This window comes from Rhinichthys klamathensis, unplaced genomic scaffold (genome assembly GCF_029890125.1).
Source record: "Rhinichthys klamathensis goyatoka isolate OS25496 unplaced genomic scaffold, OSU_Roscu_1.1 h1tg000111l_1, whole genome shotgun sequence".
Taxonomy (NCBI): Eukaryota; Metazoa; Chordata; class Actinopteri; order Cypriniformes; family Leuciscidae; genus Rhinichthys; species Rhinichthys klamathensis.
In genome coordinates, this window is record NW_026606649.1 from 9,642,691 (window position 1) to 9,760,227 (window position 117,537).

The 117,537-nt window shown below is 41.1% G+C and overlaps 1 protein-coding gene across 2 annotated transcripts; it reads left to right on the forward strand.

Annotated features, from left to right (window-relative positions):
* Positions 1-3,706: 3,706 nt before the first annotated feature.
* dhrsx (dehydrogenase/reductase (SDR family) X-linked) lies at positions 3,707-85,774 on the forward strand. Of its 2 annotated transcripts, none has more exons than XM_056254418.1 (7): positions 3,707-4,131; positions 18,881-18,988; positions 25,433-25,498; positions 62,852-62,953; positions 64,488-64,695; positions 75,542-75,749; positions 85,506-85,774. In XM_056254418.1, exons 2-7 carry the CDS (start codon positions 18,934-18,936, stop codon positions 85,686-85,688), a joined length of 822 nt encoding a protein of 273 aa, XP_056110393.1. In that variant the 5' UTR covers positions 3,707-4,131; positions 18,881-18,933; the 3' UTR covers positions 85,689-85,774. The 2 variants fall into 2 exon arrangements, with proteins under 2 accessions (XP_056110393.1, XP_056110392.1); XM_056254417.1 differs by lacking the exon at positions 3,707-4,131 and adding an exon at positions 17,196-17,388.
* The last annotated feature ends 31,763 nt before the right edge of the window (positions 85,775-117,537 follow it).

A 117,537-nucleotide genomic window follows, 5' to 3' on the forward strand; every position in this document is an offset into this window, starting at 1 on the left:
CTGAAACTAAGAAAAAAAAACTGGCCTAATGCTGCAAATAGACTTGTCAATAGAGGATGCATCCAGCCAATTCAACAGAACTCATTTGATTCACTGAGCCAATGTATATTATATCTCAGCATTAGACAGTTACTCCAAACACAGCAAAATGTTCATTAAAATAACAGCCCATAAATGCCTAATGAAATTTCAGAAAGAGTTCATTAGCATTTCAAATTGATAAATTTGATCAAATAGAAACCAATTAGTCAGATTGGAGTTGACTTGTGCAATTTACTTGTGGCTCCACATCTCGGTGCAAAACCCAAATGCACATCGAACTCAAGTCAAGCAACTCAAATGAGTTAAAGTAATCGTTTTCACACAAGCATTTGGCTATTAGCACTGCAGGAAGTAATTTTAAAGTGTTCCAAGTTAGTAACAAGACACAGCCGTCGTATTGTAGAAAGCATCTAATGCCTTTCCTCCTGCAAAATAACTCTTGTATGACCCCCAAATAGGAAAACTCAAAAAACTAAAACCATGTGTGTGAGAAAGAAATAAGCAACTCAAAATAAACCAGTCTCGTTCCTAGAGGGTAAAAGTGCTGACTGAGAAAAATGATTGGAATTTGACAGTTCCATTTTACATAATAACCCCACCCAAATATACACTGTTTTGTATACTATATTTGTGTGTTGTACTGGATTCACATTGTGACCAAAAACCCTCCCATTTCTTAGCATACACAGCAAAACTAAACATAATTTTTGTATAAATAAATGAAAAAGGATGTACACTGCACGACACGCGATGGCATGTGTTTGCCACACGCAGCACCCTATCAGAGACTGCATCCTGTGGCTTATGTTGCTATGGCGATGCATTGTTTTCATTATGATCTACGCACAATCCATGATGACTGGTGGTTGAGTCAGAACTGAAACCAGAGATCCTTTCATCTGGGTAATGTTTATGCAGTCGACTTACATTGCATAAAAAAATACATTTAAAGTTCAGGAAAAGTTAAGATTCAGGCAAACTTTAGTAATGCAGGTATTATATATACACGACATTCATTTAAATTTGGGCATGTCTGATTTTTCCTTATCATGATCCTCTGGGGGTTATGTAAATTTGTCCTGTCATGTTGATCTCGGAGCATTTCTCATCACCAAAACCCTAAATGACTATTTAACTGATCTTAGATCATGCCAAAACAAAACTGTCAATGCATCATTCAAAACAAAGGGGAGTGCCTGTGGATTAATAGACTCAATGCTTCCACCAAAAGGAAGTATGGGTCAGCATCATGGGATCAAGTATTTTTAGAACGCAGTGATCAAGGCAACTTAACTGCTGAAAAAGAAGTTTGCTGTGGTGACCTTCAAAGTCTAAGATGTTATCTACTCGCGTGCAGCTATGGGAGAGATACCAAAAAAAATAGAAGAGTTGTTATTTTGTGGTTATTTTTATGTTTTATCATTAACCACGTTGTGCATAAATGTATTGCCATTCATAAGCTTGCACAAAAAAAAAAAAAAAACATTAATGGAATGGCATTACATGGCAGATCATGGCACCTATCCCAGACAGCAACATAGTGTCGGCCCAGATCCGGGCCACATGGATATCACACATACCAGATGTGGGCTGACACTATGTTGCTGTCTGGGATGCATCTTCCAGTAACAAGCACTGTTAATGTAGGATTTGCTGTATTTAAAGTTCGAACAAAAGACTTAAATGACAAGACAGTGTATGGTATATAAAGTTTGTTTCATTATTAAAAATGAAACATTTTGCTCTGTGAGGCAAAGAGGAGCTATTACAGCCAAACTATTTTAGCATGTAAACTCTGCTTTTCAATGCGTTGCAGCTAAATTACTGACATAAAACATATGAAGTTGGGAATAAATATTCTAAAATTGAAATTGGGAAGAACAATAATCTCAGCTTCTGTAGCTCTGCTTTAATTTTTGGACATACTTTTAAAAATATGAAGTTATGTTACCAAAACAATCTTTGTATCTTGGTTCTCCAGCCATTTTCCCCATAGGCTGGTGAGTCATGCATGTATGTGGAAAGAAATGTACCCATGTTCTTTGGCACTTCAAAAACATTCCACCCACTTTTTCCGTATAAGGCATTTAGGAGTAAATAACTGGGCTAGTAGACTACCAGAAAACTATTTTTAACTCCTCGCTTCAAATATAATTTAAGAGCGATTACGACGAGTGACGACGTAGTTTATATGCAGCAGGGCGTTTAAGAAGAGGCAAAAAGCGACGACTCTTTTCCGGTTGTTATTTTATGGATTATATATAGACCTACGTCCCCAGTTCAAGAAATGTAACGAGCGCTGTTACCAAAACAAAATGATAACAGTTTAGATAGACCATACCTTGTGCTCTCGTTGCCGCAAGACTTGCCAGAATAAGTAAAATCCACGTGTATGAAGTCATCTTGCTTTGAAAAGATGTAAGATTTAAAAGAAACCTAATACAATGTTTTTTTCTTTTCTAGAACATATGACCGCTTTACAAGACTTCAAACGTACTAGAAGTTCTGGAAAGGAAAGTTGAGCGGTAACTTATGTTTCCCACCCCTTTGAGTGATGGAAGCGCGGACCAATTGCTATTCAAAACTTTAGCTCTCTACTGTAGTCTAATTAGAGTGATGATTCAGAACACAGTGCAGGACGAAGACGCGCCTCGACACGCCCTATCTGCGCTGTTTGAGAACGCGAGAGAGCTTGATTTAGTCTGAAGTGGATCGTATTACGGCCGGAAGAAGGACAGTTTTTATTATAGAAGCCTATGGTATATTTAATTTTTATTTAGCATATGCCTTGTAGCATTTATGAGCCTATATATTTTTTTAAATAAGCAAGCCACATTGCAAATTAACAAACAATTTATTTTGTTATACGGAGGTGAAAAATACGGTGGGAGTAGGCTATGATGCAGCATCTTTAGTGTAAAATTATCTGCGGAATGAGAATCTTTGTGACACATTTATGATTTCTGCCACAAAATTGAACAACGTGTTTAGGCTACCACCACCTCATTTTTAGAAATAATTAATCTCCTCCTTTTTTATTTTGCCTATCCATTCATCCATTCATTCATTCGTTGGTTTTATTGTTTTGCTCAAAAATCATTGGACATGCACGTGTTTGAGTGTGTTTAAATTTTTTTATTCATTTTTAGGTCTCTAGCATCCAGAAAATAGATGTATTACGCCATCTAGTGTTAAACAAAAGGTGTTGCAACAAGAGAAGCGCGGGCAGCTCTACAGCATGAATTTAAGTATATCCTACAATGACAAATATTTCACCCCCTGAAAAATCACCTTTATCAGATACCTCACTAGCTAGCGCAGTTGGGATTAATGTTAAAATAAAACACAGCCCATATGTGATAGCCTATTGTCTTCTTTGTCGACGGCTTGGTGGCAATATACAATTCAAGGACACGTGCCTCATTTGTAGGACAAAAACCTTAATATATAGAGCATATTTTTCATAACCTATTTGCTTTTTAAAACACTTTTTGGAACGCAACTGACTAAAATACGTATTTAATAAAGGATTGTTTTTTTGTTTTTTTTGTTATATAGCCTTTGAATTATGATTTTATTTGGATTTTTTAACACATCCTATCTCTTGAGCGAGCAGAACTGGATGGTTGAGGGGTATCCTGAAGGGACCTCGGAGTAGCCTATTGTGCCCCCTTGCGCAAATGGTGTGGGAGATCACCAATGGATGAGGCAGCGCTCTTTCGCGTGTCATGTTTTTGAAGAGCCACGCGTTTCACTCTAGGTTCCCCACTCGGCACGCACCAATGCAGATACGGACGGGATCGGACGCTGCTGGCGCCTGAACGTGTATCATCTTCATTGCGCTCACGGTGCTTTTCTCCAGCTCGCCGGTATCATGCAGTCTTTAATATCCCCAGTCACCAAAGCAATACTGGTTGCACTGTTTATTTTTGCGATCCTTCTCATTTTGTACGTGATATTATGGTATATATGTCGAGATGTGGATTGTGATCACGGAATTTGATTGGCATTATTGGATGCGTCTTTAAGGACATGCACCGGGTGTCCCAGCATTGGCACTGTTCAACAAGGGAGCAAAGGGTGACTCTGGTAAGTGCCTTGTGACTAACCAGTTTAACTTCAGGAATGAGATTTAGAGGTGGACAGCAGTTATGCAGAATAATTTTAATATATAGGCTACTGACTGTCTTTTTCCACTAACGTGTTGCGCTTCGCTGGCTGTCGGTATAACCATCGCAAAGACCCGCTTTCCTTCCACCTGGTAATGTGGACGCACCATGCAGTTGAAATAATTTGACATGTCCAATGTTGCTTTTAAACTAACCTGAAATCGGGGAGTCAAGGAACCCTATATTCCATCCATCGTTTAAATTGAATTCAATTGACTTATCTGCCATTTATGATAAAATAACTTTTCTCAATTAGTAAATAGCCTACGCAAATGAAAGGACTAAATCGCCTTTCATGAATTCTTTCTTTGCACAGACAGAAAGCAGATACTGCTGCACTGTGAGCAGAATTTACCAAGAAAAGTTGGCACAGATATGATACCAAGGGCTCTCGATTGTTTTTAAAGCATGATATCTGTTGCGTGCCATCTGCTTAATGCTAAGAGTTTATGCCTCTTATTTCGACTCTGTCGTATTATGATACACTATAATATCTTATTATATATTAATAAGATATTTTAATCGCACCAGTTAATCGCACTGGAAGTTTATGGAATCCTATGGCAAGCCTGTTTAACGTGCATTCCTTTCACCTATTTTTGTTATCTAGGTATAGTATTTGTCTATAGTAATCCAATAACAACAAGTATTTTATTTCACTCGTATCTATTCAATAGATATTCCAATACTCACTCGTATAGGGCTATCTATTCAAATAGTCATTCCTTTGCTACCAGTTACAGCAACTATTCCATTGACAGTGGCAACAAATTGCTTGCAGTGTTTTTCCATTGAATTGTAGGCTACATTATATTTTATTATCTATCAACTATTCACAGAATAGTGTGTATTTCAATTGTTGCTGCTACCCATTGCAGTTTTACTAGTAACTACAAATTTTTAGGTAGGCTAGTAGCCTAGTCACTAGTAGCCTATCTATTTCAGCTATAGATATGTAGCCTAGCCTACTAGAACCTATTTTTGAGACACTAACAATAATACAGTTTATAGTATGTAGGCCTACCATCTGATGAATAGTTAGAAACATTAAAATAGACTATTTGGGTTTACGAAATAAATGTTAAATCGGCTTGCCATAGAAACCTGTGGTACGCCTGTTGTGTGATGCGAGAGCGTTTGGAATTTGATTCGTGCCTTCAACCGTTCGTTAGGCAGAGATTCAATAAAAACTCAATGCTACTGCTTCAGATGCCTTTATATTTCATCGTTTTAGTCACTAATGTATCTAAAAGCTACGTGCATATTTCTATAATGCTTTAATATTGCATTATCTTTTCCACTGCTCACAGTAGGCTATATAGATTTAAATATATTTCTTCTTTTGCAAACCGGCTACAATTGCACCCCAAGAGCATATAGTGACTCACCGATTAAATACTCCACTCTGAACGTGAGAAGAATCTCAAGTGTCAGCACAGTCACCAGCGCATCATGAGTGCGCCCAACTGCCAATTTGCCCTCGAACCGAGGCCACCTATTGCAAGTGAGCTTGAGAAATAACCACTAGACCCAAATCAATGGCATTGAGGTGATCTGCTATACCGACGGAACTCAAAGAGTCGCTTTCCTCTGAAGGACAAATAGAGGGCAGATTAGTTGCTATTTAACCCAGATTTCGTTGTTTGTTTGTTGAAGAATGAAAATGTCTCAATATGTTCAGAATATAAAATAATTAGACTTGAATAAAAACTCATAATAGCCTAATACTAAAAATGTATTGAATGTATAGGATGTATTTGTGCAAGAGAAATACAATAGAATGGTTTGAGGAAGTCACCGACATTCACAATTCATTACAAAATGACCACACTTAGGCTATTTGTTAAGCCTGGCTGGATAGTGTCCATTGCTGCTAAGTCAAACTATGCCATATCACAAAAATACAAACAAATAAATGTGGCAAGGAGAGAAAAGTATACATATAGCCTAACAATAAATAACACCTTGAATCCTTAAAAAAAAAAAACAGTTTGAAGCTGGTGACATGAAATAGATAAGTCATCATTAATTAAATGCATTAGAAATGTAAGCAAAAAATAAAGCATCCTATTTTGTGTCCCTTGAATATAATTCAAATATGAATGGATTAAAGGGATAGTTCACCCAAAAATTGAAACTCATTCTAATGTTGTTCCAAGCCCTGTGGTTAATCTTCGAAACACAGATAAATAAACAAACAAACAAACAAATAAATAAATAAATAATGAAACCTGAGAGGTTTCTGTTCCTCCATCAAAAGTCTGGTATATAACCAAAACTTAAAAGACCTAAAAAGGTCGTAAAGGTGTCGGAAACCACATGCATGAGTGCTTTAATCCAAGTCTTGAGTTATTTTATGTAGGAGATTTGATTGCTTCACATGATGAACAAATTTCATTTAGGCTTTTATCACTAGCTATAAGCATTCATATTTCATACATAAAGCAAACAAACTCAAATGTGCTATTTTCAGTTTTCATGTTTATCATTTGTAATGTGCTCTATGTATATGTGTGTCGATCATTGTTTAAATAAAAGTAAATCTGTTCATCATATAAAGCGATCGTATCTCAAGACTTGGATTAAACCGCTCGATTAATACGGACTTCTTTTATGCTCTTTTTCGAGCTTCTAAGTTTAGGTTACTTGGACTTTGAATGGAGGGTCAGAAACCTCCCATGTTCATTGACAAATATCTTAATTTGTATTTCGAAGATAAACAAAGGTCTAGCGAGGGTAAATGATGGAAGAACTTTCATTTTTGGCTGAACCATCCCTAAGCTCACTCATGCTCTGAATGCCAGCTTAGCTATATACTCAGCCTGATCTCATGAAAATGCGTCTCTATAGCACGCGTATTTATCGTGCAATTTATACATGAAAATGAGTTTTTACGTGCAGCAGTTTTCGCGTGCATATGATATTAGTAGTAGACACGCACCCCACAACACTAATCCTGCCCAAACGTATACAGTTTTTCTGAATTGCTAAAACACATTTCTTGAAACCATCATTCACTTTCTCAAAACCTTAAACACAAAACCAAATTTTCAAACCACATTCAGAGAACCTCTGACTCTTCTTTCAAAATCAAACAATTGCCTCAAAACCATTTTATATGTGCTCAAAATCAAACAATGCTTTCAGATCATACACGCAGAGAGTCAATATTTTAGACACTACAGATCATTCAGACACTACATTAAAAAATGGAGAACACAGAACCCAAAGCATGCAGTTACAGAAAAAAAGTATATTGTAACAAAGTAAACAGATTTTGCAATTATGTAAAAAAGTATAGTAATGACAACTTACAGTAGAAAGGTGAATAAATTGTATACTGTATGCACTGCAAGTATGGTATTGTACTGAATATTGTATAGTATTGAATGTCTGTATACTTGCATACTGCACTTGCATATACTTGTATACTGTGAAAATACAGTGACCCAACTGCAAAAGCCAAATAGGTTACAGTGAAATACTCTAAATGAAAAGCATGTTACAGTCACTCAGAAGGGGTGTGCAACTGCAGAATCAAGGTCAGTGAGAGAGATTGATTCTGCTTCAGTATCACGTCTTCATGTCGGGTCCGGCCTGAGGACTTTGTCCACATCACAGACAATGTCGTCTCTGCAGGCAAAGGGAAAAAGCCAGATCCAGCCTTGACAACATTCCCCACACCTTGCTCTTTCCCGTCCTCCTCCTCCTTGTACACCACCTCTTACACACATACGTTTCATCCTCTCCCTCTTATATTGTTTCCATCCATTGTTGGTGTCAACAGTCAGTGCAACATTTTGAGTCAATTTTGGGACTCTGAACTGACTTGTATTATGTACAGTTGGTTTGACCACATAATTAGAAATAAGTGTGAACAATTTTGAGTGGTTGTGAACGATGACAACTGTTGTAGTTGTGTTTAACTTTTGCCTGCCTGTGTTTAGCGTTTTGAAACTTAAGTGTATCACAGTGCGAAATGTGTTTTAGTGAGTGAAAATGTGTTTAGAGTTTTGAAAAAAAGAGTGCATGAGATTTGCAAACAGTGTTCTAACTACCTGAACTGATTTATTTGACCAATTGGTTTAGGCTATTGGGAATTTGGTTCAGAGAATGGGGTTTAGTGTTTTAGTATTTCAGAAAAAACTGTAATACATACCCCACATCACTTATAATCCTACCCTAAACCTACCCATGCGTATCATATGCACGTAAAAACTCATTTTCGCGTATACATTTCACGATACACACAATGCGTGCTATAGAGACGCATTTAGTGTGACCGGATTGATATCCTCCATGTGTGCATATGTAACAACTGTAGTTACAAATTACACAACTGTTCTTGGAACAGTGGAACTGAAGAGAGAGAGAGAGAGAGAGAGAGAGAGAGAGAGAGAGAGAGAGAGAGAGAGAGAGAGAGATGGGGGAGGGTTGGAGCTCCCAGGTTAAAAGTGCTATTGTTCTGAATGCATTCTGACATGGAGTCAGTAGATACAAACAAACTCTGAAGGGGAAAATACAACAGCTGTTTTGCTATCCAGCATCCAGAGTAAGTGGAAAAGAAGGAGAGAGAGAGAGAGATTGAGTTTATGCGTGAGTGGATGTTTGTCTGGAGGCTTAGCACTTCTGGAAAGGAACGACTGTGAGTAGGGATTCAGGTCAGTGTTAGGAACATGCTCAGGGGGAAGCAAACTCCCTGGGATAAAGCAATATGTCTGCTGAAAGTGATGAAGACAAGCAGAGAGAGAAACAAGATAGGAGATCCTCAGGTCACACTGACATGTAATTATTAGAAGTTTTCACTTTTGATCAGTGGTATTGATTTAACCAGCGAGGACCAATCTTGAGTGCTGGTGTGGAAAAGCAAGTTGTCATTTTGTCACACCTCAGCCTGTTCTGTGTTATCACCTGACCCATTTCCAGCATTTTCCATTTTTTTCCCCCTGAATTCTCATACATTATAAAAATTCAGCAACAGGTCAAAGCGTAGGCTAAATTATAAACAAAATGACTCTAAGAAAACATTCCCTGGTACTCAGTTTCCATAATTTGAGACATCCAGCCTCTTCTTCTCAGACAAAATCCCTTCTTATATGGCCTGAGAGCACTTCCAGGAAATGTCTGTTTACATAGTACTAGTCAAACAGCAAGGATTCTCCACAACCTGCTGTCATTGCACCAAAGCTGAGCCCCAGGTTTGTGTTCCTGTCTCTTGAGGTGTTTTCATGGCACACATCGCCCTTGTATGACAGTAGGCTGCATAAATGGCTGTTTGCTCCCTACAGGAAAAATCTGCATGTGCCGAGAATGTAGAGTGAAACAAGTCAGAGATTCTTCATTTCGTCATACTGTAAATGCAATAAAATAAAAATAATTAAATCATGTTTTTATTGTCTGTTAGTATAGTTTGCAGTCAAAATGACTTATGGCTTTTGATTACTAATTGGTCGGTCAGTCTACAAAATATACAAAGATATGGTCTGAGACCACTCTGGGAAATGCTTTTTTCCCTAATAAAAATATATATTTTTCTAATACAATACTATTTTCAATACAAATTATACTATCCACATAATATTTTCGGTGAAAAGTTGAATGGAACAATTCACATGAATTTCAGGATGTTTTAGGATTATTTTGTCCTCCTTCTGCTGTAATGACAGCAGAACTTAAGCTGGTGAGCTGGCAACTCCACAAGTAAAACCTGATGATCCATGTTATCCAGCAAGATTTGAACATTTTCCAAAAGCACATTTTGTGTAATTCCATGGAAGCAATAACATCTGACCTTTTAATTTTAATTTCTATCTATCTATCCATCCATCCATCCATCCATCCATCCATCCATCCATCCATCCATCCATCCATCCAATCTTTAAAATAAGTATCTTATGCTCACCAAGGCTGCATTTTAATCAAATTAAATTGATAAAAAATTGATAAAAAGTGACAGCAAAGACATTTATAATGTTACAAAACATTTAAAAATATAAATCATGATTAACTTAAAAATGTAATCACCAAATTGTCTGGTGTGCATGTAATTATAGCTGCCATAGTGGTGGTTCTTGTGTGTACAATTCCACAAAATTGGAAGACTTTCCTAACATATAGCAATAGGCTTTTTTAGAAAGGAAATTTTAAAAGATAAAATTAGGAAGAATTAAAAAAATGGGAAGAATAAGGGAGAATCAGTTAATAATTTACTGCCAATTTCACTGCTTTACTGAGATAAATTGTTAAATTACACTTTTAAATGAAAGTATTGGGTTTCAACTTACTCAAATATTTAATAACACAAATGGGTCAGGGTTCTAAATCAGGTCAAATGTTGACTTATATCTTAGATGCAATTATATATTGTTTATACTCTTTATTATACAGAAATGGACCATGGTGAACATATTTAGACAGTTTGTCACTCACCAAATTTACCAGTTTACCAAGTTACCAAATAGTATGCACCTCCTGATGGAAATAACACCACACCATTTATTTATATCAAGAGGTGCATCAATTTTTGGTCAAGATCATATATTGACAATGCAAGAGTCAAGCACTCTGTAAAGTCTACTCCAGCTCATCCCAAAGACTTTCAATGAATTTTAGGTCAGGACTCAGAGGTGCCCATTTATGTGTGGAAATGATTCTTCATGCTCCCTCCCAACCATTCTTTCACAATCTGAGCCTGATGTCATTCTAGAATATGGCCATTATGTGTCTTCCTGCATGGTTGTTTAAGAAATGAAAAGCTACACAATTAGGGTTAGAAGAACTGTTGCCAAACATATAACATAAGAGAAACATAATGATTACTACAACAATGATCCAATCATAGACTTTTTTGGCTGGGCATGTGTGTGTGTGTGTGTGTGTGTCTGTGTGTGTGTGTGTGTCTGTGTGTGTGTATGTTTATTAACCCTTTGATGCGCAAGCTATGGATACCCCCTCTAATGCACAACATGGGTCTAAAAAGACCCGTATTCATTTCCTATGTTATTTCATGCATGGCTCTGCATTTTTTTGTTTCACCTTTTGAAATCACTTTATTTGAGCATTTTATATTTCATGATCTATACATTTCATGATTTATGAATATTCAAAATATCTTGTTTTCAATTATCACAAATTCATATTTTAATATTTCCTAGGTTTTGCGTAAATACATCAAGTTTACACACATGGGTCTAAAATGACCCATCTATGCAAGCGTGATAAAACAAAAGAATAAAGAAAACTTTTTGTTAAAATAACCATTGTCACAGTTGTTTAGATCAACACATTTACTGTAACACTTGAAATATGTTTATTGGCCACTTTGTCACACATAACACACATATAACCGATAACACTGAAATTGAACTGTAGTGTAGTGCAACTGTAGGGGGATCTCCCCACCACCAATGATCTCCCCACCAATGTGCAGCATCCACCCGGATGATGCGACAGCAGCCATAGTGCACCACACGACGGCTTATGTGACCGATAGCATTGATTTATGATCATTTATAAAAATTAATATGGAGGTACTGCCCAGGTAAGGTTTCTGCCCAACAGCGCCAATATATACTTGTATATATAACTTTCTATTGCAACTTTTATTTTTGTTGACCTATAGCTAACATTAGATAAAATAAAATACTTTGACCGCAAGCTAGCTAATAGTATTGGACATGTTTCTCTTTTGCACTAGTAATGGATTTCAAGGTCAAGGTAACCTTAGCCTAAACGTTAAAATTTTAGGTTATATCTAGATGTCTTTCACAAAATATCAAATATTTTCTGTGACAAAAAATGTATTAAATAAAACTTACATGCATGAAATATACAAAAGCAGCCGTGTTGAATTGTGAAATGTGTGGCAGGTGAATAGTTTTCTGCAGTAAATATATTTATACTATTTATAAATATCAAAGGTTCCTATATGGGTCATTTTTGACCCATGTGTGTAAAATTGATGTAGAAATACAAAAACCGTGTTTGTTTATAAAGTAAGAAAATGAAAATAAAAATAATGATTTGTGGAAATCAAAAACAAGATATTTAATGAATACCTGGATTAATAATTGATAAAATACATTTCTTTCAAATATTCAGCAAAGAAACATGAATACGGGTCTTTTTAGACCCATGTTGCGCATTAGAAGGGTAGTGAAACAAAAACGATTTTTATTCGAAAAGTAAGAAAGGAAAAATTTAAATAAGGATTTGTAATGATCTAAAACGAGTTAATTGAGGAATACCTGGAATACTGAATGATGAAATTAATTTCTTGCAAAGATATAGAAAATAAAAACTCAGTCGGGTCTATTTAGACCCATGTTGTGCATCAAAGGGTTAAGGGTGTAACGATACCCTCATGTCACAATTCGATACATATCACGATACGATATTATGCGATACTACAAGACATGATTAAAAGGTTAACAAAAAATGTACTGTTGATTAAAATGCTAAATTTGGTATTACATTGTAGGTCTAAAAATGAATAGGGCTTGGACTTGGTGCTGGCAACCCAATGCACAGGAAAATGTGGACACCAGAATAAAAATATTAATGATTCTGAAGTTAAAAATACAGAATTATTTAAGATGAATATGCTTGCACTCTGTCACTGACTAGATATATTTAAAATAATGTACTTTTTACTGGTAACACATTTGGCATTATCAGGACTATGACTAATTTAGCCTTGTTACTTATTGTACCCTGGAAAGGTGGTGCTGTTTTTGGTCCTCTGTCAGTTTGAGAGGCTCAAGCATGATTATGTCCCTTTGAATACTTGCGATTTCCTGTGATTTATTCGTAATTGAATATGATTTTTGGATCTTTTTAACTGTTACAACTTACCTTTTTTCCCCCTCTCTAATGAGGCTTGAGATCACTTTTTTCGACTGTCTCCCTGTTTGTGGCGATGGACATATTTTTTTGTTGTGATTTGCTAAGGCTCAACACAAATAGTCCCCCATTGCATTATTATGCATTATATATAGTAGTTCAATGTAGTACTGACACTAAAACTCTAATAAAAAAAATATTTCTCACACAGTAATTTTTATTTTGGGTGAACTATACACAATACATATTGTCACTAATCACTGATTCTTGAGATAAGGGACAAAACACACAAAAGCCCTCTTTATGTTAAAAATAAAGAAATTCATCAAAATAAAAATTCTTAAAGGTGCTCCAGTCTAAGCGATGTTGGGTGACGTCACTTCTTGTTGACGTTCGAAGTATAGTCAAACAAAACGGAGGCTATAGCAAGACCCTCCCTCCTCCTCATCCCGTCCCCTCCCCCTGTAGTTTTACTGATACTTCATTCAAGGTGTAATGTCGCCAAGTTAGATAAATGCTTTCATATAATGCAAAAAAAGAGAAACATTACCAGAAAAACACAATAAAACGTTTCGCCACCTGAGGTTATAACTTTAGCTCCCATAAAAGGACGCAATATTAGCAAGATAACGTTAGCTTAAAATTTAGTCAAAGTTGTCAATAGGCTATGAATGAAAATTCTAATTCATAACAAACAGTTGGTGAAAACAATCATTCACACAAACTGTCGCCCTACTGTGAGTTTGCTTGATTATTTACAATAGGGATCGATAGCTAGCTGCTAGAAACCTAGTTGTATTCACCAAAGTCAGCGCTGACTGCATTGTTCTAGCTAATTATATCCTTGCGTTTGTTAGGCGAACATGAAAGTCCATTTAGAAAAAACTAACTGGATTTACCCACCTGTGCAGAAAAAACAGAGCTAACGTTATCTGAATGTCCTTGGAAGCCCTTCTGCCGGTGGAGTTCTCGCCATCTTTCAAAGGCTTTTCCAATGTAAATTCGGGCATGCGTTCCTTCTCCTTTTCCCTCTTCTTTGCATTTTTGCAATCTGTTCATCAGAACGTCGTCTCTTTGGTCGTGTGTCGGCTATATCAAACTTAAAGAGTTATAATTCTAACTTCCCTCTTCATGCTTCTCTCTCCTCCACACCCCCCTTCATGTGTACGCGCACTAACCCCACCCCCAAATCATTCTTGTCGGTTATTGGCTGGAACAGTTTGTTTTGTTTCGTGGAGCGGGTTGCCCCAGTTTGTTTTTGTTGCTGTTTGTGGAGCCTGGGCTGTCTACAGAGACCGCGTTTTTTTACAGTGTGTTCAGGGGACAGGCAGCCAGCGGTTAGTGAGGAGATGTTATGTGACAAAAAATGTTTTGGCCTAAAAAACGAGTGACATCGCTTAGAGCACCTTTAAAAAGTTACATCCAAAGGAAATATGGATGCTCAGGACATTCATTGCTTTTATTTTAAAATAATTTTGTTAGTATTATTTTAAATGCATGTGTAACAGAGTCAAACTAGTGAGAGCTGTGCAAGTAAAAGCCTCACTCCTGATCTCAAGAGGCGCTCTAGCGACTGATGCCAGAGGCTGCAGTTTTTAGTCTCCTTGTTAGAGTGTCTGGCTCCCACGCTGGAGACCCAGGTTCGAGGCCCTCACAGAGCGGGGCGAGTAGGACCTGGTTGAGGGGTTACACATGCTCTATACTTGTAAAATACATGTAATTTAACCTGACCTCAGCATGAGGTCACAATGTAAAACTGCCAAACAAAGTGTTTAAAAATGCAACAATATAAAAAATGTACATTTAAATTGAAAGGCAGAGATCTGTAATATATCAAACAATACAACCAAGTAAATCTTGAATTATATTTTTAATAAAAAATGCCTATCAAAGTTGTCCTCACTTTGCGTATAATGTCTGATTTCCTGCTCGGATCTTACAGTAGGACACATAGTCCTGAAAGTTTTATATTTTTTTTATATTTTATACAAACAATGTTGAAGTCTCTGCGGTCGCAGCCTTGACATGTCAACTCTGTCTTCCCGGTGTAATAGTTTCTGTAAATAGTTGTGGGAGGGGGGAACATCCACTGAATGGCTTGAATGGCTTGCAGGACATAAACATTTATTTTTAGTATTGATGGATTTTCATGTTCACATGTGGACTAAACAGCAGTTAATAAACTATTGCATCAACTGATCTCAAGCTTCTTTAACTTCAGTTAACACAGAAATGAACGAGTAACTGCACTTATCACTCCTCAGCCATGAACTAGTCGAAAGTTGATGACGTGACATGCAGATAGGCCCGCCCTCACGTGATACTGATTGGTCGATTGCTAAGCTTAAATCTGATTGGCTAAAGAGTACGACTGCTCTGTGTTACGAGTAAAGCCGCCTTTCCACTGCACACGACATTCGCATTCGATTGTCGCATTTCGCCCCCTAGTGTCAGTCGCACGGAACTTTGAAATTGGTCGTTAAGCAACCGTTACCCTCGGCTATTCACAACTATTTTTTACAGTCTATGATTCACAATGGTAAAATTAATGATGAATGTAATGAATGCACTGCATGCATGAATACATCCACACAAAAAAATTGACCCTCAATACATCTACAATAAAAACAATAGATTTTACAGAGCTAATCAATATAAATATTGATTTAATAATTATAAAATATTTTCTTCTGCCATAATTATTAATAACCGACATTTTACAGAAATAGCGTTTACAGAATAACATTAAAGAGTTGAAATATTGGTAATTCTAGCCTCACGCTCATAGAATACATCACATCCGGTCGGCCGGTCGCATACGGTCTAGCCGCAGAAGTTCAGATATTTCAACGGATCCAAAGCTCAAATCGGATACGAATTTTCCGCATACGCATATGATCGGAACTCCCCGCAGCTCCCGTGCGACTCTCCATTGAAAATGAATGACTTCCGGTCCAACGGCTGTCGTTTGTCGTGTGCAGTGGAAAGGCGGCTTAACGCCGCCTTCACACTGGCAGTTGAAATCATCTCCGATACGGCTCCGAAACGACCGGAAGTCATTCATTTCCTATGGAGATTCGCAGACCGCATGCGAATGGGTCCGAAACGGGTCCGACCGAGTGCGGTGGGAAGAAAATTGTGTCCGTTGGTCATCCGGATGCGTTCAAAAAATTGAACTCTTGCGAAAAGCTACGGACGGTTCCTATCCGACAATTCCAGCGGAAGTTAGCGTTGCTATGATACTGATAAACAAACCTGAATTCTTATCGTTATAAAATCATTATTTATTTTATTAAAAGTTAAGTTGTCATGTAATTTTTTATTTTCATGATTTGCTAACGTTATTAGGGCAGTTAATACAATTAAATTGTAGGCAGACATCGAACTAAATATGATATAGTGGTATAAATTACACCACCATATCACATTTTTTTAGCCGACCTGACATGTCAACGTCCTGAGCAACTTTCCTCACGCAGCAGCCTTCCTATTAATATCTCTATAACCCTCATCAGAGAGATCATACAGAACTGACAGAATCAAACTTTCTAATCTCTCCGCCATTTTTGTTCTACCCGCTTCCGACGCTTTTCACTGTGTAGTACGACGTCCGTTGGGGGCGTATTGCGTATTACGGAGCTGATTTCAACTGCCAGTGTGAAGGCGGCGTAAGCGCTGCCAGGAAAGTCTCAAAAATACACACACACACACACACATCCAAGGCGATTCGTACGTGAATGACGATTTGCACATTCAAATTCAAGGACACTCTCCTACATTTTAAACATTCAAAGGTTTTTGTGCACAGTTGTATATCTACGAATTGTGTTTTGCATTTGTGAAATGTTTTTATGAATATGTAATTTTATTTTGCGCATGTGAATTGCTTTTTGTGAATATATTTTTTTTTCACGCACGTGAATTTTTTTGTGTATGTGAATTAGGTTTTACGCATGTGAAATTGTCTACGCACGTGTGAATCATGTTTCTTGCGTGAATTATAATTGAGACTATTCTGCTTCCATATTGACCAGCTGCATTTATTTTTCTTTTTCTTTTTTCTTTCCTGGCAGTGGTTAATCCCTGTAGTAAATCAGAGTCCAGACTCTATTGGGTGTCTACAGTGCTAGTGCTTGTCGTAGACAGCGGAACTATCGTAAGAACAGATGATCCGTTCCTGCTGTACTTCAGCACGGAGCGTAAATACTGAGACACTCCCTGTCATCTTCAATCATGTGGTGGGTTTTGCCTTGTATCTTCGGCTTCATCAGACTCTACTTAGACGGCGTCAAAGTTCTCCTATACCAGCTTTTCAACAAATCGTTCAAGCTGCCAGGTTAGAGGTTTTTATCGTTACGGATTTGCAGTTGTGGGTAACGTTAGTTAGTTTATGTGTGTAGCAACTGTCAAACACGTATTCAATAGATACACGCAGTCTTGTGGGAGCTGCGCTTAACGGACAGTTCACCCAAAAACAAACGTTCTGCATCGCATTCATGTTCAAAACCGATAAACACAAAAGACTAACTTAAATGAGTTGTGCGGCAGACTGACAGGATCAGTCATTCGCGTTAGTTGTAACTTGTATGGAACAACAGTTGTAATGAATGGGGATGGACTGAGACTGTTATTCTGTCTAAAAACTGAAGAAAGTGAATAAGTATAGTGAGTAAAAAATATTATAGTTTTTTTTGTTGAGCGAACTACTTCAACTTTTTCTTTACATTAGGCTACTGATACATTTCGTATGACAGTTGTATATTATATGGCTGCTAACTCGCGTTTGCTGAGACTGATTGCTTAACCTGTGTCTTCATAAACTGCTGTAACCTTTCACCTACTTTAAAACACACACACACACACACACACACACACACACACACACAGAGAGAGATAGATAGATAGATATTTTAATTAATTAAATTAATAACTTATTCAATAACTAAGAGTTTTTACAACCAAAATGAATCAATGACACTATTTTCTTCTAGATCTGCTGTATGAATGTGTGTGTGTATATATATATATATATATATTACTGACACTATACTTATTATTATTATTATTATTTATAATCATATAATTATAATTATTATTTATTAATCTCAAGTTTCTACTTTATTGCTCGGTTGCAATTGTAGACAGCCCTATAGGCTACTTCAATTTAAATCACCGTTAAAGGGCAACCATGTCCCAGTGCAAAGCACAAGGATTAGACCCAAATCCTTCCTCACAATGGTCTTTTGATTCAGAAATATTTAAAGCTTTTGAAGCCCACGGGATTAGCTACTAGAAAAAAAGAAAGAAAGAAAGATGATTAAGGAACACTGATTTTTAAGACTACTTTTTTAAAAATTATTTTGTGTGATGGCTATAAAATATAACCCTTACAGTTAATGCATAATTAACTTAATATTATTTGATTTTAACTGGAAACATTTTTTAACATGGAAATGGTAACAAAAAGTTACTGCTTATCAGTGATGATTCTCATAATCTCACTGCTTCACTGACTTATTGGCCAGTAAAACACCAATATTGGACAAGTTAACTTGTTTATCAATATTATTAATTAGTATTAATAAATAATACCCATTAAGCAAAAGAGTGAAGGAATGGTATCACTAGTAGGCTAGGCTTATCACAAAACAGATCATGCAGTTTCTACATTTAATGCTCCCTGAGGCCACTACACATCCAAAAAACACCCACAGAGAGATGAAAGAATATGTCCAAAACAAAGACAGTGTCAGTGTAAAACAACTAGTTTTTGTAACATTATGCATTCAAATTTTTTCCATAATTTTCTTGCTTTCTGTCTTGTGCAGATTTGCCCAAGCAGAATGGAAAGGTTGCCATAGTTACAGGGGGAACCAGAGGAATGGGATATGAGATTTCCAGACATCTGGTCAGCCTGGACATGCATGTGATCATTGGTATAGTATCATCTCATACCTGATTTCAGATCAGTAAACTAACACTATTCCACTGGTGTCTTGACTCCAGCTTACAGATCCATTCCTGTGGTTATGTAATCTGTTAATTGGTTTCCTGCTACTTGTGATACTTTTAAATATTTTCCATACCATGTACAGTGTTATTAGCATGACTGGTGTTGAAGGAGCTCAAACCCACCTTCTTCTTCCTTATCTTCATGTTTCAAGTAGTGCTGCACGATTAATCGAATCGCAATCATAATCGCGATGTCAAACCTATGCGATTATATAACGCAAAATGCCGCGATTTTATATGAACACAGCATCTCTTCTTTTTTGTCATCCTTTGACTAGTGTTACATGATCCCGCTCTTATTCGTGCAAATGCCTTAAAACAGGGATCTCAAACTCAACTTAACTGGGGGCCGCTGGAGGTAGAGTCGGGGTCAGGCTGGGCCGCATCAAGTATTCCAAAAAAGGAGTACAACTGATCCAATCTTCTCAATATTTAATATTAACGTTTCTTCTGAACTGTTCCTCTGAATTTGAACATTCCTTTCTGTACATGATTGGCTCTTCATGAGCTGTCCTTCTGACAGTTGAAGTTCATTTTACAAACTTTCTTTGTCTATAACACATATTTGTGATATTTATATTTGCTTATGTCCTTTTTATTTTCTTTATACAACACATTAATGATATTGAATGTTTTTTTTGGAAGGCACATTTCCTTTTATTATACTTAGAAAAAACAATTATTGCTTTTGAAATACTTAATTGCAGTCATGTCTGCCCGTCTTATTGAATTATTTTTTACACATGTATAGTGTCTCAAATTACTGACTGCACAAATCAAAGCAAACCTTCTTATCAACCTGTTGGACACATATTACAAGCTCAAAGTGATTATTCTTATATTGTTTTAGAGCAGGGGTCTCCAACACGTCGCTCGCGAGCTACCAGTAGCTCGTGGCCTGATTGGTGGTAGCTCGACAAGGGGCCGTTCACATATCGCGCTCACATATTTTGCGCGCTTAAGTTCGTTATTTCAAATGTAGGCGTGCGGCAAGCGCGCTCATAATTGAAGCGACGCGCTCATTTTTTCCAGACGCAGTATGTTTGTACTTCGCGGTTGTCTATGACAACTATTGACAACAAACCCACCGTAAGCTGTCACGAGACTATCTATGGTAGCCCATAAGGGATAATTTTATTTTATTTTTTTAAAACGCGGCACACGCAACGACGGGCCGCACTAACATTAAACTTTAATGTCAAGTAGGGGGCCACAAAATTTGGGCCGCGAGTTTGAGACCACTGCCTTAAAACAATTGTGCACGACAAGAAGTCAAAAGAGCGTGCGCTGCCTGTGAATGTCCTGAATGTGACTCACAGAAAAACGCGCGCCACCGCGTGCCAGAATACAGTTCTCTTTCGAGCTTGAACGAACAATAACACACACAATTATGCCAAAATGTCGTTTTGTCGATTATCTTCATAACATAAGAGCAGTCTTATGATGGACGAAAGAGTTGTGCTTGTGGGAGAATGAGGCGCGTGTGAGATCCGCATCTCAGCAACGGCTGCTCTTAAAGGGCCGGTGTTCTGACGATTTGTGCTGCCTTGTCGAAAAATGCTACCGTAACGCGAATCGATCACAGAATGTCGATTAATATTATATGAAATACAATTATAATACAATTCTAAGTTATGAGTAGCTACTGTATACTGTAGACTACTGTTTTTATTTTTAAAACGGTGTGAAAATTAAAAATTATCATCAAATATTCATCTTTGACTTGTCAAAGCACACTTTTCCTTAGTAACTGAAAATTTCAGTTATTATTGTTCATCTGGCTGACCGTACACATATTCATATGCTAGTTAGCATTTTTAAAGGGAAATTACAATATAACACATGAAAATGTACCTTTTGTTAAAAAAAACTGTGCTTCTGCACATGCGCATAATCATTAAGTAGCAAATCTCGATGGGTAGCATGAATCGTCAGAACACCGGCAGCGAATAAAGCTTTCAGTCGGTAAAGTTAATCAAATAACAAAGGGAACAGAAAATTACTCACTGCTCTTGACTAAAGAAGTTTTGTAGCTTTAATAAGGATTAGTCTATATATAATTTATAATTCATGCAGCGCAGACTGTTTGATAACTTTATTCAATTTCTGTATATAAATCTGTATATAAATCCTCCATCCTACCTGTTAAGACAGGAAGGGCACAGGTAAATATGGCATTTATTATGGGTTTATGTGAGGATTGTTTGAAGTTCACTTAATTTAAAAGCTGTTATTATTATTTTTTAAGCCTAATAAATATTTTAAAAGTTGATAGCTTTCAATTGTATTGATGGAATCACTGTAATGTTGGATGGCTATAATTAACGTTTAAAATGTGGGGGGTGTCGTCATTTTTATCCGGACATCAATGGTTTATTGATCATTATAGGTGTTATCAATCATTTAGTTGTTGTTGCTAGTTTGAGTTGAGAAATACACATTAATACACAGAATGATCACTAATCTGTATGTGCATTTTACTTTAGAACCAAGCAAGTTGACTCATGAAACCATTTGTTTATTATATCGCAATCGCAATATTGACCTCATTAATCGCAATATGACATTTTCCCCAAATCGTGCAGCCCTAGTTTCAAGCATTTCCTCTTCTTTTTCCTCCTTGTCAGTCTGCATTATCAATAAGAGCTTTTTCCTGGAGTTTAGTGACACATAAAAGGCAATAAGAAGGGCTTAAGCGAGAGTAACTCTCCTCACATGTTCATTCAAATGCAGGACAGTGTACTGCAGATGCAGGAACAGGACTTGACTATATGCACCGGCTGTTTGGTAATATTGGTAAACGCTCATGGTAAAACTGTTACGTAATTGCACTGAGCCCCATAGTTGTAGCATGAGGCTGAGGTGAGCCTGAGGTTCCTCTTAGGTAAACTGTCAGAAAAACATGTGTAATGATGGTTACAATTGAGTGTCACTGGGTCAATAACCTGAAAATATATATTTTTGGACATCATCTACTCCTAAAAGGTGCATATTAGTCTCTTAACATGGACCCTTTAAGTGCTAATATGCTACCTTGATGGGTAGTTAAGTTACATTTTTGCACATTATTTTTCAGATGGTTGATAGCTGAATGTTATATATGAATTTCTGTGCAAATTGATTATTTTTTTCTTGAAATAACTTTTTTTTAACAATTTGAACTACCTGAAGAACTACTGAATGCACCTTTCAGTAGTGTTAGCATCGCTGTTCTTTATGTACTTTTGTACTTTAGTCCCACAATGCTGTTAGACACTACACTGCCATCGACGTGGATCAGCACGATCATCTGACTTTTATGTAAATTAGATACTGATACTAGTGAGTTTTAGAGAGCGCTCTACTAGGGATGGGCGATATATTAATAGTTTGCAAGATACATGAAAAAATTCTCCTCACGATAAGAATTAGTCTTCCTGCGATAATAACGATAAAGCCTAGTTTATGACGTATTTCTGTTTGGGACCCATTCGCAGCTCACGTGCAGAGCGAAAACAACTGGCGGAAGGCGGACTTGAAGCTGAGGTGGAGTTTATCGCTAAACGATATGTTTTCACTCGCCGAACACTGACTGAGCGCTTGAGAGTTTCGCTCTCCGTCAAGCGGTCCGTAATGCGCACCATTTCAGTTCATCCCAATGAATGCACAGAGTAAACAAACACTAGTGTGGGGCCCGACTCACCATAGCTTTGCTGAGAGCGCTCAGTGTTACTCACACACTAAAAAGAGAGAGCGAGAGACTCTTGCATACCACGCAGAATGGACATGCTACATGTAAACGTTATTATTTGTTGTATTTTCGTGTAAAAAAATAATGGAGTTCATTTGAAATTATTTACCTTAAATATTCATGAACCCAGCAGCTCATCAAGCCTAGTGCGGTTTATATTGTTATTAGTAGTAGAATTTGTAGTAGTGTTATTGTACGTTTTTTACATTTCAAACTTGTAATTGATTTGAATTATTATTGTGTGTATTTATTATTGTATGATGTTTTTCAGTAAAGTTGCACTATTTAAACATTATCTGCACTTTTACAGAAGAAACGTTTATCTGCAACTTTTCCATTTCTGCAAGCGCTGGTGTCGGGATTTTTACTGTTTTATGTAATTGGTATATTAGGAGCCTATTTGATGATGGGTACGTTTTACTTTAGATCAATGTTTGTGTTTCTGAGGCTCTCAAGAATGCATGCAGCTATCATTTGTAGCCAAAAACAGTGGTGAACGATACTATATTTATATCGTTATTGCAATAAATTCCAGAAAATATCATGATATAGTTTTAAGTCCATATTGCCCATATTGTTCTACACAATTAATTCCCTTACATGTCCAACAAAAAGAATAACTTCTCAGGATTTTCTCTGTCATTAAATCTTTTCACTTTGTGTATGCGCTACTGTACCAATGTTTACGCTTGTTTTTTTTTTTTTGTCTTTGTTGGTCTTTCTGTCTTCTGGCTTCAGACTTTTTCTGCTTCTTTGGCCATACAGGCACTGATCCTCCAATTGTTTCTGCTGGTAAAACACTATAATAATTAAATTCTATTGTTTAATGTTAGTGTCTAATGCTTTTCACATCATGAAACAACACTATGCTACTAGTGTATCAACGTAGAGTGGAGCCAATGAGCATGAGGATTCTTTCCGACATTTGTAGATCACTTCATTTCAACGTGACAAAATACATTTTGAGAGGGATGACCTGCACCATACATATTAATTAAAACACTTTTTATAGAATAGAGAAAAACATTCTCTTCACAAAAAACACAATTTTTTGATAATTTTTTATCTTTTTTATTTCTTAAAGGGACACTATGCAGCTTTTTTAGCTTAACTGAACAGCTTCAGAGTTATTGAAATGGTTATATAACTTCTTTCGGGTTGAATGGTGGGCGTCTCGACCCCCCCTGGTGCCTGTGAGCGAAAAAATCTCACTTGCAACTTCGGTGCGGCGGGCCGCGTCAGGAAGTATCGCGTGATATCAGCTCTCGCGATGTAACATATTCCTTTACGGCAACTGCACACATACACACAGGAACAAGGTATAGATGGATGGAGTTTGTCACACTATCGTCATGGCTGAGCCGGCATATAAGATGCAGAAAGCTAGGAAAGCATTGTCGGAGGAACAGAGAAAGAGGAAACGGCAGACTGACCGAGCGAGGAGTCGGACACGAGCATATGCATAATTTGCGGATGTCCCTATTGAAACTTCTCGTGGCACGGATGTAACGTTACCATTACAAACAAATAAAACATCTCCAGGTAACTCTAGTAGAGCATTCATTTCGTTCGTTTGTTAAATAAGAGGCGATCTGAAATGTGTTATTTTTGAAATCAAGTGACCAAAGTGCTCGTTGCCTCTGCGATCAGTGGTGCAGATAAGTGTTCTGTTGTGACGCGCGCCTGAATCCGTTGCGGGGACTGAGAGACTCTCTATATTTTGTTATGGTGAAATCACAAAACCTAATGCACAAAAAACATGTCCCTGCTTGAAATACAACCACTAATAAACAATCGGTTTTGATGAGGAAAATAAACTATACTACTAGCTAGTACCGATTAGAACCCAGAACCTCTAACACACTTGGCAAAAGTTCTGCCTCTGGACCATTAAAATTGTCGGATCTATGTATTTAATCACGTGAAAATTCTCACCACTAACAACATATATTATATCTCATTAAACGACAAATTAAACACAATGTACTATTGTATACTATGTAACAGGCATGTCACGCTCTGAGTGAGTGGTATTTACGACAGTAACGTTAAATTCAAGTACTCCACAGTAACTCTAGGGGTCGCTGTTTGACAAAAACGGGATTTCTGCATAATGCCCCTTTAAATTGACCGCCACACAAATGACACGTTGATGCTTCAAAAAGTTTATAAAGAGATCGTAAAAATAATCCATATGAATTGAGCGGTTTAGTCCACATTTTCTGAAGAGACATGATCGCTTTATATGATGAACAGACTGAATTTAGGCTTTTATTCACATATGAACATTTATCAATTCACACATCAGTTATGATAAACTTGACATGCGAGAACCAATGAGGTTCATTCTCGTGTTACGCAGCACGTTTGAGCTTCTGCAAGAATCAATGAGGTTTGTTTTCGCGCACCAAGCAGGTTTGGTTGAGCTTCTGTTTGTTCACTGATCAATGTTTATATGTGAATTAAAGCCTAAATTCAATCTGTTCATTATATAACGTGATCTTGATATTCGTTTTTATTTTACTAATTTTTTGCTGATTTAAATTCTTCATGTGCCATTGATGCAATGATAACTTAATTTGTATATAATTTGTATATTTAACACCTTCCTTTCCTGTCTTTTCTTTCTTTTCTTCAGCTGGGAACGATGAAGAGGAGGGTCTGGCAGCAGTAAAGAAGATTCAGGAGTTGAATCAGGGAAAAGGTAAAATTCTTGCTAAATTAAATGTTTTTGGAGGGCCTGGAGCTTTTAGCTGGGCTGCTGTGTAAGAAAGGCTCTGTGTTTTCCCGAGCATCATCATGTCTACACCCTCTTCCATCGGTGATCCTGACCTTTTCGTTCTCCTTGAGGTGATGATTTACTCCACCACGACCTGATACCACTTAACTTTTCTTGCCATGTTTGGACTGGTGTGTTTACTGGAAGAATGTGTGAAAGCAAGCAGAACAATACCAAGAGAGAGATGTTTGATGATTGTGTTCGCTGAAGAACCATAACCTCATTGTAATGCAGATCGGATATCGAGAGCTGCGGTTCGGATGAAGGCGTGCTTGCTTCACTGCGGTATCCACCCCTCCCCCACATGGATTTTCAACAGCTAGGCGAGAACAGGGCCGTCGGTTTTTACTCCGAGTTTTCATCATTGGGCTATTGAAGTTGAGAAATAATGCACCGAAGGAAAGCTGTCCTTCTGCCCTCATCTAGGGTCAGGGTCAGGGTCAGTTTGTCTGAAACCTTAAAGGATAATTCCGGTATTTAACACTTTGAGTCTATTTTGTAGTTTGTTTTGGATGAACTAGAATGGTGGACTTAGAAATTTTGACGATGGGTCCTGTCTCGACTTTTTGACTATTTTAGAATCGCCTCTGAGTGCTTCAGAGTGGATGTCTATGGGCATGCTCAAACATGTCCTTAAAACAACCCTTAACGTTCGTTTTCAAAACTGTGCAACTCACCGAGGGGTTAGTGGTGTTCGTTGATGTTCCAAAACAAGTAGCGTAGCGAAATACAGTTTCTGTCTAGTGCTGCCACTAACGACTAATTTTCTAACGACTAATCTTTCGACTAATTTTTCGATTAGTCGACTAATCTAAACGACTAATTAAAAAAAAAAGTGTTTATTTCGTTGTGTCCATTTTATTTTGAACTCAACTGAAGGGCCAAAACATAAAATGTCACCTGTTCAAAAACATTATGTATTAACAATCTAAGCATTAAGTATCTGCATTTCCATTAGGCTATACCATATTAGTCAGAGTCCTAATCTAATCCTCTAATAACAAACATGTATGTATTACTTAAATTAGCTCTTTGTTCTGCCTTAAAAAATGTGCAGTAAGCTAATAATGATTAATTTATGTACATTTCTGAAAAGCATAACTGATAACATCACTCTGAATAGTAAAGTAGATGCAATGCATTTTCTGTGAAAAGCGCTATACAAATAAATTGGAATTGAATTGAAAGAGTCTGGACTAGCCCACTATGAGTCGCGCTGAAAGCAGGCAGGCACGCAGTTATGTAGCTCGCGTTTACACTTGCGTGCATGGCGGGCCCGTGCCGCGGTTCGCGTGAATGTGAAAGCAACACGGACTCGGGAGCGCTTGTTCAGGAAGTTAAGTAACCTGCCCATGCGTTTTAGCTGATTATGATGCATTTAGTTAAATAAAACACATGTAAGGGATGATAGTGTTGATGATTTACCTTGGATACGCGAGAGTTGAGTCTGCAGTGTGCGCATTGCGCGTGCAATCAGGGCAACACATTTGGAAATCCACTGTCTCCTCAAAAGAGTCCGTTTGAAAAACACAATATATTGACCCGCGTTCTGTTTTCTATCATGCGCCGTGCACGTTTGCGATGGCATAAGATGCAGGCAAACTCAACAGGGTTCGATAGAATTGAGTGTGAAACCAGACCAACGCTGCGGGGGGCGCCGGGAACAATCGCGCTCGCGCTCGGACTCGGACCGCAGCAAACGAGCCCACTGTGAAAGCTCCGTCACCTGCCTCCGCAATTTTTCATATCAAAGCAGTGAAGGCGGGTGGGAACGTGAAGGAAAATGATAGCAGATAAACCAGCAGGGCGCGCACGGCGCACAGACTGGTGTGTGGAGGTGAATTACAGTGAGCCGTTTGTGACGGGAGACCAAAAATAAATAGCGGTCAATAGTAAAATGACACGTCGACTAAAAAAATTGCCGTCGACTAATTTGCATGGTCGATTACGTCGACTAAGTCGACTAATCGCGGCAGCACTATTTCTGTCGTGTTTTATTTGCCATTTTTTAAAATCGCATTGATGTCTGCTGGAGGTCTCAGTGCTCGTTGATATTACTGCGCTACCGGAAACGGAAAGGGGTCTGTTTACATTTGGTTGTAGTCTTTTCGCTCGGTTCTCCGTCTCTCAGAAGGCTAGCGTGTGAGCTGAGCAACTGCGGCAAAGTGGTTGTCGCCATCAAGTGGTCGGGAGTGTGCTAACGCTTCAGACTCAAATATCGAGCGGAAGTTTATATGCGGTTGTGGGGTATCTGAAAAAATAGTTCCACTATAGCAAATAACACGGATTGAAAGCATACATTGCGCCGATATATTTGTTTCTAATCATCAACAAACACCACTAACCACTCGGTGAGTTGCACAGTTTTGAAAACGAACGTTAAGGGTTGTTTTAAGGACATGTTTGAGCATGCCCATAGACAGCCACTCTGAAGCGGTCAGAGGCAATTCTAAAATAGTCAAAAAGTCGAGACAGGACCCATCGTCAAAATTTCTAAGTCCACCACTCTAGTTCATCCAAAACAAACTACAAAATAAACTCAAAGTGTTGAATACCGGAATTATCCTTTAACTTTAAATACAAGTTTTGAAATTGGTATTTGGTTCGAGACAAAAAAAAGCAATACTGCGAAGATGTCAGATGTGCAACAAGTCTTTCAAAACAAGCTAAGGCTTGGCTGGAGGTCTGTTTATGTGTGTGGCTTTATGCTCAGCATGATCTGTCACTGTGCTTCTCTAAGCTGGTCTAATAATGACACATGATCGCTCTTTATACGACTACAATCACCTAATGAGGGTTAGACATCACATCCAGTTAAACCGGAGTTGATTTAGGAAAAAAGATGGACTGAGCTGACAAAGATAAGACATGCAATTATAATGGGCTTTGAAGGCTGTATAGGAACTTTGTTTACTGCTGCTCAATTGGACAGTCTAAATGTTGCTGTTGGTGGGTTATTAAAAATGAATGCTGTGCCAGAATGTTGCTGGTTTAAAAGAAGTTGGTGTGGTCAAAGAGGTCACACTTGAAAATGTTTACTTCAATGTTTGTCTATTTCCTATAATCATTTATTTTGCTCCTTAATCACAGTAAATATTGCACTAAACTTGCCAGGAATGTGTTTCTTCAACACAAGCATCATTATGACACATGCTGATAACTGTAATTAAATGTGAATTAAATTTACCTTGGGGAGCACAATTAATTGAAAACTTAATCAAGATAACGATTATTGTTACCGCAATTAACCAATCATGACAAGTATTGAGTCTTTGTCACTATTAACAGGTCCTGTGTGTTTCACTTCTGTAACTGGAGATGTGTAAACCTGCAGCATTAGCTTCAAGTATTGTTGTATTGCTTGCTTATGCATTATTTATTAAAATTTAGAATAATGGTTTTGTATTGTATGCTGCTAAATGGGCCAGTGTGAAGTTAGGCAGTGTAAAATGGCAATAAACTGATTTAGGATCACAGTTCTTGGCTTGTTTTGATTGTGTAGCATGCATTATGAATATGACTTGCAGTTGCCGTACACAAAAGTATTTTAATATAAATGATATTCATAAGTTAATCACCATTACAATATCAAAGAACATATTAAGGAGCCATTTTTGAACCCTTGTTGGACCATTGTTGCATTGACACTATACGTCTGTTACATTAGTTTTTTTTTTTTTTTTTTACATTGGTCTGTGATATTGTACATTTGTTGTTGCAAATTTTGCTCACCAATGTACAGTTTTCTAACTGGCTAACATGAGGTTTTGTTCAAATTGCGAGGATGACTTGTGATGGTTGTGGAAGAATTAGTTAGAGTGGGTTAAATATTATAAATATGCCTAATGTTTTGCATAACTAAACATGACATACTGCTGTTCAAAAGTAGTTTAAAAAAAGAAGAAATTAATACTTTTATTCAGCAAGGATGCATTCAATTGGTCAAAAGTTACAGTTAAGACATTTACATTGTTACAAAACATTTCCGATTCAAATAAATGCTGTTTTTTTAAACTGTTTAATCCTGACATTTTTTTTATTATGATTTCCACAAAAATATTTAGCAGCACAACTGTTTTCAACATTGATATTAATAATAAGAAATGTTTCTTGAGCAACAAATCAACATTAGAATGATTTCTGAAGAATCATGTGACCCTTAAGACTGGAGTAATGATGCTGAAAATTCAGCTTTGCCATCACAGGAATAAATTTCATTTTTAAAAATGTATTAAAATAGAAAAATATTAAAATGGAAAATAAAAAGTTATTTTAAAATGTAATAATATTTCACAATATTATTGTTTTTACTGTGTTTTTGATTGAATAAATGTAGCCTTGGTGAGCATAAGAGACTTAGGCCATGTCCACACGGACACGGGTATTTTTATAACCGGAGTTTTTCCTACAGCGTTTTAAAAAAAAAACCCGTCCACACATGCTCGGTCTCCGTCTACATGAAAACGCAAAAACACGCAATCAAGCGGGGTCAAGAGCATGCCACGCCAGCAGGCGGCGATATAAACCTTAACCCTAAAGCTACGTTGGCCAATCAGAAGCGCAAATCTGATGTCAAACACAGCTGATAACGGCGCACACTCTGACGTCGCAAGGCAAAAACCCCGGTTTCACTGTCTACACGACAACACTGTAACCGGCGTTTCTGAAAATCCTCACCCTGGCAGGGGTTTTCAAAAATGTTCGGTTTCAGTGCGTTTTCGTGTGGAGGAACGGCCGAACCGCGTAAAAAAAGTCACGGTTATAAAAATACCCGTGTCCGTGTGGACAGGGCCTTATTTTCTTATCAACCCCAAACTTTTAAACTAGTATACCAGTCAAAGTGTTGGCAGGGCAAGCTAAAAGTTTTGTACCAAAAGTATTTGCCCAACTTTGCACCAGGAATTTTTTTTTTTTACTGTGTAGCCCTTAAAGTATTGAATTTAGATAGCTTTAGTTGAATGTACCAAAGCTCAATTGAACTGAACCACCCAAAATGGCACAGGCCAAGCTCATCACGAGGTCACACTGACCCTTTACTCTGCAGCTCGAAGATAATGTCCATCTTAGAAAGATAGTGCTGAGTGACTGATTCAGGGCAAAGCGCTGCTGGCAGGCACACTCGTCCCACGCTGATCCGCTCTCCTCTCTCTTGCCCTGACAACACAAGGCAGACGTACAGAGCTCAGCCGTGGTATGCGGCAATACACCCTGTCAACACGTTATGGATTCAGTCACTCTGGATGGGCGGACAGTTTGTTCCCAAGGCTGTTTTCCACCCCTCCTCTGCTTGTCTCTTTCTCAGCGCAGCTGCTGCAGCGCTGGATCTTTGGTGTGATTTCTGATTGACAAGGCCTTTGTAGCTCATCACAACGGTTTTCAGAAAGTGTCTGTGTCAGATGTTAGATGTGGTCATGGAGCCTGCCATAATGACATGCACTTTCAGAGTTTACTGTAGTTGTTTGACCAAGATGTGCTGATATGTGACATACATATTGTATGGCCATCGAATGTCTGTTTAAATGTCTCTTCCTCTGCTTTGCACAGATGGACTTCATCTCAATCTACATACTGTCTCTCTTAAAAAGTATGCAAGATCATGATTACACTAAAAAAAAAAAATGATATGGTTACGTCCTTGTTCTCTTTTGGCTTTTCCGATTGTAGAAATGTGGAATTAAGGAATATGTTTCTTCTTATGAAATGCAGTGTTCTTCGCCAGACATAACAAGCCCACATTCTACTTTTGATTAATCTCTTTATAAAAACTTGATCCAGAATTCTTGAGGATCATCCAAGTTCTTCTTAGCAAACAAGCTTTTGTGTTCTTCTTGGTGTTTCCACCTTGCTACTCTGCCATGGATACTAGTTTTGCCCAGTATCTTTCTGATGTTCGTTATGCTGAGCAATTTTTGGATGTTGCTCTGGTATTTTTTGTGACTTACTGGATTGCCAACTCCAAACATTCTCCATTTGGATGACATTTCTCTGATTGTGGTTCATTGATTTGAACCACTAGTGGGAGGAATTTTGATTCATTCCAGTGATTCGAGTCTTTTGTTCACCAAAATGTTTCTTTTAGACTCACTAATTTGATTCTCGTCGCCTGATTCCAATATTCTATTTAATATTTGAGAATTAGGGCAGTTAACTGATAACTTAGTATTGATAACATTAATTAATCAGCACTAATAAAACATATTTTACAACTGAACAAAGTACAGTTTATTGTAATACACAGTTGAAAAGTTTGAGGTCAGCAAGCACTTGCTAATTACCTCAGTTCTATACTTTTTGCTTTAGCATTAGTACTAGCAATTTCGTATCTAGTACTTCGATACATAGAACGTTTAAAAGAACAGCATTTATGTAAAAATTTAAATCTTTGTAACACTATACTTGTATTTACTTTTAAGTTTTGATCAATTCAATGCATCCTTGCTTAATAAAAGCATTCATTTATTTAAAGGTCCCCTGACATGAAATTTTCACTTTCTGAGGTTTTTTAACATTACAGTTTTTTTCAATCGCTAACAAGCGCTTACCCATATTTCAGATACTTTTTCTAAACTCTTAACACAGACTCACACCTACAAAACACAATTGGCCAAATGGTTAATTTTCTTCTCAAAAACACATTTTGTTAAATATATACTAACTCTTCATTTCAAAATAGAACACATCTTTCTCTGCACACACTAACTTTACCAAAACACTGGACATCTGACTCAAAATGAAATTATTCTGTCAAAGAATAACACTTGTTTTCACTTCACACGGTACATGCAGTCAATCAAAGTACACCAGGTTTCAAAATACTGGCTATTGTTGACATTACAAAAACTGCATAGACTTTTATGTTTCAGTTTTACAGGTATTTGCATGCAAAACATGCAATCCAACCTTTTTACACTAAATTTCTTAGTTTGGGAACTGTATGTCCACATGTACAGTAATGTTCACATTCAAAAGCATTCTAGTAAAAAGCAAATCAGTTTTTTTTTCCTTATACTGTTTACAGGAGGTACAGTAGAAACATGGTATGATAGAACAGAAAAAGTTTTACAGTATTGCTTACAAAAAAAGCACAAATTTACTGTATCTAATCTCTGCGATCTTCAGGGTTAGGCCACATGTTTTCATCAAATATTGCACTTCTGCACCTCACACTGCACCTCTCACTGCATCTCTCACTGCATCTCTCACTGCACCTCTCACTGCATCTCTCACTGCATATCTCACTGCATCTCTCACTGCACCTCTCACTGCATCTCTCACTGCATCTCTCTCACTGCACCTCTCACTGCATCTCTCACTGCATCTCTCACTGCACCTCTCACTGCATCTCTCACTGCATCTCTCACTGCATCTCTCACTGCATCTCTCACTGCACCTCTCACTGCATCTCTCACTGGACCTCTCACTGCATCTCTCACTGCACCTCTCACTGCATCTCTCACTGCACCTCTCACTGCATCTCTCACTGCACCTCTCACTGCATCTCTCTCACTGCACCTCTCACTGCACCTCTCACTGCATCTCTCACTGCACCTCTCACTGCATCTCTCACTGCACCTCTCACTGCATCTCTCACTGCACCTCTCACTGCATCTCTCTCACTGCACCTCTCACTGCATCTCTCTCACTGCACCTCTCACTGCATCTCTCACTGCATCTCTCACTGCACCTCTCACTGCATCTCTCACTGCATCTCTCACTGCATCTCTCACTGCATCTCTCACTGCACAGGGTTTCCGCGGGGCATTAAAAAGCATGAAAAGTCCTTAAATGGATTTTGCGAAAATTAAGGCCTTAAAAGGCATTAAAAAGCATTAAATTTGATTCTTACAGGCATTCATTTTTTTATAGTTTTGAAGAGAATTTTATATAAATTTATTTGAATATAGCCTCCATAATTAATAATTTGTATTTGCTGTCGCAAAATATGTACGTTTGTGTGATAAATACGCGGAACCAGTTTGGTAATTGCTTCTGGCCGGAGCAAAAGTGCCGTGATGCGGAGAGGTGACGCGGGTCTGGTGTACAGTGGTGGACAGGTCTGAACCTTGGAAAAATGAGTGCAAATTCCAGCCAAAGTGTCTGGAAAACAAAACTTTTAAGACATGGTTGCAGCCCGTTAGTGGTAAAAATGATGAAGGATTTTGCGGCGTTTGTAAAAAAAGCATTTAAAGTTGTGGACAATGGGAATCAGCGCTGTAAAACCCCATATGCAGTGTGACGGCCACAAATCGGCGTTAGATTTAAATAGTACATTGTGTTTAATTTTTCGTTTAATGAGATCTAATATATGTTGCTAGTAGCGAGTAAAATCGAGAGTCTCTCCGCAACGGATTGAAGCTCGCGTCCGAGAGAAGTGTTGTGCACGAGCCACAACAACAGAACGCAGGCAAAGACCGTATATTGTTCTTCTATACTCTTTGACGCAGGGCTCTCAAGTGTCACGCATTGAGCGTGACAGTCACTCATTTCGGTCTTTTGTCACGCACTTCCGCCACACATTGTATTTCTCACGCTGAAAAACTATTTATAATATATTGAATATGCAGCAGTGCCCCAAATGTCTCTGGCCGCGCCGCTATCACTATGGAACCGACAGGAATCAAGCGCGTCTTCCATGCAGTTCTTACTAGTCGAGCCTGCCACTTATCAGCCAATCAAAAAAAAAAAGAATGGGTCTACACATTAGCCAATTAGAAAATAGCACTATTGTATCTGGGTAAGATTCAAGATAAGTCATGATCTCCTGTTTTAATGTTACAAAAAATTCACAACTTGTTTGACACAAACAATGGCAACTTGATTGCTGCTAGAGAAACGTTTCCCAGATAATTAGCATGAGTTTTTCATGAGTGTCTGTAACTTAGACAACAGTTTTACAGCCTGTTCACTGACAACACCTGCTCAGAACAAGTAGTCTAGGCCTAATCATATTTTCGTTATCACACGATGACTGACATATTGTCAAATTATAAACATCTCTCTCTCCAAATAGGCTTAATAATTTTATAAGCACTAAATAAATTAAAGTGTATTGCATAGTCGATGTTATAGGTCACTTTTAAAATCATGTCATATTTTATAATTATATCTGGGCCATGGATGCATTAATCATTGCATCTGTCTTTCAAAGATGTCAGGTAAAAAGCAATTAAGCATCCTCTCATTCGCCCTGAGAGGAAAGCCCCCTAAAAAGGCCAGGTTAGAGGATGCTGGCCCAGAGAAGGGCCCATTAGAGGAGGAGACGGTGCAGGTAGAAGAGGAAGAGAATAAATACTTTGTATTTGGTTGAATTGTCGGTGCCATGTGTCAAATCTTCTCTATTGCAAGTGTGAGCAATTATTAATAACAACAAAAACACTAATAATAATATTACTAATGAAACACCACCATTCATGCGACCCGTCCTTACATCTATGTGTTCCAGAAAAAAAACATTTAATATATATATATATGTGGTTAGTCATGGGTCGTATATGGCATTAAAACATTTTAAAATGGCATTAAAAAGGCATTAAATTTAATTTGAAGATACCTGTAGAAACCCTGCTGCATCTCTCACTGCACCTCTCACTGCATCTCTCACTGCACCTCTCACTGCATCTCTCTCACTGCACCTCTCACTGCATCTCTCTCACTGCACCTCTCACTGCACCTCTCACTGCATCTCTCACTGCACCTCTCACTGCATCTCTCACTGCATCTCTCACTGCACCTCTCACTGCATCTCTCACTGCATCTCTCACTGCACCTCTCACTGCATCTCTCACTGCATCTCTCACTGCATCTCTCTCACTGCACCTCTCACTGCATCTCTCACTGCATCTCTCACTGCACCTCTCACTGCATCTCTCACTGCATCTCTCACTGCATCTCTCACTGCACCTCTCACTGCATCTCTCACTGCACCTCTCACTGCATCTCTCACTGCATCTCTCACTGCATCTCTCACTGCATCTCTCTCACTGCACCTCTCACTGCATCTCTCACTGCATCTCTCACTGCACCTCTCACTGCATCTCTCACTGCATCTCTCACTGCATCTCTCACTGCATCTCTCACTGCACCTCTCACTGCATCTCTCACTGGACCTCTCACTGCATCTCTCACTGCATCTCTCTCACTGCACCTCTCACTGCATCTCTCACTGCATCTCTCACTGCACCTCTCACTGCATCTCTCACTGCATCTCTCACTGCATCTCTCACTGCATCTCTCACTGCACCTCTCACTGCATCTCTCACTGGACCTCTCACTGCATCTCTCACTGCACCTCTCACTGCATCTCTCACTGCACCTCTCACTGCATCTCTCACTGCTCCTGCACCTCTCACTGCATCTCTCACTGCATCTCTCTCACTGCACCTCTCACTGCACCTCTCACTGCATCTCTCACTGCACCTCTCACTGCATCTCTCACTGCATCTCTCTCACTGCATCTCTCACTGCACCTCTCACTGCATCTCTCACTGCATCTCTCACTGCACCTCTCACTGCATCTCTCACTGCACCTCTCACTGCACCTCTCACTGCATCTCTCACTGCACCTCTCACTGCATCTCTCTCTGCATCTCTCACTGCACCTCTCACTGCACCTCTCACTGCATCTCTCACTGCACCTCTCACTGCACCTCTCACTGCATATCTCACTGCACCTCTCACTGCATCTCTCACTGCACCTCTCACTGCATCTCTCACTGCATCTCTCACTGCACCTCTCACTGCACCTCTCACTGCATCTCTCACTGCATCTCTCACTGCACCTCTCACTGCACCTCTCACTGCACCTCTCACTGCACCTCTCACTGCACCTCTCACTGCATCTCTCACTGCATCTCTCACTGCTCCTGCTCTTCTCCCTGGGCCCCTTGCTCTTACTCTTCCTCGTCCAGACATTACAGTGTTTGTCTTTCTCTGTTTCCTAACCCTAACCCTAACCCTCAAAGTCCTAATTTTACTGTATAAGTGTCAATGTAATAGAAAAAAATTGGGTAATTTTGGGCTGGCCCAAATTACCCAACATAAATCAGCTGTGTGTCAATTATTCAATTATTTGTTTATTATTTTGCTGAGATATATTGTTTTTGAACTGATATCATTGCAGGAGCAGAGGTTTTTATACTGTATCTAAGGTTTGGAATATTGTTTTTGCTATTGTGGGATGGTGTGTGTTAACATTCGCAAATACTACAAAAACAATCCATAATTTTGTTGGGAGGTATAACTTGTCTGTTAAGAAAATGTAAGCATTGTGGAAATGTGTTCACTGACTGCATATTGTGTGAAAACGACATGAAATGTGTGAATGCTATGGCCACAATAGACCGATGCTGTGCTAATTGTGTTTAGAGTTTTGAAAATGTGACTACTGGTTGGACAAATGCTTGTTAGCGACTGAAAAAAACTGTAATATGAGTTCCCCTAGCCTGTATATGGTCCCCCAGTGGCTAGAAATTTCAATCAGTGTAAACCGAGCTTTGGCTATTTTTCTCTTCTCTCCAGCTCAGACGCGCTGATCTTGAATCTCCTCCTTATGACGTCATAAGGAGGAAAGGTTACCTCCCCTTTCTCTGCTTGCTTTGCCTGCCCAGAGAATTTGGCTCGCCCATGAGAAAATGAGCCGAAGTACGAACGCGCGAGTGCGATTTGAGTTTTTCCTCGAGGGATATCATGGCTTGCAAACGAGCGAAGCATGGCAGTTGATCAGTGTTCGGATGTACAAATGAACACAAAGGTATTTTTTAGTTATTTCATCTGAGCCTCTGAAGAAACAATGGGTTAATTTTATTTTCTCTGGAAATGCGCCGACACAACTAACTTCCCAAAGTTTTGTATGGTCCAAACATTTCACCGACGACTGTTTCCTCAACTTGGGCCAATACAGAGCTGGCCTCGATGAACGTCTGAAAATAAATCGATCGAGCTACCAAGCAACAATTTCTGATGTGTAGCCTAATTGTTCAAGTTCAGACAGGTAATCTTTCTCTCAAAATCGTTCAATACGGTTTATGCATAAGTAGAGCCAGTGACTAAAATATCAACTTCACATCGTTTCTTTTAGTAGGATAAAAATAATCTTAGAACAATCTTTCCACACAGCGCGAGTTTATCTGGACAGTTATGAAATCAATGACGCACGTTACACTGCACAACGAAGCTCTTACTGTATCATCGTGTTTGCATTGGTGAAAGCATTAGAGAGAGTGCCGAAACTGCGTTGCAATGATAAGATCTTCATTCTCGCGATCAACACACTGTCATCTGCTTGCTCAATGCTCATCACGGCAACATTTTATATGATGGGAATAGATCTAAATACTTTAAAAACTTCTCACAATTCGTTTATCTCGATAGCTGTAATAGTAAAAACGTATAATAGCTGTAGTAAAAGTATTCGAGAGAGTTTCACATGTAATATGTAGCTATTTCATATGCAAGCATGTCAGCCAATCACAGCAGTGGCTGGCTACACTGAATCCCACAGCAGACACGCCCCTTCAAACAGAGCGTTTAAATCAGAGGCTAAAATCAGGCTAGGAAAATTGCCTTTTATTTCTAAATTATGACTATTTTTGATCTAAAAAACATACTAACATTATAAGGGCAACCCAGGAAACATTATAAAATAATAAAATAACCCCATGTCAGGGGACCTTTAACAAAAAAGTCTTACCGACCTCAGACTTTTTGAATAGTAGTTATGTAAACTTATGACAAAAGCTGTTCGAACCCAAAAGTAATTATTTACTACACAAAAAGGGGTCTGTGGTATCAAGATTTTATCAAGGTTTATGACTCAGTGCTGGTGTGCTGTCTCACTACATTCTCAAACCGAACTGTTTACAATAAACTTCCTATAAACCTGTAGCTATGTAATTGTCAGTAGGACATGGTGAGATTTTATTGTGGTACCTGTTGAAAGCCAGCTTACAGCTGATGTGAAGAGCAGACGTCTGCACAGCCAGAACCTGCACAGAACCTTCTGGATCCTCACCAGTGGAGTCAGTGTTTAGTAAAATGTCTACTTGAGGGCTCATTGTAGGTGTGACGGCACCCTACCGCCTGATGTAATTAGACAGACGCCCCAGCATATGGCCAGAACACACACTGTGTGTCAAAGGTTCACAAACATTTAAAAAAAATTATTATAGAGACACCAGCACATATGCACCAAACAGGAGGTTCATACATCTGTGAGGTGTCATACAGAGGATTTGATAGTGTTTGTGCATATAACTGTGTGTTATATCATCTGTTTTGCATGTTTGTAATATAACAGTCATACATTTTTATCTTCTGCGTCTTCATTATAATAGAAGTGTGACACTTCAATTATGACGTCAATGAAAAAACCAGCCCATTCCCTTCTTTATCTCCATCCTTTATTGATCTGCTCTGTCTCTTCCTGTCTTGATATGGAGAGATAAATCTTATCATCCCTTCTAAGATGTACTGCCCAATCTGCATCTTCCGTCTACATTTTCAGAGACCTGTTGGAGTCCGACTCGACTGACAAAACCCCGCATCTCAGCCAGAGCTGTCACTTACCCAGGAGTTATTCTCTATCAGTCTTCCTCTCTCAGGAGCCTGTGTCTGATTTACTGGCAGCATTTGAAAATGGAGAAGGGGGGAAATGTCTTTGTTGGTACTTGAAAATGGAGGTATGCCAATCACAATGGCCTCCAGCTGGCACTGTACCTCTGGTGCCAAGATTACCTCATTACCACACTCTTGGCACATCCAAACTGAAAATGGTAAGAGAAAGAGCAAATAAGGATGAGACGGGTATATTCAGTGGTGGGTCGTATCCCCAGACTAACTCGCCTCTTAGCAGACCTGTTGGTCAGGTGCCATCAGGAAACAGCACTCTGCAGTTCTGCATGGGCTCTTGTGCTCATTAGTGCTGCTCGGATTCTTAATCAGAACAGAACATCTGCAGGTATTCCTGTCCAGCAGCTCTTCAAAAGGCACGCCAGCGATCAATCATGCCAGGACAGACAGCTCACGACTGAAGGGCTTTGAGAAGGTCTGGAATGAAAAAGCAAAGAGTGGAAATACACAGACAGAACTTGCCATCGTAGAGTTTCTAAAGGTTTTGATTTTTGGAGAACACCAGGATTATTGGTTCTGGTCTCTCTTCAGGTTCAGGCACAATCGAAAATAGGGTGATTTATTTACATTTAGTCCTCTTTTCAAAAACCAAACTAAGACCTCTTTAAGTGGACATGGAGCAAAAAGTGTTTCTTTAATATTAAATTGAATATTTGAGTTTAGGGCTGTTAAATTAGTGATGGCATTGATGAGATTAATTAAAAATATTTTACATGTTTCAGCATGCAACTAAACAAAGTACATTTTGATGTTAAAATAAACTACAGTTCAAGAGTTTGGGGTCAGTATTTTTTTTAAAAGAAATTATTACTTTTATTCAATACATTTTATGATGTTCTATTTGAAATAAATGCTGTTCCTTTGAAATTTCTGTTTATGAAAGAATCCTGAAAAAAATTTATGCAAAACTGTTTTCAACATTGATAATAATAAGAAATGTTTCCGGAGAACCAAATAAGCATATTTGAATTATTTCTGAAGGATCGTGTGACACTGAAGACTGAAGTATTGTCTACTAAAAATTTAGCTTTGCCATCACATGAGCTGTTTGGGTAGCTTGCTTGTTTTCTGCTTTTAATCAATTTTAACTTAGCAGCATGAAAACGCACATTCAAACTACTTTTTTGACTGACAACATGTTTAATTTGAGAGCAAGGATATGATGGCATCAACTTTAGGAGATTTTGGATGGATTCTAGGAACTGCAGCCTACTTCTTTATAGTGGATCTAGATGGTTTCCTTTGTAACCTTTTAAGCAATTTTAAGAAGATTTTAAGAATCTTTTTCCTAGGGCTGGACAATAATTCAATATATATCGCGATAATTTTTTTTTCCAATTACTGTGATATGATTTTTAAACACATTTCCGATGTTTCAATATACATTACAGCATTGGCTACGTTTACATGCAACCAAATAATCCATTAGTAATCGGATTGACGGCTCAATCGGACTGAAAAGCTCTCATGTAAACGCCTTAATCGATCCGATTGAGCTCGATCCGAATGAAATTTTGATCGGATTGAAAGGGGTGGTTTATTCCTTTTCTAATCCGATCGATCGAGAGAACATGTAAACACTTGATCGGATTGACAACCGAAACTGAAAGACGTAGAAATAGCGTAATGACGTACGCGTGAATGAGCTGTTCTTCCTGTTGAATAAAGTGTCATATAAATGATCCTGTCATTCTAAAATTCTCCTCCTTTCACTCAGCGTCTGTGAAGTGGAGCAGGACAACGTCCCACCAATCCTTGTTCTTTCGGATTCTCATCCACAGCCGCGGGCCCCTTTTTTACAGTCTATGGCGGGGAGGGGCATTTTTACTGCGTAATAAATATAAGCAGCACGGCACAACGGTTCATATGTTCATTGTCTCCAAATTATGACCAGAAATGGATACATATTAAGTCTGCTGTGCTGTTTAACAGATAAAGAATCAATGTAGGAGAATAGTTATTATGTGCAAACAGCGGGAAACTCTATATTCGTGCAGTGTGCGAATGTCAAAAAATCAATTCCGATTTGAAGCTTGGTCACAAAAAATCCCAGGATGTCTTTCGAAAGAGTAGGGGTGTATCCCTGGCATCCTGGCCAAATTTACCCAGTGGCCTCCTACATCATGGCCTCCGAATCATCCCTATATACTCATTGGCTTCATAACTCCGTATCCTCTCCACCAATAAGCTGGTGTGTGGTGGGCGTTCTGGCTCAATATGGCTGCCGTCACATCATCCAGGTGGATGCTGCACATTGGTGGTGGTTGAGGAGTTAAACCATCTGTAGCAGACATGAATTGAAACAAGTAGTGTCTGGATAAACAAGGAAGGCCAGTCATCTTGATTCAATCTTTACCAACTTTGGTCCCATGTATGTGTCACCTGAGCATTTTCCCCCTTTTGGCTCCTCTGACCATCAGACTATCATGTTGAATTCTGGTAAATGGCCCTCCAATCCTATTCAACACATCTACTGCAGAAAACACACCCCTGAGACAAATAAGCAGTTGGGCCTTCTCATGAGAATACTACAGATTTTACTCACATTCATTAGGCTACTGACCCTGAGGCAAAGGTTAGTGCCTTTACTTCCACTGGGTCTATCTTGGACAAAACTGTTCCATTAAAGAACGTTTCTGTTACAAATAATGACAACCCTTGGATGACCATGCAAATTAAAGATCTGATAAAAGAGAGGCATCATGCATTTTGTTCTGGTAATACAACTTGCCATATGAATCTAAAAACAGTTATTACCAAATAAATTAAAAATGCAAAAAACAAAACAAAAAAAACAATACTACAAGAACAAAGTAGAAGAACTGTGCTGTACTAAGCCAAAACAGTGGTTAAAGACATTAATGAAGGCATTAATGGGGATGGAAGGAGATTGGAGAGATGTTGTGTCTCAGGATTATAACATCTTGCAACATGAGTGTGATACCTTTACTAAGCATTTTGCTTCCGTGTGGGATCAAGGGATCCACACTTCTCCCTCTGAAGATGATGTTATTCACAAGCTGTCAAAGTGGAAGAATACCTCCCCTGAGTATTGGGCAAGTTAAAGCTAGACTTCGCAAAGTGAATGCAGCGAAAGCTGCTGGTCCTGACTGTATTCCTCCTTGGGTCTTAAAGACGTTTCATGAAGAACTGGCACCTGTGTCATGTCATATCTTTAACACATGCATTCAACATAATATTTTTCCAAAACATTGGAAGGAGGCTATGGTCAAAGCTGTTCCTAAAAAACAAAGCCCAGTTTTCCAGAAGATAACTGCCAGATTTCATTACTCAGTTGTGTTGAAAAAAGTATATGAAGGAATCCTCAGAGATGCCATTCTGGACAATACAGTCACTAAGATTGCTCCATCACAACACGGCTTCATGGCGAACAGATCAACTGACACGACCCTAAATCAGATTCTACAATATTGTCAAGAAGCATTTAATAACAACCCCAAAATGGACATTCATGCGGTTTTTGTTCATTTTACTTGAGCCTTTCACACAATTAAGCAGTGTCAATTGCTTCATGCTCTGGCTGACATGCATGTCAAACGCCCCATTGGTTCATTGTGAGGAGTTATCTAAGTAACAGAGAGCAAAGGGTGAAACAGGGTTCCTGTGTGTCTAACTCATATCCAATTCCAGCTGGTGTTCCCCAGGGGGGACTTTTATTCCCTCTGTTCTTTGTTATCTGTATAAACAACATGGATCCATCTCTGGCTCCCTTAGTATTCGTAGTTTAGGAAATATGTTGATGATCTAACAATCACTGAGGTTCTAATGGGATCCCTACCTGGCCTAACCCAGAAGGCATTGGATTCAGTGGTAGAATGGGGACATGAATTTTCACAGGCTATGAATGGGGCTAAGATCATGGATATGGTAATTAGTGCCAGGAAAGATGACAACATCCCATCTCTTCCTTCTCCTGTAATTTCTGGACATACAATCAATACATTTTCTTCATTAAAACTGTAACTGCCACATGAACCGGAATTATCCCGACAACTTTTTATCTGTACAGAGGTGAAGGGAAGGAGGCCTTCACAGGGGAGATACTACTTGACACTTCAGGACTACGTTGTCGTCGTGTCCAGGCGCAGGTCCTTCATCATATCCGGATATGGCCTGGATCCGGCGGACTGCGGTAAACCTCGAGATAAAAGGAGAGACTAATATTAGCTAATATATATATAGCTAATATTAGCTTATTAATATTAACTAATATACATAATTTCATCCTTCTTATGATGTAACAAGTACATCAGGATTTATGGGAAGTTTATTGGTGCGTTGTAAGTAATCAGCAATATTTTAAAATTTATACGATGTTTAATAGGGAGCCAATGCAGTGTTGACAGAACCGGGCTAATATGGTAATACTTCCTGGTTCTGGTAAAAACTCTAGCTGCTGCGTTTTGGACCAGCTGTAGTTTGTTTATTAAGCGTGCAGGGCAACCACCCATAATAGCCTTACAATAATCTGGCCTTGATGTCATGAACGCATGAACTAACTGTTCCGCATTTGTCATTGAGAGCATATTACGTTATTTAGATATATTCTTAAGATGGAAAATTGTGGTTTTACAGATACTAGACACGTGACTTTCAAACGAAAGATTGATATCATAGAGCACACCCAGGTTCCTAACCGACGACGAAGACTTGACAGATCTGCCATCAAGTGTTAGACAGTATTTTAGGTTAGTATGTGACGAATTTGTTTTCTCAGAATTAAGTAGTAGGAAATTACTAGTCATCCAGTTTTTTATATCAGCTATGCATACTGTTAATTTTTTGAATTGGTAAGTTTCGTCAGGGCGTGAACAAATATAGAGCTGGGTATCATCAGCATAACAGTGAAAACTAATGCCATGCTTCCTAATGATATCTCCTAAGGGTAGCATGTACAGAGTGAACAGCAATGGTCCTAGTACTGAGCCTTGTGGTACGCCATACTGAACTTTTGATCGATAAGACATCTCTTAATTTACTGCTACAAACTGATAACGGTCAGATAAGTATGATTTAAACCATGCTAATGCAATTCCACTAATGCCAACATCATTTTCAAGTCTATTTAAAAGAATGTTGTGGTCAATGGTATCAAATGCAGCACTAAGATTGAGTAACACTAATAGAGAGATACAACCATGATCGGATGATAAAAGCAAATCATTTGTGACTCTGATGAGAGCTGTCTCAGTACTATGGTACGGTCTAAATCCTGACTGGAAATCCTCGCAGATACCATTTCTTTCTAAAAAGGAACATAGTTGTGGGGATACAGCCTTTTCTAGTATCTTTGACAGAAAAGGTAGATTCGAGATCGGCCTGTTATTTAGTAATTCTGTAGGATCAAGTTGCAATTTTTTAACAAGCGGCTTAATCATAGCCAGCTTAAAAGTTTTTGGTACGTATCCTAATGACAAAGATGAATTAATGATATTAAGAAGAGGATCTATGACCTCTGGAAGAATCTCTTTCAATAGCTTAGTCGGTATAGGGTCTAACATACATGTTGTCGATTTAGATGATTTAACGAGTTTAGAAAATTCTTCCTCTCCTAAAGCAATGAATGAATCAAATTTTTCCTCAGGGAGACTACAATGCACTACCTGATGCAATACGGTAGTAGACGGTTGCATAGTTATAATTTTCTCCCTGATATTATCAATCTTGTAAGTAAAGAAGTTCATAAAGTCATTACTGCTGTGCTGCTTGGAAACGTCTGGGGTTGAAGCTTTATTTTTCATTAATTTAGCCACTGTTTCAAATAAATACCTAGGGTTTGGTTTATTTTCTTCTAATAGGGTTGAAAAATAAGCAGATCTGGTAGCTTTTAAGGCCTCTCTGTACTCAATCGTGCTCTCTTTCCATGAAATGTGAAACAACTAGTTTTTTTTTCTTCCAGTTGTGCTCCATTTTTCTGGCTGCTCTCTTAAGGGCCTGAGTGTGCTCGTTGTACCATGGTGTTGGACTATTTTCTTTAATCTTCTTTAAGCGCAAAGGAGCAACTGTGTCTAAAGTGCTGGAAAAGAGAGAGTCAAAAGTTTCTGTCGCAATATTGAGTTCTTCTAAGCTATCTGGGATGCTGATGAGATGAAAATGGAATTGGAAAATGGCTGATGAGATGAATCAGGAATATTTTTAATAAAGTGATCTTTAGTGGCAGAAGTGATAGGTCGTCTAACATATTTGTAACACGGAGTCGACTGTGCTGTTTTGGCTAAATGAAGTATACACAAGACTAGATAATGATCTAAGATGTCATCGCTCTTCTGTAGAATTTCAACGACATCAACATTGATTCCATGCGATAATATTAGATCTAGAGTATGATTATGACAATGAGTAGGTCCTGACACGTGTTGTCTAACTCCAATAGAGTTCAGAATGTCTTTAAATGCCAATCCCAATGCATCTTTTTCGTTATCTACATGTATATTAAAATCACCAACAATTAGGACTTTATCTGCAGCCAGTACTAACTCTGATAGAAAATCAGCAAATGATTTGATAAAGTCTGTATGGTACCCTGGTGGCCTATATACAGTAGCCAGCACAAATCTCAAATGTGATTTATCATTTACACTAGTTAGTGTTACATTAAGCACCATCCCTTCCAAAGAATTATATTTAAAACTAGACTTCTCAGTAATTCTGAAGATATTACTATAAATTACAGCAACACCTCCCCCTTTGCCTTGCAGACGAGGCTCATGTTTATAACTGTAATCTTTTGGGGTTGACTTATTTAAAGTAATGTAATCGTCTGGTTTTAGCCAGGTTTCTGTCAAACACAGCACATCTAGGTTTTAATCTGTAATCATATCATTAACAATAAGTGCTTTTGAAGTATGGGATCGAATATTCAGCAACCCGAGCTTTATCATGTGTTCATCCGTATTATATCTGCTTTTTATTTGTTGAACATCAATTACATTTTTACCCTTAAATGGGTTTAGGAGTTTTTTGTATGTCCTAATTCAGGGAACAGACCACAGTCTCTATATGATGATATCTAGGTGAAAGAGTCTCTATGTGATGGCATTTATCTGACCTCAGTGACGTGAGACAGCTAGCAGACGGTCCGTTTAGCCAGTCTGTCTGCTTCCTGACCTGAGCCCCAATTCATGTTTGAGTTCTAAGACATGAATTGGGGCCCAGGTCAGGAAGCAGACAGACTGGCTAAACCGACCGTCTGCTAGCTGTCTCACATCACTGAGGTCAGATAAATGCCATCACATTAAGACTCTTTATATATGCTATATAGGAGTTAGCCAGACAGCACTACTGCAGTTGCAGGCAGCAGTTGACAAGTTCTCGCAAATTTGAGCATATTACACCAATTTTATCTTCACTTAAGTGGTTGCCGGTGCTTTTCAGAATCGAATATAAACTTTTATTATTTGTTTTTTAAATCATTAAATTGTTTGGTGCCACCATACCTTGCTGGCCTACTAAAACGGCACACATCTGCTAGAACTCTTAGTTCCTCTGATCAATTGCTCTTGACTAATTCCCAGATCCAGACTGAAACTAAGGGGTGATCAGGCTTTTGTTGTTGCTGCACCTAAACTGTAGAACATATTACCATTGCATATCAGAATGGCTCCAACAATATCCATTTTTAAAACTTGGTTAAAATCTCATTTGCTATCCCAGGCTTTTAATCTCGATTAGGTGCTGATGCATGTTTTACTTTTAATTTGTGTCTACTTATTTGTATGTATGTTATTGTTGTATTATTTGTCTTTTTATGATTAGTATTTTAAGTTATTTGGACTGCACTTTGGGCAACTGTTGTTGTATTAAATTGTGCTTTATAAATAAAGAAAGAAAGAAAGAAAGAGAAGAGAGGGTTCAAAATCATTGCTGTCAGATAATAGGTATTCCGACTTCTTCTCTCCCCTTATTGAGTAAGTGGCACGATGAGGCCACCATACATACCCTTACGAACATACTCAAGGACAGTTCACCGCCATTGCACAGTTTCTTGCCTGTGGCTCCAATATCTACTTATTCAATTCGTTGCAACAGGAAATATGTTGTGCCAAGGAGTAAAACAAATTGAACTTTCTTTTATTCCACATGCTCTTAACTTGTTTTATAAATTACATATTATATATGATGCATTGACTGTGATGTCTTGACACATTTTAGGTTGTGCTGCTAATAGGAAATGTAACTGTCCTTTTTTGGTGCTGCAATATCCTGTCTTGTCAAACTTAAAATAAAACTAACTAATTAACTAACTGTTTGCATACATACAAAACATACTCGGGCCACCTCTTGAGATGGCCTCAATTTGGTTCACCTTAAAGGGGTTTGCTTTGGTGCATTCATATTTCAGTGCATGCCAACTGTTATAAGACCTTGGAACTAACCAAGTGTGAAAACACCTTTTAGATCAGGGCTGCCTAATCCTGTTCCTGGAGATCTACCTACCTGCAAAGTTTAGCTCTAACCCTGATAAAACACACATGAATCAGCTAATTCACGAGTTCACACTTACATCAATTAAACAGAGTAAAGATTATGCGTATTTGGCGTGCTGTCCGGGGGGAGGGCTCCGAGCTCGGAATTTTGCCGGAACCCAGAGTACTCCCCCCGTTGTTGTAAGAGTATTAGGACTATAAGTGAGGAGATGGGGTGGTGGAGGGATGCTGTTAATGTCAATGAACGGAGGTTAGTTTGCTGTATATATACACAGCGCTTTACTCGTTTATTAAGCACCACTCTTGTCTAATTAGGTTTGATTATCTGAATGTGCTCCACGTGTGTTTAATTAGGTTTAATTATCTGAACGTGCTGCTCCCGAACTTTGTTAATAAAACATCATTTAAGATCTTCAGGAGCACTTTATAAATACCGGTGTTTTAAGCAGAGCTGAAGCTGAACTTTGCAGGAAGGTAGATCTCCAGGAACAGGAATTTTTCACCTCTGCTTTAGATTGTCTGTATTGACAATATTGTTGTGGAAAAGGCCTGAAGCCTGAAACACAGCAAATTTTGTGAGGGAGACAATGTAGAGCTGTCATACACTGGACTGCTATGCACGCTTTAGTCATCTTTTTCGCCTCACACCATAAACTGCCTCTTATATATGCACAACACAGAGAGAGAAACCTAAGGGAGTACACAATACATCATTAGGGTTCTGCCCCATGAACATGTCCTGATATTCCCCCCACCTCCCCCCAAAGACTCATTCGTACACACTCAGCTGTATCTCACCCCGCTGCCCTTTTATTCCATGAGTCATGATACACAATGTCACCACAGAGAGACATCACTCTTACTGTTTATATCCCCTGTTTAATACTCTTTCGGCCCAGTGTCATAAATTCAAATCATTTATTGTGTGTGAAGGGTGCAGCTAGGAAAGTCAATATATATGTTTCCATCCAAAGTTGCGAATTTAAGTTGCAAAGCATAAAACATTTGAGAATAAAGCATTGTTTCCATCCAGTGAGTCAAAGTAGGAGAACCTACTGTATATAATAATTTTCGTATATAATAAATTACTTGTGTCTCAGAGCACGCAGACTAAACGTAATAAATGTGTTATCTTGCTTTCGGATGCAAATGCTGCTGTTTGGAAACGGAGTCGTGCAAGACAGTTCTGGAAGGTTATACTGAACCACTTTGGCTACGTTCAGACTGTCAGTCCAAATCCGATTATTTGTGTATCCAATGGGAATCTGATCTAAAATCATTGACGTCCACGTATCGCAACTGTTCAGATCCGATTTGTGTATCCATGCTAATCTTTCGTTTTCCGGAAAATCTGAATTGGTTTCTATCTCAATGACTTTGCGATGGTAGGCATACGTCAAAAACAACAACAACCGCAACATGGAGGGGTTTGCAATACAGATGTTGTCTTATTTACAGCATGACAATTGTGTAGCCGCCGTGCTGGACTGCGTCTTATGAAGCAACAGCAGAAACATAGAGGCTGGTATGCACTGCTTTATTCTGTGCTGTCGTCTCCGACGGTTTCAAAACATGTCTCCGTTACATATACAAAACGTAATTTTCTGCTCGTCTGGCACTTTGCAACAACACACCCTTGTTTCAGCAGCGACTTTCAGCATGTTTCCTATAACAACGTCTGACGATTACGTTTTATGTGCGTGAGAAAGTCACATAAACCACTCGAAAACCGATCAGAGCTGTCAGACTGAAATGGATTTTCAGAAATGCGATTTTAATAGGACAAACCACACATGACTGTAGCTTGAAACGAATTAGTAAAAATCGTATTTCGCGTGATTTTTTGCCGTTAAATCTAAAGCTAAAATTTAAAGCTAAATCTGATCGGATTTCAATCGGATATGTACAAAAATCGGATTTAACTGACAGTGCAACGAGATTGGTCCGCTGGTTAGTCTAGCTGTTGTCCCATCGCAGTCACATGATTTTTTTTTGATGTGCATTGAGGATTTTTTTTGATAAATGTGTTTCCATCGTAGAGTGCAAATTTCAACATTCAACTTCAGATTTTTATTTTACAGGTTTTCACATTGGAGCTGTGAGTGTAAATGTTCACATACAAGTACGAATATTTATTGTACAAGTTCTCAAATTCACATCTACGTGCTCTCGAGTTTTGCTACTAATTTACCTTCATAGAAACACCAAAGGGATTGCTTTTAAACATCACAGGTGAACCCAATTAACGTCATCAAATCATCTGCACCGTCAGGTGCATCAGGTTACCAACATTGTAGAAACACACAAGGAACAACACAACAGAACAGGCCATAGATAATGCTCACATGTAACCCTTATAAACAATTACCAAGAAATAAAAAGATAAGAGTAAGAAAATAAGAAAATAATGATAAAATAAACACAAATTTAAACATAAGAATTAAGTTGATTAATTTCAGATTAAAATGTTTCACAAGAAACACTTTAAAGCTAATTCTTCATTTAAACCATTGGGGTATACTGTTTGAAGCGTATAAATCCCAAAAGCCTCTCATTGAAGGAGATAGAGCTCCCTATCTCCACCCCGTTGAAGAGATTTAACTAACTCGATGCCTTGAAATTTCAAAGTACAAATATCATGCCCAAATTCATTAAAATGTCTAGCCACAGGTGACTTAATGTCGTGATTACGTATGTTACTTTTGTGTTCGTGCAATCTTATTCTTAACTATCTTTTTGTTTTACCAACATAGCAAAGCCCGCATGGGTATTTAAGTAAGTAAATATCTGTTGGGGGACCATCAAAATAAAGTGATTTTTTATTTTATTTTTAACCAGATATTAAGCATGCAGTCTACTAATATTCTAATGACAGTTAGTTGACATGTAGTTGCAAAGTTACTTATAGTTAGTAGAATGTCTAAAGTGGACTATCGAAATAAAGTGTTACCATGAAGTTTAAAGAAATGATATGCACGGATAAATCATTTATAATAAACACTGCAGTATTCCATAAAATTAAGAATTGGCCATTTAGATTTTATGTTAAAGTCAAAGTCGCGATGTAACAGAAGTAGCAACAGATCTTTTCTTCCATATTTTTTACATGCATCCAAGTGAAACATGTAGACAGGGTCTTGTTTCAATCCTCTAGTTGTTGATTGGATGGAGGCAGATCTCAATGCGAGCTTGCAGTCAATTGTAAAAAGAAGCGGGTTTAAGCGGATGAAATGATTGGAGAAATCGTTTGTTTCTCAGGAACGGTGATATTTTGATTGCAAATTACAAGGACAAAAAATGTTAAAGAATAAAATGTATGCATGAATGAAGTGTTCACAATAAGATCAATATCATGCATTTAGAAAATGGATAGGTTAAATTTTCATAAATTCACCCAAAAACAAGCATTTTAACCAAGACTCTAAGGTTGTCCTTTTTACTATTGATAAGTTGTCGGAGAACACTCTTTTATTTGGGGATGAATGAGTGGTTTTTGTAATTAAGGGTTGCTAGTCAGAATGGCATTTCACACTCTAAACTGGGGTAGTGTCGGACGATTAATGTAATGTAGTGGGTAATTGCTGTAATTGTGTAACTATAATTAGTTTAATTATGCGGTTGAGTACTCAGCGCTGGAAAGGTGCACTCTGTGCCAAAGAGCTGAAAGGAACAGATACTTACATTTTATCACTGGTATAAGAGCTTCACTTCTAAGTCACCAATGCAATAGTATATAATTGTAAATCTTAATGGGAAGGCCAGACAGACAATATTTTTCTGTTTGTATGATAAATAGATCTTATGCAGCAAGGGCCTATTATCTCCTCTTTCCATCTGCGGTTTCTATACTGCCATCAGAATCTCTGTTCATTGCACCTGGTTTTCTCATCCCTCCTGCCATCCCGTTTACTCCCTTCCCTTCATTATTTTTCTGGGCTGATCTCATGGATTGATAGTGTTTGGTTCAAGTGCACTGTAAGGGGACCAAAGGCCATTCCATCCTTACAACCAATTTCGATCAGCCAGAGATTGGCTATAAACCTTAAAGGTGTGGGGCTGTTTATCACAGTAATTCTCAGAAATGAAGAGGCCTTGAGGATTAGAGAGGTTTTCATAAGGCAGGGTTAGATTAACTGTTTAACTTTTTGTTAGAGTAATACCACCTAGCTAAGATTTGGGTTATATTATATCACATTAATAATTTTTGTTTGCCATAATGAATGTGCAGAGATGTGGACTGACAGACATATTAGAAACTGATTTTTTTTTATTGATTTTTGTTTTTAACATCATTGTTTGTTTATTTAGGGCCCTGTGAAATCGTACTCGGTTACTAACATAACCTCGGTTCTCTCTAGAGAGGGAACGAGTACTGCGTAATATCTTACGCTATGGGGAAAACCTCTTTTCCTCGAGATATTGAAGCCAAAAATTATCCTTAATTTTGAATCAATGTAAAACGCGTTGCGACAGCATGCAGACATAGGCAAGGCGGCTCGCGTGCCTATTGGCTGACCTGTGGCAACAGCAGCAGCCTATCGAGAGAGGCCCAATGGGGGTGCTTCGCGCCCATTTACGTCACGTCCCGCCAGAATAGGCGTGGCCTTGGCCTAAAAATATAGCTCGACAGGCTGATACAAACTGGTTTTCATCGCTGAAGCGAACCAGAGCTGTTGTATGCACGGCAAGATACGCAGTACTCGTTCCCTCTCTAGAGAGAACCGAGGTTACGTTAGTAACCGAGTACGTTCTCTTACGAGAGTATCTCTCGTACTGCGTAATATCTTACGCTATGGGGAACACAATGCAACACGCCGTGCGTACTGGGATCCGACACCAAAGTCCCAAGGGCAGTAGCCCGGGGCTCATAAAGTGCATAATCACCATAGACTCACAGAGAGTCGGAGAAGAGAGGCTGCAAGCATCATTCCCCATGAAATAGCATCCTACAGGAGCTAGTTATGTTAGCAATGTTTCACGCAGACAAGGTGAACGTGTTCAGCCTGAACTGGGTGACAGTTCGGGTTATTCAACATCCATGAAACTGTTTTATCGATCAGTGAACGATACACAAGCAAAACTCAGCCTTCTGCGCCGGCGCAGCGGGGCAGATAGTACTGAATTCTAGACCGACAGCAGCTTGGCTTGTAAGGCGGGAACCTCTAGGTTATAGAACCTTATAAATGTAGACGGCGAGGCCCAGCCTGCCGCCATACAGATATCTTGTAAGGAAATCCCGCTCGACCACGCCCACGACGAGGCCACGCCTCTCGTGGAGTGTGCTCTGACACCCAAAGGACACTGCAGGCCTTTAGAAGTGTAAGCCAGCGCTATGGCATCGACTATCCATCTGGATAGGCTCGGTTTTGATGCGACCAGTCCCCTGGAGCGTCCGCCAAACAAAACAAAGAGCTGCTCGGTCTGTCTTTTTCCCCAGTGACTGGCCAGACGTCGGTTTTTCAAACGCCGCTATGGCCGCCACGTACACTTTGAGCGTGGAAGGGGTCCTGCCCTTATCCAGCAGCTCCTGAAGGAAGGAGAGTACTTCCGTAACCCCGCAGTCTACGGGTGAAAAGCCTTGAGCTTGACACCAGGCAGAGAACACCGACCATTTCGAGGAATAGAGCCGTCTAGTAGACGGGGCTCTGGCCTGCGAGATCGTGTTTAACACTCCCTCCGGGAGGTTTGCGGGTATCCGTTGATGGCCCATGCATGTAGGGACCATAAATACGGGCGAGGATGCCAAATCGAGCCCTTTGCCTGAGAGAGGAGGTCTCTCCTCACCGGTATAGGCCACGGGGCAGTGCTGGTCAGCCGCATCAGGACTGGGAACCAGATCTGGTTCGTCCAGAGCGGAGCCACGAGCAGCACTGGGCATCCGTTTTCCCTGATTCGTTCCAACACTTGAGGCAGGAGCGAAACGGGGGGGAAAGCATAGAGGGGGCAGCGGGGCCATACGTGGGCCAGCGCATCCCTGCTCTTGGAGAAAAATTTCGGACAGTGAGCGTCTTCTTGGGACGCGAACAGGTCCACCTGCGCTTTGCCAAATGTCTCCCAGAGCAGTTGGATCGTCTGCGGGTGCAGCGACCATTCCCCTGCTGGGACATTGTCCCTGGACAGTCTGTCTGGTCCCAGATTCAGGTGACCATGCACGTGCGCTGCTTTCAGTGAAAGCAGGTTGTGCTGAGCCCAGACCAGGAGGGGTTCCGTCAGCCTGTAAAGGTTTCGGGACCTGACGCCGCCCTGGCGATTTATGTATGCCACCACTGACATGTTGTCCGATCGGACCAAGACGTGGTGGCCTTTTATCTGGGGACAAAAGCGCCGTAGCGCGTTGTCGACTGCCAACATTTCCAGACAGTTTATGTGTAGAAGCTTTTCCCGTTCTGACCACTGGCCAAAGAACGGTCTGCCCTCGAGCAGCGCTCCCCATCCCGAAGGTGGAGTCGTCCGTGGACACCACCATCACACTCGAGGGAGTCCCCACACTCACGCCTGACTGGTACCAGTCAGCTATTTTCCAAGGTTCCAGAGCTGCAACGCATTTCATGTCGACCCTGAGGCGAAACAGACCAGAGGTCCACGCCCGGGGTGGAACTCGCGCTTTCAGCCATAACTGCAGTGGGCGTATGCGAAGCAGGCCCAGCTGAAGTACCGAAGATGCTGAGGCCATGAGGCCCAGCATTTTCTGAAACCATTTGAGCGGGACTATAGTGCCACGGCGGAAGGATCTCGCGGCACGCTGAATGTCCAATCCGCGCTCCGGCGACAGACGTGCTATCATAGATAGCGAGTCCAGCACTGTTCCCAGAAAAGAAATTTTCTGGCTGGGAAACAGCGAACTCTTCGCCCAATTGACTGTGAGACCCAGATTCTCGAGATGCTCGAGTAATGTGGTTCTGTGTTCTATGAGCTCTGATTGTGATCGAGCTAGAATCAGCCAATCGTCCAAGTAGTTCAAAACTTGCATGCCCTGAAGTCTCAGGGGTGCGAGAGCCGTGTCCATATACTTCGTAAATGTACGGGGTGCTAGGGACAGGCCGAACGGTAGGACTGTGTATTGATATGCCTGGCCCTCGAAGGCGAATCTCAAGAATCGCCTGTGACGTGACGCTATTTGAATTGGAAATAGGCATCCTTCAGATCTATTGACATAAACCAGTCTTCCTGGCGAACTTGCGCGAGGATTTTCCTGGTTGTCAGCATTCTTAACTGGCGCTTCACAAGCACTCTGTTCAGCTGTCGTAGATCTAGAATGGGTCTGAGACCCCCGTCTTTTTTCGGTACCAGAAAATATCGGCTGTATAGCCCCCCTTCACTCTGAGCCTGAGATAAAGGCTCTATGGCCCCTTTGCTCAGTAGTTTGCTATTTCGGCTGTAAGTGGTGTCTGGTGCCAACCTGGACACCCCATTGGCTCCGCCACTGGATGACAGACATGTCTGTTGAGCACATGAATGCAGTGATCTCGTCAATTCAACTTTATATCTGCTCTCTCACAAATGCTTTCATCATAACTAACAGTTCGAACACGATGTAAATAAGATTCATTGTACAGTATAGACAGCATCATTGATTATAACGGGAGTTTTGGTGACTCGCGCTGTGTGATTGACAGCTCCAGCGATTATAAAGGGAGCATTCTTTGATCGCTTTCTGTATATAATTTAATCCCAATTTAAATAACAGTATTTTGTGGCATTACTGTCGGGTCCATATCATACAGTAAAAGTATGTTTGTAAAGCCTGCACCAAAATTGTGACTGATTTACCAAAGAATCCACAGTGAAATGATTTACCAAAGAATCCACACCGAACAAACAAATAAAGCTCTACTTGGACATTCACATAGTTGAAAATAAATAACCACTTTCCTTGCATTAGGATCCTTTGGAAAGTAATGTTATTTTTAGTCCAATGATCTGTATCTCTCTTCTCTCATCTCACTTACACGTCATTGGGCGGAGCCAAAGAGGCGATGATGCCTCAATCTGATTCTGCAAAGGTGGTCTTTTCACGCACTATGACATAATAATGTGACAATCAAAAACGAGTTGATTTCTGTGCTTGGGTTCATTTAAAGCTGTTTGGACTAACAAGGACATTTTGAGTTCTGAAACTTGCAGGGTGTTTTAATAGTACAATAATCACTTATATGTTTCTCAATGCATGACCCCATTTAAAGTAAAATACGCTTTTTTTAATTAGATAGTAATGTATTAATAATCTCAGTGTAGAATGACTTCATCAGAAAAGCAAAGCAGTGTGCATGGTCTAATATATTGCAGCAGCAGTGTGTGTGATAGCAAATTTTGAAACATTTAGTATTTTATTTTGAAATTTATTTGAATTTAGGTTCATACAACAAGACCCAAACAGATTCATTCAAATTAATTATTTTTTGTTTGAAAATATTTAATTGTTGATTTAATTTAGACCATTTAGCTAGTCCAAAAGTTGATTCAATTTAGTGGAATTTCAGCTGGAATTTAATTTACAAACTAATGGAATGATAAAAACGCAAATGTAATAAGGATCTAATTGGAGTTACAGTCGTTGTAAGATTATCACCAATCCTTTGGCGTTGGTCTTTTTTTTAACTATTTTTGCACACCATCTATTTTTTTACGACCATGGGCCACCTCTAACTCTGGTTGACTCTGTTTTGATAGGAAAGTAAAGGTGAACGCTTTGTCATAGTTAACCTTGGCTCACCTCACTATAATTCAGGGAGGGGGAAAAAATGAACAAAATACCAGGATTTGCATAACATGACAACGAAAGCTGATTGAAGCAGTGATGTGTATGACTAGAGTATTTTAATGTAGCTTCTCATTTTAATAAGCCGAAAGCCCAAAGGGCTCTTTGAGGTAAACACAACAGCATTCTGAATCACATTAGAGCAACAAAAAGCTTGGGTTTCAAGGCTTATAGGTTTACTTTTCCTATAAACAAAATGCCAACAAAAACAACTGAAGGGTTTTCTACCTTGTCGAAAACTTGGACATGTTCTGGTACATTTATCAACATCAGGCTAAACATGTTATTTAAAAAAAGACCACCTTTAGCTTTATCACTGCTCTTTTAGAAGGCCCTCTGTGTACATTTCTTGGTCTCCACCCCGGCAGGCATGTAATGGTCTAATTCTCACTTGGGAGCCATTATTAGCTCAAAGGTTAGTTCCGTCAGACTGAATGAATGATACGCCTAATTAAAGTTGATGGAGAACAAGAACAGGAATGATGAGTGGGCAAAACTCTAGCTTCTGTTTCCACGAAAGGGATTGTGACCCCTTTAAACGGAGATATGAAGACTCATCAAATTATTTAGATTAGGTCTTCCATATGAGCCTGTTCATTCAAAATGGAGATGTCAAATTTAAAGCAAGTTAATTAGTGTTACATCAAAGTAACATGACAGATTGATAGATAATTGACACATTTCAAGATTAGTTACATAAAAGATATACATTTAAAATGGGCAGAACTTGATTTTAAGTTAAGATGTACTTTGTAGTGAGCTGTATTGTCAAGACTTTATTGATTAAGAGAGTTATAGTCTTTAATTCAATAGCATTTAAATTTAGTTGCTCTGCCTGGTTCAGCTAGATATTATTGTTTTTTTGTAAGTAAGCTTGGAGCTGATTTTTGGGCAATTATAGTAATTTTGTTGGTTTCAAATGTTTTATCTTAAAAGAAGCGATCATTAAAACACTGCCAGGTCATTTGGGATGATGGGAAAAATGTGCTTTTGACCTTGCGTGAGTGTTTGTGAGTGGAATCATTTTCATGCTTTGAAATTAGACTAATTGAACTTGCTTTAATGCACAGACCAACAGAAAAATGTTATTAAATGAACTATGGCATGCATGAGAACACTGGATGAATCAACAGAGAATTTAGCCTCCAACTATTTGAAACCAACCCCTGTAAAACAAGCTGACAAGCTGAGTTTACTTGTTTTATTTGAGGAGGACAAATGCGTTTGACTATTATGAACTGCATATGTAAATATACTGCATTCAGTATGGCATTTAATGCTGTTGTTATATTGAATACTTCATTGCAGTGATGTGTAAGTGCTTGAACCGATTTGTATCCAGAAAATGACTTGTTCAGCTGATGAAATGAAGACCTTTCTCAGAGGCCTCATATTATTGGATGATTCAGTATTTCCATTTGCATGCTTGTCATCCTTGAGCAATTCATTATTTGTGCTTACCAGGTTGTGTGCTTTTCAGAATTTAATTGAATATGCCTTTTAAATTCCAATTCAGTTACTGTTTTTGCATTGTTTGATTTTGCGTTGCTCAAACAAGATGCATAAGTGCAAGTAAACTATAAGGCAGTAAAATTGAAGTGAAATTCAAGGAAACAAAGAAACAAGTAAATTCCTCTTTTTTTATAAGAAAAGTAAAGTTTTTCAAAACAAATTCAATATGTTGGCTTGACAAAGCCTACGTTTTGAAGAAAGTCTGTAAAGGGATAGGTCACCAAAAAAACTTTTTTTGTCATTATTTACTCACTATCATGTCGTTCTAAACCTATAGCTATGTCTTTCTTTCTTCTGTGAAAAAAAAAGAGATTTGGGGAAATGTCTCTATACTTTTTGTTTTGTTTTTTTTATAATGGAGGCCAATAGTAACCAAATCTGTTTAGTTACCAACATTCTTTAAAATATCTTCTTTTTTTTTTTAAATATCTTCGTTTTTTAGAAGAAAGTAAGTCATACAGGTTTGAAACAACATGAGGTGAGTAAATAATGGCAGAAGTTTTCTTTTTTGGGTGAACTATCCCTTTAAGTTTGAAGGGTTATATTGTTGAATTTGTTTGAATTGCAGTTCAGTATATTCACCTTTCAGCTTTTCAGAATTCCTACATTAAAGGGATAGTTCATCCAAAAATGAAAATTGCCCCATTATTTACTCACCCTCTAGCCTTCCTAGGTAGCCTGACTTCGTCATACTTATATTCTAGTCAGAATGTGAGTCTGATACTGCTCCATAGGGCTTTGATTATGAGGCGTGTCTTAACCGAACCAGGAAAAAAAAAAACCTCTGCACTCAATTGGATAGACCTACAACCAATCCGAGCAACGCAGTAAGTGACGTATGTTGAGCTACGCATAGTTGTCAACAGGACTCAACTGCACTGCACGCACGCTGGAAGAAGTAGTAAAATAATGAGTGTTGCTTCTTTTACTTGGTCCTTCATGAGTGCGACCAAAGGAGAAACCACAACGACCACATCCCATCTTCTTAGCGACCATCGGAGAGGGCTGATAAATTTAACTTTTGCAAACACATCTTTCCGATCGACAAATGCCTTGATTGCAGTTCTCTGTTCGTCTTTTAAAATTAAAGGCAGGGTAGGTAAAAATCCCCAAAAATACTTTTTTCCAAATTTGTTTAAACTGTCTTTATATATCAATGCATAATTAAAATGTAAGTAATCTGGAATTTTTTTTATAAAAATCGAGTGTCTGTAGTCCTCTCAGGACTGCAATAAACACAGCTCATTATTCCATTAACTCCCACCCCCTCCCTTCTCGGCTCCTTCCAAAGCCACGCCCCCAAAACACATGAACGCGCGATCCCGATGTTGTGCCGAATTTCGACCCCCTCCAAATTATTACCCCCCTTGCATTGTTAGGTTTAGGATTAGCTGTGGGGGAGGGGGTAGGATTAGGGGCGGGGTTGGGATTAGGCAATCAGGTACTGACTTCAACGAGGGGGGTAATAATTTGGCAGGGGGTCGAAATTAGGCACAACACCGGCCGTTCGCTCAGCTGGAAGAGTCGGACGCGTTTACCAGCGCCGAGCAGAGAGGAGCGCAGTGCATGTAGTGACATCATGTCAGAATCACAAGTAATAAAATAACTAACTTTATCAGTATGAATATAAACAATTAACATGGCTGTTAGTACACACTATCAAGCTCGCATATCGATACTGGTAAAGTTTAAAATATTTTACTAGCTCGTAACCGAATCAAACTCAATATAAGGCAAAGCTATAAATAGCTTCATTGATACACGTTCGCCGTTACTATCAGTTACACTGTGATGAAGGTGAATTTGTAAGATTCATAACATATACAGGCAGTGGTGGAATGTAACGAAGTACAAATACTTTACTTTACTTTAATACGTTACTTTACTTAAGTAAATTTTTCACGTATCTGTACTTTACTTAAGTAGAATAAATAGTGCATACTTTTTACTTTTACTTCGTTACATTTCGCAGCAATTATTATACTTTCTACTCCACTACATTTCTACAAAGTTCTGTTACATTTTCGTTAAATTTTCTGATCAGTTTTTCCCCTGCCAAAACGTAATCCTGACCGTCCGTTCATTGCACGTTTCTGTCTCACCAGTGAAGTTTGGTTGCCATAGATATATCAACCCAGTCACACTAAATGCGTCTCTATAGCACGCAGTGTGTTTATCGTGCAATTTATACGCGAAAATTAGTTTTTACATGCGAAAATTAGTTTTTACATGCATAGGAAACGCATTGGTAGGTTTAGTAGTGATGTGGGGTGCGTGTGTATTATACGTTTGGTTAGGATTAGTATGGCAAGCCAAGAGGTTCAGAATTACGCCATAAATGAATCGCGTTTACAGCAAACGCCGTCATATACGGCGTTTTAACATAATATGTGTTTATATACTGTATATATATATATATATATACCGTATATAGTAAGGGTATATAGTAAGCTTGATGTGTAGGCTATATTGCCTAATTGCAAGCTTGTTCAGAAATGGTGACAAAAGTATTAGGTTGAATGAGTTAGAATTAACTTTTATTAATCATTAGAATATAGACATTAAGAGAATAAATTGTTATGCAAGTACTTTTACTTTTAATACTTAAAGTACATTTAAAATCAGGTACTTTTTACTTAAGTAGGGTTGTCATTTTGGTACTTCTACTTTTACTAAAGTAAAAATGTCTCTGGTTATTTGTACTTTTACTTAAGTACTGAGATTCAGTACTTCCTATACAGGTGTTTTGCATGTAAGAGCTTCCACGATGAAAGCACTGTTGGCTCTGATGTATTGTTTACAGATAAACTGAGTAACATATACTCAAACACCTTCTCACAACTGCATTGCAGACACCAAATAATATAACACACACACAACATATATTGTATAACACATACAGATACAACATAAAGACATAGGTAAACATATGTAGAGCATATAACAACAAACCAAACGTGAAAAAACGGAGCAGGTAGAGTTCACGGTGAACATAGGAACAAAGTTTTGGCAGAGGGTAAAGCTAGGTATAAAAATAGATCCCCTAAACTTTTTAACCTAGTTAGATTTGGCGAAATTAAACAAAACAGCTTTCAACTGCAGATAGGCCTATTGATCATTTACCGTCTCAACCCTGGCTCACTAACAGTAACGTTAAAACAGTCGACACCAAAGTTACACTGTCATAGCTAAGCCAGTGTAACGTTAGTTATGCTACGTAACGTTAGGTAGCTATATTAGGTAGCTACGTGTGCTAGTGATACATGCTTCATGAAAAAATAAATGCCATCAAAATGAAAACAGCGAGATTACCTGTCCAGCAGAAATAATGCCATCATGGAGTCACTTTTCAGCCCCTTGAGATCCCTCAGTTGTCGCCACCGCTGGAAAGCCACGCCGATATTGACTCTCGTATGATTTCTTGATTTATCCAAAGACTTTTTGTTCATAGCCTTTTCAAATACTGTCTTCCTTTTTTTAACTTGTTTGACTTCGCTGCCTGTATATGCAGGTACTGAGAATTTTGACTGTTCTTTCTCTGCCATAATTGTTATTAGCTTCCGTGCCTCTTCAAACGGGTCCGCGCATTTGGGCTGCTCCTGTATCAGCAGAGGTGGTATCCATGGTAGCGAGGGAGAGTGACAGTCACCCCAGCCAATATTTTCTTTCACCCCGAATGGAATAATGAGCTGTGTTTATTGCAGTCCTGAGAGGACTACAGACACTCGATTTTTATAATTTCTTTTCCAGATTACTTACATTTTAATTATGCATTGATATATAAAGACAGTTTAAACAAATTTGGAAAAAAGTATTTTTGGGGATTTTTACCTACCCTGCCTTTAATGCGCTGTCGATTTCTTTTACAACAGACGCGATAGCGGAATCTATACATCTCAATTCTCCAGCTGCAGTCATCTTTGAGGGAAACCAGTTCAACCCAAGCGCTCTTTGATAACGTGATGATTACGTAACTGCAGATCATCTGTCCATCATCGTATAAAGCCCGCCCTGGCAATTTGATTGGCCCGACGATTTCCGAACCGATTATAATTACTCCTCAATGGATCGAGTCCAGACCGAACTTCCTGACCAAAAAATGTTGTGGGCGGGGTTCGGGCTGGCATCCAGGCTACTTCCTAGGTGTATATGACTTTCTTCTTTCAGACGAATACAATCAGAGTTATATTAAAAAATTGTCCTGGCTCTTCCAAGCTTTTTAATGCCAGTGAATGGAGGATGATTTTTTTAAAGTAAAAAAAAAGTGCATCCATCCATGATAAAAGTAATCCATTCAGGTCCATGGGGTTAATAAAGGCCTTCTGAAGCGAAGCGATGCGTTTGTGTATGAAAAATATCCATTTTTATAACTTTATCAACTAAAATAACTAGCTTCCGGCAAACGGCCTATGCAAGTCGACTTATGCCAAAAGAGTAATAGCTGACGCGATGTATGACATAAGGTCAAGGGAAGGGTTACTCTTTCGCCATAAATCGATGCGTATGGCCGTCTGTCGGAAGCTAGTTATTTTAGTTGATAAAGTTTTAAATTATATTATAATTTTAATATAATATTAAAATTATAATTAGATATTTTGTGAGATATTTTTCTAACAAAAACACATCGTATTACTTCAAAAGGACTTTATTAACCCCCTGGAGCCGTGTGAAGTACTTTTATGGAGGATGGGTGCACTTTTTTGGCCAAAATAATATCCTCCACTCACTGCCATTATAAAGCTTGGAAGAGCCAGGACATGTTTTAATTAAACTTCTATTCGTCTGAAAGAAGAAAGTCATATACACCTAGGATGGCTTGAGGGTGAGTAAATCATGGGGTAATTTTCATTTTTGGGTTAACTATCCCTTTACTTTTCTGCATTTGCTCTCATAGGTGCTGCTTTAGTACTGATTTTGTAATCTGTTTGCTTTCAGTGCAGTTCATGTACCTCGATTTGGCCTCTTTGACATCTGTGCGGCAGTTTGTCCAGAGATATAAAGCCACAGGTTTGCCACTACACGTCCTTGTCAATAATGGTATGTAAATTCCTTAATTCCTCTAGCATTAGGCAATTTTTTCCCCTTAAAATTGCTGTATTATTTGTTGTTATTGTCATATTTGCAGTGTCTTTATATTTCATATTTCGTATTTTCATATTTATTTATTTAATGATTTAAAGAATTCTTATTAACAATAAACAATTTTACAGCATTTATTACATTAGATTAATATTAATTTTTATATTGTATAGATAGATTTCACCTTGCATGTATTAAAATTAATGTATAATGAACAAACATGAAATTGCAATACAAGTTCCAAAATTGCTGTTCATTGTTAGTTCATGATACCTAATGCATTAACTTGTAAAGTCTTAACTGTAAAGTGTTACCTATTTATCATTTATAGGTTGTCTCCTATAAACGGTCTTAAAATGTCTTGCGTCCTCCTAAGCTCGCTCTGTTGGACATGTCTGGTCTGTGTCCTGAGGGCCTTAGGGGTTGTTTGTTTTAACTGAATGACTTTTATTTAGAAGTCTGCCCGAGGGAATGTCTCAAAATGACAGGAACAGTCACACACTGTCCTCTCCCTAACAGAGAGAACTAATAATTCACGCTCCCCTTTTCCTGTTTGTTCTCTATGGCGTACACCCCTCCCATCTGATGCCAGCTGATGGGTCAACATATTTGTGCCACCCCGTTGAGGGTCTAATGATGCCGAAAGGTCAACACTTGACCCCTCTAGTGCTCTGGCTGGACAGGACACTGCATGTGTCTGAGGAAGAGTCGAGGGACATTGATTCTCTCTTTAGAGAACATGGATCGATAAAATCAGGATTCGTTAGGTTCAACTTTCCAGTGTGAGTGTAATTAAAAAACGTACTGTTTAATGTTCATTTAATATGCTGAGGACATTTTTATAATCCTGATTATTGTTTTCTCCTGCGAACTGAGCTGTAATTCTGTTAAGAGCAAAATAATGATGAAACATGTTTTCAAGAGCAGAGGCTTATTTCCACATGAATGCTGGTGCTCAGTCTCGGCCAGGGTTTTAAACCAGATTACATCCATTTAATATTGGGATTCACCAACTTTAATTATCTTGTGGTCGCTCTTTATAAAGACATAGAAGTGCATTTTTGTAGAAGGCTATGTTTATGTGTGAATGTGACGCATGATGATCTTCACATCTTTTCATTTTCTTCTCAGCGAGAACATGAATTAAGCAGAAAAATCACATTAAGAACTTTAATGGAGGAAATGGTTATTCGCTTGTTCAGTTTCATATGAAGACATCTCTGATATCATTCTCTCTGTGTGTTAAAAGCCATTCAAAAAGATGTGAATCAATAAACGAGCAATACTTAATTCACGGTATTCAGAGAGCTGCATGCAGTACAATGTTCTCTGAGCGTATTTTCATTGCTTTTCAAAACAGTGACTCAGAAATTACTCATGAGTCATTTTTAAGGTGTGAATACTTGATCAAGCATAGTAGGATTCTTCCTGGTGTCCTGCATATTCTGTTTGTTCATAATATATCAGCAATGATGTTCCTTTATGTATGCAGCTGGTGTTATGCTTGTCCCGGAGAGGAGAACAGAGGATGGATTTGAGCTACACTTTGGGCTAAACTACCTGGGCCATTTCCTGTTGGCCAACCTGTTGCTAGATGTCCTGAGGAAGTCAGGCAAACCTGGGAAATGTTCCCGAATAGTTATTATGTCTTCAGCTACCCATTATGGAGGAAGATTAACTCTGGATGACTTGCAGGGAAGGTTAGAGGTTTACTGTATTACACTTGAGAGTCTTTTCTTACCTCAAGCCTTTTTGTGAATGGAAGGGATGAATTGATGCAATTGATGAATTCAAAAGTGTGAAAAATCTAATTTTATTCCGTATTGTTCGGCACCACTGCTGAATCTAGTTCTACATGCAAAAGTCATCCAATTTTATGTTCTGTTTTTGAATTTTTGAATTTAGTCTGAATTGTCTACTCTGACTGCACACACAAACAAAAACATACAACACAGTCATTGTAGTCATATTTAAAAACAGTATGTTCTTTTTCAAACAATACACTCACTGAATCCACCGGTTACTGAATTAAGAGCTCACTTTTCATAACTCATTCCCAACTGAGAACCGTTACCATGTTGTTTGTGCTGTGGACTATATTATGAAATGTGGTTTGTGAGACTTAATTAGCATAATCACCTACTTGTTAAATAATAATAATTTAAAAAAAAACTTGACACAAGTTTTGAGGGGGTGAATAATTGATTTTTTTTGTCTATTTAGCTTATTTTAATGCTTGTTTCGTCTTGTTTTAATTCATTTTAAGTTATCATGAGGCACACTAGTGGGCCCCAGCCCCCTGGTTGAGAACCTCTGCCATAAACAGAGTTGTGTAAAAATGAATATATTAGTTATATTAGGTATATTGCATGATATATCAGTCAAATCGTAGGTGGAGTTTCATTTTGTGCATGGAGGGGTAAAAAAAGAAGCCTAAAGGCTTATTGTGTGCAAATATGAAGACAATAGGCTATAAAAATTATTTAGAGACAAACACCTTATTTTCCACTATATAGTATCTATACGATTATACAACACTTTTACCCAAAGGATAAAAAATAAAAGCTTACCTGATGCAGAAGTAGCTGTTTTCTCCCCCAACTTGCTTAGATTTCAACTATCTGATAGTTTTGCAATCAAACATTCATATTGTACAGTTGGCCTACAATTTAGCTTGACTGCTTGCAAAGGGGGAACAAAAAAGAAGAAGTGTAAAGTGCCACAAACTGCAACACTTTTAAACTCTGGAAAAGAATGCATGCGAAAATTGAAAAATATATGACCATTTTAGTTTTCAATATGTAAAATAATTTAGCCATAATTTCATAATTCTGCACATTAATAAGATTAGATAAAAGTCTTTTTTTTTTTTTCACCACCTAGACTAATGCTGCATTCAAACCATGTTGTAATTACCGTAGTTTCAAGATGACAACACATGACATTCTACTTGGAGCTGGAATTATGCGTTTCTGTGGCAACACTATCAACGCCTAAATTAATCTACAAGCTCTATAAGGATGTGAACGCTTTTTACAAGTTGAAATCTCGTAATTACTTGAACGGACCTTAAACAATTATCCACCACAAAACTCCACCTTATAGCCATAATGGTTATTGCAGTTTTTTTTTTTTTTTTTTCAATAAATATTGGCTATTAAATGCTCATTTACATTTAAATTATATTTGCCATCACCACTCTGTCACGATGGTTGGCTGAAATGAAGGCGCACGACGATGTAAACAAAACAAAATAGTATTTTAATTGTAAATTTAACAAGGAAACACACAGGAGATAAACTTGTAGATACGGAATAGAACAACCACTTCAACATAGACGTAAAACAATCCAGGACAAAGAACTGACAGAAACTGAGGGCAGAAATTTAAGTACAGAGGGCAAACAAAGGAGCTAATGAGTTCATTATAGGGGTCATATAATGCCATTTTTGTACAAGCTAATATGATTATTTAGGGTCTAAATTAAAAGTTTGTAATATACTTTAATTAAAAATTCTCATTAGTATTGTAAGAAAACATTTTAAATTTTATCTGGTCAAAAACAGCTCTGTTTTCAGCACGCCGTTTCAGTGCATATGCCTTTAAATGATCATGAGCTTTGCTCACCCCGCCTCTCTGTTCTGTGCGTACACGTTTGTAACACAATAACCATAACGCATTGTTCATTATAAACGTGGGATTATGAATGATATGGAGAACGTCGTACATAGAAAACATGCAGTAATGTACCCTGAGTGTAAACCTTAGACTCATTCATCGTGAAGCGATTTGCAAAGATATAAATATTAATATAAAGTTTAATAAAACTCTACACTCACTTCAGTTGTTCTAGAGGTTCAGCAGGAACACGAATATCTGGTACCGATCCTTTATTCAGAAGCAGCTGCTTAGCAAAACCAGCTTTATACTGACCCTCGTTTATAAAGCAGTCTGCTGAGAAATGATTCGCGCAAACATGAGAGCATTGACGTTGCTCGTGGGGAATATTCCCTTCGAAAACAAACTCAGCCACTGCGTCTTCAGCGGTTCGGATTTAGGAACATTAAAATGACTGCTGTGTTCGTTATTACACCCAAGAACAGAACACCACAATCGCTTAGAGCCATTCTGCTCATAGACAGTGCTCCAGCATATCAACAATGACCGCGCCGGTCTGCGCAGACTATGATTGACAGCTCTCACGAGCGAGGGCGGGTCTGTGTTGAAACGCGCCTGTCAATCAACAATCGCGGGAGGGGCGTCCGACCGTGTGACGTCACACGGTCGAACGGCTTGATTTGAGGCAGGGGAAAACATATAAGGAGATTAAAACAAAAACACTGGATGGATTTTTATCATTATATGATGGTTGTGTGCAGGCACTGCCAACACACATTTCAGTACAATCAACTTGAAAAAGTGCATGTACCATTATACGACCCCTTTAACAAGGGACAGGTGATTGAAATGAATCAATGAAACTTGGAAAATGTCTCGGTTACTAATGTAACCCTGAAGGAGGGAACGGGAGAGGTAACGTCAACATGAAAACGTAATTGGGATCACTTCAGGGAAGCCCTATCATCTTCAAGTATCTACAGTTGGTGTGCGTGAATCGCGTCACGTGCCCCACCCTGCAGCGCGGGTATAAACAGGTAGCGGGCGCACGCACACATTGTTTTTCGCTGAGGAGCCGAGATCGTGACAACCGTACAGCGATGGTCAGCAATGGTGGCGACGGGACGTTACGTCTCCCGTTCCCTCCTTCAGGGAACGAGGTTTACCTTACTAACCGAGACATTCCCTATTAGTCGCTCACGTTCGGCGTAACGTCGGCGTGACAACGTAATTGGGATCCCTATGGAAAACCCCACGGTTGCTGCCACATCCAGCGCCCTACGCAAGACTCTCAGGGCCAGATGTACTAATGCTTTTGCGCCGACTTCAGGCGTATTTGTTTCGCAAAGTGCGCATAAAACCATGGCGAGGTATGTACGAACGGGACGCACCGAGATGAAAGCGCAGACTGCCTGTCGCGGGAACTGAAAATGGCAAAATACGCTTTTCGTGTCATGCATATGCATTCATGGGATGGTCAAGGGGAAAGTGGGAGTGTCACATAAAGAGATGGGAGGGGAAGCGTAAACTGCGCCTAATTATGTATTCCGCGTTATGTACAGAAAAAGCCGGTGAAAGCGCGCCTCTATTTTGTGCTGAAAATTCTCTGCCTCTTAAAAGCAGGTGTAACTTAGTAAGAGGGTTTCCTGGCATATGCCTCCTGGTGAAATGGCAGCAGTAATCCGAGCAAGACGAAGACATAGGCTAAGGAGAATATTTTTGCCAAAAGAATCACACTTTTTCAGTTGAGTGAAAAATAAATCATTAAGCGTTACAGATTAAGCAGCTACGCAATACTACAGTTACTGGAAGAAATCAAAGATGACATAGAATCTCCGACTCATCGTTCACATTCCATTCCAGCAGTTGTTAAACTCCTCGCTACATTACAGTTATTGGCATCAGGATCATTTCAAACAGTCATAGCATCAGCAGTGAGAGGAGGAGGCCCATTCAATTGCGCGTTTAAATACGCGCAATTTACGGTATAGTGAGTGGGGACAGGCGCTGATTACCTGATGAACTGCAGGTTTGGTACATAACACGCACACTGCGGTTTCACATCAAGCGCTTTCTGCGTCTTGGCAATGGTGCTATTAACGCTGCGTTCGCAAATGTACGTACATCTGGCCCTCAGACCCCCAACTGGCTGGGGCGGAAGGCCTGCGTAGAGGGAGTTCAAACTGCTGTTATACACCACACAGTGGGACTCTTTGGATAACACTGGGAAAGTGTGCCTTTCCAGGGGAGAGGGACGCTGTGGAAGCCACATCCTGCCTGAAGGGTGGTACCATGTGGAGAATACACATATGGACTGGCCGGTTAGAGGCAGTGCAACATAATATGGAATGTCACTGGGGTGGCTCCAGCCTGAGAAGGGGGAGGCTACACCGGACAGTGACGGCAGAGCGGACTCTGCCAAGGGAGAGACACGGGCTCGCCGCAGGGAGCTGGTCATGTAAGAATATGCATATGGGATCGCTGCAGGGATCAGCATATATGGAACCCAGCCTAGCACAAGTTACACAAGCATACTAGCACTAGGCCTCCGCAAAGTCTGACTGCCAAAGGGGTGCGGAGGTAATCAACAGGGTTCGCCTAAGTGGGGAACCCGACTAGAGCAGAAAACCGCACGTATCCGCTCCATGTGGAGGGGAGTGGCGCAGCAAGCCGACACTAGAGCGGGAACTTCTGTGTTACCGGGTGGTTGAAGCGAGCACACAGGAAGAAACCAGCTCAACACGTAGGCTATAAAACCTAGCGAACATGTTAGGTGTCGCCCAGCCCGCAGCTCAACAGATGTCTGTCAGCGACGCGCCGTGTGCCAGCGCCCAAGAAAAAGCGACACTCCTAGTGGAGGGGGCTCTCAACCCGGGCGGGCAGGGCACGCCTTGGGCTTCGTAAGCCAAGGCAATGGCATCCACTATCCAGTGGGTCATCCTCTGCTTGGAGACAGCCTTTCCCTCTGACAGCCTCCCTAACAGACAAAGAGCTGATCTGAGGTCCTGAGGCTTTGCGTTCTGTCCAAGTATAGGCGCAGAGCGCAAACTGGACAGAGAAAAGCAAGGGCTGGGTCTGCGTCCTCCGAACGCAGCGCTTGCAGGTTCACCACCTGGTCCCGGAAGGGAATGGTTGGAACCTTGGGCACGTATCCGGGCCGGGGTCTCAGGATAACGTGAGAGTTAGCCGGGCCTATTCTAGGCACGATTCGTCAACCGAAAATGCATGCAGGTCCCCTACCCTCTTGATGGAGGTCAATGCAACCAGGAGTACTGTTTTACAAGACAGAATTTTTAGCTCAGCTGATTGCAAAGGCACAAAGTGTGGTCTCTGAAGTGCCGAAAGGACCAGAGACAAATCCCAAGATGGTATAGAAAGTGGGCAAGGTGGATTTAGTCCCCCCCCCCCCCCCCCCCCCCCCCCACCCCCCACCCCCCCCCCGCTGGGGCCGGATGTGCCGGATGGCCTCCGCCTGCTTCTGGGCGGCCAAGAACTGGTACACAAAGCACTCGACCGTGTCGCCGAATAACCCAACCTGGGAAAGAGGGGCATCCAGGAACCGATATTTGTCGGTGTCCCTCATATCAGCCAGGTTGAGCCAAGGTTGAGTTCCTGGACCACCAAGGTGGACATCGCCTGACCGACGGAACGTGGGGTTTCTTTCATCGCCCGTAGGGCGAGGTTAGTTGCCGCACGGAGCTCCTGGAGGAGTCCTGGGTCAGAACCACCCTCGTGCATGTCCATGAGCGCCTGGGCCTGGTGGACCTGCAGGAGCGCCATGGCATGGAGGGCGGAAGCAGGCTGTCCACAGGCTCTGTAAGCTTTCGCCATAAGACCGGACGAAAACTTACATGCCTTGGATGAGAGGCGTGGATTGCCACGCCAGGAGGAAGCGGACGCTGGATACAGTTGCATCGCAACGGCACGCTCCACCGGCGGGACATCCACATACCCCTTAGCCTCTCCACCATCGAGGGTGATGAGGAGCCACAAGGACGGCTTCTGGCACTATACAGTGCCGTCCACGTCCTAGTGAGCTCCTCATGCACCTCCGGAAAGAATGGCACCGGGCCGGCGCACTGAGAACCAGCACGGCCCACCCTGAGAAACCAATCATCCAACCGAGAAGGTTCGGTACGTGGTTGAGGATTCCACACAAGTCCGATCTTCTCGGCGACCCGGGAAAGCATAGCTGCCCATTCTGGATCAGACTCGGGCAACGCTACACTCCCTGAATGGGGGTAACGCAGCCGAATACTCATCTCCAGAGGACTGAAGCTCCCCCTCCGATGCTGCAATCGACATCTGGTCGTCAAGGGGAGCTCCAAAAGACACGACTGGTCGTCCATGAGAAGGACCAGCACGCTCTTTTGATGGCTCCGTTGGCGGCAGCGTTAGTGAGGCGTGAGGGGCCCACGGAGATTGCCTCGGTGGGGAAGCCCTCACGGTAACACTCAGATCACCCTGGTTAAGCACCGAAGTGGGCCTATTCTGAGGTCCAGAATAAGCACGCGATCGGGGCACAGGCGAGGGGACTGCACCTCCCTTGAGATAAGCGAGTCTCGATCTCAACGCTGCCATAGTCATATTCCCGCAATGGGAACATGAGCTATTCACAAAAGCTGCCTCAGCGCGCTGAATGCCCAAAGACAAGAGGCAACTATTGTGGCTGTCTGCTGGCGCCAGGGAACGAACGCATCCAGAAACGCACAAGCGGAATGACATCCTGAAAAGGATGCAGGGTCATGCTTGTGTAGCTCTTTTTGTGAAGAAATACCTCTTTCTGTGATTTCTCACACAGTGCTGAGGCACCCAGGAAATTGCCGCGGTGTACAGCGGTGATAGTGCAGATCGCTGTACACTCTATGGGAAACGCCCACCAAAACCGACACAAAAGTGCTCTTGCTGTGAGAACAGCAGTTTGTTTGAGCTATAATGCTCGCAGCCACTCGCTAATTGCGCCGTCACGCCAACACTGAAGAGGAGAGAGAAGAAAGGTTTGCAGTCTGTAGATTACAGAGATGAAACAGGAAGCTCGGCTCCGAAGTGAAAGACAATGTGTGCGTGCGCCCGCTTCCTGTTTATACCCGCGCTGCGGGGTGGGGCGTGTGACGTGATTCATGCACGCCAACGTTCATTGGCTCGTTCTGTAGATACTCGAAGATGATAGGGCTCCCTGAAGTGATCCCAATTACGTCATCACATCGACGTTACTTCGAACGTGAGCGACTGATAGGGAACTGGGTCAACGGAAAATGAGCGAAACAGAAAGTGAACACAATGAAAATGTAGCAAACTAGCTCTATGAAATATTAATAATCAATCATAACTTGTTATAATTGATTATGAATATTTGGATCAGTTAATCGGGTTAACTTGATGTAGCTACATTAACATTACAACCAATTACTTGGTTCATCCTGTGAACACTTAATATTGGTTATTAATTGATTAATAGAAATGTACATTTCCGGGGCATGGGAAATGTCTTTCTTACTAAGTACTACTAAGAGCAAGTAGTCAAGATCTATGATTAGTGACTCCAGATATGAGCTTGAGACACGGACAACTTTACGTGTGACATGAACAAGATTTTATTAACTAGACTAGAATATTTAAACTACTCTAACATACACATACATACATGCATACAGTTTACCAAGGGAAAGAGAGCTGAAGCAGAATACAGGAAAGCGAGAGGTTATAGCATTGTTTGAAGTTCAGCAGATCAACAGCCCTGAGCAAACCATCAGTTTAGTTCTAACACGCCCTTCTTAAAAAGGGGTAAGGATACTTAATGTATCAAATAATGAGACTAAGTTCGATACTTGCATGTCTCGTCCATTTGAATTAAACTGTCCTGATGCAATTGGTTGAGGCTCCAGTTGATCTTTGCTGATGTGGTCTTGATGACAGAGAACCAGTGGGAGTCAGAGGATCTTTGGTGAATGGAAAGACAAGGCCGCAGCCTGGCGCAAACTTGGGGGTCCTTGATGGACTTCTTGTTCAGCACCATCTTCACGTTAGGACTTCTCAGGAAGGACCAAGAGAGTAAGAGAGCTAGAGGCTAAGAGCGCAAGAGAGCTAAAAGGACAAGAGAGCTAAAAGGACAAGAGAGAGCTAATCTTGTGATCAGTGAATTTTAAAGCATGAAGATGTCACACTCTCTGGAGGTGCGTGAGCCAATACAAAGCTGTCCCTTTTTACGACCCTTTGTTTTCTAGCAAGGCATTTGAATATTTAATTTCATTGGGTGTTTACGAAAAGAATCTTCAAGATTCTTATAATACTAATGTGTCATAAAGTTAGCAAAATGTAACGTAAATTAACAAATGGGGGGCGAAGATTGGAGTTTATAGAGACTAAACATGCTACACATATGATTTTGGTTAACCATAGTATGCAAGTCATGTTTCAGACCAAAATAGTTTAGGAGAGAGAATGGAGACATAGGCCAAACCACATAAAAGGAAAATTATGAGATGGAAAATTAGATACATGTTAAGACATTTATCACATGGTTATATATATATAGAATATACAGGATTAAAAGGGTTAATTTCTTCTTCTCAGCAAGAATTAGGAGACAATTCCCTGCACATTCTTTTGGGTCGTAAAACTGTGTCCTGTAACAGGACACCGAGTTCTCCCAGTGTGTTGGCTTTATTTGGGGGAAGTCTCACAGACCTTTGTTGGGATAGTGAGTTTGCTGGATTATTCATTAAATATAATGAATAATTTGTGTGTGTCTGATTGGTCCAGACGCTACAAAAACAAAGACAAAACATAACCCTGACACACTCATTTAAATGTTAAATGTTCTTCATTTTTAGCATATCTCAAACTGAATGTCCATTCATACGGTACATTATAATGTTGTGATGCCTAAATAATTGCTTTTAGTTTATTTAGACAAAAAAAAAACTATAGAATATAAAATATAGAATTTTAACAATTTATAACCAAGTATAGAGTATTTGAACATTTATCAGGGGAAATGATATTGACTTGTCTGTATTAGCTGGAATTTCAATATTGGTGCATCCCTAACATTCTTAAAAGGCGAAAATGTGTGTCTCATATTAAACACAGATCTTCCTGTAGTGCAGATCATTCCATTTCCTCAAAATATTGCCACTGTTCTAACCTATTTTTTTTCAGGACTGCTTTTATATTGCTTTCAATCTTGAGAGTCCTCATCCTTTACTGCAGTCATGTACTCCAACTATTCAAGGACACAGTCACTATAACATGCAGTGCGATTCAGAGCACTGTTTATTGATTGACTGAATTCTGCAAAGCCTCCTGGGAGGCAGAAAGGGGGCGGTTATGAGTGTTACAATAAATACTGACAAACAACAAATCTAATACAGAAAACAAGGTGCCCGCTTGCAACTGATGGTGAGTTTTGTCACGCTGTATGTTAAGTGTGTGTGTGGTTGGCTCATGCTGTGGGTTGGCACAGAAGATTCCTAATAAATATGTCCTTCAAGGTGAGAGAGGAAGAGGTGGGCGCAAAGACATCTGCTGGTATAAATAACGGATAAATGAAGCAGCTGAATGATTAGACATGGATTCTTCATTCTGGGGCATTCTAGGACTTCGAAACATGCATAAAAAGACAAGATTTTTCAATCAATTTATGGTTTGTTAATGTGAATATAGCAATTAGGCACCAATGCTGGTAAAATTTCACGATTCTTGATGCTAATTTCAATGCTGTTGAACAAATCTTAAATGTTAAAATACATATTGGCCTGGTTTCACAGACAGGACATAGATTCAGCCAGGAGTAGGCCTTAGTTAAATTAGGACATTTAAGTAGCTTTTATAAACATGCCGTAGAAAAAAAAAAAAGCTATCAATGCCTAAATGAATCTGCAGCGGTCACGTGGTACAAGTAGGAGCTCTAAGAAAATTCCCAGCTTAATCTTTTACGAGCTCTACGAGGTTGTGAAGGCTTTTTACAAGTTGAAAGTTTGTGATTATGACGTGGCATGAATGCATGGGTTTCAAAGTGCAAGGTTTTGAAAACTATGACTTTACCATCTCCATGTAAACAACAAAAATGTGAATTTGTGTAAACGGTGACATCATACGTATATTACACGTTCACACATGCGTATTACGTGTTCACAGGGTGTTTCTTGTCAAAGTGACATCGTCAACTACTGGCATGCAAAATCAAGCCTTTTTAGTCATTTTCGCAGATCCGTGTGGATCGTTTTGACAAGGTTGTCATCTGTTTTTAGTACATTGTTGTCATGTTTGTTTTGCTTATTATTTTTTGCTTTTTGTTTTCTTTAATCAATATTGACTATTTAATTGTACAATTGCTCATTTACCAGTTTTTACATTTAAATTATATTTGCCATCATCTACAATGCACTTAAACTGTTAAATGTTCTTCATTTTTAGCCTATTTAAAACTGAATGTCCATTCGGTGCATTATAATGTTGTGATGCCCAAATTCCAATTTCCAGTCATTATTGATGATTAAAATTAAAACTATAAAAAAAAATGTTTCACTGAAACGAAGAGCTGAAATAAAAGAAAACAAAAATATTAGATGGAAAAAAGAAAACAATAAGCTATATAGAAATAAAAAAACAAAACTGACAAAAAGCATATAACACAAAAATTACTAAAACTTTAATATCAAAATAAAAATGAAATGAAAATAATTCAAAATACTAATAAATACTGTAATAGTATAAGTAAAACCAAATAACGCTGGTTTAATGTTAACTGCTGTTCTGAATGATCTGACTTGAAGCAACAACACATCAACAAGCACATTCTTGTCAAAATGGGTTTGCAAACACAAATTACAGTAAACAACACATTAATGGCTGTTGACACCAAAATAGCTGCATAACTATGCTCAAGGCCTCTTTCTTTTTTCTCCCATTGTCTCTCTTCCTCAGGATGTGTTATAGTGCCCATGGTGCATACGCCCAGAGTAAACTGGCCCTGCTGCTGTTCTCCTACCACCTGCAGGACCAGTTGTTGGTCAAAGGAGACCCTGTAAGGGTTAATGCAGTGGACCCAGGCATGGTGAACACAGCCCTGTATGACAATCTGTGTGGCCCGGCCCAGCTAGCCAAGAAGCCTTTCGCTAAACTGCTCTTTAGGGTAAGGCAAATCATTTTGCCCTCTATAAAATCTCATTAGTCAAGTTTACTGGAGGATAATAATTGCCGGTGCATATTTGGACTGCCTTATTTTATTTAAATAACTTGCCAAACTTTGGAAAGTCAGCCAAACTAGGTCTGAGTCACTAGTGTGATGGTTTATTCAGGCACCTGTCTGTGCTTGGCAGAGAATTCTTGAGGCTTCAGTTTTCACATTGACAGGGCAGAGATAGGACATGAAATGTACAGCTTTCAAGTGGTTGAATTAAAAAATTCTATAGAAAAAAAAACATAAAATATTTTCATATTATGTGTCAAACCTGTTAATTGATCAATATTATAAATATGTGCTATTTTGTCTAAAAAAATAAAACGCACTAGAAGCTAAAAACAAATGTTTTATCAAGATTAAATGGATGTTGTAATAGCCATTGATGCTGATAAGGCTAAATATATAAACAAATGCTTGCTTGCGTTATAATGCAAAGTATTAGATATATAAATACTATTATTTTGAGATGAATAGTTGATGAGAAAGTCTTTATAATAGAGTTGGGACAAATATTAGTTTAGTTTTATTGAGATACAATTATAGTTTTTATTCATATTTTGAATTCGTTTTTGTTTTAATATGTTCCATTTTCATTTGAGTTAAAATGTAAAAAAAAATGTGTTGTAGTTTTTATCTTTTTTCTATCTTGATGTAGTTTTTATTAATTTTTAGTTATTTTAGTACATCAAGTTACAACTACATGAAAATAAGAAATGCTGTAAGCTGAAATAAAACTAGTGAAAGATTATATTTTAATATTTTATTTTATTTCAGTTAACGTTTGTTTCATTTCAAGTAACAAATTTATTTATTTATTTATTTTATTTTATTTTATTTTAGTAACTATAATAACCCTGGGTGGGAGCTCTATTATACGAAAGCCCTTTTAATTTTTGCCTAATCTTTATCATTTGGTAAGTGCTATATGATTGCAAAAGTAATCTAAAATCTAAAATTAGGCAGAAGCAAGCAACCACAATAAAATATCAGCTGATAAATATCCTATATTGAATGATACTGTTAAAATAAATAACTAATATTATTTAAAATGATAACTGTTATTACTTATTGGTCCAATATGCAATTGCCTGCTTTTGCATCTAAAACGCATTCAGTTTCATGTGTTCATGAATATTCTCCTTTAGATAGAGTCAGTGACAAAGACTGTTGTGAAAGGTGCTCTGTTGAATGACAACACTTTATGACAAACCCACCTGCCCCAATATGTTGCAATAAGGTATTGTGACAGTGTGGTGTATCCTGGGAGACACTGTTTTCACTCTCTCTTTTCTTCTTTTCCATCCGTCTGTCTCACCCAATCTCTTGGAATTCGTCTTGAAATCTAAAGGTTTGGAGCCGCTATGTCAGGGTGAACAATAATTGGATTTATCTTGTCTCTTTGCTTCAAAGGTGTGTGTGTGTGTGTGTGTGTGTGTGTGTGTGTGTGTGTGTGTGTGTGTGTGTGTGTGTGTGTGTGTGTGTGTGTGTGTGTGTGTGTGTGTGTGTGTGTGTGTGTGTGTGTGTTAATCAGACGTGATTCTTTCATCTTCTTTTAGAATGTTACACCTCTTGAATTTCAGATAAGTGGAAGAAAATGGTGGGAAGAGTGAAAAAAAAAAATAAAGTAATATAGAGTTTACAATTACAAATATAAAAATATGTATATGGTATTTCTAGGTTTTTAATGTGGTTTCATGTTACGCTATATATTATATGCCACCTATACAATAAATACCCATCTGTTTGTGCTCAGTGATCTGTTGTCTCAAAATGATCAAAATTGCTACCTTTTTTTTTCAGGCTGTTTTACTGTCATCCCATAAATTCAGCTGAGTTTATGGTGCTAAAAGAGCATTAGAGATGAGCAAACAGCAGCATATGATTGTGTTGAACACTCTGTCAGAACATTATATAATTATTTTTTTATGTATGAACAACTCTCTTTGGTTATGCGCAATAGATAGCAAATGAAAACCACAACAATGGCCAGTGACCTTCGCCCATTTCTCAAGGGGAATTATTTGTACTATACAAAAGATAATTCAATGTGTAATCAGTTGAATACAAATGTAATATCCGTGAATCTCGTACCCTTGTTGAGGTGAGGTGTGTTGATTTTGATTTATTGTGATAGTTATCAGCACAGCAATATCCTTTAGCTGGGGCCTTAGTTATTTATTTCAGGTTGAGTCACGGGTCACGGCGTCCATTATGTATGCGGCACAGAAATCGCTGTTGAAAACCCAGAAGTTATGGGGCTCAGCGAGGACAGTGTGCTTTATGTGTTTAAAAGAAAAGATGACAAATTATGAATGTCTTGAGGGGAAATGTTGTTATGACTAGACAGCCAACGACTTTTAAAATAGAAAAGCACACCCGCTGTAGAGAATAAAATTTTTCGGTTCTTTGCAAAAAGAAACTGATAAGGAAGGTTTGTCCAAGAGCATAAAATACTTCTTTATGTCATGTTAGCTATATAACTAATGTTAATGTATATAACCTTAGAGTGTGAAGTGTTATCAGATTTACATAAAATATCATATGCATGATAAATGACATGCAAAAACAACAAAATATTCTAAATATTAAAATTATTCATATATAAGTTAACGAATAGTTCTGGCCTTTGGTTATGATTGGCTGAGCTGCTTACGAAGCAACGCCCCTAACTTTTAGAAAATCTCTGCAAACTGTGGCTTCTTGCTTTTTTATGAAACATTGCTTTCACTAAGTTCTAATTGGTTGAGCCATTTGAAACGGTTGTAAAATAGTCGATTGAGTTCTATATTAATTCTATGCGGCATCTGTGATGTAGCTGGTCAACCATAATTATATTATATATACATATATATAAATTTTTTTTTTTTTGCTGTTTACTATCACTCAATGTGCAAGGCAAGGAAAGTTTATTTATATAGCACATGTCATACACTATGGCAATTCAAAGTGCTTTACATAGGAGGAAATAATCACAAAATAAAAGCAAGGAAAACAGTTATTCAAAAACTTTACATAGAAAGGAATTATAAAAATCACGCAATTCATAGAGCTTTGCATATAAAATAGACAAAAAAAAAGCAGGGGGAATTAAAGCAGTTATAAAAGGAATTAAAGGAGATAAATTATACAGTTATAAAATGAATTAGAGTAAAATGAATTAAAATAGTAAAAAGATGATACATAGAATAATCTTCTCATCTGGCAAAACACCGGTGTATCTTATTTTGACTCTGAGATTTCCCCATGACGGTCAGTATTCTTCTGTGGATTTTCAGTAGAATAAAGTGTTAATAATGTAAAGTAGTCCTACGTAATGATAGCCATATATATATATATACTCACCTAAAGGATTATTAGGAACATCTGTTCAATTCCTCATTAATGCAATTATCTAATCAACCAATCGCATGGCAGTTGCTTCAATGCATTTAGGGGTGTGGTCCTGGTCAAGACAATCTCCTGAACTCCAAACTGAATGTCAGAATGGGAAAGAAAGGTGATTTAAGCAATTTTGAGCGTGGCATGGTTGTTGGTGCCAGACGGGCCGGTCTGAGTATTTCACAATCTGCTCAGTTACTGGGATTTTCACGCACAACCATTTCTAGGGTTTACAAAGAATGGTGTGTAAAGGGAAAAACATCCAGTATGCGGCAGTCCTGTGGGCGAAAATGCCTTGTTGATGCTAGAGGTCAGAGGAGAATGGGCCGACTGATTCAAGCTGATAGAAGAGCAACTTTGCTGCATACCTCGGTTGTAACGAGTGGTTATTTCAGTCAAAGCATTTGTGAAGCCACAACACGCACAACCTTGAGGCGGATGGGCTACAACAGCAGAAGACCCCACCGGGTACCACTCATCTCCACTACAAATAGGAAAAAGATGCTACAATTAGCAAGAGCTCACCAAAATTGGACAGTTGAAGACTGGAAAAATGTTGCCTGGTCTGATGAGTCTCGATTTCTGTTGAGACATTCAGATGGTAGAGTCAGAATTTGGCGTAAACAGAATGAGAACATGGATCCATCATGCCTTGTTACCACTGTGCAGGCTGGTGGTGGTGGTGTAATGGTGTGGGGGATGTTTTCTTGGCACACTTTAGGCCCCTTAGTGCCAATTGGACATCATTTAAATGCCACGGCCTACCTGAGCATTGTTTCTGACAATGTCCATCCCTTTATGGCCACCATGTACCCATCCTCTGATGGCTATTTCCAGCAGGATAATGCACCATGTCACAAAGCTCGAATCATTTCAAATTAGTTTCTTGAACATGACAATGAGTTCACTGTACTAAAATGGCCCCCACAGTTACCAGATCTCAACCCAATAGAGCATCTTGGGATGTGGTGGAACGGGGATGTGGTGGAACTTTTTGCCAAGATAACAGCTCTGAGTTTTCTCCTATAATGCCCGAAGAGTTTGCAAAACACCTGCCAAGAGATCAGAGACCATTCTTTCATACAGAATCTCTCCAGATCCTTCAGATTCACAAGTTCATGTTGGTGCTTCTTCTCTTCAGTTCACCCCACTCATTTTCTATTGGGTTCAGTATAGGCGACTGGGACGGTCATGGTTCCAGTGCTTCATTTTGTGCTCAGTGACACATGTTTGTTTTGGACCGTTGTCCTGATGGAAGATCCAAGCACAGCCCATTATAAGATTTCTAGCAGAGGCAGTCAGGTTTAGATTTTTTATCTGTTGGTATTTGCTAGAATCCATAATACCATGTATCTGAACAAGATGTCCAGGACCTCCAGCAAAAAATAGGCCCACAACATATAAAATCCAGCAGTATATCTAACCGTAGGCATCGGGTACTTTTTATCCATGTTTGCACCAAACGCATCTGGTGGGTTTGCTGCCAAAAAGCCCTTTTTTTGTTTCATCTGACCATAGAATCCAGTCCCCTTTGAAGTTCCAGTCGTGTCCGACAACTGAATATGCTGGAGTTTATTTTTGGAGGAGCAAGGAGGATTTTACTTGAAACCCTCCCAAACAACATGTGGTGATGTAGGGGTTGTTTGATATATATTGTTTTAGGCTTTCTGACCCCCAAGACTCAAGTAATCTCTGCAATTCTCCATCTGGGATCCCTGGAGAATCTTTGGCCTCTCAAACTTTCCTCCTCACCATCCATTAAGGCAATATAGACACATGTCCTCTTCCTTGCAGTTTCGTAGCATCTTTAGTTGATTGGAACTTCTTAATTATTGCCCTGATTGTCAAAATGGGGATTTTCAAATCTTTTTTCTTTTTGCTATTGTCTTACAGCCCCTTTTTATTTTGTGATGCTCAACAATCTTTTGATGCACATCAGAACTATATTATTTGGTTTTACTCATTGTGATGGACGATTAAGGGGGTTTTGGCCTTTGTGGTTCCTCATATTTAAACTCCTGTGAAACAAGAAGTCATAGCTAGACAATTTCATGTTCCTAGTCACCCTGGAGTGCTAAAAAAAGGTAAATATTAATCTAGAAATCTAACTTGTATGTTGTTGTGTTACTTTTGACCCACCTGTGTGTTACTTTCGACCCAACTGACGGGGTCAAAAGTAACATGAGCAGTCTTAAGTTCAAAGTGAAATTATACTGAAGTCGTTCTACATTTTTACAAAATACCACCTGGTATTGATAGACCACACTTGTGAGTGACTGACCACAGCAAAAATAGATCTCTGTCTAAACCAGGGCCGTCGCTAGTGGGGTGAAAGGTGGTGACAATTATAGGGGCCCCCAAAATCCAGCAGTTATACTATTTAGGCCCCTGTAGTATGAATAATTCTAATATTTATATTAGTTGTATGCCTGAGATTTAAATGAAAACCACAAAAACGTGCAATTTGGGTAAATATTTTTCCAAATATCTGCTTCTCTTACCTCCATAAAAATGGTTTAGTTCGACCTAAAGTATTTATTAATTATTCAGTCAGAGTCAGTGACAAACATCAGATGGACCCAATAAAAATGTCCCACCCCAGCTCGTAAACAGAACCAATCAGAGTTGAGGCGGCAGCCTGAAGTTAACGATGAACTTGGTGGAAGAGCAGGAGACTAACTGACTGAAAAATGTCGGGGAAAAGAAAACATCAGGGAACCAGAAATGCCAGGAAAAGACGGAGAGGGAGGCAAGGAGAGTGGTTGTATCCCAGTCGATCAAGACGTTCTTAAAGACCGGTTATATATTGTTATTTCGCTGGGAATTAGAAAACTTCCGTCTACAGTCTGCCGTGTACAGTCATTTTTTATTATCGGTGCGCGCCGCAATCGACCGAATGATTACGTGGTCTAAATTCCTGTCTTTTTACACTATTGTAACTAGAGTTTAAAAAAAATTACACGAGTCACGACGCATTGCATTATGCATCTGACCTGCCGGCTGATGATATTTAAAACATAGAGAAAACACGAACACACTGCACTTGGATGAATAAATGTATTCGCTTTATTTAATAATATTACCAGTTCCATATTATCTTTATTAAAAAATAAGACAATGAATGGTTTTATTTTTTGAATTAGACTGCATTCTTGTCTATTTCTAAATGTTTACTTTTTGATTTATGAATTATAACAGACTGATGGGGGAAAAAAATTATTACTTTTAAAAAATTGGTTTTATTATTATTTAACAATTTCTTGCTTTTTTATTAGTTGTAATTTTTATATAAACATTTAACTTTTAAAATAAAGGTTTTACAACAACATCACCATCTTCTGTTATGTGGGCCTCCATGTTCATCTATTGTACAGTATATGATATTGGTGGAGGGTGGTGGGGGCCCACATCAATATTTTTTCAGGGGGCCCCGAATCCTCTAGCTACGGCCCTGGTCTAAACCATCATCTTTAAAAATGATGTTTTTCTGAAAAATGGTACTTTCGCCCCTGCTCTCCCCTATAATTAATTTGCCACGCAATAATTTTATAGCGCATCCCCGCATAACCGACATGCTGCGAAGATTAGATCGAAGCTTAGGCTACTCCTCCTCATTGAAAATTGTCTTAAAACATTTAGGTAGATTACAATGAATTATTGGCCTAGAATTTAAATTATTAAAGGGGTCATATAATGCCATTTTTGTTCAAGCTAATATGATCCTTTAGGGTCTAAATTAAAAGTTTGTAATACTTTAATTAAAAATTCTCATTAGTGTTGTAAGAAAACACTTATTTTACCTGGTCAAAAACAGCTCTGTTTTCAGCACGCCGTTTCAGTGCATATGCCTTTAAATGATCATGAGCTTTGCTCACTCCCAAATTAATAAATTCACTCACAAATTAATAAATTGGAAGCTACATCGCAGGTGGCTTGGAAGACGTGGGTAATATGGTTTATCCATTTTGCAACACAAACTGGAGGTAAGCAACAGTAATAGTTTGATATCTACAGAACTTTAAGATCTCCCTCTTTTCGTTTTCTTTCTTGCTGCATTAAAGATGAAATGGTTAAACTTCTGTTTTCGCGCAGGCGCAGTGAGGGAAAAAACACTGAGTTTAGGGCAATCGGTTCGTAGCTCTGCTTAAACTGTGCGATATAGTCACGAGGAGCGACCTAAATTTCTGACATGCCAGAAATTCATCCGACTGCCTGTCGGGAGAGGTTAATCGCCTCTCATTTCCGCCTATACATTTCACGAACACTGCACGACAAACGACGCACGATATAGCTGAAAAGAGTTGCACGAGTCAGAATTTGGCTCAAAAAACGGACGAAAATCGCAACAGTGTATGCCCGAGAAGCTTTTCTCACACTCTTTGTGATTCAGCTCAGTATAGAGAAACCTTGTGGCTCCTGTAGTTTAATGTAAATTCCCTCAGACAAAAGAGATCTAGAAAATAGAAAAACATTGCTTATCCTCAATTGCCTGGCCTCAAAGAGAGGCATTTGAAGTGCAGAGTCTGGCACCAGTGTTAGAGAAGATTGGCTGTCCAGTATAATTGATCCGTCTGGAGGTCATAGTCCAACTGACCATCTGCATATCAATCTCACTTACTGTGCAGCCCAACTTTTAGATCTTCTGATGTGGAAGCGAGCCATAACATTTGCAATTAGAAGGCTAATTTGAATAATTAACCCTGGCGGTTGGAAAGCATCACGTGTGTAAACTTGAGGCAAGAGTCACAAGTGGAAGTGTACAGATTAGGACTGACAACAAAATAATTTTCAATTGAATTACATGATTAGCTAGCTTGCAATATGAATATTTGAAACAAAAAAGACAACAAAATAAAGATGTTAACAGTGTTGTGGCAGGCAAGTAATGCATTCAATAGAATTTACAAAAATTCAGTATATTCTTTTCAAGTTAGTTAACATGTTCAACATGTTCTTGCAACCCATCTACACTTGTTTTATATGTATTGCTCTTTTTCATTCAAGTCTGTTCCATTTGCTGTTTTTGAATGTGTCTTGTGTGAACGGGACACATTCTTATTCCCTGGCTTGCAAAGGTGGGGAATTTATGGCCTGGTCAGGAGGCATGGTTTTTTTAATAGATTATTTTTTTTGTTAATTAATTGTACTATTGTACTACAGTAAGCACTATTTCTGAATTCCCTGAAACGCCTTGATTATAGTCTTGAGTTTTCTTCTTGGAACGTAGACGTCACAATATTCCTCATTTAAATAATTCCTGCCCAAGGCATACACAAAAAAAAAAAAAAAAGTGGAGCAAAGCCTGGTTGTGTTTGTTGAAACTCATGTTATGGTAAGGGACGTGATCATTCTGAAACATACACAGTGTTACTGACAGACTGGCAAGAGAGGTGCTGCCCAATGTAAACATTTTTTTGTTTTGTTTTTTTATGTTTTTTGAACATTCAAGCATGGAAATCTATTCTAGTAGACCCAAAAAAACAAAATCAAGACTTTGTTAAAGGGCATAATATGGCCTCTTTTAAAAGTTAATGTATTATGTACAAATATATATTATACAAATTAAATATTAAAAAATAAAATATTAAAAACAATCAACAATAGTATATTTATAAATTAACATTAATCTACATTAGAGGTCTCCAATCACTATCCTGCAGTTTATCGCCAATCCTAATTAAACACGCCTGAAACAGCTAATCAAGAACTTCAGAATTGCAAGAAACTTCCAGGCAAGTGTTAAGGGAGGTTGGAGCTAAACTCTACAGGACAATGTCCCCCCAGAAGCGGGATTGGACACACCTGACCTAATAAATGCTGAGAAAAAAAAGTGAATTGTTCATTCATGATACCTAATGCACTGACTAGTGATAAATTAATCCTTGTTCTGGTGTTAAAGTTACCAAATGACAAATTGACAGTTCTATACAGATACAATGTACAGTATTTGTTTTCAGCCAGTATATTTACCAAAGCAGCTGCAACTTACAATAAAGTGCACATATAAGTGGCAATTACCAGAGCTTGCAGCTAAGGATATATGTCAAGTGCTAGGGTAAGATTTTCAAGTGCCAAGAAGAACACTACAGAACAAATCAAAGAACGCTATAACAACTGCAAACACACAAGGAATGTTGCGATGGCTGTCACGTACAAAGATGAGCGAAGTCAAGAGACTAGCAGGAATGCAAAATTAGGAATTTTGTTCCAGGAATCGGGATCATCTTTTCTGTCCTTCTTTGATATTTCATATCCATCGCTGTTTAAATATTCTTAACGTGCCCACAGCTGTGTGTGACTTGATCTCTGATTCCTGTCCATCCACAGACGTCTGCAGAAGGAGCATCCACAGCTATCTACGCTGCAGCTGCCTCTGAGCTCGAGGGGATCGGAGGACTGTATCTGTACAACGGTCGTAAGACGGAGTCTTCAGCGCTGTCTTATGATGAACGGCTGCAAACCAAGTTGTGGAAAGAAAGCTGTGCTCTTGTGGGTCTCCAAAAGGCCTGAGATAACATCAGCACTGAGCTCCTGATCACAGAGACCTTGGCTCTCAACTACATAAAACGTCCACCTGAAAAATATTCAACCTCTTGCCTTAAGTTAGTTTAGTATCCCTATTTTCCAATTTTTCATTCTCTGAAACCGTCCCTCGGTCTTTAAACCATCTCGTTACCATTTAGTGTTCACACAAGCCATCCTTTAAGGTCTTGAAGACTTTACCTCAACAATACATGACTAATACTAACAAGTGCACTGTTTTCCAACATAAAACCTCTCTCTTCCTCCACTTCTTCTCACTTGGGAACTTTCTAAACACTTTGGTTTTCCTGAACTAAGCAAATAAAACAATGATTTTGACTAATAATCTACTATCTTGTGCTCGGCTAAGCCTTTTTGAGTGCTTAATGAATCAGGACCGTCACAATGGCTGTTCCACTGATTTTCCTCTGGAATCCGTCAACAGACTAAAGACAATCGAAGGATAATTATATGTGAAATCTCAAGCTCTCTAAACTGGGCAAATACCAGCCTATCTCTGTTTATTCTCTTCGTTACCGCGCTGGGATTTTATGTCTTTCTTTGTTAGTATAGTTGTATATCTGCAGTGGCCCCTACATTGGGTTATTCCATCCATCAGTCAGTGTCATTCCTCCCTCTGCCTACCACATCTAATTCTCTAAACACAAACTGTAGAAAGGCTAAGGGGGAAAAACCTTTGTCTGGCTAAGCCCTTCATTTTTCATTCCTCCACTGTGCAATTTACAATGCTGTGTTTCAAATCTTCCACAAAAGAGACGGATGCCCTCATGTCAGGTGCCTCACCTTCATCCACCTTGTTTCTCCCCAAGGGAAATATTTCGCCCAAATGTTCTGTTCGTGACTGTGACATGCTTAGAATTTGTGATTCCAATGTGTAATTACGTGGTTGTGGTGTTCTTTTTTTTTTCATTTTAATCTTGCTTCTGAGCAGACATTAAAACATAAACATTTAAAATATGTGCATCTTTTTTTTTTAGATGTTGAGTCTTAACTTTTAAATATATTCCAGCTATTATTATTTAATATATATTTATCCAAGGTCAGTGTGCAATTGCAAAACAACTTATTGAGTCTTGAAATAATGGACATTTTTCCGATAGGAGATGTTGCTTCATAAATATAAATATATAAAAGTACTGTAAAATGAGTTACTTCCTATCTGCTGGTGTCTGTAACAACTCTGAGGTGTTGTCTCGACTTTGGCTGCTTTGGATAAAGTGCTACTTTGACCTGTTAAATTCTAATTTAAATGTACTGATGTCAAAATGTGCCTGTCATTTGTGTGTTTTATGTGGTGTCAGTCATGCAGTTGACCAAATGCATTCCCATCCAGACATTTCAGCATCTCCCAACTAATTCTGTTCCTTTTCTTTATTGTACAATGAACAGGATATGAAGCTTTTGGGTCAATGAGAGACAATTGCTTTTGAGAATTTGCTTTTATCATCCTAGTTTTGCTCATGGTACTGTAATTATGCACTAATGGAAGTGCTGCTGTATTATAATGTATTTAGCATTATAGGAAGTGTAATTAACTTCCATGCACTGATAATAATGATCCAATAGATTAATTATGGTTGTGACACTCAGAAATAAATTAATAATATTTGGAGGCACCAAATGGTTGACGATAAACGAATCGAGAAACAGTCTCAGTACAAAATGTGTAAAGAGGACTTTGCGTACTTAGCACCTCAGCCACATGCACTGTGAATGAGCCCAATGTTTCTGTCATTTGTGTTTGAAAGAGAGGGATAAAGATGGAGAAAAGAGTGACGCATTATCTTGCCAGGAGACTCTGAAGTGTCTCATCTTCAGCTCTTGTAGAAAGCAGAGTGAATGATGTTCTCTTCTAATGCTCTTGTCTAAATAAAAACACTGATTTCCCTGTTGCAGTAGCTGTTTTTTTTCCCCCTGCCTAATGTTCTGCTAATGGTGAAGTGTAAACGAAAAAGTGAGATGTAAAATCCAATTTATGTCGTGTAGGTTTTAAAAATTGGGCAGAGCCTGTAAATTGCCATTTCAAGGACACAGAGTAGAAGACATATACGATCAACGTGCTGTTAACTTGAATAGAATAAAAATGGCTACATTTACCCTTTGTCCAGGCATTTCATTTAATTTTTTTCAAGTTCTGTCATGCATAGTCACATGTAATATGTGAAAGTGTTGATTTATTTTCTTTTTTTAAGTAATAGTTGTACGTTTTGCTTTTCAATCCTTGTGTCCATAAAACATGGAAACCCAACGTGTGTGTGTAAGACATGAAATCCTCTACAGGAGCTCATTTTAGGTTTTTCTGTTATGAATGCCTTTGGCAGTTTGTGGGACATCCATCTCAAGCACATGCACTGATATGCAAGACTCACCTCACTCTCATATTTAAATACTAACACATTTGATTGCTTTTTAAGTGATACTTTTAAACTCGAGCCCTTGCTGATCAGTCGTATGCTTCTAATTTTAAACCTATTCCTCCCAAACAAATTCTTCAAGCATCAATGACTACGTTTACATGCAGCCAATTTTCGGGTTATGATCGGGTTAAGGTCACTATTCAGGTTTCTGAAACATTAGGAATAACCCGTTTACATGCGTGAGCAGAGAGAGTTTCTCCTGTATACATGGAATTGCAATATCCCGATGTAAACGGCGACGCGCGGTTAGCGTCAAGACGTACGGACAACCTTAAGACGCAATATGCGTCATTTCAGATTCTTCTTCCTGTATCCAAAGACAACAACCCTATTTTGAGCAGTCTGAAGCCTATGTTTCAGGTGCTTTAAGACACCATTGTACCAAGAGCAACACGCGTAATCAAAATAAGGCTGAATTAGAGCACTTGCAGAGTTAACATTGCTTTTTTTGTCCAAAAAACTTTGAGATTCTGGACAAGAAACGTACTCTTTGATTTACCTTGGTAAGCACCTTTTGCGCTTGGCCCACTCCAGACAAGTGGCAGTCCAGCACACAACCAAGGTAACTGAGTCCTTTACATTAATCTCACTATCTCCAACTAAAACCTTAAAACCAAGGGATCTTCTCAGTTTTATTTTTGACCCAAAAAGTATGGCTTCCGTTTTCCCTCAGTGAAGTGATAGCTTATTGTCTGACATCCACCTGCTGACTTTTGATAGTTCTACACTGAGAGTTCTTTCAAGCATGTTCTTATCTTCATGTGAAACCAATAACGCAGAATCATCTGCATATAAAGTCCACATTAACATACAGACTTAAGGTCATTTATATATAGAAGGAAAAAAAGTGGGCCCAAGACAATCCCTTGAGGAACCCCACATTCTATATATTGTGGTTGAGACATTGTTCCTCCAATATCCACCACCTGCTTCCTATCCTTCAGATAAGAACTCACCCATCTGACTGCTAAGTCATTAAAACCAATGGCTTTTAATTTGCGTACCAAAATACCATGGTCAATGGTTTCAAAGGCCCTCTGTAGGTCTAACATGACCATAGCACAAAAATGACCTTTATCTACCTCCCTCCTAATGTGGTCAGTTAAATACAATAAACAGGTGTCAGTGGAATGTGATTTACGAAAGCCAGACTGGAACTCATAGAGTCATCTCATCTCACAACTCATCACTCATAGTGATGATAAATATTTGTCAGTCTGTTCAAAAATAATATTTTCAATTATCTTTGACAGACTACACAGTATAGAAACAGGTCTATAGTTCCCATGGTCTAATTTACTCCATTTCTTGTAAAGTGGAATCACTCTGGCAAGCTTGAAATCATTAGGGAAATATCCTTGCTCAATAGATATGTTTATGATATGGGTGATACATGGGGTTATAACCTCAGCAGCATCTCTTAAGAATCTAGATCAGTGGTCTCAAACTCGCGGCATTTTGTGGCCCCCTACTTGACATTAAAGTTTAATGTTAGTGCGGCCCGTCGTTGCGTGTGCCGCGTTTAAAAAAATAAAAAAAATAAAAAATATCCCTTATGGGCTACCATAGATAGTCTCATGACAGCTTACGGTGGGTTTGTTGACAATAGTTGTCATGGACAACCGCGAAGTACAAACTTACTGCGCCTGGAAAAAATGAGCGCGTCACTTATGAGCGCGCTTGCCGCGTGCCTACATTTGAAATAACGAACTTGAGCAAGCAAAATATGTGAGCGCGATATGTGAACATGCCACGAGCTACTGGTAGCTCGCGAGCGACATGTTGGAGACCCCTGCTCTAAAACAATGTGAGAATAATCATTTTGAGCTTGTAATATGTGTCCAGCAGGTTGATAAGAAGGTTTGCTTTGATTTGTGCAAAGTCAGTAATTTGCCTGAGACACTATACATGTGTAGAAATAATTAAATAAGGCTGAATTCACATTTAGCGCCCAAAAACGCGTAGAAAACGCTAGGCACGCCGCGTTCTCCTTTTTCCAAAGTGCTAGGGCGGTTGCCGTTGCTAAGCTACGGTGCGCTTGCGGCCTTCTGAAAAGTTGAGATGTTTGTATCTCGATGCGGCGCGCACGCGCTTGGAAAAAACGAGCGCGTGGCACCACGACCACGTCGCTTCCATTATGAGCGCGCATACCGCGCACCTACCGTATTTTCCGCACTATACGGCGCACCGGATTATAAGGCGCACCTTCAATGAATGACCTATTTTAGAACATTTTTCATATATAGGGCGCACCGGATTATAAGGCGCATAAGATACTGCAGTCAAACGTTTGACAGGGTTTGCGTTATGCATCCACTAGATGTCAACAAATGTCAACAAAACAGTCAGATAAAGTCAAACTTTATTAAGCGTTCTGACAACTCCGTTCACTCCCATGGTAACGTTGTTCAAACGTTAAAGGAAAACTCCGGTCAATTTTAACATTGAGCTCATTTTTTGTAAATTTGGAGTGCTGTCAGTACAGATAACAACGACAAAAACCGGTGTTGCCTACACCGTGTTATCCTCTTTTTAAAATTTGCACCCTGTTGACTTAAACGGGACAAGTTTTAAACCTGCTTTTAGCCTCTTAACAACCTTAATGTGTCATTACAAGTGCACAGCCATGTGAGTGAACACGGTGAATCTGACTGCACATACCCGTATTTTCTTGCTGTTTTCGGTCGAAGTCCACAGTAGGCGATTGTCGAGTGCGCGCGATCATTGGTAACTAAGCAACAGTGGAGACTCAGACTGTCAGCTGTCAGCCGATGACGGTGCTGTGAGGTGTTCTGAGAATATCAGCTCAAATGGATAGTTCTTCCGAATCAGATGTTGAACACACGGAGGAGGTTTGATCGCGCGCGCGCGAACTCGACAATCAACTACTGTGGACTTCGACCGAAAACAGGAAGTAAATACGGGTATGTGAGCCGGCTGAATAAAGAGATTATTCCTGCCTTCGTGAAAGCTCGGATCACAGTTGAGACTGATATATCAGCCCAGGCATCCACGATCCATTGGCAGATAGTGGAGTAAGTCGCTCGGCGCTGTCTCCCCGTCTTGGTGAACGTGTGTTCACCATCCATATATAAGGCGCTCCGGATTATTAGGGGCACTGTCGTTTTTTGAGAAAATTAAAGGCTTTTAAGTGCGCCTTATAGTGCGGAAAATACGGTACATTTGAAATAACGAACTTGAGCGCGCAAAAGACGCGATATGTAAACAGGTCCTAAGACGGGCAGACATGACTGCAAATATTTGTATTTCAGAAGCAATAATCATTTTTCTAAGTATAATAAAAGGAAATGTGCCTTCCAAAAAAAAAACATTCAATATCATTAATGTGTTGTATAAAGAAAATAAAAAGGACTGCATAAGCAAATATAAGTATACAAGTACACAAATATGTGTTATAAGGAAAAGAAAAAGAATGTTTGTAAAATGAAGTATCACAAAGATTTTGTGTATAAGGAAAATGAACTTCAACTGTCAGAAGGACAGCTCATGAAGATTGGATCAGTTGTGCTCCTTTTTTGGAATACTTGAATACTATTTTTTGTGGAATACTTGATGCGGCCCAGCCTGACCCCGACTCTACCTCCAGCGGCCCCCAGTTAAGTTGAGTTTGAGACCCCTGATCTAGATGGAATATTGTCAAGGCCAGTGGCTTTTGAGCTATTTAGGTTTTTAAGCTTCTCAAGTACAACTGCCTCTGACACCTTTTCAAAAGAGAAGCCGTCTGCTTTTACCTCTTGCTGAGAGTAAAAGTCAAAGATGTGACTTTCACCGTACTGCCCTGACTGGACAGGTAGTTTTTCCACCAGTTTACTAGCAACTGATGAGAAGTAGTTGTTAAAACTATCTGCCACTGTCACCTTTTCTGCTGTGACATTATTCCCCAAATCAAGAGTTATGTTACTAGTTTTTGTTTTCAACCTGTTACTATAGCCAAGCTGCTTGAGGGACTTCCATAACTTACTTGGATCATTTATATATTGCAAAATTTTCTCATTAAAATAGGCCTTTTTAGCATTGACCACTAATCTGCTCACTTCATTTCTCACCTTTTTGTACTCTGCCCAATTCTGATTTCTTGTTTCTCTTGAATGTGTCATACTTCTTATTTCTCATCCTAATTGCCTCGAGAATATCATCATTTATCCAGGGTTCTGTCCTCTGTTTAACTCTTACTACTTTAAAAGGGGCTACTTTGTCTACAACTTCTAAAAACATACATTTAAATGAGCACCATGCTTTATCAACTTCCTTACATTGCAACACAGCAGACCAGTTTATTAAATTCAAGCAGTCATTAAGTGCTTCTTTGCTATACCTTTTCAGCAACCCTGATTCTTATAGAGCTATGGCAATTGAGTACTGCTTTCTTGATCTTTCGAGTACAGAAAACAATAGAATGATCGCTCAGTCCATAATCAATTACCCCACTTTCTGTTATCCTAGACTTTTCTGACACTAGAACAAGGTCAATAATAGTTTGAGTGGAAGAACAGACACGTGTTGGTTCTTTGATCAGCTGATGTAAACTAAATGAGCGACAAAAATTCATTAACGCCTTATAGCCAGAAAGGTCAGTTTTTCGAATATCAGTATTAAAATCTCCTATCATGATAATTTCTGATTTGACAAAGTCCATACACTTTGAGCAAACTTCTTCAAAAAAACATGGTCTTGTCAGGTGGCCTGTAACATGCTCCAACTAAAATAGGCTTGCAGGCATCCTCCAAAACCGCATAGGGTGGCTGAACTGAACAGAGCTGTGGGTCAGAATTCATGGGTTGTTTGCACTCATCCAGGGATACCGTTGTGTTTCCCAAGCCTAGCTTTGTCCTCTCAATGTCTCCATGCACTCCTCCACCCAGGTTGGCTACACTCATGGACAGATGTTTGCTCCCATCACTGCGTCGACTGGAAGGCCTACATACCATCACACCCGTCACACTTTCCATCGCATTCCTAGGTCCAAAGTCGGGCATCGGACCGGGACATTGGTGTATATCCCCAGACAATAGCAGGCACATACAGATGATTAAATCTCCACCGTTAATTTGCCGCTTAACTCTAGCCTTTGATTTACGCCTGGCTGAGTACCAGCCGGGATACAGGAACGTTTCCAACAGAGTTTTCTTTCCATAGTCCAACTGTTTAGTAACTAAAAATTTGTTTAGGTGGACACAGTTGCTTTGTAAGCACTCTTCCATGCCATTTCTAGGGCCATTGACTAAGACATTTCTTATAATTTTCTAAACTCTTAAAAACCTTATTACCTTTTGTTTTACTTATTTGGAAATTAGACATTTGTACCTGTCACACTGAGACATTTCAAATGATACTAAACATGTATAATACTCAATGATAATCATTCACATTAAACCATTTAGATTCTTGTGTGAGTTTGGGTGATCTTCGCATGGGGGATGAGGGGGAGAAATGTAGATTAGGATGAGGGAGGTGAGACCTTCATCTCAATAGTGCACGAGGGAGACATTTAAATGTTAATTTGCTTTGTTCTCTCAGAGAGTTGCGCTATCTTCCAGTTTTTCCAGTCTTACAACAGCATGATTATTGCACAAGTGTGCCTTAGGCTGGCCACAATAAAAAGCCACTCTAAAATGTACCGTTTTACTAGGGGGGTCCCCCCCTTTTTTCTGCAACATGAGGTGATGGTCGTGGATGAATGGCACAACAATGGGCCTCAGGATCTTGTCACGGTATCTCTGTGCATTCAAAATGCCATCAATAAACTGCACCTGTGTTCGTTGTCCATAATATACGCCTGCCCATACCATAACCCCACCGCCACCATGGGCCACTCGATCCACAACGTTGATATCAGCAAACCGCTCACCCACACGACGCCATACACGCTGTCTGCCATCTGCCCTGTACAGTGACGGGGATTCATCCGTGAAGAGACGCCATCGAATGTGAGCATTTGCCCACTCAAGTCGGTTATGACGATGAACTGCAGTCAGGTCGAGACTCCGATGAGGATGAGCTTCCCTGAGACGGTTTCTGACTTTTTTCTGCAGAAATTCTTTGGTTATGCAAACCGATTGTTGCAGCATCTGTCCGGGTGGCTGGTCTCAGACGATTTTGGAGGTGAAGATGCTGGATGTGGAGGTCCTGGGCTGGTGTGGTTACACGTGGTCTGCGGTTGTGAGGCCGGTTGGATGTACTGCCAAATTCTCTGAAACGCCTTTGGAGACGGCTTATGGTAGAGAAATGAACATTCAATTCACATGGGGGCAAAAACAAAAGTATTGCGTTTATAATTTTGTTCAGTATATATATATATATATATATATATATATTAGGGCTGTCAGTTAAACGCATTATTAACGGCGTTAACGCAAACCCATTTTAACGCGATTAATTTTTTTATTGCGAGATTAACAGTCTTTTTGGCCTAGCAAACTTTGTAGGTTTTTTTCACATGCTTTTGCAACAGGACGCGGCATGCGCGGCGCTGCGCTATGAAACCCATTTCAATGGCTTGTGCCGTGCGAGGACGTATTGTTGCTTCGTCGACCAAAGCTCAAGAGCAGCGGCACACCGCGGTCAAAATTCAAAATAGTTCAACTTTTGCCACTGTGACGATTACCAGCGCGGCCAATAGAAACTTTTTGGCATCCAAAAAGTTTAGAAAACTGGCGTAGCGCCGCGCATTCCGCGTCCTGTCTGAAAGCACCGGATCTACCTAGACCGGAAACACACTTGTTGCGAGCCGGCCAAATAGAAGGTTAATGTTACGTTTTGAGTGGATAACTTATTGGCGAGGATGCCAATAAGATTCTGAATTAAAAAAAGTTTACTTTTAAAAAGTTGCCAAATGGTCCCATTGACAAGACCAAAGTGATCTGTGTGTTTTGTCGTTGTGAACTGAGCTATCATCATCGCAGCACGTCCAGTCTGAAATACCACTTGATGGCCAAGCACACACACACAGCTGATGCAAATTCTCCGCCCCCTCGTCAATATCAGGACCTCGTCAGTATTTCTTTCACCCTTTTATTGATGGACAGTGTTACATTGTGTGAGAGATTATTTGCTCCAAGTGAGAATGTTTTAGTGTGAAATTGAACACGATATTGTCAATGTTGTTTTCAATAAAAAACATTTGCACAAAGCAAGCCGATCCACTTTGGATTCCAGACATGTTGATAAGAGCATTAAAATTAGAAAAATATAATGGGACAAAAAGAAATCAAGAGACATTTAGAATAGATAAAAATGTGTGATTAATTGAGATTAATCGCGAGTTAACTATGACATTAATGCGATTAATCGCGATTAAATATTTTAATCATTTAACAGCAGTAATATATATAAACATTACGTGACTTGACTGCCGAATTGCAAAGCTGATGCAAACATATCCACATCGCTATGATCAGATGCTTTCTTAACTGTTGTTTTCTAATTGTTGCTGTGTGAACCAAAAAAAACACAAAAAAAAAACATAATGGATGTGTCCAAAATCACATACTCTCTGAGTAGGTACTTATTTTGAGTAAGTACTTTCTTTGTAACGTTCTGTATAGTATGATTTCCATTACACGAGAGTAGATGTTAAAACTTCATGCTGATTTGTACTCGGCTTTCGCCAAGATAAGCACAAACTAAGACGTAGCTTTACAGTAACCTATGCTTCTCCATCCATTTACGCTTCCTTCCATATGGTGATGTGAATCTCCTTCTGTCCGGCGTTAACGGCTGCAGTGTACTTGGCACGTCAGCACACACAACGGCTGCAACTACAGTATGGTATCCCCAGTGGACCAGCACGACAACCGTCTGGATTGAGCCGAGTAGGGGACATCTCTAGGGTTTTCAAGAGGGCACCTTCCGTCCTCGGTGTTTCGTCGACTAGCCCACAACACCTCAAGAGGGCTCGACAGTGACTCTGGCGTCACAGAGTCACCCCCCTCCGTCCCCCACTCAACTCAGCCCAGCTTACTGACCTTTACATCCCTCCTGCTGCTGAGGTTGCTCCTTCCTCGTAGTTCACATGTGACCTAACCACAATCTCACAATCTCTCCGCAACCCAACCATACGCGCCAACCCGTTTGACTAAGGCTGTCGAGCCCCACTGTCTTCGTTAAAGTAGGTTCAGTGGCAACGGTTCCGTATGGCATACTACCTGCCGCAAAACACAATATCTGCCCAAACACCAACCCTCATTCACGCAATATACAAACGTAATAACTGTAATTACTATGCAAACTATTCAAATAAACCAACAGACTCTTCGAGTTTTTCAAGAATCCGTAGCGTGGTGGCCTGTACACAGCCAGCCAGAATATTTCCGTCTCAACCACAGCCAGTTGCTGCTCCTCTCTGCTGCTTCAGATAAGTTCTTTATTGTGCGACGCAACTCTTGGCCAATGAATCCGACGTCTCTGAGGAACCGGGTTGTAGAGTGTGCCACAAATCCTCGACAACCCACTTCCACTGGATAAACCTGGAATCTCCATCCTCGCTGTTCTGCTTCAGAGGCCAGATGAGCATACCGCCGTTTCTTCCTCTCATTTGCCTCATCTACAGCATCCTCCCATGGCACTGTTAACTTTATCAGTTGAACAATGCGTGCTGATCCAGACCACAAAACAATATCTGGTCGGAGGTTAGTGGTGGCAATCTCAGGTGGAAAAATAAGCCGTTGATCAAGATCAGCCAGCATTTTCCAGTCCCTAGCAGCTTCCAGCTGTCCTGGGCGAGAATTGGTTTTAACACCTTTTCTTGGTGGTTGCTCGCCTGGACGAAGGAATATTGTCACTTATTGGTCATGTTACGCTTCGCTTCCAATGCTAAAGCCAAACATCGCAGTATTTGGTCATGGCGCCAAGTAAACCGACCTTGGCTAAGAGCCACCTTACATCCTGTCAAAATGTGCCTTAATGTGGCAGGTGATGAACACAAAGGACAAGAGGGATCCTCTCCTACCCAGAGGTTTAGGTTCTGTGGTGATGAGAGAACATCATATGTTGTTAATGTAATTCTGACATACTCTACCACATCCATCATGTTGTCATTGTCATCTCACCTATGCTGTCACTTCACTGGTGTTCATGCCTATTATATCCGATTGCCTAAGCAATTATGCTCAAGAAGAAAATATATACCATAAATAACATTCATAGAAATCTATGTGCATCTGTGGAGTCCCCACGTAGGGTTGCGACCTCTGGGTTAAATAGCTTGAACTATGTTGTAATCAGCCCATAATTTTTCTCTGATTTTAGGTGTGGGTTTAGAACAATGCTTATTTGCTTGGAACATCATTCTAGTACTTATACAGGTAATTAAATTATTCCACAAACTCACCTTAGCGTGACCAGCAGGTTCATTAGTATTCTGTCATATGCATATCAGTCATCTATCAGATTTGTCCTCGATCAATCCTCCTGCTCTATTTCACTCTCAATGGGATGGATATGTAATATGTGGAGAGAGCCGTTGTCTTATCCATAAATCTCTGTTCCCTTTCGTTGTCACTCTGAGTTACTCCGAGTTGTCACTCGCAACTCCGCCCCACCTAGTGGGTATAAAAGGAGGACGCCGGCAACATGCAGATATGTTTTTCGCTTCGGAGCGAAGTTTATTCTTCACTCCACAAGCCATCTCTGAACTGTCAGCTTTACAGACGAGCGAGATTTTCAGGTGTTGGTGTGACGGCGATCTCCCAGCGAGTGCACACTTCCTGCTTATCTGTGCAGTGGTTTGCCAGTTAGTGTGTTTCTCCCTGGGCGCTTCAACACTGAGTTTCCTCTCATAAAAGAGCTTGCACGCGGCACGTCTTTTTAAAGATGCCTTGCCCGTGCACTTCTGGTTGCGGTAGACTTGTGTCCGACTCTGATGGGCACTAGAGCAGCGCTCATGGATGACTCATGTTCTCTCTGTGGGAACATGACCATCGCGTCACTACGGTCGAGACTCAATGATCTTGCAAGAGTGAGAGTCCCCTCATCCACACCCCGATCTACTGCCTCTAAATCTAGAGCTAGTACTTTGGCTGGTGGCCAGGGTGACCTGAGGGTGACGGTGTGGAACAAGGCGCCGACTATTTTTACATCCCCCTCCAGTGACGGTGCCCGTTAGTGTTCAGGGGATTCCCGCGGGTCCATCTTCGGATGCCCCGCGAGTTTCCTTTGCCGCTACAGAGGAGGATGCAATGTCTGTCGCTGCATCACAAGATGGGTGTGCAGTCGTTCGCCGAGCCTGATGCCGAGATGACGGCCATGCTTTCCCGGGCGGCCGCGAGCATCGGGTTAGAGTGGACCCCTCCACCCTGTCCCGAGCGCTCGCGGCTGGACGATTAGTATTTGGGTGCAGCTGCAGACGAGAGTCTGAATCCTCCTCGCCCTCCTCTCGTTCCCTCTTGGGACCTCTCAGTGGTTTTAACTGCCCTGCAGAGTGCTCCCTTTGAGCCTCTGCAATCAGTGGAGATTAAATTCCTGTCTATGAAGACAGCTCTGCTGGTTGCACTGGCCTCCATCAAGAGGGTATGGGACCTGCACGCATTCTTCATTGACGAAGCATGCCTGGAATTCGGGCCGGCTTACTCTCATGTGATCCTGAGACCCCGGCCTGGATATGTGCCCAAGGTTCCCACCATTCCCTTCCGGGACCAGGTGGTGAACCTGCAAGCGCTGCCCCTGGAGGAGGCAGACCCAGCCTTGGCACTGCTCTGTCCAGTACGCGCCCTCCACGCCTATGTAGACAGAACGCAGTGTTTCAGGACCTCAGACCAGCTCTTTGTCTGTTATGGTGGGAAGCTGAAGGGAAAGGCTCTCTCTAAGCAAAGGCTGTCTCACTGGATAGTGGACGCCATTGCTTTGGCATACCAGCAGCAAGGTCGACCGTGCCCCCTTGGTGTGACTGCCCACTCCACCCGGAGTGTGGCGTCCTCTTGGGCTCTAGTGCATGGCGCCTCGCTAACAGACATCTGCAGAGCTGCAGGCTGGGTGACACCCAACACATTCGCCAGATTCTACAATATCCAAGTGGAGCCTGTGTCCTCTCATGTACTCGCTTCAACCAGCTAGTACCGGACCCGCTAAGGTGTCTTCGCTTGCTCACCATTCCACTCCACTGACTGGATACGTGCGATATTTCCTCAGGTGAGCTTCCTCCTCAAGCCCTGAGTTCCTCCAGCACTGCTGACGTCGACGCCAGTGTCTATTGCGCGTTGGCTAGGTGCATCCGTGTGCATGGACCCCCACATGAGTATTTCCACTGTATGCCTCTCTGAGCATGTGTCTTTCCCTTGGCAAGCCACCTTCCCACCCCTGGGGTTGAAATATTCCACCTGCGGCCGGACACCCCAGTGTTCTCCATATGCATCCCTCTGGGTCATATGTGTATTCTCTAATTTACGCAGGGCACTGGAAGACTGCTGTGAAGGTGGCGTGATTAGACTGGTAACCGGAGACGTTACGTCTGCCTGCCACTTCCGCTGTACCACGGGGATCGCCTGAGCTCAGTCTTGGCTCCTCAGCGAAGAAACATTTCTGCATGTTGCCGGCGTCCTCCTTGTATACCCACGAGGTGGGGCGGAGTTGCGCCATGCCATTCTTTGCCATTGGCTCATTTTGTAATACTCGAAGTTGATAGGCTTTCTAAGTGAAACCCCATTCATCGTCATCCGACGTAACGTCTCTGATCCCTACTCAGGGAACGAGGGTTACATACGTAACCGAGACGATTTGTTTCCAAAGCCACATTACCGTTTAAAGGAGTGTGTCTGTGTATGCGCTTGACTTGATCCCTGTTCCCCTGATCCATGTTTTCCTGGATGGCTATCTCGAAGTTATCACTGTCACAGGCTTACCAGGGCTTGTCACACTTTGCCCGTCACTCTATGGCCCCACAGTGTCTGGAATCCAGCATTTAGAGTAGCGTTTTTTCCCATCTGACATATACATTTTGTCTGCTTCTAAAAGAGGTACACATGGGCAGGTAAGTAGCCTGGCTGAATCTAATCAATTGGTGGACCATCACCATCAACTGGTGGATACCCCTCTGTCCACCAAATGAGTAAATTCCTGACCTCTGTTGTTTTGAAGACAACATATAATCTGAACATTTAGAGCAACAGTTTCTCCTAATAACCCAATTCTTTCAGTGCCAGTCCTCTCTATACACAAAATACACAAGCTGCTTAGGGCCCCTGAACAAACATGCAGTCAAAGACCTTATAAGCAGCCTATATAGTAGTATAGCAGCACTTCTTGTCATGCAAACATTATGGTAAAAAATAGTACGTAACATACAACTATAAATTCAACTTTGGAATATTTATATTAAATATGTAATATATTATTTTTAAACATATTTCAATATTAAATAATTCTATATGTCTCCAGCTTTGATATTAGACCACTGTTTAATGACAAAAATGTCAAAATAAAAAATGTTTTTTCAGGAAACAAATTTATAGCATGCATTTAACATGGCACAACACATACTTTTTCAGTCAAGCAAGCTCTTCTGAATATACATGACCAATGCGGTGAACGTGATTTCACCAAGTACCACATGTTCCTGGATCAACATCTTTGTTGATCCTGGATCAACTTTCCAATCAACAAATCAGATTTGAGGGACAAGTTTACAGTTTATGTCAAGTTTAGGCTTAGAACCAGGGTGAAGTACTTAAACATCAGTGTTATTCACCTATCATTACCCTTTGATTTTAGGGAAAAGTTATGGGTAGGGGTAGGTTTAGGGGTAGGGAATGGGTAAGGACTACATTTTGGGACAGGAATGTTGATCCAGGATCAACAAAATATGTTGATCCAGGACCATGTCTTACTTGGCAAAATCACGGTGACCATGTCAATGCTTCAATAAACAATCTCCATTAAACTTTTAATCCAAAGTTTGCACACTTAAATCTTGAAAATATTGAATATGTTTACTTAAAAGAAAAAGTGTTGTCATGTTATCTTATATGTCCTATTGGCAGTAAATACAATAAAATAGTAATAAAAGTAATAAATACTAATAGCGTTGTGCAAATATTTGTCTTAACCCGCCTAAGCTTTTCAAAAAAGGTTTGCAGTCATTTTTGACCGGGTACATTTTTGTTGTTTAATGAAATGTTATACTCTCACTTCCCTAAAAATAGCATTACCCACTTGTAGGGGGATTTTAGGTTATTTAGAAGTATAACCTCTTTTTTTTATAAAAAGATAAAACAATTACCCTTGATCAGGACATCCTTAATACCAATGTAAAGGTCTATACTCTGCTATTCTTGTACATTTAGATTTTTTTTTATCATTTATCATTATTGCATTAGTCATCATGCTTGGTATGAACAGGTATGTTGTTTGTTTATAGGAAACTGCTCTGAGATACATGCTGGCTTAAGGGGTGGTGGGAACGTTTTGGAGGTTACGAACACAGTGACGGGGCGCCCCCACACAAATTTTGCTGAGGGATCCTTTAAAAGGGTAGGAGCGTCACTGAATAATGTGTAGGTAACAAAAAAAAAAAAGCAATTTGTCCTGTCAAGACAGACCGGGCTCTAATGGGCTCTCTAAATATGTCACGGTAGACGTTTTCTCTGTTTCCTTCTAGTCTCGTGTTTATGTTGTTGTATGAATGCACGTGTGTGAGGGGTGTGTCTGTATGACATCACTTGATCCGCTCCAGCTGCTCATCATCACATCACCAGCTGCAGTTGATCATCACCACACTATTTATACTCACCGTCATTCTCTCATCTTTGTCAGATCGTTGTTTCATGTGGTTCGTGTTGGTGTTCCGGTGTCCAGTTCCTGCGTCCAGTTCCTGCCTTGTGTTCCTGTTCTTCGTCTGGATTCGAGTTCTACGTTTGTCTCACCATCGTCTCTTCACCGCACCACTTCACGCATCCTGACCATCTAGTCCCTGCGCCACCAGCCCACCCGTATCTCTGAACTGTCGTCTGTCCTCGAATTAATAAAAGTGTTACTTGCATCTTTGCTTCCGCCTTTTGATTGTGACAAAATAGGTCTTTGTAATGATATGTCCTCCAGAAAGCTTTCTACGTACCGGCCGCTGAACTTTGTGTCACTAATCATACAAATCCTCTGCCAGCTTTCCTCTACTTATCCCACACAGCCTGAGAGACACGCCAATTAATGGTGTTGCCAGAAATGGCCTTTTTTTCACCCCTGATCTAAGATCTACTTTTCCTGGTTTCTGGTTAGAATTGAGGTATGGTAAGGCCCTAGATCCAAATAAAAGAGCAATTTTAAGAGCTGTTAGCTCACCGCTAATAGCTCCTGTGCCCCCTTAACAGGCTCTGTGGAAAGGCCTTATCTTCACAAACCAGCAGGCCTACTTAAACCTTGGTAATGCTGTCTCGATAAGCCTCAACATTCAGACTCTCGCTCTTTCCCTCACCCGTCCCAACTAAAGCACAGCCATCATCCATATTTAGCAACTCTTAAGAGTCCAATTGTGATCTCACATTTGGAGGTACAATGACATTACCAATTATTCTCTCATTTCACTGAAGAACAAATCTTATACAGACCTTTTGTTCTCTGTGATATTTTTATTTCAGAGCACTCAAACTAATAATTAATGTAATGTGACACTTTATAATATGGTTTAACTTCCAGTTTCAGCAGTTAAAAATGATCTAATTTAGTAAAATAAGAGAACTCCACTCTATGCAAATATCCACATTATTTTTAACATAAGAGTGGGTGCGGCCATTTGTAACTTGAATGTGTGAGGCCACTGGTTTCACCCGCTTCCAGTTATTTTATTTGTATAAAAACAGTCTGTTATGCTGCTTGATACTGGTATTTGTTACCATATGAATGTATTATCATAATCCTAAGCACACTGGTTTGTATAACAGATTCAGGCTTGGTTTTTGTTTTGAATCCATTTGCAGAAGTTTTAAAGCAATAAATCCAAATCAACAGGCAAAGAGATGGTCAAAGATACTGGCTAGGTTCAGTGAGCAAAATAAACAGTCCAAAGAGCCAACCAAGGCAAAAACAGTAATCCAAGAAATGTGATATCAAAGAAACAGGCAATAAGTCATAATAAGAAGCAGTCACAATGGCAATGGAAAGAATACTCATTAAGGCAGGTAAGACTGGCAAACCTTTGCAAAGTGTTAGTGGAAAGCATGGCTCTTTATATCTAACAAACAGGAAGTAACTGTGGAAGAAATAGAGTGTGGTCAGTTTTCAGGTGAGGGCTTCCCACATTGGTTGGAGGGAGCAGATACAGTTTGTAGCGCAAATAGCAAATAGTTCTCTTACGAGAGGTTCTCTCGTACTGCGTAATATCTTACGCTAGGGGAAAACCTCTTTTCCTCGAGATATTGAAGCCAAAAAAGTATCCTTAATTTTGTATTAATGCAAAACGCATTGCAACAGCAAGCAGACATAGGCAAGGCGGCTTAGCGTGCCTATTGGCTGGCCTGTGGCAATTGCAGCAGCCTATCGAGAGAGGCTATTCAGTGACAGTCCAATCAGTGCGCTTCGCGCCCATTGCGTCACGCTCCCGCCGAAGCGGGCGTGGCCTAGCCTTATAAATACGGCTCGATGGGCTGATATAATCTGATTTTCATCTCTTCAGCGAAGCGTTCGCACCGCTGGATCCAGAGTGAGAAGCTGCACCTTCGAAACAGCTTTCTGCAGGACGAGCCTCTGCAACTGAAGTCGCTGGCCTTCACCTGGCCGCCTTCAGCCACCGTTCCTGCTACGCTATCCGGCGTACTATATATCCTTTACTCTGCTCTGTGTGTGTGTGTGTGTGTGTGTGTGTGTGTGTGTGTGTGTGTGTGTGTGTGTGTTCGCCCCGCGACTCACGTCTATCATCTAAAAGAGCCGCGTCTTTTTAAAGATGCCATCCTCCTGTGGCTCGTGCCGAGCCCCACTCAGCGACGGGGACCGCCATGTGATTTGCGTTTCCTGCCTGGGAGAGGATCGTGCAGGTCTCGCGCTCGCCGACAGCAGCTGCCCTCACTGCGAGCTATTGCCTATGGTGACTCTGAGGACTCGCCTGGCATACTTCAGCGAGACTGCACTTCCACCCGCTACAGTGCCGCGCCGTAAAAGCGCCGTACTCAGCGGGTCCCCGAGCCTTCTCCAGCCCGTGAAAGCTCGCCGGTTCGCCCGCCAGCTTCACTCGAGTCGCTCACTGACCGATAACGGCCGCCGCGCGACGCCGCTTCCGCCATTAATGGCGACGAGATAGCTGCATCTGTAGAGAAGACCAGCTGCTCTATCCTGGCGTCGGACAGTGAGGATTGGGCGAGCTCTGTGGACCTCCCCCTTCTGTCCGCGAGTCGTCAGGGAAACGGGCCAGCAGCAAGACCGCGGCTAGCTTTCTTTACGTTATAAGAAAGCTACCCCGCCTCCGCCCCCCATGGGCGTGCGTCACCGGCAAAATGAGGAAAGAGAGTGTTTTAGTCCCGCCGAGGCCGGACTAATCTCCATTTCTCAAACATTTCTCAGCTCCTCTTAGTTTGAGCGGCTGTAAATGTCAATATTGCAGCAACGAGCCTGTTGTATAACACGCACGCCTGCAAATAAACGCCGACACACACAAAACTGTGATGACACTCTTTTATCTGCTCAAGCTAATGTCGTTGTCACAGGTCGGGGGGGCCAAGCCAGACTGCGCCCACCCCTCAAAACCCAGGACCACCTCGAGGAGCGTACCAGAGACCAGACAGACAAGAAGATTTTCTAAAAGTAACAATCTTTATTTGAATAAAAGCAAGAATTAAAAGTCTTAATACGGGCTTCGTCTCTCTTTCCAGGGAGGAGGAGACCGAGGGGTGCACTGCGAGGGCCCGGGTTACTGGCAGCCACAGAGGAGGAGGGAGCCGAACGCCCGTCTGGCGGGCAGGTAAGTAACGTGGTCAGAAGGCTCTTTTCGGCGTAATACAGGCGGACAACGGTCCGGGCAGACCAGGGCCGGGACCACGGGCCAGGAGGGGACTCTCTCCACAGGACCGGTGGGTAGCAGGTAAGTTTCTTCCAAGCGTCAGCTATTCGGCAGATGATCGGCACAGGGGGCGATGGAGTCCAGAAGGGGGACTCGCTGCCGATCAGGTAGGTAGTCGGGTAGGCAAGTCTCCTCCGTGCAGGGTGCTCTCCCCCGTGGCGTCACTGAGCAGCAGGTGTGAGGTCCTCCGGGTGCCTTTCTGCCCTTGACGGCTCCAGCCAGAGACAAGGGTACCCTGTATAATCCAAGACAGAGACAAGTGTGCAGGTTCAAATCTATTTCGGTGGAGTATGGACTTACGGCTGGAGCGGGTGGTTCGGAGCAAGCAGCGCTGCTGCTGGGATGTGTCTCTCCTCTGAACAGGCAGCACACAAGAAGGCCGAGGCAGAAGAATCTTCTGTTTAAATAGGCAAAGCCTTTGATACAAGAACGAACAGGATCCTTTCGTATAATGGAGAATCGGCTTACGGCTGGACGGGGTTGCTCCACACAGGCACTAGGGCTGGGGTGTGTCTCTCCTCCGAACAGGCAACACCCAAGAAGGCGGTGGCAGAGGAACGTTCTATTTAAATAGACAGGACAAGTTAAACAGGTCAATCACACTCCTCTCCCATATCACAGGACCTGGTGGCGAAAGTGGAACATACACATCCAACCTGAGGGCTTCGTTCCGCAAACACTGGTGAGAATGTGAACTGGAGAACACTGGCGGTTAAATAAACATGTACATCCACACAATGCAACTTCACGTCAAGTCCAATACTGTGTGACACTTCAATTCAGGCACCGCAATCCACTCTCAAATCTTAGTGCAATAAGGCCAGCACTTACCCAATGTTCAATCCCTCCACTGTTGCGCTGATTCCACACTCAGAAGCTGATGAGATGCAGAGGATTTCGCACCGCATGGAACACAGCGTCTTCAACACTCTTTCACACTCAGAAGAAGATATCAGGGTTTTCAAAGATGAATCAGTTCACCCTCTTAGTGGTAATTATATTTGTGGTCAATACACTTCACAATTCCTTATCCAATTCAGTGCAAGACATGCATTCACACGGATCCGGTGTTTCATTACTTATCTTTCTCCCTCGAGTGATGGTATTCTCCAATCTTGACTCAATCTCCACAATTCACTCACTTCACATCCAATTCACGTTCCAGCTTGCACTCCCTCAGTCACCGTTGCACCCCTTTCCAGTCAGATCCTCACAGCCGCTCCAAAGATCCCAGCAAACCCAAGCCACTGCCAAAGGAATCGATCTCTCCCGGGGGAGTACCACACTCGAATGCCTTTTCCTTTTCCTCTTAACTGCTTCTTTTGGTCGTGTTTCCCAATCACAAATCCCCACACCAAACACCCGCACCTGGTCCCGCTTAGCTAAATCAGCTGCCACTGTCATGGCAACTGACAACAGCAAACCAGCACGGTGTGCCGGTGAAATCGTCCCGGGGGGAAACACACTCCTAGCGGAAATTAGTTCCGCTAGATTTGTCACCTTGTGACATACCCCCCCACCAAACCGTTCTAGTCCCTAGAACGGGGCTCGGCCACCCAGTCTCCGTACCGTGTTGGGGGCTGGCCTCGATTACCCCGCTGTGATCGCCTCGGCGGTGAGGCAGGATCTACTTGGCACGGCTCTGCGCCCAGTCCCCTTGGGACCACTGCCCAACCCAACAGCAAGGGCATCGATGGTGTTTCAACCGGGGGGTTTCTCTCCACTGGTTTCGGGTAATTGGGACACGGGCGGATCAAATTCCGATGTAACACTCGCTCTGGGCCAGCTCTCCTTTCGGGACGAATGGCATATACAGGCTGGTCTGGACGAGGTTGCCGCTGTACCACGTATGGTTGGGACTCCCAGCGGTCACTCAGTTTACCCTTCCCTTGGCGGCGATTGTCCCTTATCAGTACTCTTTCTCCAGGTAGTAACGGTGCCTCCCGGGCTGTTCGATCATACAGCCTCTTATTCTTGACTGCTGCTTGATTTATCCGGTCTGAGACCTGTTCGTAGGCGGTGTGAAGGCGCTGGTGGTGTCCTGCCACCCACTCCGTCAAGTTACCCCCCTCCTCCGCTGGAGTGGCTCCTAACAGCAAGTCGATAGGCAGTCTCGTGTGTCTCCCGAACATCAGGTAGGTTGGAGCATACCCGGTGGTGCTGTGCACGCTGTTATTGTATGCCTGGACCAGCATTGGGAGTTTTTCCACCCAGTGTCCCTGTTGCTCTCCTTCCAGGGTCCCCAGGAGACTCAGCAGCGTCTGGTTCAGCCGTTCGCAACCTCCGTTCCCTTGAGGGTGGTAAGGGGTGGTGTGGGTCTTCTTACACCCATACAGCTGGCACAGTTCGTGAATCACTCGGGACTCGAAGTTGGGCCCCGATCAGCATGGAGTATTTCGGGACACCCAAATGGCTGAATGACGCACTTCCATAAGGCACTTGCGGTGGTGGTGGCAGTCTGGTCCAAAGTTGGAATGGCCCAGGCATACTTAGTGAACAGGTCTGTGACGACAAGGATGTTCTGTATCCGATCCATCGGTCGTCCCAGTGTCAGATAGTCCATGGCTACGATGTGCAGCGGGGCCTTAGCCCGAATTGGCACCAGTGGGGCCCGCACCTCCTTCCTCGCCTTGAAGAGCATGCAGCGTGGACATCCTTGCAGGTAAGTCCTCGTAGTTCCCTCCATCCCAGGCCAATAAAAGTGCCGCCGTAGCAGGGACAACGTCCTCTCCTGCCCTTGATGTCCCAATTTGGAATGGTAAGCCTGTAGCAGGGAATGACATTGCCCTTCGGGGACCACCACTTGGCAGACCTCTTCGCCCAGAGTTGAGTCCTGGAGGGACCTGCACATCACCCCTTCTTTCAAGAAGAGCCTCTCTTTCTGTCCCAGCAGTCCCCGCACCACCCGTGTCTGGGCCCGGCGTTCCTCGCCTTCGGGCCAAGCCCCTTCACTCAGCCAAGTCCGTACCAGCCTCAAATTCTCATCCTCCTCCTGCCACATCCTCCAACGCTGGGGGTCCCATCCCCAATTTGCAGGGGGTTCGACGGGTGGCTGGCCCGGTGCCTCCACGATGCCCATCATCAATCCTTCCTCACGTCCCTCGTTCAGCGCTGATGTTTGACCCACAGATCGCGCTTCAGGAAGTCTGGACAGTACATCAGCGTTGGTGTGCTCTTTCCCTGGACGATACTGCAGCTGGTAGTCATAGTTGGCCAACTGTGCCACCCACCTCTGCTCAACCGCCCCCAGCTTGGCGGTCTGTAGATGTACCAGGGGGTTATTGTCAGTCACGACGAGCACCTTCGCTCCCCACAGATAGTCTTTGAACTTCTCGCTCAGCGCCCATTTCATCGCCAGCAACTCAAGCTTAAAGGAACTGTAATTGGCATCGTTTTTCTCAGCCGGATGTAAACTTCGGCTGGCGTATGCAATGACTCTTTCCTGGCCCTGCGGTTTCTGAGCCAGTACAGCTCCCAGACCCAGGTTGCTGGCATCGGTGTATAAGGTGAAGGGTTGAGTAAAGTCAGCGTAGGCCAGAATTGGTGCTTGCAGTAACTCCTGCTTGAGTCGCTGAAACGCAGTCTCACAGGCTGAGTCCCACTGGACTGAGGGAGATCCCCGGCCCCGGGACCGTCCAGTGCCCCCTAACAGCTGGTTGATAGGCTTGGCGATGTGGGAGAAGCCTTTGATGAACCGCCTGTAGTACCCGACAAAGCCCAGGAATGATCTGACCTGGCGTACGGTCTTAGGCGCGGCCCACTCCTGTACAGCCGATACCTTCTCTGGGTCCACCGAAATCCCTGCAGCGCTCACTATATGGCCCAGGAATTTCACCTCCTTCCTGAAGAGCTGGCACTTATCTGGCTGGAGCTTCAGCCCGTATTTCTCCAGAGAGCGAAAGACTTGTTCCAGGTGCCGAAGGTGGGACTCGAAATCTGGGGAGTAGACAATCACGTCGTCCAGGTATACTAAAGTGGACTCCATCAGCTGACCGCCCAAGCAACGCTGCATCAACCGTTGGAAGGTGGCTGGGGCGTTGCACAGGCCGAACGGCATCCGGTCCCACTCATAGAGCCCAAAGGGGGTAGTGAACGCGGTCTTCTCCCTGTCCCGCTCATCCACCTCCACCTGCCAATACCCACTGGCCAGATCAAGAGTGGAATACCAGGCCGCTTGTGTCAAGCTCGTGAGGGAGTCCTCTACTCGGGGTAACGGGAAAGCATCTTTTTTCGTCACCAGATTTAATTTCCGGTAGTCCACACAGAACCTCCATGAGCCGGTCTTTTTCCGTACCAGGACAATGGGCGCAGCCCAGGGACTACTGCTCTCACGGATGATCCCCTTGTCCAACATTCCCCGAAGGAGGGTGCGGACCTCAGAATATAGGGTCGGGGGTACCGGCCGGTAGCGCTCTCTACTGGGTGCAGCATCTCCAGTTGGGATCTGATGTTGGACTGCGTTGGTTCGACCGTAGTCCTCATCGTGAGTGGAAAATAAGTGCTGCCATTTCAACAAGAAGCCTCGAAGCTGTTTTGTCTGACCTCCTGTCAGACCTTCTCCCCACAGTGACTCTCCCTTGAGATAAGCTGGGACTCCCTCCCCGGTTCCCTCCACATGCTGATCTGTCTGTGCCAGGGCCACTTCTACTACTGTCGGACTCACCCGGTTGAATCTGATTTCCCCTGGTTCTCGAACTTGCTGTGCCTTCACCGAGGTAACTCGAGCTAAACGCTGATGGCGATATAAGTGAACAGGGAAGGAGTTCGTGTTCCGAACTTTTACACAGACCCGGCCTCTCCGTGCCGATGCCAATCCTCGAGCGACTTCTACCTTGGAACAATCTGGATGGGGTTCCACCAAGACCCACTCCTCTGGGCGATAAAGTCGGGAAGGCAGCCTGGCCCAGACTACGGCCTCACTCCGAGCTGGAATTTCCAGAGCATACCGACAAGCTACTCTCCCGGTGCCCTCGCGGTTCCCCTGTGACTCCACCAGGCAGACTCGACGACAATCCGCTCTCACACGACTCCATTCTCGGCCCTCCGACGTCGATGCTGCTCGACTGGGTCCATTCTGGAATATTTCCTCCCAACACTCCGAGACGACATTCATGCCCAGCAGTGCGCGGTGGGACCCCAGGCACGCATCCCGTACGATCACCACTCCTTTCTGAGGCACAACAATCCCATGTATCTCCAGGTCGGTTACTAGATATCCCACGTACGGGATGTCGAGTCCGTTGGCTCCCCGCAAGGTGAGCCATGGGGCTTCTGTCATGGGCCGGCCCTGGGCACCAAACAACTCCCGAGACAAACTTTCTGAGAAGAGAGTGACTTGTGACCCAGTGTCCAGGAGGCATTGTACTTTCTGGCCATTTACCTGGACCATCACCACGGGGCAACGCCCCACCAAACTCTCCTGGGAAGTCCCAGACGAACATGGGTCCGATGAGGGGGTCCCGACCACTTGACCCACAGTGGCCGGTGACACTAAAAACCCCCTTGTGAGGCACGACGAGAGTGGCACTGGCGAAGGTAGTGTCCCGGCTCTCCGCAACCATTGCAGATAGGACGCCCTTGCTCATCCCACTGGAATCGAGTCCCAGCTGGCCGAAGTGGACGGTGTGCTGGAGGTCGATTCCCCTCTGAATGGGCTCGCTCCCTCGGCAAAGACAAGGAATGGAGGTGTTCTTGGCGAAGTTCTTCCATAAAGGATTTGGTCAGTGAGGACATTTGATCACGAACATCCCTCTTCAGTTCTTCACGGAAGGCCTGCTTCCAATCAGACATGACGGGGGACGGAGGTCTACTAGCAGCATTCGTGGCCATGCAGTGGGGAGGAACTACACTCTCGGCATGATCTTGCTCAAGTGCTAAGGCTTCCCTCCGTAGATCTTCAAAACTGAGGTCTGGCTCTCGTCGGAACTCTATCCGTAAACTTTGGCGCACGGGACCTTTCAGCAATCCCAGTAGGAACTGATCCCTCAGTAGAACTTCCTCACCTCCCAGGCCATGATCCTGTCTCTTCTTCAACCGGGAGAACTGCTCCCTCAGCTGCAGTGCAAATGCCCGGATAGTTTGTCGCGGTCCCTGCTTACAATTGAAGAACTGTGTTCGCAGCACAGCAACCGGGGTGGTGTCTCCATATTGCTCCGTAAGGAAATCAAAGATGGCCCGAACCGTGGTTCTCGTTGCTTCCGGTGCCGCTTGCACTTCTCTTCTCGCTTCTCCCTCTAGTGAATTTAAAACAAACTGCACTCCTTGGGGGGCACTTAAACCTTGGAGTCCTACCAGGTACTCAACCTGGGTCTTCCATGCCGACAAACTCACTTCCGATCCTGGGCCTCCATACTTCTGGGCCCATGGGGCTCCCATAAAGATCGGCATGACCGGCTGCCGCACCACAGGTGCCTCTTCGTCCGCCATCTTGGTCTCTGGCCGCTCAACTCAAGGTGGTACCCTGCCGACTTACGCCAAATCTGTCACAGGTCGGGGGGCCAAGCCAGACTGCGCCCACCCCTCAAAATCCAGGACCACCTCGAGGAGCGTACCAGAGACCAGACAGACAAGAAGATTTTCTAAAAGTAACAATCTTTATTTGAATAAAAGCAAGAATTAAAAGTCTTAATACGGGCTTCGTCTCTCTTTCCAGGGAGGAGGAGACCGAGGGGTGCACTGCGAGGGCCCGGGGTACTGGCAGCCACAGAGGAGGAGGGAGCCGAACGCCCGTCTGGCGGGCAGGTAAGTAACGTGGTCAGAAGGCTCTTTTCGGCGTAATACAGGCGGACAACGGTCCGGGCAGACCAGGGCCGGGACCACGGGCCAGGAGGGGACTCTCTCCACAGGACCGGTGGGTAGCAGGTAAGTTTCTTCCAAGCGTCAGCTATTCGGCAGATGATCGGCACAGGGGGCGATGGAGTCCAGAAGGGGGACTCGCTGCCGATCAGGTAGGTAGTCGGGTAGGCAAGTCTCCTCCGTGCAGGGTGCTCTCCCCCGTGGCGTCACTGAGCAGCAGGTGTGAGGTCCTCCGGGTGCCTTTCTGCCCTTGACGGCTCCAGCCAGAGACAAGGGTACCCTGTATAATCCAAGACAGAGACAAGTGTGCAGGTTCAAATCTATTTCGGTGGAGTATGGACTTACAGCTGGAGCGGGTGGTTCGGAGCAAGCAGCGCTGCTGCTGGGATGTGTCTCTCCTCTGAACAGGCAGCACACAAGAAGGCCGAGGCAGAAGAATCTTCTGTTTAAATAGGCAAAGCCTTTGATACAAGAACGAACAGGATCCTTTCGTATAATGGAGAATCGGCTTACGGCTGGACGGGGTTGCTCCACACAGGGACTAGGGCTGGGGTGTGTCTCTCCTCCGAACAGGCAACACCCAAGAAGGCGGTGGCAGAGGAACGTTCTATTTAAATAGACAGGACAAGTTAAACAGGTCAATCACACTCCTCTCCCATATCACAGGACCTGGTGGCGAAAGTGGAACATACACATCCAACCTGAGGGCTTCGTTCCGCAAACACTGGCGAGAATGTGAACTGGAGAACACTGGCGGTTAAATCAACATGTACATCCACACACTGCAACTTCACGTCAAGTCCAATACTGTGTGACACTTCAATTCAGGCACCGCAATCCACTCTCAAATCTTAGTGCAATAAGGCCAGCACTCACCCAATGTTCAATCCCTCCACTGTTGGGCTGATTCCACACTCAGAAGCTGATGAGATGCAGAGGATTTCGCACCGCATGGAACACAGCGTCTTCAACACTCTTTCACACTCAGAAGAAGATATCAGGGTTTTCAAAGATGAATCAGTTCACCCTCTTAGTGGTAATTATATTTGTGGTCAATACACTTCACAATTCCTTATCCAATTCAGTGCAAGACATGCATTCACACGGATCCGGTGTTTCATTACTTATCTTTCTCCCTCGAGTGATGGTATTCTCCAATCTTGACTCAATCTCCACAATTCACTCACTTCACATCCAATTCACGTTCCAGCTTGCACTCCCTCAGTCACCGTTGCACCCCTTTCCAGTCAGATCCTCACAGCCGCTCCAAAGATCCCAGCAAACCCAAGCCACTGCCAAAGGAATCGATCTCTCCCGGGGGAGTACCACACTCGAATGCCTTTTCCTTTTCCTCTTAACTGCTTCTTTTGGTCGTGTTTCCCAATCACAAATCCCCACACCAAACACCCGCACCTGGTCCCGCTTAGCTAAATCAGCTGCCACTGTCATGGCAACTGACAACAGCAAACCAGCACGGTGTGCCGGTGAAATCGTCCCGGGGGGAAACACACTCCTAGCGGAAATTAGTTTCGCTAGATTTGTCACCTTGTGACATCGTTCCCTCCTGTGGCTCAGTGGCGGAACATAAAGCCTTTGCGCGAGAGACCCGTGTTCGATCCCAGCTCTCGCAGCAGATAAAATTTAGTCTCGCCGCGGCCAGACTTCCACCGAAACTTTTCGCTCGTTCAGTTCCAGAAAATTCGACTGTTCCAGTGTATTTTGCAGTAAGCAAGCCGGTACCACGGCCCACTTGCCTGCACACAAATGCCATTTCCACGGTGACCCAGATAAATCACATAAGCAGTGTATTTTCTGGTATTTCCGGCCACAGCCGATGGTGTTATGAGTGTAATAAAAATGCCCACAACCCAGTGCTCATTTCTACACACAAACACAGCCCGCAAAAATGCAGGGCTCGCACAAACAAAATCGCCTCATGTCGATTGTGCACTAAATGTAGTGAATGTGCCCACGTCTCAGTGCCCACAAACACTACACACCACATGTCCCACGGTTTCTGTAAAAACGAATACCAACACACATTCAGTCAGCTCAGGCCGACGGTGTTTTCAGTGCAGTAAATGTGCCCGCTGTCCCGCGCCCACATTCACTCACAGACATGTTAAGCCCCATGGGGCTCGCCCCACTCTCTTTCCCTCAGTAAACTGCTATAAGGGATTTGAGCACGGCCAGGCTGCCCGCCGCGATCGGCGCGCCCCGCCTCACACACTGTAAACACAGTGTCTGCGTTACAGCACGCCGGAGCTCCCTTGCCGTCACTATGTCACGGCCAGAGCCCAGATCTCATTCTACCCCTAGCTATTCACGCGAAAGCGTGGGCACAGCTTCCCGGGGTATCAGAATGGGTGCTGAACACCATAAAAAGAGGCTATTCGCTACAGTTCGCTCGACGCCCCCGCCGTTACACGGCGCGCATCGAATCCACGGTGAAAACAGAAATAGCACATCTACTTCGAGCCGAAATAGCGACACTATTGAGCAAAGGGGCAATAGAGCCCGTATCTCAAGCTCAGAGCGAAGGGGGTCTGTACAGCCGATATTTCCTGGTACCAAAGAAAGACGGGGGTCTCAGACCCATTTTAGATCAAAGACATCTGAACAGAGCGCTTATGAAACGCCAGTTCAGAATGCTCACAACCAGCAAAATTCTCGCGCAGATTTGCCAAGGGGACTGGTTTATGTCAATAGATCTGAAGGACGCATATTTCCAGATACAAATAGCGTCACGTCACAGGCAATTTTTGAGATTCGCCTTCAAGGGCCAGGCATATCAATACACATTCCTACCGTTCGGCCTGTCCCTTGCACCCCGTACATTTACGATGTGCATGGACTCGGTGCTCGCGCCTCTGAGACTTCAGGGCATGCGAGTCTTGAACTATTTGGGCAATTGGCTGATTCTAGCTCGATCTCGTTCAGAGCTCATAGAACACAGGACCATGCTACTCGAACACCTCGAGAATCTTGGTCTCACAGTCAACTGGGCGAAGAGTTCGCTGTTCCCCAGCCAGGAAATATCCTTTCTGGGCACAGAGCTGAACTCGCTGTCAATGACATTGGCGTGACATCGGCGTGGCCTAGCCTTGCTATAGCCTTGCTCATTGGACTGTCACTGAATGGCCTCTCTCGATAGGCTGCTACAATTGCCACAGGCCAGCCAATAGGCACGCTAAGCCGCCTTGCCTATGTCTGCTTGTTGTTGCAATGCGTTTGCATTAATACAAAATTAAGGATAATTTTTTGGCTTCAATATCTCGAGGAAAAGAGGTTTTCCCCTAGCGTAAGATATTACGTAGTACTCGTTCCCTCTCTAGAGAGAACCAAGGTTACGTCAGTAGCCGAGTACGTTTTACTGTTCACTGCACTGTTATTCTTTTAGTTATTTACATGTAGCAGTTCATTAATTTGGAGTCTCACACATTCACAGAAAGTAGCTTATTTCCTCATTGCAAATAAAATGGGTAGGAGCCAGATAATCATTTTAAATGTTCAAAAACTAGATTACACTATAGGGAAAATGGCTAATGTTAAAATACTTGTTCTGTACCAGCTAAATATTCAGAGACAGCTACAAGCAAGTGTACATTTTCAAAATGCATTTTTTTACCTTGTAATTTTTAATCAAAATGTCATTACTCGATCCTCTAGTGAAACAACAGACTTCTCTCTGGTGACGTATACCGAACTTCTCCAATTATTTAGTCCGCATATACTCCAGCCCTTTCTTACAATCAACTGCAAGTTTGCATTCAGATCTGCCTCCATCCTATCAACAACAGATGATTAGAATCAAGTCCCCACCCTACATTTTTTACATTTTCGATAAACCGTTTCACTGTACATCATGTAGTGATTCAATCACAACAAAGAAGAAAAGATGTCACAACTTCCATTTCCACGCGAATTACAATTCCTCAAAAAAGTGTAAACACTGTTGCTCATTTGACGCTACCAAAATATTGCCCCATTTGCCTCATTAGCATGGTTCAGTTAGCCTATTTGCTAACTGTCTATTTGCTAACACTTGCAACCACAGGGTTCACAAGCAATTCACAAGCTTCAACTTTTTTTAACAGGTACCCAACCACTAGTCTCAGGCAGTAGACATGTGATTTCTGATCCAAGATTGGCTTCCACAATCTCTTTGCATCAGCTTTATTAGAGTGTAGGCAACACTGGTTACAGATAAATGGCTAATGGCTGACAAGAGTAGGTAAATGTCCCTGTGATATAATCAGTAGCGGGATCTTTTGAGAAATCTTTTTGCCTGCCAATGTAAAAAAAAACTTTCTTCAAAAGTACTCAAAAAATGAAAATGCTGTCAATATTTTGTTACCCTCATGTCATGCCAAAGAAAAGTAGAAATATTTGGAGAATCATTGTGGAGTTTTTTTCCATACAACATTTCAGTAGCCACATCTGTCAACCTAAAAAAATAATGAACAAAAATACCAGATTATAGGTCATTTGGCATTGGCTGTATATTGAGTTTTCTGAAGCTGTGCAATAGCTTTCTGTGTGGAACATACTGTAATTTAAGGCATTTTTCACTTACATACGTATATTTTTTTATTTTCCAAGTTAACATTTTCAGAGGAGCTGAAGTTATAGAAGAGTTTTTATTCCGTTGCAGCAATATTCAGCTTTGTAATACCATAAAAAACACACACTTTTTGTGCTTTGCATTTTTCTGAATGCATGAATTCCTTTTTACCAAACATTAGAAAATACATTTTAAGGTCTCTAGTCTTGAAGAAATGCATTAGGCCATTACTGTACGTTCACACCACCGCCGACTTGAGCTTCCAAATCGGCCGGAAGTCATTCATTTTCAATGGAAGCTGGCTTCTCTCAGCTGCAAGGAGCGTCAAATCCATTGGCGTCGCGTTTTGGGCGTTTTGAGCATCAATCAGAAAGTTAAAAGAAGTTCAACTTTATGGTAACGAGCTATGACGCGGTTCAGCGGCAACACGCCAGCAACCAATCGGAATATAAACGTCCTTCGCGCTGGCTGATTCCGGAGAAACATACGATGTAAACTTTCGTTCCTACCAAAACATTAGTTCCGAGAAAATGGAGGAGAAGCTAATCGTCGTTGCTGGATTTCCTATCATTTATGACATGACGTTGTTTGCTTATAGGGACCAGTTACAAAAGAACGGCACCAGCCGGTGATACTCTCCAAATTGATAACGGTCCTGGAGGGTGTCATGAACCCAAAAATCTCAGAGTCCGACGTCTTCTCCGCAAATACAATAAAGTAGCATCAAACACAACAACTTCGCGATTATCCATAATGATCCAGTGATCAACATGACATCATGACTTTGCGTAAACATACACGCCACTTTCAAGTCAAGTGGCGTGTTATCTATACGCATTTTGAGCTATCCGCGTGTATGTCCACGCCGAAACGAACCAAACAATCCAGCCTAGGCAGAATCCAAGGACACAGGCGGAGAACATGAAACACGGGAACAGGTGCTCAGAAATGCTGTGGTAACACTAACAAGACTACACAAGAAAAGCAAAAGCAAAAGAGAACACAGCTTAAATAGGCAAACACAAACAAGCTAATGAACCACAGGTG

Excerpts from the sequence above, each read along its gene's own strand:
- dhrsx (XM_056254417.1), top strand. The coding sequence starts at position 17,286 with ATGTGGTGGGTTTTGCCTTGTATCTTCGGCTTCATCAGACTCTACTTA. Across the intron at positions 17,389-18,880 it reads CAAATCGTTCAAGCTGCCAG|ATTTGCCCAAGCAGAATGGA; the intron begins GTTAGAGGTTTT and ends TGTCTTGTGCAG. Across the intron at positions 64,696-75,541 it reads CTGGATGACTTGCAGGGAAG|GATGTGTTATAGTGCCCATG; the intron begins GTTAGAGGTTTA and ends TCTCTTCCTCAG.